This window comes from Elephas maximus, chromosome 3, assembly GCF_024166365.1.
Source record: "Elephas maximus indicus isolate mEleMax1 chromosome 3, mEleMax1 primary haplotype, whole genome shotgun sequence".
Lineage (NCBI taxonomy): Eukaryota > Metazoa > Chordata > Mammalia > Proboscidea > Elephantidae > Elephas > Elephas maximus.
The window spans coordinates 33,252,349-33,396,527 of record NC_064821.1 but is presented as its reverse complement, the minus strand read 5'-3'; the positions used below and the strand labels follow the sequence as shown (position 1 = coordinate 33,396,527).

The 144,179-nt window shown below is 43.3% G+C and overlaps 3 protein-coding genes across 6 annotated transcripts; 2 read left to right on the top strand and 1 right to left on the bottom strand.

Annotated features, from left to right (window-relative positions):
- Nucleotides 1-36,068: 36,068 nt before the first annotated feature.
- Nucleotides 36,069-66,267, top strand: LOC126071214 (adhesion G protein-coupled receptor E2-like). The gene is made up of 11 exons (XM_049875459.1): nucleotides 36,069-36,087; nucleotides 36,173-36,219; nucleotides 36,334-36,411; nucleotides 36,825-37,002; nucleotides 40,392-40,585; nucleotides 40,789-40,968; nucleotides 46,654-46,905; nucleotides 47,120-47,349; nucleotides 53,636-53,804; nucleotides 53,886-53,996; nucleotides 66,160-66,267. Exons 1-11 carry the CDS (start codon nucleotides 36,069-36,071, stop codon nucleotides 66,265-66,267), a joined length of 1,566 nt encoding a protein of 521 aa, XP_049731416.1.
- A 17,103-nt stretch (nucleotides 66,268-83,370) lies between these two features.
- LOC126071213 (adhesion G protein-coupled receptor E2-like) lies at nucleotides 83,371-105,855 on the top strand. The gene is made up of 9 exons (XM_049875458.1): nucleotides 83,371-83,415; nucleotides 91,268-91,417; nucleotides 91,621-91,800; nucleotides 97,543-97,740; nucleotides 98,007-98,236; nucleotides 103,685-103,751; nucleotides 104,227-104,318; nucleotides 105,504-105,672; nucleotides 105,754-105,855. The coding sequence occupies exons 1-9, from the start codon at nucleotides 83,371-83,373 to the stop codon at nucleotides 105,853-105,855; spliced, it is 1,233 nt and encodes a 410-aa protein (XP_049731415.1).
- Nucleotides 105,856-117,165: 11,310 nt separating this feature from the next.
- ZNF333 (zinc finger protein 333) lies at nucleotides 117,166-143,778 on the bottom strand. Of its 4 annotated transcripts, none has more exons than XM_049877135.1 (9): nucleotides 143,487-143,778; nucleotides 132,324-132,405; nucleotides 130,707-131,431; nucleotides 130,478-130,594; nucleotides 122,403-122,488; nucleotides 121,688-121,814; nucleotides 121,163-121,258; nucleotides 120,562-120,638; nucleotides 117,166-119,385 (listed from the first exon to the last, which is right to left on the bottom strand). In XM_049877135.1, exons 5-9 carry the CDS (start codon nucleotides 122,433-122,435, stop codon nucleotides 118,369-118,371), a joined length of 1,350 nt encoding a protein of 449 aa, XP_049733092.1. In that variant the 5' UTR covers nucleotides 122,436-122,488; nucleotides 130,478-130,594; nucleotides 130,707-131,431; nucleotides 132,324-132,405; nucleotides 143,487-143,778; the 3' UTR covers nucleotides 117,166-118,368. The 4 variants fall into 4 exon arrangements, with proteins under 4 accessions (XP_049733092.1, XP_049733091.1, XP_049733093.1 ...); XM_049877134.1 differs by lacking the exon at nucleotides 130,707-131,431 and adding an exon at nucleotides 128,351-128,432; XM_049877137.1 differs by lacking the exon at nucleotides 130,707-131,431 and adding an exon at nucleotides 128,351-128,432 and having other exon boundaries at nucleotides 119,292-119,460.
- Nucleotides 143,779-144,179: the final 401 nt, after the last annotated feature.

The window sequence follows — 144,179 nt, the reverse complement described above, 5'->3', positions numbered from 1 at the left end:
TCTGGCTTGGCCTGAGGGCATCAAAACCAGACACGTGGGCTCTGCAGGGACTGGCAGAAGGTCTACAGCCCCCTCCCAAGTCTGAACAGGAGGACACAGGCCCTAGGCCAGGCTCTAGACCCTCCCTGTGGTACTGTTTGTACCCTTGGGGACTGGGGATGGGTTTCTAGCACTGATATGGTACTCGATGAACAGCAAGTGGGGGAGTCACAGCCCTGGTGCCGCCAAGGCCCACACCCACAACTCTACCTGAAGATAAAGCCTGATGGTCAGGCTGCTGTCCCCAGGCTGCTGCACCCCTCCTCCCACCACAGCTCTCCCCTCCCTTTCTCACAGGGGCCCCAGTACAACTTCCCCCTCATGGACCAGGCCCTGCTCATGTTCCCAATGTCATTCACAGAATGTGAGGCAGCTGGCCAGCCTTTTCAAGGTGCCACAGTGTGAAGAAACTTGTTCCCACAACAGCACAAACCAGGGAGTAGGGGTCTTGCTGTCTCCATAGATAGGGGAGTCCCCCCTTCTCTGAGAAGGCTGTGTGTAAGAAATTGGGAAGCTGCACAAATGTTGCCACAGCTCTGAGTCACTGGGGGTGTTTCCTGGTATCTTATCTCTCTCTGTTGTGTAAGCGTGAGAAGATGCCCAGGAGCCAGGTCCCCTTTGAGAAGCTCAGGGATGCACAGAGCAGAGGGTACACACCGTGGCTGAAAACAAAAACAGCTTTGTAAGAACCAAACACACAGAAATGAATCACACGCACAAGCAGAATATTTTTCTTGTACATTGAATTATGAGACAAAAACTTTAGAGCCTCAAAGGGCTCAGGAGGTCATGGTGAGTCAGGGCAGCTGTCCGGCCTCTCCAGGGTCCAAGGTGCCTTCTCTGCATGGAGGTATAGGGGAGGGGAGTAAAAAATGATGATGGGAAATTCCTTAAGCCCACAAGCATTCTCCCAGAGAAGAGCTGAATCCACTTCCTTGTGCAGCAAGAAGTTCCTTCCGTGTCACCACCCTGCAAATCTCCGTGGGTACACACGTGCCAAGGCACAGAGTGACCTCCAGGAATATCTCTGTGCTCACACATGGCTGGGCGGTGGACACAATCACATTTTTTCCTAAGTTTAGCTTTTCCAAATATTAAGCACATGGACACCGAGAAAGTGGAGAAAATATAAAATGAAAACAAAGAGAATCACCCATAACTCTAACACACAGACTACTGTAAAACTTATGGGGTATGTTTTCTCATCCTCTCAAGCATATTAGGAATATTTTCCTTTATCAGTGGATATGAATCTAAGACTGGAGTAGATGAAGAGCATTTCTTGGTGTAAAAGTAGTACTGTTTTCTTTTCCATCCACCACTGTTAAAGAATAAAAACATCGTTCTAGACCTGGATCTAGGTGCAACCACTTTGTTAGCTGTGTGACCTTGGACAAGTCACTCAACCTCTCTGAGCCCCACTTTGGTCATTTACAAACCGATCTTGGCTCTACTTGCCTCTCGAGGATGCTGTGAGGGTCTCAAGGGACGTGTTTGTGATGTCCTTATAAGCAAAATTACTCTGCAAATATGAGGAGAGAAACCACGGTCGTGAGTAGGGCAGGAGTTCCCTTGAGCTCAAGCCAGTAGACGAGTGTTGACTGTCCAGGTCCATGTTGCCCTCTCTTCCTGATGCTTCCTCTATTTGTCCCCTTCCTTTGCGCTATGACAATAAGAATAACAGCAGTAATGATGATCATAGCTTCTGCTTGTTGAGGACTTACTCTGAGCCAGTCTTTCCCTGTGCTGTACACGTGTAAATTTAAATCTCACACAATCTATGTAGGCTTGATACAATGAGTATCTCCAATTAAAAGATAGAGACAAACTGAGGTAAAGAGAGGTCAAATAATTTTCTAAATGCAGAGAGCTAGTTGGAGGTAGAGCCTGACTTCAAACCCAAATGAACCAGCTCCACTGTTGAAGCTCTCAACACTCTACCCATTGAGTAGTTGTTGTTGTTAGGCGCTCTGGAGGTGTAACTATTGGTCATGAAACCTGATTGCCCTCCTCCTTCATCTTCCCTTGCCCTGTCTTCTCTCTCTTATCCTTGGCAAAATCATTGACCAAAAAAAAGCTATGCTGCTTCTCCCAGGGTTGAGGACTCTGGATGCTCCACAATCTCTGGCACACCCTCCACCACCCACAAATCTCTATACCTTCACAGTCCTTGTGGAGCTGGTGATGATCTCCCCTCAGAGAACTGAATCCCAGGTCACACCAACAGGCGATGACACTGACACATTTAGATCTCTTAGTGCACCACTGGGCACAGTCCACTGTGGGGATTGAGATTTCAGTCAGGGGACCCAGGAATGGAGGATGCCAGCTGTCAGATGGGGACCAGAAAAGGGATGGAGGGGGAGGAGGGGTGACTGCCTTCCGGAGAGAAAGAGCTCAGAGAACTCTAGACTTTTGGGAAGGAAGGGGCAATCTCTCTTATCTCCAGAGGAAGAAAGTCTCAGACTTACTTGAAGAATAAGCCTCCTTCCCCACCCCACCCCACCCCCCAGTTGACAGGGACCCAGACTCAGGATTCACTCCCCGGTGATGTCACTCATGGTCTGGCTGGGGAACCTCACCTCCAGCGCTCATGACTGTGACTCACAATGTGAACAGAAGCAGCACAGAGAGCCCTGGAGTAGAAAAACAGAGAGGTGACAGAGCCAGGAAATCCAGCTCCAACTCCCACCCCTGCACACATGACTACTGTCTCCAGCCAAGCAACTTCTGGTCCTACAGCCCCTGGTTTCTTCAGCATCCCCATGGCTCCGCCAACCACGCTTCTTCAGCCAGGAGCTCAGCCTTCCTCCTTCATCTCCCAGGACCCCTGAGGAATCAGTCATCTACACCAACCATCCCTCATGAAACCTAAGGTCCTATGTGTATGAGGACAAATACTTGCAGATAGCTGATGACAGGGACACATGTTAGGAACTCCAACCACATTCAATGGAGGGAATACCTCTTAAAGAGAAAGTCCTCAAGTCCGTTTGCCTTTGCCCAGACCCAGCATCTTCACTCCCTGGCAATGACAGAATCTGCCTTCTCTTTGAGGATTTCTCTTCCAGGCTCATGTCCTTTGTCTAGGTGTATGCTCCAGGGCATATGAGAGGAGCCTACAATGAATTAGCAGGACAGAGCCTTGAAATCAGGAAGAACTGATCAAAAGAGAGGGGTGAGATCTAAAGTACCTGCAAATAGAGCCAACGCCCCTTTGGTTGGGTACTGTGATGGTTAAGGTTATGTGTCAAGTTAGCTGAGTCATGATTCTCAGTGGTTTTGTTACCACAATTTCATGAGTTAGAGCCATCTGCCACAAACAGCCAATTCTTGAGACAGGGGTGAGGTGGGTAGCAAGAACTTTATTAGATATACCGGTATATGGAGACAGAGGGGAATGACCTCCTCCTAAAGCTGTCTGTCTCCCAAAACTACAGGCCAGCTAGGGTTTTAAAGGGAAAAGGGCATAAGTTTTAAGAACTTGTGGAATGTGCATTCTCTTTCTTCTGTTTGGTTTCGGTGGCCACGTCGCAAACATGTTCATCTTCTCCTGCCAGTATCCCATCAGCTCAGGGTGTGGCTGGCACCATCCTTCATCTTCTTCAACAGGCTTAGATCGATATCACTTGTTTTCCACGGTGAAACATTGGTTAACACTTAAGCTTTTGGAGGAGCTAACAGAAAAATCCTACTTGGAGACAGAGACAGGCTAGGGAAGGGAAAGAAAAGAAAGAAGGGAAAAGAGAGAAAAAAAATGGCACTGGTACTGTTCAAGATGTGGCTGAGCAGCCTGTTTCAGTTTGGGAGTTATGATGTAGTTTGGCAGTTATGTAATGATGTAATCACCTCTTTGATGAGATCTGATATAATATAATCTCTTCCATGATGAGATCTGCTATGAGCAGCCAAACAGTAGAAAGGGAGTTTCCTTGGGAGTATGGCCTGCATCCAATATACATGGATTTTCTGGCAAAACTTCCTGGCTTTTCTTTTGCTCTGGATCCTACATTTGACTCACCGTCATCTGAACTCCATTACTGGGGCTTGAGCCAGCAGCCTGCCATCTTACCTGTTGATCTTGGATTCCTCAGCCTCCACAGCCCATGAGCCAGCAGCCTACCATCTAACCTGCTTATCCTGTGTCCGTCAGCCCCTGCAGCTAAACATTTGGTACCGAGAGTGGTTCTAGAGAAACAAAATTGTAAGGGTGATTTTTTCTAAATCGATTCTCCATTGTGATAGTCTTAAAGATGTTGGTAACTCTGCTTCCAGTAGTAAACAGGGCACCGCTAATTCATGGCGTAAGGTGGCAATAGAAATACGCAAAATATCACCACCAATAAGTGGATCCGGTATTGGTGAGTGGCGAGGCTCTGGGTGATTGCATGTTTGATACTTTTCTACACTTCTGTCAGAATTAGAAATTTAAGGAAGCTGATGGTTGTTCCTACCTTCGCTAGACCAAGTGGTGAAAGAAAGAGATGAGCTCAGGGCTTCAGACTCAAAGCTCAATTACCACGTAAACGACATCAAAGTTGCCACTTATTCCCTAAAAGAAAGCCTTATTTCTTGTAGAAACAGAGTGAATGCTGGCAAAAACCAAGCCCAGAGTCTTATTATAAGAGTGGCTGAATTACAATGCCAATTGAATTCCCAGTCTTGAATGGTGCCTGAAGTTAGAGTGAGGGCATTGATTGGAAAAAAATGGGATCCCAAAACTTGGAATGGGGAAATATGGGCAGATAATCAGGAATCTGGGGACACTAAATCCCTAAATTCCATTCAATCACTCCTGCCAAGAAAAACATTAGGCCCTCCAACTCCATGTGATGAGATTATCCCAACTGTGTCTGAAGAACCTTTCTCTGAGATATCGCCTGGGGCAGCAACTGAGTCATTCCCTGGGGCATCACAAGAGGCAGATGCCTTACAAGACATTCCTGAATGTTCTCAGAACACATGTGCACCACCCATTTTTGCTTTAAGACCTACAACTAGACTTAAGTCCTAGCAAGCCCCAAAAAGTGAAGTACAAAGTGTGACCCAAGCGGTATGCTACACTTCAAAAGAACTGCTTGATATTTTGAATATGTACAAACAGAAACCTGGGGAATATGTGTGGGAAAGGCTATTAGGGTGTGAGATAATGGTACAAGGAACATAAAGTCGATCAGTCATAATTTAATGATATGGGCTCACTAAGCACAAATACTTCATTTAATATTTCAGCTGGAGAGGTTACAAAAGAATTTAATAGTTTATTTGGTAGGATTGATGAAGCATGGGTTACACAATAGCCTACACTAAATCAAGTTGAAGTACCAGACTCGCCTTTGTATACCATAGAAGAAGGTACCCAAAGGTTTAGGGAAATTGGCATGCTGGAGTGGATTTATCAGGTTAGACCCACAGGCCCACACATGGAGTACCCAGAGAAAACACATTTTACTGCAAAGTTGAGGAACATGTTTCTGAAGAGAGAACCACCATCCTGGAAGACTGCTGTGATTGCCATTTTATGTAAATCAGATTTGACATTGGGATCAGCCCTAAAAGAACTAAGACACCTAACTACAAATCTCAAATCTCATCACAGAAGTGATCACAACATCATACAAATGACAAACCACTGAGAATCATGGCCCTGGCAAGTCACACAACCTTAACCATTACAGTCCACCCCTTGTCAACTTGGCACCTGTACACATCTCCTTAAATCATACATAATCTCTAAATAAAGACAATTATGAAGGCATACTTGTGCCTAACATGATAAAACAAACACACATACAACCAAAAATGTGCTAGCCTTATTTACATCTTATATTTTATAAGCAAAGAAAGCAAAAATATTTGATGCACACATACAAAGCAGAAACACTCATAACAATTATGGTCCTCACTTCTGCAACTGGTCAAATGGTCATAACAGGTATTTAGAACGACCTTCCTCCACCACTCAATCGATATTCCCTTTACTCTCTGCAAGCACCTCAGCCATGGTTCTCTGCCTGGTGAGGTGACCCAAACCTTCATTCCTGAAGGGTCTGGGCCATTAGTAGTAATATCAGAATTGGATTGCTGTAGTTTTCCATTGACTTTAATGACAGGGTATGGTAGTACTAACAGATACTGTCTTAAGCTGGGTTCTCTAGAGAAGCAAAACCATTAAGGCATATAAATATATAGACAAAGACAGAGATTTATATCAAGGAATTGGCTCACATGGATGTAGAGACTGCAACGTCCCAAGGCCGTGGGTCAAGGGAGAGGCTTCTCCTGATTCACATAGTCACAGGGGCTGGTGAACCTAAGACCAGCTGGTCAGAGGGCAGGGCTGTTGCTCAGCCTGTGAAGATCAATGAATCCCAAGATTAGCAGTCAAGACCACAGGTGCGATGCTAGCTCAAGTCTCAAGAGACAGAGGTCAGTTGAACAGGAGCCAGCTGTAGGATTGAGAACAAGAAAAGGCCCCTGAGTCCTGCCTGAACATCCGCCCACACTCTATAAAGGCCACACACTCAAGGAAACTCCCTTTGACTGATTGGCTACTCACAGCAGATCCCATCATGAGGGTGATCACATACCAGATCTCAACAGAGAAGTGATCACAACATTATACGACGGCCAAAAGACCAAGAATCATAACCCAGCAAAACTGACACACAGTCTTAACCATCACAGACACCCTACGGAATCTCCTGCATTCCAGACACTCTTCTTTACCTTCATTATGTAATATCAATCCAATTTCCTCTTTGTAATCAGGATCAATCACACCAGTCAGTATGGTAACCCCCTTCTTTGTCTGTTAATCCAGAGGCATAAGGAGCCCAAAGTGGACAGATGGCATTCATAACTTCCAGTTGGGAAAATCTGCTCCAAAAGATTTCTTTAGGTTATGAATCACACCGTTCAGTCTAATTTTCAATCCAGAGAGTAACACTACCATAAATTAAAAAAAAAAAAAAAAAAAAAAAAACCTGTTTAAAGTGTTAAAAAGCAAAAATCTTGCTTTGAGGACGAAGGTGTACCTGATCCAAAGCCTGGTATTTTTCAATCACCTCATGCATCTGAAAGCTGGACAATGCATAAGGAAGACCAAAGAAGAGGTGATGCCTTTGAGTTACAGTACTGATGAAGAATACTGAATACATGATGGACTGCTAAAAGAATGAACAAATCTGTCTTGGAAGGACTACAGCCTGAATGATTGTTAGAAGCGAGAATGGAGAGACTGCATCTCACAAACTTGGATGTGGTATCAGGAGGGACAAGTCCCTGGAGAAGGACATCATGCTTGGTAAACTAGAGGGTCAGCGAAAAAGAAGACCCTCCATGAAATGGATTACCACAGTGGTTGCAACAATGGGCTCAAGCATAACAGTGATTATGAGGATGGCACAGCACTCAGCAGTATTTTGTTCTTTTGTATATAGGGTCACTATGAATCAAAACCAACTTGACGGCAGCTAACAACAACTACTCTAAGGAGGCAACCCTTCCACTGTTGCATTTTCAGTGCCTTGCAACCTGAGGAGCTCATCGGCACTATATGAGACAATGTTCCACTGCTATTCATAAGGTTTTCTCTGGCTGATTTTTTCAGAAGTAGATCTCCAGGTCCTTCTTCCTAGTCTGACAGTCTGCAAGCTTAGCTGAAACCTGTCCACCATGGGTGACACTGCTGGTACTTGAAATACTAGGGGCGTCGCTCACGGAATCATGGCAACACACAAGCCACTACCATACGACACACTGACATTAATACAAATAGTATTAAGAAATACATTTTAAGAAGAATTACACACCGTAACCAAGTTAGGTTTATTTCAGCAGAACAAGGCTGTTTTCATGTTTGAAAACCAGTCAATGTAATCTATCATAATAACAGGCTAAAGGGGAAATAAATCACATGATTATATCAATTGATTCAGAAAAAACAATTGATAAAATTCAACACCCATTCATGATAAAAACTCTCAGAAAACTAGAAATGTAGAGGAATACCCTCTACTTGGTAAAGAACATCTACAAAAAGAAGACCTATAGCCAACACACTTCATGGTGAAAGACTCAATGCTTTCTTTCTAAGACTGGAAACCAGGCACAAATGGCTGCTCTCGTCACTGTTATTCAACACAGTACTGGAACTCCTAGCTAGGGAAAAAGGCAAGAAAGGGAAATAAAATGGATCAAAAAGAAGAAATAAAACTGGACAAGATGACCTACACAGACTATACCAAAAAATCTACCAAAAAAAAAATTTTAAACCATCCTAAAACCAGTGAGTTCAACAAAGTCACAGAAGACAAGATCAATATAAGAAAAATCAATTAGATTTTCTTGTACTAATAATAAATGTAAGGAAACAAAACTTTAAAATATAGTAATGTTTATAATCTCTCAAGGAGATGAAATATTTAGGTATAGGTATGACAAGACATGTACAGGATGAGTATCCTGAAAGACTACAAAATGCTGATAGAAGAAATCAAAGAGGATCTACATAAATAAAGAGTCATACTGTGCCTTATACGAAAGATTTCATTCTCAAACCTAAGAATTACGTGGGACACAATCAAAAGCAAAAATGAGTGTGTGATCAGAATTCCAGAACAGGGGAAGAAAATGGAAAACGCAGAGAAGATTGGTGAAGATTTGCTGGCAGAAAACTTCCCAAATATCATGAAAGATGAAAAGCTGACCATCCAAGAAGTTCAACAAACCCTGTACAGGATAGATCCCAAAGAAAAGCACCAAGATGTGTTATAATCACACTTGACAAAACCAAACACAAAGAAAGAATCCTGAGAGCAGCTTGAGAAAAAGGAAAAGTCACATACAAAGGGGAAATAATAAAACTCAGCTCTGATTACTCAGCAGAAACTATGCAGACAAGAAGGCAATGGGATGACATACATAAAACCTTGAAAGAAAAAACTGCCAACCAGGAATAATATACCCTGCAAAATTCTCTCTCACATATGATGGTAAAATTAGGACATTTCCAGATTAACAGAAATTAAGGAAAGTTCTAAAAACCAAACCAAACTTACAAAAACTAGTAAAGGAATTCCTTTGGATACAGAACCAACAACAACCTGAGTCTAGGACACAAGACAGCATCAGCCAGATACCAACCTATGAAAAGAACTCTCAATAATAGAAATGGAGCTAAGAGATTTAAAACAGGGGACCAGAGACATCAATCTGTAAATGATGACAGTGTCAATAAAAGGGAAATAAATGGTATAGGTGTAGAACTTTCAAATGTAGAGGAAGTCAAGGTCATCACAAGGAATAAAAGACGACATTAAACTTAGGAAGATAAGGATCGACATCAAGGTAACCACAAAAAAGTTAACAAACCTTCTCAGCAAAATAAAAAAGAAGAAAAACATACAGACTCAGCAAATGCAAAATCTATAAAATAATGAAAGAAGTCAAAAGAAAATCCAGAAGAAAAAGAAACTCAGCACAGGAAAGAGGAGCAAAGAAAATGTAAGCATCACACACCCAAAAAAATAGTATGACAGAAATAGACTCATACCGATCAATAATCACACTGAATCTAAATGTCTTAAAGGCACCTATAAAGAGACACTGAATGCAGAGTATTAAAAAAAAAAAAAAGCTTGACCTATCGATATGCTGTCTACAAGAGACACACCTTAGAAACAAAGACATTAATTTATTAAAGATCAAAGGATGGAAAGATATATATATCAAGCAAACAGTAACCAAAAAAGAGTAGGAGTGGCAATCCTAATCTCAGATAAAAAAGACTTTAAGGCAAAATCCACCATAAATGACAAGAACATTATATAATGATTAAAGTGACAATCCACCATGAAGATATAGCCTTATTTAAAAACTACACACTCAACAACAGAGCTCCAAAATACATAAAACAAACTCAAACAGCACTGAAAAGAGAAACAGACCGTTCCACAATAATGGTAGGAAACTTCAACACACCACTCTTGGTAAAGGACAGAACATCTAGAAAGAAACTCAACAAAGATACAGAACATCTAAAGGCTTACCAACCAACTTAACCTCACAGACCGATATAGAATGCTCCACTCAACAGCAGCAAAGTGTACATTCTTTTCCAAAGCACCTGGAACATTTTCCAGAATAGACCACATTTTAGGCCAAAAAGCAACACTCAATAAAACCCAAAACATCAAAATAATACAGAGCATTCTTTCTGATCACAATGCCATAAAAACAGAAATCAATGACAGGTAGAGCAAGGGAAAAAAATCAAATACCTAGAAACTGAATAACACTTTGCTTAAAAACAACTGTTGTTGCTGTTATTACATGCCATCGAGTTGATTCTGACTCATAGTGACCCAATGCACAACGGAACAGAACACTGCCCGGTCCTAGGCCATCCTTACAATCGTTGTTAAGCTTGAGCTTATTATTAGACCACTGTGTCAATCTCCATCGCTGAGGGTCTTCCTCTTTTCTACTGACCCTGTACTCTGCCAAGCGTGATGTCATTCTAAAGGGACTGATCCCTCCTGGCAACATGTCTGAAGTATGTAAGATGCAGTCTTGCCATTCTGGCTTCTAAGGAGCATTCTGGTTGTACTTTTTCCAAGATAGACTTGTTCGTTCTCTTGGAAGTCCATGGTATAATCAATATTTTTCGCCAACACCACAATTCAAAGGTGTCAATTCTTCAGTCTTCCTTATTCATTGTCCAGCTTTCACATGCATATGATGCGATTGAAAATACCATGGCTTGGGTCAGGCACACCTTAGTCCTCAAGGTGACATCTTTGCTTTTCAACACCTTAAAGAGGTCCTTTGCAGCAGATTTACCCAATGCAATGTGTCTTTTGATTTCTTGACTGCTGCTTCCATGGCTGTGGATTGTGGATCCAAGTAAAATGGAATCTTTGACAATTTCAATCTTTTTTCCATTTATCATGATATTGCTCATTGGCCCAGTTGTGAGATTTTTGTTTTCTTTATGTTGAGGTGGAATCCATACTGAAGGCTGTGGTCTTTGAACTTCATTAGTAATTGTTTCAAGTCCTTTTCACTTTCAGCAAGCAAGGTTGTATCATCTGCATGACGTTGGTTGTTAATGAGTCTTCCTCGAATCCTGAAGCCCTGTTCTTCATATAGTCTGGCTTCTCAGATTATTTGCTCAGCATACAGATGGAATAGGTATGGTGAAATGATACAACCCTGATGTACACCTTTCCTGACATGAAGCCAATCAGTATCCGCTTGTTCTCTCTGAACAACTGCTTCCTGATCTCTGTAAAGGTTCCTCATGAGCACAGTTAAGTGTTCTGGAATTCCCTTTCTTCACAATATTATCCATAATTTGTTATGCTCCAAACAGTCGAATGACTTTGCATAGTCAATAAAACACAGGTAAATATTCTTCTGGTATTTGCTGCTTTCGGTCAGGAAATACCTAACATCAGCAATGACATCCCTGGTTTCACGTCCTCTTCTGAAATTGGCCTGAGTTTCTGGCAATCCCCTGTGGATATACTGCTAGAGCCATTTTTGAATGATCTTCAGCAAAATTTTGCTTACATGTGATATTAATGATATTGTTCTATAATTTCTACATTCAGTTGGACCACCTTTCTTAGGAATAGGCATAAATATGGATCTCTTCCAGTCAGTTGGCCAAGAAGCTGTATAATAGAAGAAATCAAAGAGGGAATTTAAAAATTCCCAGAATCAAATGAGAATGAACACGTGTCATACCAAAACCTTTGGGACACAGCAAAGGCAGTGCTCAGAGGTCGATTTATAGCAACAAATGCACACATGAAACATCACAAGTGAATATCACAATGTTAGCCCTACAACATGAACAAACAGAAAAAGAAGCCCACAGGCACCACAAGAAAGGAAATAAGATTAGAGTGGAAATAAATGAAATAGAGAATAAAAAAGCAATAGAAGGAATCAACAAGACCAAAAGTCGGTTCTTTGAAAAGACGGGCAAAATCAACAAACCATTTCACAAACTGAAAAGCAGAAGAGGAAGCAAATAACCTAAATAAGAAATGAGATGGGGGACATTACAACAGACCGAACTGAAATAAAAAGGATTGTATCAGAATACTATGAAAAACTGTACTTCTACAAATTTGATAACCAAAATGGATAAATTTCTAGAAACACACCACCTACCTAAACTAACACAAATTGAGACAGAAAACCTGAACAGAGCCATAATAAGAGAAGATATTGAAGAGATAATAATAATTAAAAAAAAAAAAAAACTCCCAACAACAAAATCCCTGGGCCAGATGGTTTCACTGAAGAATTTTATGAAGCATTCAGACAAGAGCTCACACCAGTACTATTCAAACTATTTCAGAATATAGAAAAGGAAGGAATACTCCCAAATTCATTCTATGAAGCCAGCAAAACTCTGATACTAAAGCCAGGCAAAGACACCAAGATAAAAAAAAAAAAAAAAGAAAGAAAGTTACAGACCAATACCTCTCATGAATATAGATTCAAAATTTCTCAGCAAAATTCTAGCCATTAGATTCAGCATCATATCAAAAAAACGATACACCACAATCAAGTAGGATTCATACTACATATGCAAGGATGGTTCAACTTAAGGAAATCAATCAATGTAGTCCATCACATAAATGGAACAAAAGAAAAAAATCACGTGATCATCTCAATTGATGCAGAAAAGGCATTTGATAAAGTCAAACACTCATTCCTGATAAAAACTCTCAATAAGATAGGAATAGAAGGGAAAACCCTCAACAAAATGAATGGCATCTATGCTAAACCAACAGCCGACATCATTCTCGATGGAAAGAAGCTGAAAGCATTCCCCCCGAGAATGGGAACAAAACAAGGATGCCCTTTATCACCACTCTTTTTTAACATTGTGCTGGAAGTCCTAACTATAGCAATGAGGCAAGAAAAAGAAATAAAGGGAATCCAACAGGAAAGGAAGAAGTAAAACTATCCCTATTTGAAGATCACAGGATACTATACATAGAGAACCCTAGAGATTCCACAAGAAAGCTACTAAAACTAATAGAAATGTTCAGAACAATAGCAGGATACAAGATCAACAACCAAAAATCGGTTGGATTCCTGTACACCAATACACTGCAATTAATTATTTTTGTGTGTGGCCTTTCTAGCCATGGTCTTAAAACTGCCACCCAGGTGACTGCACAGGACTGTGTGATAGGGTAATTGTGGCCCACCAAAGGGAATGGTCAGTCAGTTTTGCCATCCCACTGGACTTGAAATGAGCCACCCCAGAGGCAGGAAAGAGAGACCAGCAGGACAGACAGGCAGCAGGACATGGTGGAGTGGGCTTCCCTGTCCATGGAGAGAGAAAGCTGAGTCCCTTAGACCAGAAACTGAGGGTCAGGGAGAGGCATGCCTGCCAGCTTGGCTGGGAAGAGACTATCCTGATGGAAGAACTGTATCCTGAGTGCTCCTGAGCCTGAATTGTAACTATTACCTCCCTAATAAATCCCATAATTGTGAGTATGGTCTATGAGTTGTGTGGGCATTGCAATGAATTATCGAACACAGAAGAGAGTGCTGCGGGAGTAAGGGTTGGTGTCAGAATTGGTAAAGACGGTGGAGAGAGGAGGCCTGTCTGACCTCCATTTCATAAGAATCAGCTTTGGGCTGTTCTGAGTTTTCCTTCCCCTTGTGAAGTACAGGGTCGCTATGAGTTGGAATCAACTTGTCAGCACTGGGTTTGGTTTTTTTTGGAAGGGGTTGTGAAGTTAGAGGAGGTCACATACCACCCCCCTGCCATTTTTACAACCAACAAAGAAAACTTCATAAGGAAATCAGGAAGGTTTCATTCTCTCCAAAATGTGTATAACTTTAACATTTAAATCCTTCTTGAAATGACAAAATTATAGAGACAGAAAACAGGCTGCCAGAGATTAGAGATACCGAAAAAGAAGGGGGTGGTATTACTATAAAGTCATAGTATACTGTGTTGAATGGTGACCCCCATCCCTGAAGATAAGTCAACCTGCAACCTTTGAATGTGACTTTATTTGGAAAATAAAAATTCAGATGCAATTAATCTCAAGATGGAATCATCCCTAAATTCAATGACAAGTGTTCTTACAGGAGGATGTCTTCGTTATCTAGTGCTGCTATAACAGAAATACCACAACTGGATGGCTTTAACAAAGAGAATTTTATTCTCCCACAGTCTAGTAGATTACAAGCCCAAATTCACAGTATCAAGGCTTTTTCTCTTTGTCAGCTTTGGAGGAAGGACCTTGTCCTCAATCTTCCTCTGGTAGAGGGGCTTCTCAGGTACAGGGTCCCTGGGTCCAAAGGATGCGTTCTTCTCCAGGTGCTGCTTTCATTGTGGTATGAGGCCCCCAACTCTCTGCTTGCTTCTCTTCCCTTTTTATCTCTTGAAAGTAAAAGGTGGTGCAGCCCACACTCCAGGGCAACTCCCTTTACATTGGATCAAGGATGTGAGCTGGGTAAGGGTGGTAGTACAATCCCACCCTAATCCTTTTTAACATAAAATTACAATCACAAAATGGAGGATAACCACAGAATACTGGGAATCATGGCCTAACCAAGTTGATACACACATTTTGGGGGAACATAATTCAATCCATGGCTGAGGAAGAGGAGAAGAAGACAGAGACACAGAGGAGAAGGCCATGCGGAAATAGAAGCAGACATTGAAGTTTTGCAGCCACCAACCGAGGAACTCCTGGAGACCCCAAAAGCTAAAAGATGCAAAGGGAGGATTCTCCCCTAAAGCTTTCAGAGGAACCATGGGCCTACCAAAACCTTGATTTGGACTTTAGACTCTAGAACCGTGAGGGAATAAATCTCTATTGTTTTAAGTCACCCAATGTCTGGGAAACCTGGTGCTATAGTGGTTAAGAGCTATGGTTGCTAACCAAAAGATCAGCAATTCGAATCCACCAGGCATTCCTTGGAAACTCTATGGGGCAGTTCTGCTCTGTCCTGTAGGGTCGCTATGAGTCAGAATCAACAGCAATGGGTTTGATTTGGTTTTGGTTTAATGTATGGTAGCTCTGGTGGCACAGTGATTAAGAGCTCGGCTGTTCTACTCTTTCCTATAGGGTTAATGTGAGTCAGATTTGACTCGACTGCAATGAGTTTGCTTTTTTTTGTTTTCATGTATGGTAATTTGTTACAGGAGTGGCAGGAAATTAATACAGGTAGCATAAGCAGATGCATGTGATAATGGAATGGTTATGTGTATCTTGATTGTGGTGATACTTAAAGGAACCTACACATGTGATAAAGTGACTCAGAACTACACACACATTGTACCAATGTTAAATTCCCCATTTTGGTATTGCACTATAATTATGTAAAATTTCATTTTCTTTGGAGGAAACTAAGTGAAGGGTACACAGTCCTCCGTGTACTATTTTTTGCAAATTCTTGTGAATCTATATTTACTTCAACATAAAAATTTAAAAATAGATAAGTCTGTTCATTCTGAAAAAAAAAACGAGACTGTTGCAAGGACTGTGCAGAGACCTAAAGACCAGTAGAATGGCCCCATTTTGAGGAACCCTTCTATTATACAAGATCACATCTTCTTTTATCAAAAAGGTTTAAGAACCTCCCTCAAGGAGGCTTTCAGTACAAATACCAGCAATGCTAAACAAATACTTAAGAGTAGAACTCTGAGTTCTGGGAACCATGGGCATATTAGGGGGAAGAAAGCATCCAGTCAGCTGTTTCCTAAATTACTTCAGCTAGGTCAACAAGAGTCATACTTAAAAAGGAAGTCTGTGAATCTCACAGACCAAGATCAAAAGTCCTGCTTGCTGGGCTTGCTGGTCTCTGCATTATGAGCAGCAGGAATCTAAGGTTGTTGCCACGTAGGTAAATTATGGCAACAGCAAAAGATGCTCAAAGGATCTGGGAGCTCTTTATTCACTTTGAGAATCTTTTCTCTCCTCTGCTTAAGTCCTGGATTGTTTTCCCACTATCTCTAGAAGGGAGAGAAGGGAACAAATTTTAAAAAGATGTAAGTTTATTTATATCAAGTTCTCAAAGGAAGGAGGTGGTGAAGCTGATTCCTAGGGCAAAATTCGGAACTTAATGAACCCACTGCCATCAAGTCGATTCCAACTCATAGTGACCCCATAGCATTTCTAAGGCTATAAATCTCTAGGAAGCAGGCTGCCACGTCTTTCGGTGGAGCAGCCTCTGGTAATTTCGAACCACTGATCTATCAGTTAGCAGTCTTCAACCACCTCACCAGCAGAGCTTGATAGGAATTTCTTATTTTACCACCTATACAAATTTTCTTATAAGACTATATAACCTAACTTTTTGAAAAGTCTAGCATGCTAAGGAAGACATCTCATTCACTCAGTAGGTTTTGTGTGGATCTTGAAAGGACTTGAAGGACAATAACCTTGAATTGGTAAAAACTGGTATCAGCGAGCTCACCTTCATTCTGATTAGTTTGAATTCTCTTGGGTACTTAGATATTGCTTGACATCTACTAGATGTTTCTTTTATGGTGGCCCAGTTGATAGTTACTCTTTCCTGGTTTTTAAGAAAATAGTCATATTTCTTAATCATCTGATTTGTGGATCGTGGATTTTTTAAAGCTAGTACCATTTTGATGCTCCATTGTACTAAAAGCTGTGCTGATTTAAAAGAAATGGAAAATGAAATTAGTTTCTTCAAGACATTGAAATGTTTAGGTATGCATATATAATTTACTCAAAATACTGAGTGATTTTTATTCATGCACATGGAACATTAAGACTCACTTACTTTATCCTGCCTGCTCTGGGTGCCACAGTGCAAAAAATAGAAACACAGTCAGTAGAGGGTAAAAGAAATACTTCAAGAAGTTCAGGAAGCCCTGGTGGCATAGTGGTTAAGTGCCATGGCTGCTAATCAAAGGGTCCGCAGTTCAAATCCACCAGGCGTTCCTTGGAAACTCTATGAGGCAGTTCTACTCTCTCCTATAGGGTCGCTGTGAGTCAAAATTGACTCATGGCACTGGGTTTTTTTGTTCAAGAAGTTCAGAACACCAAGCTAGAAAGGAGAGGACTTAGAAAATGTTAGATACTTCGCTGAGGTGGGGCCAAGATGGCTGACTAGGTAGAAGCTACCTCCGATCCCTCTTGCAACAAAGACTCAGAAAAACAAGTGAATCGATCACATACTTGACAGTCTAGGAACCCTGACCATCAAACACAGATATAAAGAGTTGGCCTGAGTGACAGGGGAGCAAAAAGCCACGCCCTGAAGCAGAGACCGCTTCTGGAACCGCGTCACACGCCACAGTCTTGAGCCCTCGCAGTTCCCTGGTGCCAAGTGGTGGGGCTGATTGTGCCTTACTGAGGCGGGGCAGGCACGGGACACAGCCCTAACCCCTAGCCCCTGGGGTAACCTCGGTAGAGACTCAGCCAGCGCAAGCAGGCTGCACACTTAAGCGGCTAACGAGAGAACGAGCAACCACGGACAAGGAGCGACTGTTTTTGGAGCGTGGAGCCAGCGTCCCAGTCAGAAGACCTTGGCGCTGGACTTTGGGCTGGGCACAGGGGAGCTGAGCACAGCTTCCTGAGATGGCGCAAGCATGGGACACACCTCTAGCCCCCTGAAGTGACCTTGGAGGAAACCCAGCCAGCGTGTGCAGGCAGCACAACAACACGGCTGAAAGAAGAAGTAGTCACTGGGAGGAAGTGACTGGTTTTGGAGCCTGGAGTGCAGCGTCCCAGCGGGGGAACCTTGGCACTGGGCTTTGGATTGGGAGTGGAGGACCTGACCAGGGCTTCTGAGACAGCATGAGCATGAGAGGCGGGCCTGACCCTCAGGGGCAATCTCAGCCCAGCCAGGGTACACAGGCTACATGCCCCTTGGGAATCTCAGATAAAACAGTCATCACCAAGCAAGATAAGTAACTTTGTCTATATTGCTGGGTGCTACTCTCTCCTATCTATCTGATCCCTCCTCTCCCTGCCCCTGGTGGCTTCATTAACATTGGAATTTCCTGGGCCAGGGAGTAAAGTGCTCTGCCGGGGTTTTTTGTATTTTGTATTTTTCCTAACGCATTCTCCTGGCCTGAGAGAAGCAGCTACTAAAAACCCAGGGACGAAAAATCCTTCCCTGACTTCTCTAAACTGGAATAAAAATACAGAGCCAGCTCCAGCCAAGCATATGAGATCGAAAGCCTTTGGCTTTCATCCCTACAGGGAACAAGGTGGCTATTATAATGCAAAGGCAATTCTGATAGAGATCTGATTGTAAGTATTTTAGCGGATCACTGGAAAGACAAGTTTTCCAGGTCTGATATCTCTACCTATTAAACAGAGCCCTCACTGATCCACAATGGGGAACTGAGGGCTGAAGCTCCACCCAAACCACCTAGCCACCTGCCAAAGGGGTCTGAGGATACTGAGGCCTACCAATCTTTAGGGGTACATGCATTAGGTGCCTAAGGTACAGCTGCAGAGCCCACCCACCAAAGTGCTTTAGGAATAGAGACACACCTATCTCACTGGCATGTGGGGGAATGCTGTCAGCATCCTGCCCCCCCTGGAGTGTGAACCCCTGCTGCTACTAGAATCTGGTGCACACAACTATCACCACTACTTCTCTAAGTTAATAGGTGACAGTCTACACCACACACTTGGTGACCCAAAAACAAAACACCTAAGCTGATTCTATTCAAGAATAGTGAATAGACTCTTGGGCTTATATGTCTGGTAACAGCCCAAGCAAGCTGGTAATAGGACATAAGTAATTCAAAGGCTACAACAATCGAGACAGCACAATCTAGTAGCCCATCTATGTATACTGAAAGAAAACAAAGCAAGATAAGACTCAGTGAGCAAATATAAAATAAATCATTACAATATCTTATAGATGGCTCAGAGACAGTAGTCGATATCCAACCACATAAAGAAGCAGACCATGATTGATTCTATGAATCCCCAAATTAAAGAATCAAAATCTTTCACAAATGAAGATACAATCCTGGAATTGCCAGATGCGGAATATAAAAAACTAATATACGGAATGCTTCAAGACATCAGGGATGACCTCAGAAATGAAATAAGGCAACCTACAGAAAAAGCCAAGGAACACACTGATAAAGCAGTAGAAGAAATCAAAAAGATTATTCAAGAGCACACTGGAAAAATTAATTAGCTGCAAAAATCCATAGAGAGACACCATTCAGATATCCAAAACATTAACAGTAAAATTACACAATTAGACAACTCAATAGAAAGTCAGAGGAGCAGAATCGAGCAATTGGAATGCAGAGTGGGGGAGCTGGAGGATAAGACGATTGACACCAATATAGTTGAAAAATCAGATAAAAGAATTTTAAAAAATGAAGAAACCCTAAGTCTCCTGTGGGACTCTAACAAGAACAATAAGTTGCGTGTGATTGGAGTTCCAGAACAGGGAGGGATAACAGAAAATACAGAGAGAATAGTTGAAGATTTGTTGACAGAAAACTTCCCTGGCATCATGAAAGACGAAAGGATATCTATCCAAGATGCTCATCGAACCCCATATAAGATTGATCCAAAAAGAAAATCACCAAGGCATATTATCATCAAACTTGCCAAAACCAAAGATAAAGAGAAAATTTTAAAAGCAGCCAGGGTTAAAAGAAAGGCCTCCTACAAAGGAGAATCAATAAGAATAAGTTCAGACTACTCAGCAGAAACCACGCAGGCAAGAAGGCAATAGGATGACATATACAGAGCACTGAAGGAGAAAAACTGCCAGCCAAGGATCGTAAAATATCCAGCAAAACTCTCTCTCAAATATGAAGGTGGAATTAAAACATTTACAGATAAACACAAGCTTAGAGAATTTGCAAAAAACAAACCAAAGCTATAAGGATTACTAAAGGAAATTGGCCAGAAAATCAATAATATCAGATACCAACACAACACAAGGTCACAGAACAGAACACCCTGATATCAACTCAAATAGGGAAGTCACAAAAACAAATTAAGATTAATTTTAAAAAGAAAAAAAGGCTCAAAACGGGGAATCATTGAAGTCATTATGTAAAAGATCACAATAATCAAAAAGAGGGACTAAATACAGGAGGCATAGATCTTCCGTATGGAGAGGAAAACAAGGCAATATAGGATGATACAAGTTAGATTTTTACTTAGAAAAATAGGGGTAAATATTAAGGTAACCACAAAGAGGTATAACAATTCCATAATTCAAAATAAAAACCAAGAAAAACATAATGACTCAACAAACATAAATTCAACTACTATGAAAATGAGAAACACGCAATTTACAATGAAAAACTTCTCAGCACAAAATAGCAAGTGGAAAAATGAAAATGTCACTAACACACACAAAAAGGCATCAAACTGACAGCACTGAACTCATACTTATCTATAATTACACTGAATGTAAATGGACTAAATGCACCAATAAAGAGACGGAGAGTCTCAGACTGGATAGAGAAACACCATCGGTCTATATGCTGCCTACAAGAGACACAACTTAGGCTTAGAGACACAAACAAACTAAAACTCAAAGAATGGAAAACAATATATCAAACAAACAACAATCAAAAAAGAGCAGGAGTAGCAATATTAATTTCTGACAAAATCGACTTTAAAGTTAAATCCACCACAAAGGATAAAGAAGGATACTACATAATGATTAAAGGGACAATTGACCAGGAAGATATAACCATATTAAATATTTATGCACCGAATGACAGAGCTGCAAGATAGATAAAACAAACTTTAACAGAATTGGAAAGTGAGATAGACATCTCCACAATTATAGTAGGAGTCTCCAGCACACCACTTTTGGAGAAGGATAGGGCTTCCAGTAAGAAGCTCAATAGAGACACAGACGATCTAATTGCTACAATCAACCAACTTGACCTCATTGACTTATACAGAACTCTCCACCCAACAGCTGCAAAGTACACTTTTTTTTCTAGTGCACATGGAACATTCTCTGGAATAGATCACATATTAGGTCGTAAAACAAACCTTTGCAAAATATAAACATCAAAATATTCCAAAGCATCTTCTCAGACAATAAGACCATTAAAGTAGAAATCAATAACAGAAAAATCAGGGAAAAGAAATCAAATACTTGGAAACTGAACAACACCCTGCTCAAAAAAGACTGGGTTATAGAAGACATTAAGGAGGGAATAAAGAAATTCATAGAATGCAATGAGAATGAAAACACTTCCTATCAAAACATCTGGGACACAGCAAAAGCAGTGCTCAGAGATCAATTTATATTGATCAATGCACACATACATAAAGAAGAAAGAGCCAAAATTAGAGAACTGTCCCTACAACTTGAACAAATAGAAAGTGAGCAACAAAAGAATCCATCAGGCACCAGAAGAAAACAAATAATAAAAATTAGAGCTGAACTAAATGAATTAGAGAACAGAAAAACAATCAAAAGAATTAACAAAGCCAAAAGCTGGTTCTTTGAAAAAATTAACAAAATTGATAAACCATTGGCCAGACTGACTAAAGAAATACAGAAAAGGAAACAAATAACCCAAATAAGAAATGAGATAAGCCATATCACAACAGACCCAACTGAAATTAAAAGAATCATATAAGATTATTACGAAAAATTGTACTCTAACAAATTTGCAAACCTAGAAGAAATGGATGAATTCCTAGAAACACACTACCTATCTAAACTAACACAATCAGAAGTAGAACAACTAAATAGAGCCATAACAAAAGAAGAGATTGAAAAGGTAATCAAAAAACTCCCAACAAAAAAAAAGCCCTGGTCCAGACAGCTTCACAGCAGAGTTATACCAAACTTTTAGAGAAGAGTTAACACCACTACTAGTAAAGGTATTTCAGAGCATAGAAAAGGACGGATTACTGCCAAACTCATTCTATGCAGCCACCATACCCCGATACCAAAACCAGGAAAAGACACCACAAAGGAAGAAAATTATAGACCTATATCCCTCGTGAACATAGATGCAAAAATCCTCAACAAAATTCTACCCAATAGAATTCAATAACATATCAAAAAAATAATCCACCACGACCAAGTGGGATTTATACCAGGTATGCCAGGTTAAAAAAAAAAAAAAAAATTTTTTTTATGCAAGGTTGGTTCAATATTAGAAAAACCATTAATGTAATCCACCATATAAATAAAATAAAAGACAAAAACCACATGATCTTATTAATTGATGCAGAAAAGGCATTTGACAAAGTCCAACATCCATTCATGATAAAAACTCTTAACAAAATAGGAATTGAAGGAAAATTCCTCAACATAATAAAAGGCATCTATACAAAGCCGACAGCCAACATCATTCTAAATGGAGAGAGCCTGAAAGCATTTTCCTTGAGAATGAGAACCAGACAAGGATACCCTTTATCACTGCTCTTATTCAATATTGTGCTAGAGGTGCTAGCCAGAGCAATTCGGCTAGACAAAGAAATAAAGGGCATCCGGATTGGCAAGGAATAAGTAAAATTACCTCTATTTGCAGATGACATGATCTTATACACAGAAAACCCTAAGGAATCCTCCAGAAAACTACTGAAACTAATAGAAGAGTTTGGCAGAGTTTCAGGTTACAAGAAAAACATACAAAAATCACTTGGATTCCTCTACATCAACAAAAAGAACACCGAAGAGGAAATCACCAAATCAATACCATTCACAGTAGCCCCCAAGAAGATAAAATACTTAGGAATAAATCTTACCAAAGATGTAAAAGACCTATATAAAGAAAACTACAAAGTACTACTGCAAGAAACTAAAAAGGACCTACTTAAGTGGAAAAACATACCTTGCTCATGGATAGGAAGACTTAACATAGTAAAAATGTCTATTCTACCAAAAGCCATCTATACATACAATGCAATTCGAATCCAAATTCCAATGACTTTTTTTAAAGTGATGGAGAAACAATCACCGACTTCATATGGAAGGGAAAGAAGCCTCGGATAAGTAAAGCATTACTGAAAAAGAAGAAGAAAAGTGGGAGGCCTCACTCTACCTGATTTTAGAACCTATTACACAGCCACAGTAGTCAAAACAGCCTGGTACTGGTACAACAACAGGCACATAGACCAATGGAACAGAATTGAGAACCCAGATATAAATCCATCCACATATGAGCAGCTGATATTTGACAAAGGCCCAGTGTCAGTTAATTGGGGAAAAGATAGTCTTTTTAACAAATGGTGCTGGCATAACTGGATATCCATTTGCAAAAAAATGAAACAGGACCCATACCTCACACCATGCACAAAAACTAACTCCAAGTGGATCAAAGACCTAAACATAAAGACTAAAACGATAAAGATCATGGAAGAAAAAATAGGGATAACGATAGGAGCCCTAATACAAGGCATAAACAGAATACAAAACATTACTAAAAATGACAAAGAGAAACCAGATAACTGGGAGCTCCTAAAAATCAAACACCTATGCTCATCTAAAGACTTCACCAAAAGAGTAAAAAGACCACCTACAGATTGGGAAAAAATTTTCAGCTATGACATCTCTGACCAGCGCCTGATCTCTAAAATCTACATGGTATGGCAAAAACAGAAACATGAGAAAATGCTCTCAATCATTAGCCATTAGAGAAATGCAAATTAAAACCACGATGAGATTCCATGTCACTCCAACAAGGCTGGCACTAATCCAAAAAACACAAAATAATAAATGTTGCAGAGGCTGTGGAGAGATTGGAACTCTTGTACACTGCTGGTGGGAATGTAAAATGTTACAACCTATTCCGAAATCCATCTGGCGTTTCCTTAAAAAGTTAGAAATAGAACTAATATCCCACCCACCCACTGCTGTTGAGTTGATTCCGACTCAGAACTACCATAAACCCCGAAATCCCACTCCTTGGAATATATCCAGGAGAAATAAGAGCCTCTACACAAACAGATATATGCACACCCATGTTTATTTTAGCACTATTTACAATAGCAAAAAGCTGGAAGCAACCAAGGTGGCCATCAACGGATGAATGGATAAATAAATTATGGTATATTCACACAATGGAATACTATGCATCGAAAAAGAACAGTGAGGAATCTGTGAAACATTTCATAACATGGAGGAACCTGAAAGGCATTATGCTGAATGAGATTAGTCAGAGGCAAAAGGACAAATATTGTATAAGACCACTATTATAAGATCTTGAGAAATAGTTTAAACTGAGAACAACACATTCTTTTGTGGTTACCGGAGGAGAGAGGCAGGGAGGGTGGGAGAGGGTTATTTACTGATTAGATAGTAGATAAGAACTACTTTAGGTGAAGGGAAGGTCAATACTCAATACAGGGAAGGTCAGCTTAACTGGACTGGACCAAAAGCAAAGAAGTTTCCTGGACAAACTGAATGCTTCAAAGGTCAGTGGAGCAAGGGCGGGGGTTTGGGGACTATGGCTTCACGAGACATCTAAGTCAATTGGCAAAATAAATTCTATTAAGAAAACATTCTGCATCCCACTTTGAAGTGTGGTGTCTGGGGTCTTAAATGCTAACAAGCGGCCATCTAAGATGCATCAATTGCTCTCAACCCACCTGGACAAAAGGAGAACGAAGAACACCAAGGTCACAAGATAATTATGAGCCCAAGAGACAGAAGGGGCCACATGAACTAGAGATCTACATCATCCTGAGACCAGAAGAACTAGATGGTGCCGGCCACAACCGATGAATGCCCTGACAGGGAACACAACAGAGAACCGCTGAGGGAGCAGGAGAACAGTGGGATACAGACCCCAAATTCTCATAAAAAGACCAGACTTAATGGTCTGACCGAGACTAGAAGAATCCCGGCGGTCATGGTCCCCAAACCTTCTGTTGGCCCAGGACAGGAACCATTCCAGAAGACAACTCATCACACATGGATTGGACTGGACAATGGGTTGGAGAGAGATGCTGACGAGGAGTGAGCTACTTCTATCAGGTGGACACTTGAGACTGTGTTGGCATCTACTGTCTAGAGGGGAGATGGGAGGGTAGAGGGGGTTAAAAAAAAAATGGTCACGAAAGGAGAGACTGGAAGGAGAGAGCAGGCTGACTCATTAAAGTACAATAAAAATTATTAAAAGAAAAGAAAATGTCAGTTGGCTACAAATTCATCCCAAACACTAATAGACAAATGAAAAGAAGATAGATACTGACCCATGTTAGTACACAGATGATGATGATGATGATGGAAGCTTAAGTTTAATTTATTAAACAAGACTTACTATCAGATCTGTATCGTACTTAGCTTCTAACACATGTTTACTTATTTACCTTCTCATCAACACAATGAGGTAGGTCCTCTTATTCTTCCCATTTTATGGATGAGAAACCTGAGACACAGAGAATGCAATAAATTGCTGAAGACATACAACAAGTGTTAGAACAGGACTCAGAAGTAGGCAGGTGGCCTTGATGGTTACCAGTGTCCTGACATCAGAAGGAGCCTCTGGCGTGGCCAAGGATCTGCCACCTTCTCCCACCCAGTGCCTCCTCCTCACCATACGAGCCCATCCCACTGGTCTAAGCCCCTGGTGGGTGAACTTCAAGGCCCCAACACAGGCAGCCCTGTCACCATCAGTGGTCATGTCTGCGGCAACAAGAATAATTTCCAACTTCTACTATTGCTGCTCAACAGAGGAGATGGCAATTGAGCTCAGCTTTGAGATGAACATTCTTAGGGGCACAGGAGAAAAGGGACTTTCATGAGGAAAGGACAGGGTGAGAAAAGTCACAGGCATGAAAAATATTCCAGAGTGAGTGGACTGTGGATTCTTAAGAATGGACAGAGAGGGAGTAGAAGACAAGGCTCTGAGTGTGGTCCATGACCCAATCCAAACCCATGAGGATGCAAAAAGATGTACTTGGGGGCTTTGGTGTTGTGTCGATTGTACAGCCTAGGAGACAAAAGCTGTCTCCCCCACACCGTACATCAAGGCCTCTTCACTCCTTTTCTGCTGCTGAGGTGTCTTCCTCCCTCTCTACCTTCCCTTCTGCTTCCCTTTATAATTCTGTTTCTCTCTGTGTCATTCTATTTATCTCCCTATCTCTCTGTCTCACAGTGCACTCTCCCCCGTCTCTGTCTCTCTCTTTCTGTGGGTTTCCGATTTCTCCTTCCCTCTCACTCCATCTCTATCACTGTCTTAACTCTGGCTCTCACTGTTTGTGGCTCTCTTTATCTCTCCACATCTCCCTCTTACACTATCTCCACCTACTCCCTTTATTCTCTCACCATTTCTATTTCCTTATCTGTCTCTTCGATGAATGGCAGGGAGGTCCGCCGCCTCCAAAACCTACAATGACCTGAGGAGGATTCCCAAAGGACACATTCTGAGAGTGGGGACCCCCTCAGCAGCAGGAGTGGGGGCCTTCCCCATGACCCTACAGCATCTTCCTGTGTGCCAAGAGTCCAGGCAAAATGTCACCACTGGGTCCTGAGATGGGACATCAGGGCCAATGGAGTGAATGAGTGTGTTGTGGGTGTACCTACAAGGAAGGGAGGGAGCATCTCAGAGCTAGGGTGGGAGAGATGAGAGAATACCTGGTTGGCAGTCAACCACTCCTTTATAATAATTGTGGACACTGAAATCACACTGGGCAGCATTCTTTTCGCTGATTCTCACGATGCTGTAGGAAGTGGGCCCCATCATCATCCCTGTTCTATGGAAGGGGAAATGGAGGCACAGAGAGGTGAGGAAACCTGCCCAAGGTCCTAGGTTTTCACCTAACTCCAGCCTGTGTTCTGAACCAGCGCCCACACAGCCCACAGGGCAGGGAAGCAGGTGGCTGCAGACTTAGGCCCCTTCACAATCCCGCACGTCTTGACATCCACCCAGATCCCGAGAAGGGGTTGCGCACTCCATCCCCTTGAGCAAGGACAGGGCCCCAGACTAGGGGTCCAGGAGCCCCCTTCCCTCAAATGTGTCTCTTGAATCCCCTCCCTCTGTTCCAGCACTCTGCCTCTTGCTGACACTGTCAGGAGCTGGATCGCAGAGAGGTGAGCAATGCTGCCATAGCCCAAGCCTGCGGAGGGGCCCGGACCCCCACCCCACACCTTCAGCCTGCGAAGATGAGGCTCACGGCTCTCCCTCATCCCCAGCACTCCCTCCTCTGGGACCACCCAGGCCCTTCTCAGCCCTCAACTTCTGACCATGGCCACTGTCCCCACAGCCTCTTGTGCCTCTTCGTGTCCCCCAAACTCCACATGTGACAGTGTCACCACCTGTCGCTGTGACCCAGGATTCAGTTCTCCACACGGGGAAAGCATCACCAGCCCTGCGAAGTTCTGTGACGGTACAGAGATTTGGGGTGGTGGAAGAGTTCACGAAAGATTGTGGGGCATCACCCGCACCAGAAGGAGATATGGTGGTGGTTGCGCACCTCAGCTTTTGATCTCAGGACCATCATTGTCTTAGTTATCTAGTGCTGCTATAACAGAAATCCTACCAGTAGATGGCTTTAACAAAAAGAAATTTATTTCTTCACAGTAAAGTAGGCTAAAAGTTCAAATTCAGGGTGTTACCTCTCTCTGTCGATGTTTTCATCAATCTTCTCCTGTACTAGGAGCTTCTCCTTGCAGGGACCCCGGGTCCAAAGGACGCGCTCTACTCCCAACACTGCTTTCTTGGTGATATGATGTCCCCCGTCTCCGCTCAGTTCCCTTTCCTTTTTATCTCTTGAGAGATAAAATGTGGTGCAGGCCATACCCCAGGGAAACTCTCTTTACATTGGATCAGGGATGCGACCTGGGTAAGGTTGTTACAATCCCACCCTAATCATCTTTAACATAAAATTATGTTCCCAACATGGAGAACTACCACACAATACTAGGAATCATGGCCTAACCAAGTTGATACACACATTTTTGGGGGGACATAATTCAATCCATGACAATCACCAAGAGCAAAGAAAAGAGAAAGGAAAAAAGATATCAAGTTGGAAAGGTAAGAAGTAAATAAACATGACTTCCTGGGGAGGAGCTGGACCACCACGAGTGCCACAGCTTCTCCTTTGAAAATTGGGAAGGGGGGTGCAGAGATTCCCACTCATCCCCCACCTTGGCACTGCCCACTGTGTCCAAATCTAGAGTCCCAACCAGAAGGCTGAGCTGAGCAGAGCCGATTAAGTAGCCTTCAGGAATGGCTCACTCAAGCCACAGCTCAGCCACAACAATGCAACCTGGGTCTTATTCTTTCCAAAAGACATTGATTAAGGGTCAGGCCCTGTGCTGAGGAGTCAGGTGGGGGTGGGGTATCTTCCCCGAGGTGACTCTTTTCCCTGTTGTGTCCCAGACATCAACGAGTGTGGACCGCAGAAGGAAGTGTCCTGTGGAAAATTTGCTGACTGCCAAAACTTGGAGGGGAGTTACTACTGCACGTGCATCCCAGGATACGAGCTCGCTTCTGGGGGGAAAACGTTCAGGAATGAGAGTGAGAACTCGTGTCAAGGTAAGAACTCCCACCATTCTCCATCTCCTCCTCCCCCAGAGCTGCTCCTTCAGCCTCTAGGGGCAGGAACATGGCTACACATGTGCTTCTCAGTGTGAGAGGAGACAGATGTGCTGTAGGTCTGCCCCACCAGCACAGAGGCAGGTGGTGTGACAGCCACAGGCACAGGCCCTGGGACCAGGTACCTGAGTTCAAATCCTGGCTTTGCCACCTGACAGCTGTGTGTGACATTGGCCGGGATACTTACTCATAAAGCATGTTCACGTTTGCATGTTTGAGATGGGATAATATCATTTTAATTTTCGGTTAAAAAAGGGGGGGGGGAGAAAGTACCTATCTTTTAAAGATAAAAACAAAAGCAGCCTTGCCTTTTGTTAAATGTGTGACCTTGAGCAAGCTACTTTGCTTCTCTAAGCCTCAGTTTACCCATGTGAAAAAGGGAGAAGACAAAGGTAGCATTGTAGGGAAGGTAAATAAGATCACAAAAGGGCTTCACAGCACCTGGCTCACAGAAAGTGCCTTATCAGTGATGGCTGAAAAAGCCATCTCCAGGGTGTCTTGCCGGAGGCCGAGGTTCAGGCTGCACCCATTTTCCAGGAGGACCTGGCTGGATAGGTGAAGGAGCTTCAGGCATCCACAGGGCAGGTGGGAGTCAGGAGGGGGCAGATGGAAGTCACAAATCACCCGGAGAGAGGGAGTCAGTGCAGAGTCCAGACAGCATGGGGGGCAGCTGAACAAAGGGTGGAGGGGAGACACGCCCCCAGAGAGGACTCTGAGGAGGGCCCAGCAGACCCTCCCTGCACAGAGCAAGGAGCCCTTGGCCCTGGTCTCAGCCCCTTCCCTCCTTGCACTGTGAGCAGGTGGGGAGCCTCCCTGGTGGGAGGCAGGAGGGGACAGGGCAGAGTCTGTGTGCTGGAAACAAGGACACGGCATTGCTGATCCACACACTGACCCCTGTGGGTGGACACTGCCCCACACGATGTGGCTGGACCAGACGACAGTGCCTTTGTGAATTAGGAAAAGGCCCCTCTGTACCAGGCAGACACAGACGTGTTTGGGGAACAGAGGGTGGGCTGGTTTTCAGACCCCACTTGTCCCCTCTGTACAGTGAACAACCTGAGCAACTGCACACGATGGTCATGGACCCCCTTCCATGTGCCCCGGCTGCTGGGGCTTCCCACCCACTGCTTCAAGCCTGCCACATGCATGTGAAGGGGGTGGTTACTGCGGACGTGTTAGACAGAGGCTAGAACTGAGAAGGGCTCAGGCAGATACATGCATGGCCAGGGGTCAGGTAGGAGAGGGACTTCTATAGACCTCAAGACAGGGTGACAGGAAGAGGATGCTTCTGGCTTGGAGCAGGGCCTATGGCCTGAAGACCCAATCCCTCTCTATGCCCCACCAGGGCCTCAGCCCTCAGCACTCTGTCCTCGGCCACACTGGAGGGCACGTCCATCATGTCACTGTCCATGTGGCCTGTGACAGGCATGAGAGCCAGGGTCTCACTCTCTCTCCATAGACCTTCTCCCAGGCATCAGAGGGCCAGTTCCAAAAGCTCTAAACAGCCCTCTACCCATCTGACATCTTATGTGCATAAAACAAAAGGGATGGCTTTCAAATATTGAAGGGCCTTGCCATGTGGTATGTTCCAGCACAAAATCCATCCTCTTCAACATCATCCTGACTGCCAGGGCTGGACTGCCAGTCCCATCTGCCCACACGTGCCTCCCTCTCTGGGCCTCCAGTGCTCAGCCATGCTCAGGACCCACTCTGACCCCCGGGCGATTACCGACCCCAGGGCCATCGTCTGAAAACACGGGACATAGTAGAATTAAGGGCAGATCCACTCTCCCCTGGCCAACAGCCCCTGTCGGGAGAAGAGCCTGCTGGCACCCCATTCTCATTCATGCTCAGCCTGTGCCCATTTCTCTGACCAAGGCTCTGCCCTGACCCTCCCAAATAATTTTGGCTCATGAGCCTGAGAGGCAACTCAGGAGGCTACATGGGGGAGGGCTGTGTATGAAGCTGACCCCCATCCCACCTTGAGAGCTGGGTGAGGCAGAGGCTCTGCCTGGGCCAGACCTCAGAGAGCACGTTTTCAGCGCCATTTCCCGGGCGGATTCCATCCCAGGAGGTCAACCAAATGTGTGCGGGCTGGACCACTCGAGACAAAAGATGAGGCAGAGCCACACTGGTGGGAGGCTAGGGTGAGATGTGGATTCTCCACTCAGACAAGGTCCTCACCCACCCACTTCTTGCCAAGCCCACAGGGCGCCCTTGAGGAAACCAGGCACCTTCTTGGCCCCAGGGTGCCCATGTACAGAGGCAGTCTGCCCATATCGTCCTGGTTCTGTGAGCCATGGTCTTTCTCCTGGGAGCTGGACTTTCAGAGTTGGTGTGGATGAGAGAGTGCTGACCAGATAGGATGGCTGGGATTGTGAGGAGAGCTTGGCCACAGAGCAGCTCCACTGAGGAATCAGCTCAAAGGTCATCATTGGGAGCCAAGAAAAGTCTACTGGGGTAAGCAACATTTCCAGCCTGGTTCCAGGACACAAGAAGCCAGAGTCCCCCCATCAACACCGTACTGGGGCTGAAGAGGGGGCAAAGGAGCCAGAGCTGGCAGATGGGGAGGACTTGAAAATTTCAGCCAGATCTAGAGAGGGGAGCATGTAGGCTGCCGTATTTGCCCACGGACACCTCTGTGTGAATCAGAAAAGGCCCACTTGTGGGGAGAAGACAGCCTTATAGATGCTTCTGCTCCAGGAAACATGCCCATCGGCAGCCCCAAAGGCTGCCCACAGCTGCAGGTCTCCCCCGTCCTCTCCTTCCCCTTGCAGACGTGGACGAGTGTCGGCAGAACTGCATTCTCTGTAAAAGCCCAGGCTTCTGCATCAACACAAAGGGCAGCTACACCTGCCAGTGCCCTCTCAGCTTAGAGTTCAAACCAGAAGACCTGAAGCAGTGCACAGGTAGAGCCCCCGGAAGACGTGTGTGAGGCTGAGCTGGAACACTGCTATGGATGGAGGCAGGGAACACAGCCCAAGGAGGTTGGAGAAGATTCTCAGATTCCTATAATGCCAAGGCCCTGCTAAGAACCTGCCCAAGGACTTGACTTACCAGAAGGTCCCAACACAGGGCAGGGGCCTTCTGTAAATGGGGTTCCCCTCTAGAAGCCCCCCAACCCCTGAGAGCATCCCCCAGATCTTCCTCAACTGTCTCATGCAAGCAAAGTAGACAGAGGTGCCACTTGTGGTTCTCCCCAGCCAGGGCTGGGGAGGGAGCAAGAGAGAGTCCAGAGGAAGTCCAGCTTCCAAGAATCGAATTCCCCCCTAGCTTGGATTTCACTGCTCATAAACTGGGTCTAGGGGTGATGGTCCCTGCTGCATTCATCTTGTGTAGAGGCCACCATAAGGTGCTTTGGGACTGAAGTTGAAGGTCACCATGTGGCAGAACTTTCAATAATGGTGCGGCCCTGGGCTCTGGACTGTAAGAAGATGGGGAAGTAGGTGTGGTGAGTCAAGGGGAGGCCTGAGGCAGGCTGGGCAGGGCCTGATCTTCTGCCACAACACCACCTGCTGCCTCAACACCCTGGGTGGCTATAAACGCCGCTGCAGACCTGGCTTGAAGCCAATACCTGGGTCACCCGACACCCTTTGTGAAGGTACAGAGCTCAAATCCCTCCTCCTAGAAACCCTCAGTCAAAACATCTGATCACAGATTCCAGGGCACCCACACCAACCAAGCAGAATGAGTGCTGGGGTCTCCTGCTGGGCCAGACCTCAACACCTTTGAAACTAGATATGAAAAATATGGAGGATGCCAGGGATGGAGCTGGGTGTCCAGGGGGAAGTTCCGTGGGGTCCCCAGACAGCAGCTAATTATTGACTGGGAGGAAAGTGTTTCGATACTGTCACACATGTACCTTGTAGGGGCCTAAGTGCTGCGTGTCAGGCCTGTCTATGCCCCCTTGATCCCCACCGAGTCTACTACTCAAGAATGTGCCATCACTAGGTGGCATCAACTCACCCCAGGGCTGGGGGTGGGGACCAATACCAGGAAGAAGGGGTGAGGCACTCAGAGGAGAAGGGACCTGACCCAGGCTGGACAGTGCCTGACCCTCTTCTTGGGTCCCCAGACATGAACAGGTACAGCTCCAGGCAGCATGGGTGCCACAGCTCCACCCACTGCATCTGCAGTCAGGAAATATAAGTGCCGCTGCCACTGAGGCTTGATGCCTGTCTTAGTTATCCAGTGCTGCTATAACAGCAATACCACAGGGGTGGCTTTAACAAAAGAAAGTTTATTTTCTCACAGTAAAGGAGACTAGAATCCAAATTCAGAGTGCCAGCTCTAGGGGAAGGCTTTCTCTCTCTGACAGCTTTGGGGGAAAGTCCTTGTCTCTTCAGCTTCTGCTTCCTGGTTCCATAGAGATCTCCAAGTGGCTTGGCATCTCTATTGCTCATTTCTCCTCCTTTTGCTTCCTTGTTTAATCTCCTTTATATATCTCAAAATAAGGAGCCCTGGTGGTGCACCAGTTAAAGCACTCGACTGCTAACCAAAAGGTTGGTGGATCGAATCCGCCAGCCGCTCTGTGGGAGAAATACTGGCAGCCTGATTTCCTAAAGATTTACAGCCTTATAAACCCCCATGGAGCAGTTGTAGTCTAATCTATAGGGTCGCTTTGAGTTGGAATCAATGCCACAGCAATGGGTTATATCTCAAAAAAGATTGACTCAAGACATACCCTACACTAATCCTACCTCATTAATGTAACAAAGACCACCCTTTCCAAATGGGATTATAACCACAGGCACAGAGGTTAGGCTTTACAACACAGATTTTAGAAAGAAACAATTCAGTCCATAACACTGGGTTTCCATGCAGGCCGGTCACACAGCCCAAGGAGGCTGGAGATTTTGATTCCTATGAGGCCAAGGGCCCCCTAAGGTCCTGCCTGAGGATTCACCTGGCCAGAGAGTACAGCACAGGGCAGGAGCCTTCTGGACCTGGGGTTCCTCTGCAGAGCCCCCTGGCCCGAAGAGTACCCCCAAACATTCCTCGTCTGTCTCATGCAAGCAAAGTAGAGGGAGGTGCCACTTCTGAATCTCCCCAGCAAGGGCTGAGGAGGGAGCAGGAATGAGTCCATTGAGAGGGAGACCAGTTCCCATGACTCAGTTTCCCTCCTGGCTTCTGTTTCACTGGCCATAAACAGTCTGGTTACCATGGCCTCTGATGCACTCGTCTTTGGTGGAAGCCACAATAAGGCGATTTCCGATTGAAGTTCAAGGTCACCAGGTGGCAGCACTTTCAATAAAGGTGGGGTCCTGGGGAAGAAGATTGGGAAGTGGGTGTGGTGAGTCAAGGGGAGGCCTGAGGTAGGCTGCGCAAGACCTGATCTTCTTCCTTTGTCCCCAGATGTGAATGAATGTTCCCTGAAGCAAAACCCGTGCCACAATACCACCCACTGCCTCAACACCGTCGGTGGCTATAAATGCCGTTGCAGACCTGGCTGGAAGCCGATACCTGGGTCACCCAATGGCCCTAACAACACCATTTGTGAAGGTACAGAGCTAGATCCCTCATCCTGGAGACCTTCAGTCAAAACATCTGATCACAGAAAAAGCAGGCATCAACCCATTTGAGACTAGATATGAAAAGTTACGGAGGATGCCAGGGAAGGAGCTGGGTATCCAAAGGGAGGTTCCCTGGGGGCCCCAGGCAGCAGCTAATTATTGACTGGGATGAAGGTCTTTCAATGTTGTCTCACATGTACATTGTAGGGACTCAGTCACTTGGCGTCAGGCCTGTCCATGCTCCCATGACCCCCGCCTAGTCCACCACTCAAAGGATGTGGTATTACCAGATGGCATCATCTCATGGGGCGGAGGAGGGAAGGGCTAATACCAGGAAGACGGGGATGAGGCACTCAGAGGAGAAGGGACCTGACCAGGCTGGACAGGGCCTGACCCTCTCCTTCTGTCCCCAGACATGAACAGGTGCAGCTCTGGGCACCATGGCTGCCACAGCTCTACCCACCACATCTACAGTGAAGAAAGATAAGTGCTGCTGCCACCGAGGCTTGATGCCTGCCTTAGCTCTCTAGTACTGCCATAACAGCAATAGCACAAGGGGTGGCTTTACCAAACAACGGTTTCTTTTCTCACAGTTTAGAAGGCTAGAAGTGCAAATTCAGAGTGCCATCTCTGGGGGAAATCATTCTCTCTGTCTGCTCTGGAGGAAGGTCCTTGTCTCTTCCTTCAGCTTCTGCTTCTTGGCTCCTTGGACATCTCCAGGTGGCTTGGCATCTATCTTCCCCAGTCTCCTTCGTTCGTTTCCTTGTTTAATCTCCTTTATTTCTCAAAAGGAGGAGCCCTCGTGGTGCGGTGGTTAAAGCACCCGGGTGCTAACCAAAAAGCCGGTGGTTCAAACCCACCAGGCACTTTGTGGGAGAAAGATGTGGCAGCCTCCTTGTAGTTAAGACTTACGGCCTTAGAAACCCCATGGGGCAGTTCTACTCTGATCTATAGGGCCACTTTGAGTTGGAATCAAAGCCACAGCAATGGATTATACCTTTAAAAAGATGGACTCTAAACAGGCCCTACACAAATCCTGTCTCAATAACATAAGTAAGAAAGACAACCCTTTCCAAATGGGATTACAACCATAGGCAGCAAAAGAAAACCAAAGCCAAACCCACTGCGGTCGAGTCGCACAGAGATTCGGATTTATAACATAGATTTTAGGGAGACACGATTCAGTCCATAACACTGGGTTTCGATGCCCTGGAATGTAAGAAGACGGGAAAGTGGGTGTCATGAGTCAAGGGGAGGCCTGAGGTAGGCTGTGCAAGACCTGATCTTCTTCCTTTGTCCCCAGATGTAAATGAATGTTCCCTGAAGCAAAACCCGTGCCACAATACCACCCACTGCCTCAACACCGTCGGTGGAAATGCCGTTGCAGACCTGGCTGGAAGCTGATACCTGGGTCACCCAATGGCCCTAACAACACCATTTGTCAACGTACGGAGCTTGGATTCCTCATCCTAGAGGCCCTCACTCAAAACATCTGATCACAGACTCTCAGGCACCCACACCAACCAAGCAGAATGAGTGCTGGGGTCCCCTGCTGGGCCAGGCATCCACCTCTTTGAAACTACATATGAAAAGATATGGACTGTGACAGGGAAGGAGCTGGGTGTCCAAGGGGAGGTTCCCTGGGGCTCCGAGGCTGCTAATTATTGACTGGGAAAAAAGTGTTTCAATACTGTCACACGCGTACATTGTAGGGGTTCACGTGCTTCACATCAGGCCTGTCCATTCTTCCATGGTCCCCTCTGGACCCTCCACTCCAGGATATGCCATCACCAGGTGGCATCATCTCACACAATGGGGGGAGGGAGGGCTAATACCACGAAGAGGGGGCTGAGGCACACACAGGAGAGGGGACCTGACCAAGGCTGGATCCCACCTCCTACGTCTACACTGATGAAATATACACATGCCACTGCCACCAAGGCTTGACTCCCAAACTCGGGCTCCAGAATAACCAAATGACTGCCGAGTATAAACGTACCTGGCCTGACTTGACCCCAGACTCCATTCTCAACACACACACCCAACCTCCCAACCAGTGAACTGTGTCCTGTTCCCACAGAGGAGCCCTTCGCCTCCTGGACCCGGCCCTCTGGAGTCAGCAGCCAGGTAAGTGCCTCCAGCAGGCCCCAGAAAGCAGTAAATCCCTCTGCACAGCCTCTGCCCCTTCCCCTTCCTGCTCCCCTGCTGGGCTCTCTGACTCCTTCCTCTTCCTCTCCCCAGACCCTCTCTCGCTTCTTTGACAAAGTTCAGGATCTGGGCAGAGACTTCAAGCCAGACTTGGCCAATTACACCATCAGGGTAAGGAAAGGATCCAAGAAAGGCAAGGTGGAGTTGTCCCACGTTGGCTGGGGCAGCCTGGGTCTGGGGGAGACAGGCCCCAGTGCAGAGAACCCTGGACTGAGCCCTGCCTCTCCCAGGGTGGGTGGGAGGAGAAAGTCCAGGGTGGATATTCGTGCACACACTCAGGCACCTAACACCGCTTTCCTCTTACTGCCCCTGGCTCTTACTTATTGCATCTTGATATTGCTGACCAGGGTGGCCTCTGAGGAGCCACGGTCCCAGGGGCAAGGACCCCGAGGGACTCCCATCCAGTGCCACCTTTATCCCCCAAACTAGACAGTCTCTAGGGTCTGTTCTCTGGAGCTGATGGGCCAGTGTCTGGGCAGCCCCCTCCGACCTGTGGCCAACAAGCTCCGTGTCTCATCCTCCAGAACCTCATATGGGAGGTGGATGAGCTGCTGGAGGCCCCTGGGGACCTGGAGAACCTGTCCCACTCAGACCAGCACTGTGTGGCCACTAACCTGCTTGATGGCCTGGAGAATGTCCTGAGAGGCCTGAGCAAGGACCTGCCCCAAGCTTCACTGACCCTGCGTGCTCCTGCAGGCACAGGTGAGTCCCTAGGTCTGTCCAGGTCTCCTGCTCTGCCTGTTTCCTGCCAAATCCTCCCCTGGCCCCAATGGAGTTGAGGCTCCACACTTGTATCTCACTGTTGCTGTCATAAACAAACTAAAATCAAAGAAACAAGAAATGCATAAAACTGTCAATAACATACAGTTTCATGTAGTATAAATTATCAGAATATGAAATAATGATTAGGAAGAATTTAAAATAACAAACTAGACACTGCTTCAAACAAAAACAACTTCTTTCATTTGGAAGAATAAAAATTTTATATTATTTATAATTTAAGTCTGTCTTGATTGAGATAAAATTCCTATAGCATACAAATCACCATTTTAATCACTTAAAAGTGAACAAGTCACTGGCATTTAGTATAATAGTTATTATGGACAACCTTCACCTCTATCTAGTAACAAAATGTTTTCAGTAACCCAGAGAGAAACCTAAAAAAAAAAAAAAATGATATTGTCCTCATAATTTCCACATTCGCTTGGATCACCTTTCTTGGGAATAGGCATAAATATGGATCCCTTCCAGTCAGTTGGCCAGGAAGCTCTCTTCCATATTTCTTTGCATGGAGGAGTGAGCACTTCCACCGCTGCATCCGTTTGTTGCCCCCAGCCCCTGGCAACCACTAATCTGTGTTCTGTCTCTGTGGATTTGCCTATTTACAATATTTCATGTAACCAGTGGAATCATACAATATGTGATCTTTTATGCCCTTCTTCTTCATCTAGCATGTTTTCAAGGTTTATCCAGGTCATAGCATATATGAGTAGTTCATTCTTTTTTATGGAACAGTTGCCATTGCATAGATAGATCAAGGAACCTTGTTTATCCATTCCCCAGCTGAGGGACATTTAGTTTGTTTCCCCCTTTTGACTATTTCGAATAGTGTTGCTATGAACATCATGAACAAGTTTTTGATTCAATGTGTGTTTTTCATTTGGGGGTATATGTTAATGAGCAGGATCACTGGGTCATATTGCAATGCTGTGTTCATCTTTTTGAGGACTCGCCAAAGTGTGTCCACAGTGGCTGCACCATCTCACATTTCCACCACCAATGTGTGATAGTTACAATTTCCCCACATCCTTGCCAACACTCATTATTTTTTTACTTTTTTTTTCCTTTTCAGTACAGCATTTCTAGTGTGTGTAAAGAGCCCTGGGGCACGGTGGTTAAAGCACTCAGCTGCTAACCTAAAGGTCAGCAGCTCGAACCCACCAAGCGCTCCATGGGAGAAAGATGTGGTAGTCTGCTCCCATAAGGATTTACAACCTTAGAACCCTATGCGGGAGTTCTATTCTGTCCTATAGGGTCGCTATGAGTCAGAATCCACTCAACGGCATTGGTCTTTTGGTGTAGTGTGTCTACAGTGGTATCTTATTGCTGTTTACATTTTCCTAGTGATTTTGTCGTTGCATGTTATTTCTCGTACTTGATGGTCATTTGTGTACCTTCTTTGCAAAAATGTCTACTCAAGCCCTTGGCCTGTTTTTTTTGAATTGAGTTATCTGCCTTCTTCTTGTTGAGTTATAAAAGAGTTCTTTATATCCTGAATACTAAACCAGCACCACTTATTGAATGGTCTTTACCCATTCAATGCTCTTGGCATCCTAGTCAAAAATCAAATGACCATAGTCATACGGGATTTTTTCTGGACTCTTAATTCCAGTCTACATTCTATATGTCTACCCTTGTGGCAGTATGACGCTCTTTTGATTACTGTACCTTTGTACTTGTTTTGAAATGGGGAAGTGGGAGTCCTCCAACTTTGTTCTCTTCGTTGTTCTTTTTTGTTTGTTTTCGGGGTGTGTGTGTGTGTGTGTGTGTGTGTGTGTGCTTTAGGTCAAAGATAAGAGCTCAAGTTAATTTCTCATTCAAAAATTTATACCCATATAGTCTTGTGACACTAGTTGCAATGCCCACAATGTGACAGCACACTCCCCCTTTCCACTTCTGTGTCCATTCAACCAGTTCCTGTCCCTTCCTGCCATCTCATCCTGCTTTTAGACAGGAGCTGCCCATTTCGTGTCATATATATGATTGAACTAAGAAGTACATCCTTTATGTGTATTATTTTTTGTTTTATTGCTTTTTTAAGATTGTTTTTGGTATTCAGGGCCCTTTACAATTCCATATGAAATTTGAGATCAACATATCCATTTCTGCAAATATGTCATTGGGATTTTGGGCAGGAATTGCTTTGAAGCTGTAGATCGCTTTGGGTAGTATTGAAATCTTAATAATATTAATTCATAAACAGGGGATATCTTCCTATTTATTTAGGGTTTTTAAATTTCAGCAATGTTTTCTAGGTGCCAGTGAATAATTCTTACAACTCTTTGGTTAAATTTAGGCACATAGGTTTTCCTGAGAATATTTGTGTCTATATTCCTAAGAGTGATTGGTCTATAGTTTTCTTTTCTTGTCATGTCTTTACCTAACTTTGACCTCATAGAATGGATTAGGACGTGTTGCCTTCTCTTCTGTTTTTGGAAGAGTTTGCAAAGAATTCGTGTTAATTCTTCTGAAAATGTTTGGCAGAATTAATCAGTGAAGTCATCTACCTGGTTCTGGTCTTTCCTTTTGGGAGGTTTGATTACTGATTCAATGTCTTGTTACATTGTTGTTGTTTCTGACTCACAGCAACCCCGTGTGACAGAGTAGGACTGCCCCACAGGGTATTCTAGGTTGTTATCTTTACAGGAACGTACCGCCAGGTCTTTCTCCCACAAAGCCACTGGATAAGTTCAAACCACCAACCTTTCAGTTAGCAGCTGAGCACTTAACCATTGCGCCATCAGGAGTCCTTTCATATATTGGTTCAAATATTCTATTTCTGCCTGAGTTTTGGTACTTTATGTGTTTCTAGGAATTTGTCCGTTTCATCTAGATTATCTAATTTGTTGTCATACAATTGCTCACAGTATTCTCATATAAGGATTAAAAGAGAATATATAAATACACATACATAAAAATGGTATTACATCAGCCACAATATTGGCACAATTGCTAACCTAACTCCCTTACCTTACATCATCCCACAACGCATAGACCTGTCCCTGGATGTGATGGAGCAAAGGGTCACGGATGTCCCCTTGGGCCAGAATAACACAAGGATGTTGCTGAACTGGGACATGGCACAGGAACCTGAAGACTCTGGTAATGCTGAGGTGGGGGAGGGGAAGGCCATTTAGGCCCAGTGGTGGGACAAGATAACCAGGGATGCGATGCTCAGAGAATTCAAGATTAAAGGGGAGTGTGGGGTGAGTGGAACTCAAACAAGAGGAATAGGTTATAAAGAAGAAGTGCTTTGGGGAAAGGGCCTCTGATGGGGACTCCAGGGAGTCAACCTTTAATTCCTCCTCCAGGGCCTTCTGTGGTGGGCCTGGTTTCCATTCCAGGGATGGCCAAGCTCCTGGCTGGTGCGGCTCTACATGAGAAACACGAGAACTTGCTATGGGGAGTCTCCCCTATGCTGCTCTCAGATGTCAGCTCTGCCTTTCTCAGCAACAATGATAACCAGAAGCTCAGCTCCCCAGTCACCTTTATCTTCTCCCACCATGTGAGTCCTAGGGGCTATGGAGGGAATGTGGAAGGAGCCTGAGTCCTGAGCACATCCTTGCTGCTCAATTCAGCCCTAGGGCTCAGGGTGCACTCCATGGGTGTATCATGTCCTCAAGAAGGTTAGGCCTTCCCAAACCAGCTTTGGGTCAGCACCTCTGAGCCCCAGGACCACCAGTTCACATCTGTGCCCTATGCCTACAGCCGGTGACCCTTGAACCAGGGCAGAAGGTGCTCTGTGTCTTCTGGGAACATAGTAAACATGGATGTGGTCACTGGGCCACCACAGGCTGCAAGACTGTGGGCACTGAAGACACCAACACCACCTGCCACTGCAGCCACCTCGGCAGCTTTGCTGTCCTCATGGCCCAGTACGATGTTCAGGTAAGAGGACAAAGAGGGGATGCATTAGTTATCCTTTGCAATGTAACAAATTACCACAATCCTTGCAGCTTAAAAATTACAAATTTATTATATCACAGTTTCTGTGGGTAGGAGGTCCAGCCCAGGCTAACTGGGTTCTCTGAACGGCATCTTACAAGACTGAAAACAAGGTGTTAGCTGGGGCTGTGCTCTCACCTGAGCCTCAGGGCCCTCCTCCAGGCTCTCTGGTTATTGGCAAAATTAGGTTCCTTAGGATCGTAGGACTGGGGCCCCCGTTTTCTTACTAGCTGTCAGCCAGGGAGTGGGCTCAGCTGCTAGGGGCTACCTGGATTCCTTCTCACGTGGCCTATCAAGTGATCTCTCATGTGGCTATCTCATAGGCCCTCTCATAACACAGAAGTGTTCCTCTAGAGGTCATCAAGAGAATGTCCGTCACATCGAATCCCCCTTTGAACTTTGACTCTCTACCCCAGGAGGAGCACAGACACTTTAAAGGCCCTCTCATTAGGCCAGGCCCACCCAGGACTATCTGTCTATCTTTAAATCAACTGCTTAGAGAACTTCATTTCATCTGCAGAATCCCTTGACAACAGCACCTAGGTGGGTGTTTGATTGAATAACTGGGAGAAGGTATGTGTACATCAGGAGTAGGTTCTTGGGGGCTGTTATGGATTGAATTGTGTCCCCCAAAAATGTGTGTCAACTTGGCTCAGCGCTGATTCTCAGTATTATGTGGTTGTGCTCCATTTTGTGATCTGATGTAATTTTCCTGTGTGTTGTAAACCCTAATCTCTGTCTGTGGTTATGAGGCAAGATTATGTTACGTTAAAAAGGGTTATTAAGGTAAAATGCAACACCCTTACTCAGGTCACAGCTCTGATCAGATGTAAGACTTTCCCTAGGGTGTGGCCTGCATCACCTTTTATCTTACAAGAGATAAAAAGAGGCAGAGGCAAGCAGAGAGATAGAGACCACAATACTACCAAACAAGAAGAGCCAGGAAGCAGAGTGTGTATCTTAGACCCAGGGTCTCTGTGCTGGGAAGCTCCTAGACCAGGGAAAGATTGATGACCAGGGAGTTCCCCCAGTACTGGCAGAGAGGGAAAGCCTTCCCCTAGAACTGGCACCCTGAATTTGGACTTCTAGCCTCCTAGACTCATATTTTGGTCATTGAGTTGTTTCCAACTCATAGCGATCCAATAGGACAGGGTACAACTACCTCATAGGTTTTCCAATTCTGGAATCTTTATGGAAGAAGACTGCCACATCTTTCTCCCACGGAGCCGCAAGTGGGTTCAAACCTCCAACCTTTCAGTTACCAGCCAAGTGTTAACCACAGCGCCACCAGGAAGAGGAAACCCTGGTGGAGTAGTGGTTTAGAACTACGGCTGCTAACCAAAAGGTCAGGAGTTCAAATCCACCACATGCTCCTTGGAAACTCTATGGGGCAGTTCTACTCTTTCCTGTAGGGTCCCTGTGAGTCAGAATTGACTCGACGGCAACGGGTACAAGTATAGACTCATATAGTATACTATGACGGGAATCACAAGTTGAAGAGGAATGGGATCACATTCATCATCAAAAAGAGCATTTTAAGGTCTATCCTGAAGTACACCACTCTTGGTGATATAATAATATCCATACTCCTATGAGGAAGACCCATTAATATGACTATTATACAAATTTTTGCACCGCTACTAAGGCCAAAGATGAAGAAAATTGCAGATTTTTACCAACTTCTGCTGTCTAAAATTGATCAAACATGCAATCAAGATGCAGTGATAATTACAGGTAATTCAAATGCAAAAGTTGGAAACAAAGAAGCAGCACTAGTCGTTCAAAAATATGACCTTGGTGATAGAAACAGTGCTGAGGTGCCATATTAGCGGGAACTAATGGTACTGAAGGAAGAAGTCCAAACTGCACTGAAGGCATTGGTGAAAAACAGGGCTCCATGAATTGACAGAATGCCAACTGAGATGTAGGGCTGGAAGTACGCACTCATCTATGCCAAGACATTTGGAAGACAGCTACCCAGCCAACCAATTGGAAGAGATCTATATTTATGCCTATTCCAAGAAAGGCGATCCCACCAAATGTGGAAATTATTGAGCAATATCATTAATATCACAAGACGAAAATCTTTCTGGAGATCATTCAAAAGTGGCTGCAGCAAGTGTATCAACAGAGAACTGCCAGAAAGCCAAGCCAGATTCAGAAGAGGACATGGAACCAGGGATATCATTACTGATGTCAGATGGATCCTGGCTGAAAGAAAAGAATGCCAGAAAGATGTTTACCTGTGTTTTCTTGACTATGCAAAAGCATTCGACTGTGTGAATTATAAGAAATTATGAATAACATTATGAGGAATGGGAATTCTAGAACACTTCACTGTGTTCATGAGGAACCTGTACATAGATCGAGAGACAGTTGTTCAAACACGAGGCGATACTACTTCGATTAAAGTCAGAAAAGTTGTGGGCCAGGGTTGTATCCTTTCACCATACCTATTCAATCTATATGCTGAACAAATAATCTGAGAAGCTGGACTCTGTGAAGAAGAACAGGGCATCAGGATTGGAGGAAGACTCATTAACAACCTGCATTATGCAGATGACACAACCTTGCTGAAAGTGAAGAGGACTTGAAGCACTTACTGATGAAGATCAAAGACCACAGCCTTCAGTATGGATTACATCTCAACATAAAGAAAACAAAAATCCTCATAACTGGACCAATAAGCTACATCGTAAACAGGGAAAAGGTTGAAGTTGTCAAGGATTTCATTTTACTTGGATCCACAATCAACACCAATAGAAGCAAAAGTCAAGAAATCAAAAGAGGCATTAGACTGGCCAAATCTGCTGCAAAAGACCTTTTTAAAGTGTTGAAAAGCAAAGACGTCGCCTTGAAGACTAAAGTGCCCCTGACCAAGCCATGGTGTTTTCAGTCGCCTCCTATGCATGGGAAAGCTGGATGATGAATAAAGAAGACTGAAGAAGAGCTGAAGCCTTTGAGTTGTGGACCCGTCTTGGAACAAGGACAACCAGAACGCTCCTTAGAAGGAAGGATGGTGAGACTACTTCTCACATACTTTGGAAATGTTATCAGGAGGTATCAGTCCCTGGAGAAGGACATCATGCTTGGTAAAGTACAGGGTCACTGAAAAAGAGGAAGATCTCAATGAGATGGACTGACACAGTGGCTGCGACAACGAGCCGAAACAGAAGAAGGATTGCGAGGATGGCACAGAACTGGGCAGCGTTTCGTTCTGTTGTACGTAGGGTCAGTATGAGCTGGAACCGACTCAGTGGCACCTAACAACATCAACATATTGATAGATATTATATTTTATTATATAGTGCCCTTCTTTGCCTTTTATGATGGATTTTGTTTTAAAGCCTGTTTTATCTGAGAGTAATATTGCCACTTCTGCTCTTTTTTGATAGCTGTTTGCTTGATGTATTTCTTTTCCATCCTTCGATTTTTAATAAATTTGGATTGATATCTAAGGTGTGTCTCTTACAGAAAGCATATGGATGGATCCTGGTTTTTTATCCATTCTGTCACTTTTTGTCTCTTTATGAGTACATTTAGGCCATTTACATTCAGTGTGATTATTGATAGGTGAGTTTATTGCTGTCTTTTTGTAGTGCTTTTTTTTTGTGTGTGTGGTGTTGATGTTTTCTTCGTTCCTCTTACTCTCCTGTGCTGAATTCCTTTTGTTTGTGGATTTCTTTTTCATTTCTTTCGTTTTTGTAGATTTTGTTTTTATTGAGACTTGATGTTTTTCGTCTTTATTTTGATGAGTAGGTTTGTTAACTTTCTTTGTGGTTACCTTGAACTTTACCCTTATCTTCCTAGGTTTGAACCACTCTATTATTACTTGGTATCGCCTTGCCTTGCTCTCCGTTAGAAAGTTCTATATCTACACCATTTATGCCCTCTTTTATTGTTCTGACACTGCTGTCCTTTCTCGGTTTTATTTAGTTTTTTGGGTCTTTGCTGGGGAGGGACAGTGTGGTTCTTCTGTCTATGGTGCCTCGTTGGCTGGGAGTCCTGATATTGCCATAATTTCATAAATAGAGGCTGTAACTGCTAACTCATCCACCAGCACTATATGCTCTGTGGGACCTCTCACACCCTCACCACCACAATTACCAAATTTTTGTATCTCTGCCCATATGAGAGGTAAATATGGCATCTAGCAGAATTTTTATTTGTCTTTCTTTTGTTAAGAATGAAATTGAACATATTTATATGTTTAAGGATCATTTCTATTTCCTTTCCTGGAAATACTTCGCTCACGTTCTTTCCCACTTTTCTATTACCTTGTTGATCCATTTCTTACTGATTTGTGGGAGCTCACTACAGAGTAGGGAAATTAGCTCTCTGTCTTTAGATCAAAAGTTCTCAAAATTTAGTATACCATCGAAATGAACAAAAAGAGTTGTTATTTGTTTTCAACTTCTTATTAAGGAATAATCTGAAATTTCAGGTAAATTGCAAAAGTAAAAAGAGTAAAAAGAACACCCTTTATTCATATGTATCTGTTTTTAACATTTTGTCCCCATTCCCTTTATCATTTGCCTCCATCCTCTCCTATCTTCCTCTCTCTTCCCCTCTCTTTCTCTCCACTCTTCTCTTTTATCAATCTTGTTGTCTCTTTCTCCTAGACAGATTGAAATGCTATTGCTGGATTTTTTTTTTTTTCCATTCTCCTTATGACTTTGAATGATTTTCAGGTGGAAAAAAAAGGTGAAAATAAGAATTTCTGGCTACTACCATCATCAACGGAACCCTGGTGGCATAGTGCCTAAGATCTATGGCTGCTAGCCAAAAGATCAGCAGTTTGAATCCACCAGGTGCTCCTTGGAAACCCTATGGGGTAGTTTTACTCTGTCCTGTAGGTTCACTATGAGTCAGAATCAACTCAACAACAATGGGCTTTTTTTTTTTTTTTTTTCTGGACCATCATCAGCAGAGTCCTGGTGGCACAGTGGTTAAGAGTTTGGCTGCTAACCAAGAGGTTGGCAGTTTAAATCCACCAACTGCTCCTTCGAAACCCTGTGGGGTAATTCTACTCTATGCTCTAGGGTTGCTATGAGTCAACTGACCTGACGGCAGTGGGTTTGGTTGTTTGGCTTTTATCATCATCAACAGCAAACTAATTTCCTTCTTTAACCAAAGATCCTTTTCTAAACCTGTAAGGATTAGTGGTCAAGAAAGAATAGCCAGTGCTGGGATGAGTGAGCAGAGTCCAGGGTGAGGAGTTGGATGCCTGGATTGAGTCTCCAGGTCCCGACTCTGTCACAGCACATCACATGTGGGAATGGAGGACGGTGCTCAACATGAAGCTTCATGCCTATGTCAGACTTTGAGTGCTTAGTTATTGCCCAAAAGTCTGGAGGAAAATAAACCCTTGTGAGTTCCAGGGCTTGGTCTTGAGTAAGGACTCTCCTATCCCTCAATACTTCCAGTGGCTGAGTTTATCAATCCAAAGAACTATAATAGCCTACAAATTTCTAAACATCTGAACCTGGAGTCACTTACCTATGAACATCACAAATTTACCTGGCTCCTCCATTCCAAAATTTTCCATGTTCAAAAAAAAATTGTCAAAGTGGTAATTATCCCACAACAGGGAAGTCTTACCATGAACTTCTCTTTGCTGGGTTCCAGGAGGAAGATCCTGTGCTGGCTGTGATAACCTACGTGGGGCTGGGCTTCTCTCTCCTGTGCCTCCTTCTGGCAGCCCTCACCTTCCTCCTGTGTAAAGCCATCCAGAACACCAGCACCTCACTTCACCTCCAGCTATCGGTCTGCCTCTTCCTGGCCCACCTCCTCTTCCTCACTGGGATCAACCAAACCAAGCCCAAGGTACTGACGGTATCGCTAAGGACTCCCTGCCCTGCCCCAGCAGAGGCTGGGCTCGTGGAGCCATGCAGTGCTTGATCCCTTGGTCAAATGGTGTTGGGTCCCAGGAAGGTTAGAGGGGTAAGTAGTCCTCACTCAACTAGAACACCATTCTCTTTTGACAAGTCCTCCACATACATCGGGTTTATGCCCACTGGAAGGCACAAAAGAGGCCCTGGGAACACACGCACACCCTGACAGCTGCTCTGGGTGACTCTTCCTGCTCCCCCAGGTCCTGTGCGCCATTATCGCTGGTACCTTACACTACCTCTACTTGGCCGCCTTCACCTGGATGCTGCTGGAGGGCCTGCACCTCTTCCTTGCTGCAAGAAGCCTCACGGTGGTCAACTACTCCAGCGTGAGCAGACGGAAGCTCATGTTCCCTGTGGGCTATGGAGTCCCAGCTGTGATTGTGGCAATTTCTGCAGCATCCAGACCTCACCTTTATGGAACATCTGCCCGGTAAGTGAAAATTCTACCTGTGCGTATTCTCTCCATCTTGACCATAGGCTCTACTAGAACCAATGTAACCCTTTGGTTATGCCAGAGCATAACATCCAAAGGGAAACTATAAGTCCTAGGACATGCTTCTGGTGAAAGATTATAATAATCAAAGAAAATGTCTTCCAATCTCTGACTTTGAGAAGCTGTTGTTGTTAGGTACCCTCGAGTCACTTCTTCGTGTATGATATCCTTATGTCAATCCACGACTCATCTGGTCTTTGGTTATTAGTCTTTAACGCGGCAATTCTGTTCTTGAGATGGTTTCTAAATTCAGGTGGGATATACTCAAGTTCGTACTTGGCTCTCACAGACTTGTTCTAATTTTCTTCAGTTTCAACTTGAACTTGCATATGAGCAATTGATGGTCTATTCCACAGTCGGCCCCTGCCCTTGCTATGACTGATGATATTGAGCTTTTCCACTGTCTCTTTTCACAGATGTAGTTGATTTCATGCCTGTGTATTCCACCTGGCAAGGTCCACTTGTATAGTCACCACTGATGTTGTTTAAAAAAGGTATTTGCAATGAAGAAGTGGTTGGTCTTTCAAAATGCTGTCACACAATCTCTGGCATTGTTTCTGTCACCAAGGCCATATTTTCCAAATACTGATCCTTCTTTTTTCCAACTTGCACATTCCAATCACCAGTAATTATTGATGCATCCTGATTGCATGTTTGTTCAATTTCAGACTGCAGAAGTTGGTAAAAATCTTCAATTTCTTCCTCTTTGTCCCTAGTGGTTGATGCATAAATTTGAATAATAGTCATATTAACTGGTCTTCCTTGTAGGTGTATGGATATTAGCATAACACTGACAGCATTGTACTTCAGGATAGATCTTGAAATGTTCTTTCTGGTGATTATCCAATTCAAAATGGCCAACACCAGGCCATTTCAGCTCACTAATGCCTAGGATATTGATGTTTATGCATTCCATTTCATTCTTTACAACTTCCAAATTTTCTAGATTCGTACTTCATACCTTCCACGTTCTGATTATTAATGGATGTTTGCAGCTGTTTCTTCTCATTTTCAGTCATGCCACACCAGCAAGTGAAGGTCTTGAAAGCTTGACTCCATCCTTGTCATTAAGGACGACTCCACTTTAAGGAGGCAGTTCTTCCCCAGTCATCTTTTGAGTGCCTTCCAACCTAAGGGGCTCATCTTTCGGCACTATATCTGACCATGTTCTGCTGCTATTCATTAGGTTTCCACTGGCTAATTCTTCTCGGAAGTAGGCTGCCAGGCCCTTCTTCCTAATCTGTCTTAGTCTGAAAGTTCAGCTGAAACCAGCATGGGTTACTCTGCTGCTGTTTGAATACCGGTGCCATAGCTTCTGGCATCACAGCAACACGAAAGCCCCACGTTCTGACAACTGATAGATGTGTGGGTGGTCCTCAATATAGCAAAGATGAAATCAGAAGAAGTGGCTAGGACATCATTTGTTTATCTTACTTTCTTCACCATCCAAATCCTTTAGGTCACTCCAATTTTTCATTTGGAAATTTAGAGCTGATTTAAATAATCAAAATAATATTTAGTACCATAGTTATTATTTACAAGGTGCTTCCAATGTACCAGGTGCTTTTCTAATCATTTTGACATGTATTAACTCATTTAAACCTCACACAAATACTATGAAGTATGTGAGGCATGAATCATTTAAGTCAACGCTCAAAGCTACACCAGTTAGTACCTGGCAGAGCTAATAATCAATCCCAAGAAGTTGGGTTCAGAGCTTGCACTCTTTTATTTTCAACTTCTTAATGCTAGGCTTCATTTTTTACACCTTAAGTGAGATATATTTCACATACCATCAAACTCACCCACATAAACCCTGTTCAGCCTCACACCACCAGGCAAGACTCCACTGACAATCATCATCATTCCCTAAGGACAGTCCATATTTCCCCCGAACTTTCAGCTTCCTGGGAATTCTTCTATTCTCAGCATTTGGGGGCTACTTAATTTATCTTATCCCAGCAAGGGACAAAAAAGCCTATACACAGGACATTTCCAAAACAACAGCAAATTGCTGGCAACATCACCAGCTGCCAAAGACTGTGATTTCAGTTGAGGCCAATAAGAGGTTGGCCAGGAATTTAAAGGAAAATACTAGAGAACTAAAGGACCTTAGGGAACTTAGAAAAACTCGGACATATTCCGGGGATCTAAAAGGCTGCACATATGCACAAAGCAGCACCCATGCTTAGTAGAGACCTAGAAAAAAAGAATGCGCTAGTCTCGTGATAACAGGACCTAAGTACCTGACACGAAGTGTCATCAACCTCGCTTCCAAGGAGCATTCTGGCTGTGCTTCTTCCAACACCGACTTCTTCATTCTTCTGGCAGTCCATAGTATATTCAATATTCTTTGCCAACACCATAATTCAAAGGCATCAATTCTTCTTCAGTCTTCCTTATTCATTGTCCAGCTTTTGTATACATATGAGGTGATTGAAGATACCATGGCTTGGGTCACACAAATCTTAGTCCTAAAAGCGCTAATTCGCTTTTTAACACTTTAAAGAGATCTTGTGCAGCAGAAGTGCCCAATGGAATGTGTCATTTGATTTCTTGACTGCTGCTCCTATGGGCGTTGATTGCAGATCCAAGTAGAATGAAGTCCTTGACAACTTCAGACTTTTCTCAGTTTAGTATGATGATGTTCATTGGTCTAGTTGTGAGGATTTCTGTTTTCTTTAGGTGAAGGTGTAATCCATACAGAAGGCTGTAGTCTTTGATCTTCATCAATAAGTGCTTCACAGATAATAAAAAGTATTGGAAAAGATGTGGAGAAATTGGAACCCTCATACATTGCCTGTGGGAAATCAAAATGGTGCAGCCGATTTGGAAAACACCTTTGCAGTTCCTAAAAATCCTAAACATAGACTTACTATATCACTCAGAAATTCCACTCCTAGGTAAATAAACCAAAAAAAAAAAAAAAAGCCATTGACATCAAGTCGATTCTGACTCATGGTAACCCCATGTGTTACAGAGCAAAACTGCTCCATGGGGTTTTCTTGGCTGTAATCTTTATAGAAGCACATTGCCAGGCCTTTCTTCTGTGATGCCACAGGGTGGGTTCAAACTGCCAACCTTTCGATTAGTAGATGAGGGTAAACCATTTGTGCCACCCAGGGACCTTCCTAGGTATAACTACCTCAGACAAAAAAATACGTCCACACAAAAACTTGCACATGAATATTCCTAGGGCATTATTCATAATAACCAAAAACTGGAAATAACCTGAATGCTCATCAACTGATGAACGGATAAACAAAAGGAGGTATAGCCACACAATGGACTATTATTCAGCCATAATAGAGAATGAGGTGCTGATACGTGTATAACACGGATGAACCTTAAAACATAATGTTAAGTGAAAGAAGCCAGTCACAAAAGACTACCTATTGCATTTCATTTACATGAAATGTCTGTAATAGGCAAACCCAGAAACAGTAATAGTTGTTTGGGGCTGGGAGGAGCCCTGGTGGCCAAATGGTTAAGAGCTCAAGTTGCTAATCAAAAGGTTGGCAGTTCAAATCCACCAGCAGCTCATTGGAAACCCTATGGGGCAGTTTTACTCCGTCTTACAAGGTCTCTATAAGTAGGAATTGACTAAACTCGATGGCAACGGGTTTGGTTTTTGGATTCCGGCTGGGATAGGTGGGAGGAAAGTGGGTTTAGGGAATGACTGCTAATGTGTACAAGGTTTCTTTTTGGCAAGTTGAAAATGTTCTAAAATTAGCTTGTGGTGATGATTGCACAACTGGGTGAATATTCTAAAAACCTCTGAAATATACACTTTAAATGGGTGAATCTATACTAACTGAAATGTACCTCCATAATGCACTTTTTTTTAATTCAGTGGATGGATTTTGTGAAAAAAAAAAAAAGATAAAATTCAATAGTGTAAGAAAGTTTCTTAAAACCATGTTAGGTTCCCAGGACCCTCAGTAACCATTCACAGGTTTACACCCTTCTTCCCTACTTCAACTCTATTTAGCTCAGTAACATCCACTCGACCTTTACATTTCAGCTAAAATATAATTTCCTTGGGAAACCTTCCTTAATCATCCTACCTGGTAGACCCCAAACTGAGCACGGCATCTAATGATACATTCACATAGCCTCCCCATTTTTGTTTTATTGTTAAAATGTGTCTCATCTCGTGCCTCTTCCCTGATTGTGAGATAAGTGGGGTCTAAGGCACTGGGTTTGGTTTTTTTTTTTTTTTTAAACCATGTGTACTTTCTTCACCACTCTATCTTCAAAGCCAATCACAGAGTCTGTCACATAAGAGATGCTCAATATTTGTTGAATTACGAATGAATGGATGGATGGATGGATGGATGGATGAATTTATATTGCTATTCTATATTCTCAAGGATCAATGAATTTTTAATCTCTCTTGATCAGCTGTTGGCTCCACCCAGAAAAGGGATTTAGATGGGGCTTCCTTGGACCAGTCTGCGCCATCTTCTCTGTGAGTAATGACACCAGAGCATCATTACTGCCCAGCCGAGGGTCATTAGAAGAGCAGGATTCATAAAAAGGCGACAGGAGCAGGAATGTCCCCGGGTTGTCATAGGTTGGCGTGCTTCTCTAAGACTGCGCTGAAATCTACAAACTCAACAACTGTTACCACTGCTCTCCAGTCAATTTCAACTCACAGCAGCCCTATAGGACAGAGTAGAACTGCACCACAGGATTTCCAAGGCCATAAATCTTTATGGAAGCCAGTGGCCACATCTTTCTCCCAGGGAGCTGCTGGTGGCTTTGAACCGCCAACCTTCCAGTTAGCAGTCAAGTGCTTAACGAACTGCGCCACTAGGGCTCCTATCAAAGACTTTTACTAAATACAAAAACTACCTAAGTATAGAATCAATGTTTTATAGACTAAGGTGAATACATATCAGATTTGAAATGTTATTCAATTAACCTTCTATGGTTACCCAAAGGTCAATTTGGCTTTGTTTTTGATGACCCTCTGGATTTTGAAAAACAAACTCTTATCCCTCAATGGTGACGTGTCCACCCTTCAGAACACCAGGTAAGATGGAGAAGACGGCACACAACCCCACAGACATGGGTGGTCCAAACGGCAAAGCCATGTGGCTCCGTAGCTCCTGATATCCTCAGGGTAAGCAGATGCAGGAGAATCCTTCCAAGGCTTCCAGCCCAGACTCAGCGTTCTGCTCCTGATAGTCCAGTCAAAATGTTCTGTCCATTTATAATCCAAGCTTCTGACTCTCCCAGCAACAAGGAATTGAACAAGAATTGACATTGGCTCATAAATGCATTTTGAACTTTTGTCAACAGCAGTCCTATGACAAAGTTCAAAGCACATTTATTTATTCAAGAAGCACTTAGAACAATGCAAGGCCATTCCCGCAACCCAGCTTGCACTTTCATACCTCACCCTCAGATTGGGCTCCTTCCTGACCCTCGAGCATTCCTCCATCTGGAAAAATCCTACAACCAAACCAAACCCATTGCCATCTATCAATTCTGACTCATGGATACCCTGTATGTTACAGGCCGGAACTGAGCTCCATAGGGTTTTCACAGCTAAGGCATTATGAGTCTGAAAACTCAATGGCACACAACAATCTTTATGGGAACATATTGCCAGGCCTTCTTCAGTGCCACTGGGTGGGTTCGAACCACTATTTTTCAATTAGTGGTTGAGTGCAAACAGTTTGTGCCACCCAGTGAAAAATCCTGTTCAATATCAAATCCTCTAAAAGGCTTGGATTTGCTCCAGGCGCCCTTGTACAAAATCAATGCTCCTTCCTCTAGGTTTCTATCACTGTCCTTCTCAAATATTGCACATTATTGTTTGGTCCAATTAGTCATTTGACTAGAACTCTATGAAAACAGAAATCTTGTCTTCTTTATGTTTAATACCCAGACTGTAGCACAGACCCGAGTGCCCATCACGGACACAGTAATATCAGTTAAATAATACAAGGAGCTTCATGGAACATCACAATTCTTTTGAAACCCACGTGATAAAGTGTCACTTTGAGTCCAACTCAAAATACCCTGAAAACAAATGGCTTTTCCTTCAGGGGAATCATTGACAGTGAAAACCAAGGCTGATCACAACTCAGTCTGTCAAGTCATCACTAGGAGAGATAGAGTGTTGGTAGAGGGGACCACGAGGTGGAGATGATAATGCCCTTGATTTTGATGCTCTGAGTGTGTCACAGGAATCCTTTCTCTTCCCTCCCAGGATGCTGACGTTTAAAGTGATGGCTCAGCTCTTCATCCTGGGCTGCACCTGGAGTCTGGGCATCCTGCAGGTAGGCCCAGCTGCCCAGGTCATGGCCTACCTCTTCACCATCATCAACAGCCTGCAGGGCGTCTTCATCTTCCTGGTCTACTGCCTCTTCAGTCAGCAGGTACCACTGCCTGCCTCCTACCAAGGACTATCCTTGTCTCACCCCTTTCAGGGAGCTGACCCTGACCACTTGCCTCTGCAGGTCCGGGAGCAATACAGGAAATGGTTCATAGGAATCAGAAAATTGAGAACGGAGTCTGAGATGTACCAGGTGTCGAGCAGTGTTGTGCCTGACACCTCCAAACCAAGCGTGGTAAGACACTGTTCTTCCCCAGAGCACCTCACTAACTGATCTACACAAGCAGCACATGCCAATCACGTTGAGTCATCTGGGTCTACAGCAAGTGATGCCCTAGGATGGCTCATACTTGGCTTACACCTTGACTCACTGAAGGCATTTTACTCCATTAACAATGGTCTCAGAAAGTTCTGTTTTTTTTTTTTTTAATTGGACTTTAGATTTTTTTTTTTTTAGATTAGAGTTTACAGAACAAACTAGCTTCTCATCAAATAGTTAGCACACACATTGTTCTACAAACTGGTGAACAAATGGTCGAATCATTTTGCATTCCCACCAGCTGTGCATAAGACTTCCGATCTCCCCACAGCCTCTCCAACATTTGTTATTTCCTGCTTTATTGATTTGTGCCAGTAAGGCTGGGGTGAGATGGTTTCTCACTGCGGTTTTGATTTGCACTTTTTTTTTTAATGGCTGGAGAACCTGAGCATTTCCTCATGTCTCTGTTGGCCGCTTGAATGCCTTCTTTGATGAAGTGTCTGTTCATTTCCTTTGCCCACTTTTAGTTGGATTATTTGTCTTTTCATTGTAGAGGTGTTGGTTTTCTCGTAGATCTTAAAGATTAGATCTTTGTCTGATTTCTAACGTTGTTGTTGTTGTTAGGTGCCGTCGAGTCGCCTCCGACTCATAGCGACCCTACGCACAACAGAATGAAACACTGCCCGGTCCTGCGCCATCCTTACAATCGTTGCTATGCTTGAGCCCATTGTTGCAGCCACTGTGTCAATCCACCTCGTTGAGGGTCTTCCTCTTTTCCGCTGACCCTGTACTTTGCCAAGCATGATGTCCTTCTCCAGAGACTGATCCCTCCTGACAACATGTCCAAAGTATGTAAGACACAGTCTCACCATCCTTGCCTCTAATGAGCATTCTGGTTGTACTTCTTCCCGGACAGATTTATTCGTTCTTCTGGCAGTCCATGGTATACTCAACATTCTTCGCCAACACCACAATTCAAAAGCACCACAATTCAATTCTTCTTCGGTCTTCCTTATTCACTGTTCAGCTTTCACATTCATACGATGCAATTCAAAATACCATGGCTTGGATCAGATGCACTTTAGTCTTCAAGGTGACATCTTTGCTCTTCAACACTTTAAAGAGGTCCTTTGCAGCAGATTTACCCTATGCAATGCGTCTTTTGATTTCTTGACTGCTGCTTCCATGGCTGTTGATTGTGGATCCAAGTAAAATGAAATCCTCGACAACTTCAATCTTTTCTCCGTTTATCATGATGTTGCTCATTGCTCCTGTTGTGAGGATTTTTGTTTTCTTTGTTTTGAGGTGCAATCCAAACTGAAGGCTGTGGTCTTTGATCTTCATTAGTAAGTGCTTCAAGGCCTCTTCACTTTCAGCAAGCAAGGTTGTGTCATCGGCATAACACAGGTTGTTAATGAGTCTTCCTCCAATCCTGATGCCCTGTTCTTCTTCATGTAGTCCAGCTTCTCTTGTTAGTTGCTCAGCATACAGATTGAATAGGTGTGGTGAAAGAATGCAACCCTGACGCACATCTTTCCTAACTTTAAACCAATCAGTATCCCCTTGTTCTGTCCGAACAACTGCCTCTTGATCTATGTAAAGGTTTCTCATGAGCACAATTCAGTGTTCTGGAATTCCCATTCTTCGCAACATTATCCATAGTTTGTTATGATCCACACAGTTGAATTCCTTTGCATAGTCAATAAAACACAGGTAAACATCCTCCTGGTATTCTCTGCTTTCAGCCAGGATCCATCTGACATCAGCAATGATATCCCTGGTTCCATGTCCTCTTCTGAAACTGGCCTGAATTTCTGGCAGTTCCCTGTTGAAATACTGCTGCAGCCGTTTTTGAATGATCTTCAGCAAAGTTTTGCTTGCGTTAGGTATTAATGATAATGTTATGTAATTTCCACATTCGGTTGGATCACCCTTCTTGGAAATAGGCATAATTATGGATCTCTTCCAGTCAGTTAGCTAGGAAGCTGTCTTCCATATTTCTTGGCATAGATGAGTGACCACCTCCAGCGCTACATCCGTTTGTTGAAACACCTCAGTTGATATCGCATCAATTCCTGGAGCCTTCTTTTTCGCTGATGTCTTCAGAGTAGGTTGGACTGCTTCCTTCAGTACCATCGGTTCCTGATCGTATGCCACCTCTTGAAATGGTTGAACATTGACTAGTTCTTTTTGGTATAACGACTCTGTGTTTTCCTTTCATCTTCTTTTGATGTTTCCTGCGTCGTTTAATATTTTCCCCATGGAATCCTTCACTATTTCAACTCGAGGCTTGAATTTTTTCTTCAATTCTTTCAGCTTGAGAAACACCGAGTGTTTCTTCCCTTTTGGTTTTCCATTTCCAGCTCTTTGCACGTGTCATTATAACACTTCACTTTGTCTTCTCAAGCTGCCCTTTGATTTTTAATAGCCAAAATTTTTTTCCAGTCTGTAGACTCTCTTTTTACTCTCTCGGTGAAGCCTTTTGATGAGCATAAGTGTTTAATTTTTAGAAGTTCCCAGTTATCTAGCTTATCCTCTGGAGCTTGTGTGTTGTTAGTTGTGGTTCATATCCTGTTAATGCTGTGTATAAAGGTCTCTAACATTGATCCTATTTTTTTTTTCTATGAACTTCATCATTTTGGGCTTTATATTTAGGTCTTTGATCCATTTTGAGTTACTTTTGGTATACAGTGTGAGTTAGGGTCCTGTTCCTTTTTTTTTTTTTTTTGCATATGGACACCCAGTTTTGCCAGCACCATTTGTTAAAAAGATTGTCTTTTCCCCACTTGGTGAACTTCAGGCCCTTACTGAAGATCAGGTGACCATAGGTGAATGGATTTACATCTGGGTTCTGAATTCTGTTCCATTGGTCAATGAATCTGCTGTTGTACTGGTACCAGGCTGCTTTGACTACCGAAGCTGTATAGAAGGTTCTGAGGTCAGGTAGTGCAAGTCCCCCTACTTTTTTCTTCTTCTTCAATAGTGCTTTACTTATCCGGGGTTTCTTCCCTTTCCATATACAGTTAATGATAAGTTTCTCCACCTCTTTAAAGAATGTTGTTGGTATTTGGATCGGTATTGCCTTGTATTTTAAATTGCTTTGGGAAGAACTGTCATTTTTACAATGTTGAGTCTATCTATCCATGAGTAGGGTATGTTTTTCCATTTATGTAGATCTTTTTTGGTTTCTTGCAGTAATGTTTTGTAGTTTTCTTTGTATATGTCTTTTACATCCCTGGTTAAACTTACTCCCAGTTTTTTATTTTTTTAGGGGCTCTTATAAATGGTATTGTTGTCCTGATTTCCTTTTCATCATTCTCTTTATTGGTGTATAGGAATCCAACTGATTTTTGTGTGTGTTTATCTTGTGTCCTGCTGCTCTCCTGAATCTTTCTATTAGTTCCAGTAGTTTTCTCATGGAGTCTTTTGGTTTATCTATTTTTTAGTATCATATCACCCTCCAATAGGGAGAGTTTAGCTTCTTCATTACCAATTTGGATACCCTTTATTTCTGTTTCTTGCCTTATTGCTCTAGCTAGGACTTCAACACAATGTTCAATAGGAGTGGTGATAAAGGGCATCCTTGTCTTGTTCCTGTTCTCAAGGGGTATGTTTTTCAGCCTCTCTCCATTAATAATGATGTTGGCCATTGGATTTCCATATATGCCCTTTATCATGTTGAGAAATTTTCCTTCTGTACCTATTTTACATAGAGTTTTTATCAGCAATGGGTGTTGGACTTTGTCGAATGCCTATTCCACATTGATTGAGATGATCATGTCATTCTTTCATTTTATTTTTGTGATGGATTATGTTGATTGATTTTCTAATGTTGAACCATCCTCGCATATACCTCGTATGAATCCTGCTTGGTCGTGATGTATTACTTTTTGATATGATGCTGAATTCTATTGGCTAGAATTTTGTTGAGAATTGTTGCATCTATATTCATGAGAGACATTGGCCTGTAATTTTCTTATTTTGTGGTTTCTTTGCCTGGTTTTGGTATCAGGATTATGCTGTCTTCATAGAATGAAGTCAGAAGTATCACCTCCTTTTCTATGTTCTGAAATAGTTGGAGAAGTGCTGGTGTAAGCTCGCCTGTCAATGTTTGGTAGAATTCTCAAGTAAAGTCATCTGGGCCAGGGCATTTTTTTGCTGTTGGGAGTTTTCTTATTACCTTTTCGATTTCTTTTCTTGTTATGGGTCTGTTCAGATTTTCAGCATCATTTTGTGTTAGTTTGGGTAGGCAGTGTGTTTCTAGAAATTTGTCCATTTCCTCTAGGTTTTCCAATTTGTTGAAGTACACTTTTTCATGGTACTCTCTTATGATCCTTTTCATTTCAGTTGAGTCTGTTGTAATGTCCCCCATTTCATTTCTCATTTGGGTCATTTGCATCTTCTCCGGGTTATCTTTCGTCAGTATGGCCAGTGGTTTGTCGATTTTGTTGATCCTTTCAAAGAACCAACTTTTGGTTTTGTTGACTCTTTCTATTGTTTTTCTATTCTCTATTTCATTTGTTTCTGCTCTGATTTTTATTATTTCCTTTCTTCTGGTGGCTGTGAACTTCTTTTGCTGTTCTCTTTCGAATTGTTCACGTTGTGTAGCTAATATTTTGATTTTGTCCCTTTCTTTTGTGTGCATCTATTGCTATAAATTGACCTCTGAGGGCCCCTTTGCTGTGTCCCATGGTTTTGGTATGAAGTGTTTTCATTCTCGCTTGATTCTAGGAATTTTTTTATTCCATCTCTGATTGCTTCTATTATCCAGGAGTTTTGAAAGAGAGTGTTATTCAGTTTCCTTCAATTGATTTTATTTCCTTATTCTTCCTGTCATTAATTTCTATGTTGATGGCATTATGAACAGAGAAGATATTTTGTATTATCCCAGTGTTTTGGATTTTGGAAGACAGCTTCCTGGCCAACTGACTGGAAGAGATCCATATTTATGCCTATTCCCAAGAAGGGTGATCCAACCGAATGCAGAAATTATAGAACAATATCATTAATATCACACGTAAGCAAAATTATGCTAAAGATCATTCAAAAAGGCCTGCAGCAGTATTTCAACAGGGAACTGCCAGAAATTCAGTCCACTTTCAGAAGAGGACGTGGAACCAGGGATATCATTGCTGATGTCAGATGGATCCTGGCTGAAAGCAGAGAATACCAGAAGGATGTTTACCTATGCTTTATTGACTATGCAAAGGCATTCGACTGTGTGGATCATAACAAACTATGGATAATGTTGCGAAGAATGGGAATCCCAGAACACTTAATTGTGCTCATGAGGAACCTTTACAGAGATCAAGAAGCAGTTGTTCAGACAGAACAAGGGGATACTGATTGGTTTAAAGTTAGGAAAGATGTGCGTCAGGGTTGCATTCTTTCACCACACCCATTCAATCTGTATGCTGAGCAACTAACAAGAGAAGCTGGACTATATGAAGAAGAACGGGGCATCAGGATTGGAGGAAGACTCATTAACAACCTGTGTTACGCAGATGACACAACCTTGCTTGCTGAAAGTGAAGAGGCCTTGAAGCACTTACTAATGAAGATCAAAGACCACAGCCTTCAGTTTGGATTGCACCTCAAAACAAAGAAAACAAAAATCCTCACAACAGGCGCAATGAGCAACATCATGATAAATGGAGAAAAGATTGAAGTTGTCAAGGATTTCATTTTACTTGGATCCACAATCAACAGCCGTGGAAGCAGCAGTCAAGAAATCAAAAGACGCATTGCATAGGGTAAATCTGCTGCAAAGGACCTCTTTAAAGTGTTGAAGAGCAAAGATGTCACCTTGAAGACTAAGGTGCACCTGCCCCAAGCCATGGTATTTTCAACTGCATCATGTGCCCGTGAAAGCTGGACAATGAATGAGAAACACCGAAGAAGAATTGACGCCTTTGAATTGTGGTGTTGGCGAAGAACATTGAATATACTATGGGCTGCCAAAAGAATGAACAATTCTGTCTTGGAAGAAGTACAGCCAGAATGCTCCTTAGAAGCAAGGATGGTGAGACTGCGTCTTACATACTTTGGACATGTTGTCAGGAGGGATCAGTCCTTGGAGAAGGACATCATGCTTGGCAGAGTACGGGGTCAGAAGAAAAGAGGGAGTCTCTCAACGATGTGGATTGACGCAGTGGCTGCAACAATGAGCTCAAGCATAAAAACAATTGTAAGGATGGCACAGGACCGGGCAGTGTTTCGTTCTGTTGTGCATTGGGTCGCCATGACTCAGAGCCGACTCAACGGCACCTAACATCAACAACAACAACAGTGTAACACTATCAATATCTGCCTCATATTATAAACTTTTGAAAAAATATTTATATTCCCAACCCCACCATGCTCCTGCAGAGATGATACACACATTGAGGGAAAGATACAGTATTTTCTATCTAAAGAAATGGAGTAATGGCATCAGATACTGTCGATGAAGACTTTTAAAATTCAAGTGATCTGATCCAGTATTTCTAGTATCTATGCTGAAAAACAAAGGATCAAACAAATCCATTGCTTAATGTAATTTTATCTTCAGTGCCCTCTTTTATAACTCCATACTTAAAGCAGAGGCCTCTGGGTGACACAAATGATTTGCACTTCTCTACTAACCGAGAGGTGGCAGTTCAGACTCATTCAGTGGCACCACAGGAGAAGGGCCTAGCAGTCTGCTTCCATACAAGAGTAGCCAAGAAAACCTTATGCACCAGTTCTACTCTGTAACACTTGGGGTTGCCATGAGTCAGAGTCACCTCAATGGCAGCAGACTTTTTGGTACATAAAGCAACCTTTCGCAAACCCTGAAGCAGAGGTATCAGGACATAAATGTTGAAATGGATTGGTCACTTTTGTCCTCCACATAATCGTTCTTATCTTCTGTAGCTTCAGACTTAGGAAACACTGAGGAGGGAGACTTCTAAGAAAGACCACAATCTAGCAAAACGCAATCTGACATGGCCCCTTGAGCCTAGCCTGACAAATCTAGCTGGAAAAGAAACTATATAACTAAAGACTTCCTAAATTTCAGAGTTCTTTTTACACTGAGGACTTAAAAACTTCTTTCTACACTCTTACATATCATTTCCAAAACTTATCTTTCAGGTTAATTAGAAAGCTCTTCTGAACTACATCCCTTGTCCCGTGGAAAATTGGAAATGCCATTGTTTGAACCATGAAGTAGGAAACGAACAACTCTGTGGTGTATTTTTCCAAGAAATTTATCATGTCAGCAATGTGAAGGAAATCATGGAGGACAAGTTTGACACCCAAATCCTGCTGAATCTGGACTTTTCTGTGTCCTACACTGTGTCAGCAAACTCTCAGCATATAGATGGTAACGTATGGCTCTATTCCTTGGTCACTTTGAGTTAAGCTCTATTCTACAGCTGTCCCCTTCCTACAAAGATTTGTCTAAATGCTGAGAGTCTAGAAGCAGGAAAAGCAACTCGAAGAACTTTTATACAAACAACATCCAAAAGGACTAGAATGTTCACACCACTGTCTAGATTTCTTCATTTCTTTGTTCTCTGTTTCTAGTTCATTTTCACTCATTCAAAAATACTGGTTATTTACCATATCCAAGGCAGAGTTCACAGGTCCTGCCTTCATGGAGCTTTCAGAGGGAAATAAAGTGATACTTTCTTCTAGAGTTGACTCAGAGGTCAAAAGATTCCTCTAAATGGCGTCTCTACACCTGGGCAATTGAACTATAAACCATTTCACAGGCACTGTCTTCTTTCATCCTTACATCGTGATGCAGAAAATTTCTAAACCCAGACCAGGAATGTGCACTAAGTTCCACGTCAGAGGAATGGCTTGCAGGACTCCTTGGTGTCCTGATCAAATGCTCTTTCCACTGTGCCTTTCTGCTTTCCCGAAAGAGCAATCTATATGGCCATGAGGTCTTGAAGATGCACACATATAGGGTTATGGACTGCAAGTCTAAAAATTGAAAACAAAATTACTAAAATGATGAAAGGAAAGATATGTGATTTCAAGAATTATGATCTCCAGGTAAGGGACACCTCCTTAATCATTGGAACCAAAAAGTAAAAGCAATGAACCAAAACTCTGAAACGAAGAAAATTAGAACAAGTTCACTGGAGACAAAGTACGACCTTGACTATATCCCACCTGAATGTAGAGATCATCTCAAGAATACATTTGACATGTTGAACACTAATGACTGAACACCAGACAAGATGTGGAAGGACATCAAGGACATCTGCCGGGGGCCAGCCTCAGCAAAGAACAGGGTCACCAGAGGAGGGGTAGAGTTTGGCGAAAAAGAATGAGAGGTAGTGTGTCTTGTATTTTCATTCTGCAGAAAAAGAAAGCCTCTGCTCTTTATTTTTTACATGGTCTTTTATATCATAAGCTTACAAAAGCATAACATCGCATGATCAACAAAGGGGCAGTATAACATCATTTCCCAGAGACATAATTTTCCAAGTGACACATAGTACAGTTCTGCATGCGCACACAAATACAATGAGTTTTTGTTTAGTTGATTTAAAGTAACAATTGACTTCATACTGCTTTACACTTATGCTTAATCTTGCAATACCTTCCACAGTTTTTATAACAATTAATCTTTTTGCAAAACCATTGCCACATAGGCTTTGTCCATCTTGTCCAGGGTGGCCAAGTTCTTGAAGTCCAGCCACTTTGGGTTACGTCATATTGTCCACGATTATGCCAAGGACAATTAGCCCAATCTCTATACCCAAAGACCAGTCAAGCGCAGCAGTGAGCGGGGTAGACGAGAAGGTTGACCTGTAATTGGCTGAGAAATCGGCTGAGAGAACTCACTGCCTTTTGTTTTTCCACTTTTATGGGATCATGTGTGGGTGGTGGTTTAATCACAAAAGGGCCTCGGTAAATACCAGGATTCCACCATCCTGTTTTTGTTTTCCATAGTTGAGCTATTCGTTCTCCCCCTAAGACAACTTCATGTTGATCCTCAGGTAATACACGGGCTGTCCCTACCCGGGATTTTACCAGGGGATTATGAGTAGGACGCCCCCCTCCAAAGGTCCCTAAATCTATAATGGAATTTTATGCTTATACATTCTGCTATACACAGGCTGAAAATGAAACAGAAACATAACACAGATGACAGAGATATTCCTGACTTTTCAGGAATTCTTCGATGTTTATGCTGGGGGCAGTGGGTGCAGAGGGGACGCCCTTGCAGCCTGGCTCCTCCTGACTTTTCAGGAATTCTTCAATGTTTATGCTGGGGGCAGTGGGTGCAGAGGGGCCGCCCTTGCAGCCTGGCTCCCAGCAGACATCTTACATGAAGAAAGCAAGAGGTCATTAAAAAGATAGGAAAGAAATAAAAGACCAAAATGGATGTCAGAAGAGACTATGAAAATTGCTCTTGAACTTGGCCTAGCTAAAGCAAAAGGAAGAAAGATGAAGTAAAAGAGCTGAACAGAAGATTTCAAATGGCAGCTCAAGAAGAAAAATTAAAGTATTATAATGACAAGTGCAAAGACCTGCAGTTAGAAAACCAAAAGGGAAGAACACGGTTAGTATCTCTCTAGCTGAAAGAACTGAAGAAAAAATTCAAACCTCAAGTTGCAATACTGCAGGGTTCTACGGAGAAAATATTAAATGACTGCAGGAAGGATCAAAAGAAAATGGAAGGAATACACAGTCACAATACCAAAAAGAATTGGTGAGCATTCAAACATTTGAGGAGGTAGCATATGATCAGGAACTGATGGTACTAAAGGAAGAATCCCAAGCTGCACTGAAGGCACTGGCAAAAAACAACGTTCCAGAAATTGACGGAATACCAACTGAAATGTTTCAACAAATGGAAGCAGCACTGGAAGTGCTCACTGGTTTATGCCAAGAAATTTGGAAGACAACTACCTTGACTGGAAGTCAGTTGACTGGAAGACAATTGACTGGAAGGGATCCATCTTTTATGCCTATTCCAAAGAAAGCTAATTCAACTTAATGCAGAATTTATCTAAAAATATCACTACTATCACACGAAAGTAAAATTTTGCTGAAGATCATTCAAAAGCGGCTGCAGCACTATACCTACAGGGAGCTACCGGAAATTCAAACTGGATTCTGAAGAGAACGTGGAACCAGGGATGTCATCGCTAATGTCAGATGGATTCTAGCTGAAAGCAGAGAATACCAGAAATATGTCAACCTGTGTTTTACTGAATATGCAAAGACTGTGTGGGTCATAACAAATTATGGATAACATTACGAAGAATGGGAATTCCAGAGCACTTGATTGTGCTCATGAGGAACCTGTACATACATCAAGAGGCAGTCGTTCAAACAGAACACGGGCTACTGCGTGGTTCAAAGTCAGCAAAGCTGTGTGTCAAGGTTGTATCCTTTCGCCATACCTGTTTAACCTGTATGCTGAACAAATAATCCAAGAAGCTGGACTATATGAAGAAGAGCCAGGCATCAGGATTGGAGGAAGACTCATTAACAACCTGAGTTATACAGGTGACACAACCTTGATTGTTGAAAGTGAAGAAGACTTGAAAGACTTACTGATGAAACTCAAAGACCACAGCCTTCAGTGTGGCTTACACCTCAACATGAAGAAAACAAAAGTCATCACAATGGGACCAATAAGCAACGTCATGATAAATGGAGAAAAGATTGAAGTTGTGAAGGATTTCATTTTGCTTGGATCCACAATCAACACTCATGGAAGCAGCAGTCAAGGAATCAAAAGACGCATTGCATTGGGCAACTCTGCTGCAAAAGACCTCTTTCAAGTGTTAAAAAGCAAAGATGTCATCTTGAAGACTAAGGTGCGCCTGACCTAAGCCATGGTGCTTTCAATTGCCTCATGTGCATGCAAAAGCTGGATGATGAATAAGGAAGACCAAAGAAGATTGCCTTCTTTGAAGTGTGGTGTTGGAGAAAAATATTGAATATACCATGGACTGCCAAAGAAAGAACAAACCTGTCTTGGAAGAAGTACCACCAGAATGCTCCTTAGAAGCAAGGATGGTGAGACTATGTCTCACATAGTTTGAACATGTTATCAAGAGGTATCAGTCCCTGGAGAAGGACATCATCCTTGGTAATGTAGGAAAAAAAAAAAAATGTAGACGGTCAGGCAAAAAGAGGAAGACCCTCAACGAGATGGATTGACACAGTGGCTGCAACAATGGGATCAAGCACAACAATGACTTCAAGGATGGCGCAGGACCAGGCAGTGTTTCCCTCTGTTGTACATAGTGTTGCTATGAGTTGGAACCACATCGACGGCACCTAACAACATCAAAGGCTGGTCCCAGGGTCTGTGTCTGTGCTTGTAATGTCCCCTGTGTGTCTGGGCTAGTAGGATGGACCCACAGCACTCTTGTCCCATCTCGAACACAGTAACTTTATGTGTAGTGAGGGCCCTGCCCCTGGAGGCTGCGGGAAGAGGTCTGGAGGAGGGGGAAATTGAGGACGGTGGGTGTTCATACCATGACATGTGTTGTCAGTCTCATTCCTGAAAGTTTTTGCCTCAGAAATGACTTCTGAGCTCACTGGGAATGCACATGTAGTGGTAGCTCCCCTCCACGTTACAGCAGTCAGCAAATATTCCACAGGACACTGTCTTGGATGGTCCACCCTTGTTAATGTCTGGGACACAAGGCACGGAGTCAACTCCTATACATATGAGTCCCCTGGGGGTAGAGACCCCTGCCCTCAACTGACCCTGTTGTGGGGCCTGGACAGAAATCCAGTCCCAGGGGCTCTCCTGGACTGGGCTAGGCCCAGCTGCTGACCACTCAGCCCCTCCCTGCTCTCTGGCTTGGCCTGAGGGCATCAAAACCAGACACGTGGGCTCTGCAGGGACTGGCAGAAGGTCTACAGCCCCCTCCCAAGTCTGAACAGGAGGACACAGGCCCTAGGCCAGGCTCTAGACCCTCCCTGTGGTACTGTTTGTACCCTTGGGGACTGGGGATGGGTTTCTAGCACTGATATGGTACTCGATGAACAGCAAGTGGGGGAGTCACAGCCCTGGTGCCGCCAAGGCCCACACCCACAACTCTACCTGAAGATAAAGCCTGATGGTCAGGCTGCTGTCCCCAGGCTGCTGCACCCCTCCCCCCACCACAGCTCTCCCCTCCCTTTCTCACAGGGGCCCCAATACAACTTCCCCCTCATGGACCAGGCCCTGCTCATGTTCCCAATGTCATTCACAGAATGTGAGGCAGCTGGCCAGCCTTTTCAAGGTGCCACAGTGTGAAGAAACTTGTTCCCACAACAGCACAAACCAGGGAGTAGGGGTCTTGCTGTCTCCATAGATAGGGGAGTCCCCCCTTCTCTGAGAAGGCTGTGTGTAAGAAATTGGGAAGCTGCACAAATGTTGCCACAGCTCTGAGTCACTGGGGGTGTTTCCTGGTATCTTATCTCTCTCTGTTGTGTAAGCGTGAGAAGGTGCCCAGGAGCCAGGTCCCCTTTGAGAAGCTCAGGGATGCACAGAGCAGAGGGTACACACCGCGGCTGAAAACAAAAACAGCTTTGTAAGAACCAAACACACAGAAATGAATCACACGCACGAGCAGAATATTTTTCTTGTACATTGAATTATGAGACAAAAACTTTAGAGCCTCAAAGGGCTCAGGAGGTCATGGTGAGTCAGGGCAGCTGTCCGGCCTCTCCAGGGTCCAAGGTGCCTTCTCTGCATGGAGGTATAGGGGAGGGGAGTAAAAAATGATGATGGGAAATTCCTTAAGCCCACAAGCATTCTCCCAGAGAAGAGCTGAATCCACTTCCTTGTGCAGCAAGAAGTTCCTTCCGTGTCACCACCCTGCAAATCTCCGTGGGTACACACGTGCCAAGGCACAGAGTGACCTCCAGGAATATCTCTGTGCTCACACATGGCTGGGCGGTGGACACAATCACATTTTTTCCTAAGTTTAGCTTTTCCAAATATTAAGCACATGGACACCGAGAAAGTGGAGAAAATATAAAATGAAAACAAAGAGAATCACCCATAACTCTAACACACAGACTACTGTAAAACTTATGGGGTATGTTTTCTCATCCTCTCAAGCATATTAGGAATATTTTCCTTTATCAGTGGATATGAATCTAAGACTGGAGTAGATGAAGAGCATTTCTTGGTGTAAAAGTAGTACTGTTTTCTTTTCCATCCACCACTGTTAAAGAATAAAAACATCGTTCTAGACCTGGATCTAGGTGCAACCACTTTGTTAGCTGTGTGACCTTGGACAAGTCACTCAACCTCTCTGAGCCCCACTTTGGTCATTTACAAACCGATCTTGGCTCTACTTGCCTCTCGAGGATGCTGTGAGGGTCTCAAGGGACGTGTTTGTGATGTCCTTATAAGCATAATTACTCTGCAAATATGAGGAGAGAAACCACGGTCGTGAGTAGGGCAGGAGTTCCCTTGAGCTCAAGCCAGTAGACGAGTGTTGACTGTCCAGGTCCATGTTGCCCTCTCTTCCTGATGCTTCCTCTATTTGTCCCCTTCCTTTGCGCTATGACAATAAGAATAACAGCAGTAATGATGATCATAGCTTCTGCTTGTTGAGGACTTACTCTGAGCCAGTCTTTCCCTGTGCTGTACACGTGTAAATTTAAATCTCACACAATCTATGTAGGCTTGATACAATGAGTATCTCCAATTAAAAGATAGAGACAAACTGAGGTAAAGAGAGGTCAAATAATTTTCTAAATGCAGAGAGCTAGTTGGAGGTAGAGCCTGACTTCAAACCCAAATGAACCAGCTCCACTGTTGAAGCTCTCAACACTCTACCCATTGAGTAGTTGTTGTTGTTAGGCGCTCTGGAGGTGTAACTATTGGTCATGAAACCTGATTGCCCTCCTCCTTCATCTTCCCTTGCCCTGTCTTCTCTCTCTTATCCTTGGCAAAATCATTGACCAAAAAAAAGCTATGCTGCTTCTCCCAGGGTTGAGGACTCTGGATGCTCCACAATGTCTGGCACACCCTCCACCACCCACAAATCTCTATACCTTCACAGTCCTTGTGGAGCTGGTGATGATCTCCCCTTAGAGAACTGAATCCCAGGTCACACCAACAGGCGATGACACTGACACATTTAGATCTCTTAGTGCACCACTGGGCACAGTCCACTGTGGGGATTGAGATTTCAGTCAGGGGACCCAGGAATGGAGGATGCCAGCTGTCAGATGGGGACCAGAAAAGGGATGGAGGGGGAGGAGGGGTGACTGCCTTCCGGAGAGAAAGAGCTCAGAGAACTCTAGACTTTTGGGAAGGAAGGGGCGATTTCTCTTATCTCCAGAGGAAGAAAGTCTCAGACTTACTTGAAGAATAAGCCTCCTTCCCCACCCCACCCCACCCCCCAGTTGACAGGGACCCAGACTCAGGATTCACTCCCCGGTGATGTCACTCATGGTCTGGCTGGGGAACCTCACCTCCAGCGCTCATGACTGTGACTCACAATGTGAACAGAAGCAGCACAGAGAGCCCTGGAGTAGAAAAACAGAGAGGTGACAGAGCCAGGAAATCCAGCTCCAACTCCCACCCCTGCACACATGACTACTGTCTCCAGCCAAGCAACTTCTGGTCCTACAGCCCCTGGTTTCTTCAGCATCCCCATGGCTCCGCCAACCACACTTCTTCAGCCAGGAGCTCAGCCTTCCTCCTTCATCTCCCAGGACCCCTGAGGAATCAGTCATCTACACCAACCATCCCTCATGAAACCTAAGGTCCTATGTGTATGAGGACAAATACTTGCAGATAGCTGATGACAGGGACACATGTTAGGAACTCCAACCACATTCAATGGAGGGAATACCTCTTAAAGAGAAAGTCCTCAAGTCCGTTTGCCTTTGCCCAGACCCAGCATCTTCACTCCCTGGCAATGACAGAATCTGCCTTCTCTTTGAGGATTTCTCTTCCAGGCTCATGTCCTTTGTCTAGGTGTATGCTCCAGGGCATATGAGAGGAGCCTACAATGAATTAGCAGGACAGAGCCTTGAAATCAGGAAGAACTGATCAAAAGAGAGGGGTGAGATCTAAAGTACCTGCAAATAGAGCCAACGCCCCTTTGGTTGGGTACTGTGATGGTTAAGGTTATGTGTCAAGTTAGCTGAGTCATGATTCTCAGTGGTTTTGTTACCACAATTTCATGAGTTAGAGCCATCTGCCACAAACAGCCAATTCTTGAGACAGGGGTGAGGTGGGTAGCAAGAACTTTATTAGATATACCGGTATATGGAGACAGAGGGGAATGACCTCCTCCTAAAGCTGTCTGTCTCCCAAAACTACAGGCCAGCTAGGGTTTTAAAGGGAAAAGGGCATAAGTTTTAAGAACTTGTGGAATGTGCATTCTCTTTCTTCTGTTTGGTTTCGGTGGCCACGTCGCAAACATGTTCATCTTCTCCTGCCAGTATCCCATCAGCTCAGGGTGTGGCTGGCACCATCCTTCATCTTCTTCAACAGGCTTAGATCGATATCACTTGTTTTCCACGGTGAAACATTGGTTAACACTTAAGCTTTTGGAGGAGCTAACAGAAAAATCCTACTTGGAGACAGAGACAGGCTAGGGAAGGGAAAGAAAAGAAAGAAGGGAAAAGAGAGAAAAAAAATGGCACTGGTACTGTTCAAGATGTGGCTGAGCAGCCTGTTTCAGTTTGGGAGTTATGATGTAGTTTGGCAGTTATGTAATGATGTAATCACCTCTTTGATGAGATCTGATATAATATAATCTCTTCCATGATGAGATCTGCTATGAGCAGCCAAACAGTAGAAAGGGAGTTTCCTTGGGAGTATGGCCTGCATCCAATATACATGGATTTTCTGGCAAAACTTCCTGGCTTTTCTTTTGCTCTGGATCCTACATTTGACTCACCGTCATCTGAACTCCATTACTGGGGCTTGAGCCAGCAGCCTGCCATCTTACCTGTTGATCTTGGATTCCTCAGCCTCCACAGCCCATGAGCCAGCAGCCTACCATCTAACCTGCTTATCCTGTGTCCGTCAGCCCCTGCAGCTAAACATTTGGTACCGAGAGTGGTTCTAGAGAAACAAAATTGTAAGGGTGATTTTCTCTAAATCGATTCTCCATTGTGATAGTCTTAAAGATGTTGGTAACTCTGCTTCCAGTAGTAAACAGGGCACCGCTAATTCATGGCGTAAGGTGGCAATAGAAATACGCAAAATATCACCACCAATAAGTGGATCCGGTATTGGTGAGTGGCGAGGCTCTGGGTGATTGCATGTTTGATACTTTTCTACACTTCTGTCAGAATTAGAAATTTAAGGAAGCTGATGGTTGTTCCTACCTTCGCTAGACCAAGTGGTGAAAGAAAGAGATGAGCTCAGGGCTTCAGACTCAAAGCTCAATTACCACGTAAACGACATCAAAGTTGCCACTTATTCCCTAAAAGAAAGCCTTATTTCTGATAGAAACAGAGTGAATGCTGGCAAAAACCAAGCCCAGAGTCTTATTATAAGAGTGGCTGAATTACAATGCCAGTTGAATTCCCAGTTTTCAATGGTGCCTGAAGTTAGAGTGAGGGCATTGATTGGGAAAAAATGGGATCCCAAAACTTGGAATGGGGAAATATGGGCAGATAATCAGGAATCTGGGGACACTAAATCCCTAAATTCCATTCAATCACTCCTGCCAAGAAAAACATTAGGCCCTCTAACTCCATGTGATGAGATTATCCCAACTGTGTCTGAAGAACCTTTCTCTGAGATATCGCCTGGGGCAGCAACTGAGTCATTCCCTGGGGCATCACAAGAGGCAGATGCCTTACAAGACATTCCTGAATGTTCTCAGAACACATGTGCACCACCCATTTTTGCTTTAAGACCTACAACTAGACTTAAGTCCTAGCAAGCCCCAAAAAGTGAAGTACAAAGTGTGACCCAAGCGGTATGCTACACTTCAAAAGAACTGCTTGATATTTTGAATATGTACAAACAGAAACCTGGGGAATACGCGTGGGAAAGGCTATTAGGGTGTGAGATAATGGTACAAGGAACATAAAGTCGATCAGTCATAATTTAATGATATGGGCTCACTAAGCACAAATACTTCATTTAATATTTCAGCTGGAGAGGTTAGAAAAGAATTTAATAGTTTATTTGGTAGGATTGATGAAGCATGCGTTACACAGTAGCCTACACTAAATCAAGTTGAAGTACCAGACTCGCCTTTGTATACCATAGAAGAAGGTACCCAAAGGTTTAGGGAAATTGGCATGCTGGAGTGGATTTATCAGGTTAGACCCACAGGCCCACACATGGAGTACCCAGAGAAAACACATTTTACTGCAAAGTTGAGGAACACGTTTCGGAAGGGAGAACCACCATCCTGGAAGACTGCTGTGATTGCTATTTTATGTAAATCAGATTTGACATTGGGATCAGCCCTAAAAGAACTAAGACACCTAACTACAAATCTCAAATCTCATCACAGAAGTGATCACAACATCATACAAATGACAAACCACTGAGAATCATGGCCCTGGCAAGTCACACAACCTTAACCATTACAGTCCACCCCTTGTCAACTTGGCACCTGTACACATCTCCTTAAATCATACATAATCTCTAAATAAAGACAATTATGAAGGCATACTTGTGCCTAACATGATAAAACAAACACACATACAACCAAAAATGTGCTAGCCTTATTTACATCTTATATTTTATAAGCAAAGAAAGCAAAAATATTTGATGCACACATACAAAGCAGAAACACTCATAACAATTATGGTCCTCACTTCTGCAACTGGTCACATGGTCATAACAGGTATTTAGAACTACCTTCCTCCACCACTCAATCGATATTCCCTTTACTCTCTGCAAGCACCTCAGCCATGGTTCTCTGCCTGGTGAGGTGACCCAAACCTTCATTCCTGAAGGGTCTGGGTCATTAGTAGTAATATCAGAATTGGATTGCTGTAGTTTTCCATTGACTTTAATGACAGGGTATGGTAGTACTAACGGGTACTGTCTTAAGCTGGGTTCTCTAGAGAAGCAAAACCATTAAGGCATATAAATATATAGACAAAGGCAGAGATTTATATCAAGGAATTGGCTCACATGGATGTAGAGACTGCAACGTCCCAAGGCCGTGGGTCAAGGGAGAGGCTTCTCCTGATTCACATAGTCACAGGGGCTGGTGAACCTAAGACCAGCTGGTCAGAGGGCAGGGCTGTTGCTCAGCCTGTGAAGATCAATGAATCCCAAGATTAGCAGTCAAGACCACAGGTGAGATGCTAGCTCAAGTCTCAAGAGACAGAGGTCAGTTGAACAGGAGCCAGCTGTAGGATTGAGAACAAGAAAAGGCCCCTGAGTCCTGCCTGAACATCCGCCCACACTCTATAAAGGCCACACACTCAAGGAAACTCCCTTTGACTGATTGGCTACTCACAGCAGATCCCATCATGAGGGTGATCACATACCAGATCTCAACAGAGAAGTGATCACAACATTATACGACGGCCAAAAGACCAAGAATCATAACCCAGCAAAACTGACACACAGTCTTAACCATCACAGACACCCTACGGAATCTCCTGCATTCCAGACACTCTTCTTTACCTTCATTATGTAATATCAATCCAATTTCCTCTTTGTAATCAGGATCAATCACACCAGTCAGTATGGTAACCCCCTTCTTTGTCTGTTAATCCAGAGGCATAAGGAGCCCAAAGTGGACAGATGGCATTCATAACTTCCAGTTGGGAAAATCTGCTCCAAAAGATTTCTTTAGGTTATGAATCACACCGTTCAGTCTAATTTTCAATCCAGAGAGTAACACTACCATAAATTAAAAAAAAAAAAAAAAAAAACCTGTTTAAAGTGTTAAAAAGCAAAAATCTTGCTTTGAGGACAAAGGTGTACCTGATCCAAAGCCTGGTATTTTTCAATCACCTCATGCATCTGAAAGCTGGACAATGCATAAGGAAGACCAAAGAAGAGGTGATGCCTTTGAGTTACAGTACTGATGAAGAATACTGAATACATGATGGACTGCTAAAAGAATGAACGAATCTGTCTTGGAAGGACTACAGCCTGAATGATCGTTAGAAGCGAGAATGGAGAGACTGCATCTCACAAACTTGGATGTGGTATCAGGAGGGACAAGTCCCTGGAGAAGGACATCATGCTTGGTAAACTAGAGGGTCAGCGAAAAAGAAGACCCTCCATGAAACGGATTACCACAGTGGTTGCAACAATGGGCTCAAGCATAACAGTGATTATGAGGATGGCACAGCACTCAGCAGTATTTTGTTCTTTTGTATATAGGGTCACTATGAATCAAAACCAACTTGACGGCAGCTAACAACAACTACTCTAAGGAGGCAACCCTTCCACTGTTGCATTTTCAGTGCCTTGCAACCTGAGGAGCTCATCGGCACTATATGAGACAATGTTCCACTGCTATTCATAAGGTTTTCTCTGGCTGATTTTTTCAGAAGTAGATCTCCAGGTCCTTCTTCCTAGTCTGACAGTCTGCAAGCTTAGCTGAAACCTGTCCACCATGGGTGACACTGCTGGTACTTGAAATACTAGGGGCGTCGCTTACGGAATCATGGCAACACACAAGCCACTACCATACGACACACTGACATTAATACAAATAGTATTAAGAAATACATAAGAAGAATTACACACCATAACCAAGTGAGCTTTATTTCAGCAGAACAAGGCTGTTTTCATGTTTGAAAACCAATCAATGTAATCTATCATAATAACAGGCTAAAGGGGAAATAAATCACATGATTATATCAATTGATTCAGGAAAAACAATTGATAAAATTCAACACCCATTCATGATAAAAACTCTCAGAAAACTAGAAATGTAGAGGAATACCCTCTACTTGGTAAAGAACATCTACAAAAAGAAGACCTATAGCCAACACACTTCATGGTGAAAGACTGAATGCTTTCTTTCTAAGACTGGAAACCAGGCACAAATGGCTGCTCTCGTCACTGTTATTCAACACAGTACTGGAACTCCTAGCTAGGGAAAAAGGCAAGAAAGGGAAATAAAATGGATCAAAAAGGAAGAAATAAAACTGGACAAGATGACCTACACAGACTATACCAAAAAATCTACCAAAAAAAAAATTTTAAACCATCCTAAAACTAGTGAGTTCAACAAAGTCACGGAAGACAGGATCAATATAAGAAAAATCAATTAGATTTTCTTGTACTAATAATAAATGTAAGGTAACAAAACTTTAAAATATAGTAATGTTTATAATCTCTCAAGGAGATGAAATATTTAGGTATAGGTATGACAAGACATGTACAGGATGAGTATCCTGAAAGACTACAAAATGCTGATAGAAGAAATCAAAGAGGATCTACATAAATAAAGAGTCATACTGTGCCTTATACGAAAGATTTCATTCTCAAACCTAAGAATTACATGGGACACAATCAAAAGCAAAAATGAGTGTGTGATCAGAATTCCAGAACAGGGGAAGAAAATGGAAAACGCAGAGAAGATTGGTGAAGATTTGCTGGCAGAAAACTTCCCAAATATCATGAAAGATGAAAAGCTGACCATCCAAGAAGTTCAACAAACCCTGTACAGGATAGATCCCAAAGAAAAGCACCAAGATGTGTTATAATCACACTTGACAAAACCAAACACAAAGAAAGAATCCTGAGAGCAGCTTGAGAAAAAGGAAAAGTCACATACAAAGGGGAAATAATAAAACTCAGCTCTGATTACTCAGCAGAAACTATGCAGACAAGAAGGCAATGGGATGACATACATAAAACCTTGAAAGAAAAAACTGCCAACCAGGAATAATATACCCTGCAAAATTCTCTCTCACATATGATGGCAAAATTAGGACATTTCCAGATTAACAGAAATTAAGGAAAGTTCTAAAAACCAAACTTACAAAAACTAGTAAAGGAATTCCTTTGGATACAGAACCAACAACAACCTGAGTCTAGGACACAAGACAGCATCAGCCAGATACCAACCTATGAAAAGAACTCTCAATAATAGAAATGAAGCTAAGAGATTTAAAACAGGGGACCAGAGACATCAATCTGTAAATGATGACAGTGTCAATAAAAGGGAAATAAATGGTATAGGTGTAGAACTTTCAAATGTAGAGGAAGTCAAGGTCATCACAAGGAATAAAAGACGACATTAAACTTAGGAAGATAAGGATCGACATCAAGGTAACCACAAAAAAGTTAACAAACCTTCTCAGCAAAATAAAAAAGAAGAAAAACATACAGACTCAGCAAATGCAAAATTTATAAAATAATGAAAGAAGTCTAAAGAAAATCCAGAAGAAAAAGAAACTCAGCACAGGAAAGAGGAGCAAAGAAAATGTAAGCATCACACACAAAAAAAAATAGTATGACAGACTCATACCAATCAATAATCACACTGAATCTAAATGTCTTAAAGGCACCTATAAAGAGACACTGAATGGCAGAGTATTAAAAAAAAAAAAAGCTTGACTTATCAATATGCTATCTACAAGAGACACACCTTAGAAACAAAGATGTTAATTTATTAAAAATCAAAGGATGGAAAGATATGTATATCAAGCAAACAGTAACCAAAAAAGAGTAGGAGTGGCAATCCTAATCTCAGATAAAAAAGACTTTAAGGCAAAATCCACCATAAATGACAAGAAAGAACATTATATAATGATTAAAGAGACAATCCACCATGAAGATATAGCCTTATTTAAAAACTACACACTCAACAACAGAGCTCCAAAATACATAAAACAAACTCAAACAGCACTGAAAAGAGAAACAGACAGTTTCACAATAATGGTAGGAAACTTCAACACACCACTCTTGGTAAAGGACAGAACGTCTAGAAAGAAACTCAACAAAGATACAGAACATCTAAAGGCTTACCAACCAACTCAACCTCACAGACCGATATAGAATGCTCCACTCAACAGCAGCAAAGTGTACATTCTTTTCGAAAGCACCTGGAACATTTTCCAGAATAGACCACATTTTAGGCCAAAAAGCAACACTCAATAAAACCCAAAACATCAAAATAATACAGAGCATTCTTTCTGATCACAATGCCATAAAAACAGAAATCAATGACAGGTAGAGCAAGGGAAAAAAATCAAATACATAGAAACTGAATAACACTTTGCTTAAAAACAACTGTTGTTGCTGTTATTACATGCCATCGAGTTGATTCTGACTCACAGTGACCCAATGCACAACGGAACAGAACACTGCCCGGTCCTAGGCCATCCTTACAATCATTGTTATGCTTGAGCTTATTATTGGAGACACTGTGTCAATCTCCATCGCGGAGGGTCTTCCTCTTTTCTACTGACCCTGTACTCTGCCAAGCATGATGTCATTCTAAAGGGACTGATCCCTCCTGGCAACATGTCCGAAGTATGTAAGATGCAGTCTTGCCATCCTTGCTTCTAAGGAGCATTCTGGTTGTACTTCTTCCAAGATAGATTTGTTTGTTCCCTTGGAAGTCCATGGTATAATCAATATTTTTCGCCAACACCACAATTCAAAGGTGTCAATTCTTCAGTCTTCCTTATTCATTGTCCAGCTTTCACATGCATATGATGCGATTGAAAATACCATGGCTTGGGTCAGGCGCACCTTAGTCCTCAAGGTGACATCTTTGCTTTTCAACACCTTAAAGAGGTCCTTTGCAGCAGATTTACCCAATGCAATCCATCTTTTGATTTCTTGACTGCTTCTTCCATGGCTGTGGATTGGGGATCCAAGTAAAATGGAATCTTTGACAATTTCAATCTTTTTTCCATTTATCATGATATTGCTCATTGGTCCAGTTGTGAGATTTTTGTTTTCTTTATGTTGAGGTGGAATCCATACTGAAGGCTGTGGTCTTTGAACTTCATTAGTAATTGTTTCAAGTCCTTTTCACTTTCAGCAAGCAAGGTTGTATCATCTGCATGACGTTGGTTGTTAATGAGTCTTCCTCGAATCCTGAAGCCCTGTTCTTCATATAGTCTGGCTTCTCAGATTATTTGCTCAGCATACAGATGGAATAGGTATGGTGAAATGATACAACCCTGATGTAAACCTCTCCTGACATGAAGCCAATCAGTATCCACTTGTTCTCTCTGAACAACTGCTTCCTGATCTCTGTAAAGGTTCCTCATGAGCACAGTTAAGTGTTCTAGAATTCCCTTTCTTCACAGTATTATCCATAATTTGTTATGCTCCACACAGTCGAATGCCTTTGCATAGTCAATAAAACACAGGTATATATTCTTCTGGTATTTGCTGCTTTCGGTCAGGATATATCTAACATCAGCAATGACATTCCTGGTTTCACGTCCTCTTCTGAAATTGGCCTGAGTTTCTGGCAATCCCCTGTGGGTATACTGCTAGAGCCATTTTTGAATGATCTTCAGCAAAATTTTGTTTACATGTGATATTAATGATATTGTTCTATAATTTCTACATTCAGTTGGACCACCTTTCTTAGAATAGGCATAAATATGGATCTCTTCCAGTCAGTTGGCCAAGAAGCTGTATAATAGAAGAAATCAAAGAGGGAATTTAAAAATTCCCAGAATCAAATGAGAATGAACACGTGTCATACCAAAACCTTTGGGACACAGCAAAGGCAGTGCTCAGAGGTCGATTTATAGCAACAAATGCACACATGAAACATCACAAGTGAATATCACAATGTTAGTCCTACAACATGAACAAATAGAAAAAGAAGCCCACAGACACTGCAAGAAAGGAAATAAGATTAGAGCGGAAATAAATGAAATAGAGAATAGAAAAGCAACAGAAAGAATCAACGAGACCAAAAGTTGGTTCTTTGAAAAGACCGGCAAAATCGACAAACCATTTGACAAACTGAAAAGCAGAAGAGGAAGCAAATAACCTAAATAAGAAATGAGATGGGGAACATTACAACAGACCAAACTGAAATAAAAAGGATTGTATCAGAATACTATGAAAAACGGTACTTCAACAAATTTGATAACCAAAATGGATAAATTTCTAGAAACACACCACCTACCTAAACTAACACAAATTGAGACAGAAAACCTGAACAGAGCCATAATAAGAGAAGATATTGAAGAGATAATAATAATTAAAAAAAAAAAAAAAACTCCCAACAAAAAAATCCCTGGGCCAGATGGTTTCACTGAAGAATTTTATGAAGCATTCAGACAAGAGCTCACACCAGTACTACTCAAACTATTTCAGAATATAGAAAAGGAAGGAATACTCCCAAATTCATTCTATGAAGCCAGCAAAACTCTGATACTAAAGCCAGGCAAAGACACCAAGATAAAAAAAAAAAAAAAAGAAAGAAAGTTACAGACCAATACCTCTCATGAATATAGATTCAAAATTTCTCAGCAAAATTCTAGCCATTAGATTCAGCATCATATACACCACAATCAAGTAGGATTCATACTACATATGCAAGGATGGTTCAACTTAAGGAAATCAATCAATGTAGTCCATCACATAAATGGAACAAAAGAAAAAAATCACGTGATCATCTCAATTGATGCAGAAAAGGCATTTGATAAAGTCAAACACTCATTCCTGATAAAAACTCTCAATAAGATAGGAATAGAAGGGAAAACCCTCAACAAAATGAATGGCATCTATGCTAAACCAACAGCCCACATCATTCTCGATGGAAAGAAGCTGAAAGCATTCCCCCTGAGAATGGGAACAAAACAAGGATGACCTTTATCACCACTCTTTTTTAACATTGTGCTGGAAGTCCTAACTATAGCAATGAGGCAAGAAAAAGAAATAAAGGGAATCCAACAGGAAAGGAAGAAGTAAAACTATCCCTATTTGAAGATCACAGGATACTATACATAGAGAACTCTAGAGATTCCACAAGAAAGCTACTAAAACTAATAGAAATGTTCAGAACAATAGCAGGATACAAGATCAACAACCAAAAATCGGTTGGATTCCTGTACACCAATACAGTGCAATTAATTATTTTTGTGTGTGGCCTTTCTAGCCATGGTCTTAAAACTGTCACCCAGGTGACTGCACAGGACTGTGTGATAGCGTAATTGTGGCCCACCAAAGGGATTGGTCAGTCAGTTTTGCCATCCCACTGGGCTTGAAATGAGCCACCCCAGAGGCAGGAAAGAGAAGAGCCCACCACCACCAAGGAAAGAGAGACCAGCAGGACAGACAGGCAGCAGGACATGGTGGAGTGGGCTTCCCTGTCCATGGAGAGAGAAACCTGAGTCCCTTAGACCAGAAACTGAGGGCCAGGGAGAGGCATGCCTGCCAGCTTGGCTGGGAAGAGACTATCCTGATGGAAGAACTGTATCCTGAGTGCTCCTGAGCCTGAATTGTAACTATTACCTCCCTAATAAATCCCATAATTGTGAGTATGGTCTATGAGTTGTGTGGGCATTGCAATGAATTATCGAACACAGAAGAGAGTGCTGCGGGAGTAAGGGTTGGTGTCAGAATTGGTAAAGACGGTGGAGAGAGGAGGCCTGTCTGACCTCCATTTCATAAGAATCAGCTTTGGGCTGTTCTGGGTTTTCCTTCCGCCTTGTGAAGTACAGGGTCGCTATGAGTTGGAATCAACTCGTCAGCACTGGGTTTGTTTTTTTTGGGAGGGGTTGTGAAGTTAGAGGAGGTCACATACCACCCCCCTGCCATTTTTACAACCAACAAAGAAAACTTCATAAGGAAATCAGGAAGGTTTCATTCTCTCCAAAATGTGTATAACTTTAACATTTAAATCCTTCTTGAAATGACAAAACTATAGAGACAGAAAACAGGCTGCCAGAGATTAGAGATACTGAAAAAGAAGAAAAAAAAAAGGGGGGGTGGTATTATTATAAAGTCATAGTATACTGCGTTGAATGGTGATCCCCCTCCCAGAAGATAAGTCAACCTGCAACCTTTGAATGTGACTTTATTTGGAAAATAAAAATTCAGATGCAATTAATCTCAAGATGGAATCATCCCTAAATCCAATGACAAGTGTTCTTACAGGAGGATGTCTTCGTTATCTACTGCTGCTATAACAGAAATACCACAACTGGATGGCTTTAACAAAGAGAATTTTACTCTCCCACAGTCTAGTAGGTTACAAGTCCAAATTCATGGTGTCAAGGCTTTTTTTTTCTTTGTCAGCTCTGGAGGAAGGACCTTGTCCTCAATCTTCCTCTGGTAGAGGGGCTTCTCAGGTACAGGGTCCCTGGGTCCAAAGGATGCATTCTGCTCCAGGTACTGCTTTCATTGTGGTATGAGACCCCCAACTCTCTGCTTGCTTCTCTTCCCTTTTTATCTCTTGAAAGTAAAAGGTGGTGCAGCCCACACTCCAGGGCAACTCCCTTTACATTGGATCAAGGATGTGAGCTGGGTAAGGGTGGTAGTACAATCCCACCCTAATCCTTTTTAACATAAAATTACAATCACAAAATGGAGGATAACCACAGAATACTGGGAATCATGGCCTAACCAAGTTGATACACACATTTTGGGGGAACATAATTCAATCCATGGCTGAGGAAGAGGAGAAGAAGACAGAGACACAGAGGTGAAGGCCATGCAGAAATAAAAGCAGAGACTGAAGTTTTGCAGCCACCAACCGAGGAACTCCTGGAGACCCCAAAAGCTAAAAGATGCAAAGGGAGGATTCTCCCCTAAAGCTTTCAGAGGAACCATGGGCCTACCAAAACCTTGATTTGGACTTTAGACTCTAAAACTGTGAGGGAATAAATCTCTATTGTTTTAAGTCGCCCAATGTCTGGGAAACCTGGTGCTATTAAGAGCTATGGTTGCTAAGCAAAAGATCAGCAATTCGAATCCACCAGGCATTCCTTGGAAACTCTATGGGGCAGTTCTGCTCTGTCCTGTAGGGTCGCTATGAGTCAGAATCAACAGCAATGGGTTTGATTTGGTTTTGGTTTAATGTATGGTAGCTCTGGTGGCACAGTGATTAAGAGCTCGGCTGTTCTACTCTTTCCTATAGGGTTAATGTGAGTCAGATTTGACTCGACTGCAATGAGTTTGATTTTTTTTGTTTTCATGTATGGTAATTTGTTACAGGAGTGGCAAGAAATTAATACAGGTAGCATAAGCAGATTCATGTGATGATGGAATGGTTATGTGTATCTTGATTGTGGTGATACTTACAGGAACCTACACATGTGATAAAGTGACTCAGAACTACACACACATTGTACCAATGTTAAATTCCCCATTTTGGTATTGCACTATAATTATGTAAAATCTCATTTTCTTTGGAGGAAACTAAGTGAAGGGTACACAGTCCTCCGTGTACTATTTTTTGCAAATTCTTGTGAATCTATATTTACTTCAACATAAAAATTTAAAAATAGATAAGTCTGTTCATTCTGAAAAAAAAAAAACGAGACTGTTGCAAGGACTGTGCAGAGACCTAAAGACCAGTAGAATGGCCCCATTTTGAGGAACCCTTCTATTATACAAGATCACATCTTCTTTTATCAAAAAGGTTTAAGAACCTCCCTCAAGGAGGCTTTCAGTACAAATACCAGCAATGCTAAACAAATACTTAAGGGTAGAACTCTGAGTTCTGGGAACCATGGGCATATTAGGGGGAAGAAAGCATCCAGTCAGCTGTTTCCTAAATTACTTCAGCTAGGTCAACAAGAGTCATACTTAAAAAGGAAGTCTGTGAATCTCACAGACCAAGATCAAAAGTCCTGCTTGCTGGGCTTGCTGGTCTCTGCATTATGAGCAGCAGGAATCTAAGGTTGTTGCCAGGTAGGTAAATTATGGCAACAGCAAAAGATGCTCAAAGGATCTGGGAGCTCTTTATTCACTTTGAGAATCTTTTCTCTCCTTTGCTTAAGTCCTGGATTGTTTTCCCACTATCTCTAGAAGGGAGAGAAGGGAACAAATTTTAAAAAGATGTAAGTTTATTTATATCAAGTTCTCAAAGGAAGGAGGTGGTGAAGCTGATTCCTAGGGCAAAATTCGGAACTTAATGAACCCACTGCCATCAAGTCGATTCCAACTCATAGTGACCCCATAGCATTTCTAAGGCTATAAATCTCTAGGAAGCAGGCTGCCACGTCTTTCGGTGGAGCAGCCTCTGGTAATTTCGAACCACTGATCTATCAGTTAGCAGTCTTCAACCACCTCACCAGCAGAGCTTGATAGGAATTTCTTATTTTACCACCTATACAAATTTTCTTATAAGACTATATAACCTAACTTTTTGAAAAGTCTAGCATGCTAAGGAAGACATCTCATTCACTCAGTAGGTTTTGTGTGGATCTTGAAAGGACTTGAAGGACAATAACCTTGAATTGGTAAAAACTGGTATCAGCGAGCTCACCTTCATTCTGATTAGTTTGAATTCTCTTGGGTACTTAGATATTGCTTGACATCTACTAGATGTTTCTTTTATGGTGGCCCAGTTGATAGTTACTCTTTCCTGGTTTTTAAGAAAATAGTCATATTTCTTAATCATCTGATTTGTGGATCGTGGATTTTTTAAAGCTAGTACCATTTTGATGCTCCATTGTACTAAAAGCTGTGCTGATTTAAAAGAAATGGAAAATGAAATTAGTTTCTTCAAGACATTGAAATGTTTAGGTATGCATATATAATTTACTCAAAATACTGAGTGATTTTTATTCATGCACATGGAACATTAAGACTCACTTACTTTATCCTGCCTGCTCTGGGTGCCACAGTGCAAAAAATAGAAACACAGTCAGTAGAGGGTAAAAGAAATACTTCAAGAAGTTCAGGAAGCCCTGGTGGCATAGTGGTTAAGTGCCATGGCTGCTAATCAAAGGGTCCGCAGTTCAAATCCACCAGGCGTTCCTTGGAAACTCTATGAGGCAGTTCTACTCTCTCCTATAGGGTCGCTGTGAGTCAAAATTGACTCATGGCACTGGGTTTTTTTGTTCAAGAAGTTCAGAATACCAAGCTAGAAAGGAGAGGACTTAGAAAATGTTAGATACTTCGCTGAGGTGGGGCCAAGATGGCTGACTAGGTAGAAGCTACCTCCGATCCCTCTTGCAACAAAGACTCAGAAAAACAAGTGAATCGATCACATACTTGACAGTCTAGGAACCCTGACCATCAAACACAGATATAAAGAGTTGGCCTGAGTGACAGGGGAGCAAAAAGCCACGCCCTGAAGCAGAGACCGCTTCTGGAACCGCGTCACACGCCACAGTCTTGAGCCCTCGCAGTTCCCTGGTGCCAAGTGGTGGGGCTGATTGTGCCTTACTGAGGCGGGGCAGGCACGGGACACAGCCCTAACCCCTAGCCCCTGGGGTAACCTCGGTAGAGACTCAGCCAGCGCAAGCAGGCTGCACACTTAAGCGGCTAACGAGAGAATGAGCAACCATGGACAAGGAGCGACTGTTTTTGGAGCGTGGAGCCAGCGTCCCAGTCAGAAGACATTGGCGCTGGACTTTGGACTGGGCACAGGGGAGCTGAGCACAGCTTCCTGAGATGGCGCAAGCATGGGACACACCTCTAGCCCCCTGAAGTGACCTTGGAGGAAACCCAGCCAGCGTGTGCAGGCAGCACAACAACACGGCTGAAAGAAGAAGTAGTCACTGGGAGGAAGTGACTGGTTTTGGAGCCTGGAGTGCAGCGTCCCAGCGGGGGAACCTTGGCACTGGGCTTTGGACTGGGAGTGGAGGACCTGACCAGGGCTTCTGAGACAGCATGAGCATGAGAGGCGGGCCTGACCCTCAGGGGCAATCTCAGCCCAGCCAGGGTACACAGGCTACATGCCCCTTGGGAATCTCAGATAAAACAGTCATCACCAAGCAAGATAAGTAACTTTGTCTATATTGCTGGGTGCTACTCTCTCCTATCTATCTGATCCCTCCTCTCCCTGCCCCTGGTGGCTTCATTAACATTGGCATTTCCTGGGCCAGGGAGTAAAGTGCTTTGCCGGGGTTTTTTGTTTTTTGTATTTTTCCTAACCCATTCTCCTGGCCTGAGAGAAGCAGCTACTAAAAACCCAGGGACGAAAAATCCTTCCCTGACTTCTCTAAACTGGAATAAAAATACAGAGCCAGCTCCAGCCAAGCATATGAGATCGAAAGCCTTTGGCTTTTATCCCTACAGGGAACAAGGTGGCTATTATAATGCAAAGGCAATTCTGATAGAGATCTGACTGTAAGTATTTTAGCGGATCACTGGAAAGACAAGTTTTCCAGGTCTGATATCTCTACCTATTAAACAGAGCCCTCACTGATCCACAATGGGGAACTGAGGGCTGAAGCTCCACCCAAACCACCTAGCCACCTGCCAAAGGGGTCTGAGGATACTGAGGCCTACCAATCTTTAGGGGTACATGCATTAGGTGCCTAAGGTACAGCTGCAGAGCCCACCCACCAAAGTGCTTTAGGAATAGAGACACACCTATCTCACTGGCATGTGGGGGAATGCTGTCAGCATCCTGCCCCCCCTGGAGTGTGAACCCCTGCTGCTACTAGAATCTGGTGCACACAACTATCACCACTACTTCTCTAAGTTAATAGGTGACAGTCTACACCACACACTTGGTGACCCAAAAACAAAACACCTAAGCTGATTCTATTCAAGAATAGTGAATAGACTCTTGGGCTTATATGTCTGGTAACAGCCCAAGCAAGCTGGTAATAGGACATAAGTAATTCAAAGGCTACAACAATCGAGACAGCACAATCTAGTAGCCCATCTATGTATACTGAAAGAAAACAAAGCAAGATAAGACTCAGTGAGCAAATATAAAATAAATCATTACAATATCTTATAGATGGCTCAGAGACAGTAGTCGATATCCAACCACATAAAGAAGCAGACCATGATTGATTCTATGAATCCCCAAATTAAAGAATCAAAATCTTTCACAAATGAAGATACAATCCTGGAATTGCCAGATGCGGAATATAAAAAACTAATATACGGAATGCTTCAAGACATCAGGGATGACCTCAGAAATGAAATAAGGCAACCTACAGAAAAAGCCAAGGAACACACTGATAAAGCAGTAGAAGAAATCAAAAAGATTATTCAAGAGCACACTGGAAAAATTAATTAGCTGCAAAAATCCATAGAGAGACACCATTCAGATATCCAAAACATTAACAGTAAAATTACACAATTAGACAACTCAATAGAAAGTCAGAGGAGCAGAATCGAGCAATTGGAATGCAGAGTGGGGGAGCTGGAGGATAAGACGATTGACACCAATATAGTTGAAAAATCAGATAAAAGAATTTTAAAAAATGAAGAAACCCTAAGTCTCCTGTGGGACTCTAACAAGAACAATAAGTTGCGTGTGATTGGAGTTCCAGAACAGGGAGGGATAACAGAAAATACAGAGAGAATAGTTGAAGATTTGTTGACAGAAAACTTCCCTGGCATCATGAAAGACGAAAGGATATCTATCCAAGATGCTCATCGAACCCCATATAAGATTGATCCAAAAAGAAAATCACCAAGGCATATTATCATCAAACTTGCCAAAACCAAAGATAAAGAGAAAATTTTAAAAGCAGCCAGGGTTAAAAGAAAGGCCTCCTACAAAGGAGAATCAATAAGAATAAGTTCAGACTACTCAGCAGAAACCACGCAGGCAAGAAGGCAATAGGATGACATATACAGAGCACTGAAGGAGAAAAACTGCCAGCCAAGGATCGTAAAATATCCAGCAAAACTCTCTCTCAAATATGAAGGTGGAATTAAAACATTTACAGATAAACACAAGCTTAGAGAATTTGCAAAAAACAAACCAAAGCTATAAGGATTACTAAAGGAAATTGTTTGGCCAGAAAATCAATAATATCAGATACCAACACAACACAAGGTCACAGAACAGAACATCCTGATATCAACTCAAATAGGGAAGTCACAAAAACAAATTAAGATTAATTTAAAAAAAAAAAAAGGCTCAAAACGGGGAATCATTGAAGTCATTATGTAAAAGATCACAATAATCAAAAAGAGGGACTAAATACAGGAGGCATAGATCTTCCGTATGGAGAGGAAAACAAGGCAATATAGGATGATACAAGTTAGATTTTTACTTAGAAAAATAGGGGTAAATATTAAGGTAACCACAAAGAGGTATAACAATTCCATAATTCAAAATAAAAACCAAGAAAAACATAATGACTCAGCAAACATAAATTCAACTACTATGAAAATGAGAAACATGCAATTTATGATGAAAAACTTCTCAGCACAAAATAGCAAGTGGAAAAATGAAAATGTCAATAACAAACACAAAAAGGCATCAAACTGACAGCACTGAACTCATACTTATCTATAATTACACTGAATGTAAATGGACTAAATGCACCAATAAAGAGACGGAGAGTCTCAGACTGGATAAAGAAACACCATCGGTCTATATGCTGCCTACAAGAGACACAACTTAGGCTTAGAGACACAAACAAACTAAAACTCAAAGAATGGAAAACAATATATCAAGCAAACAACAATCAAAAAAGAGCAGGAGTAGCAATATTAATTTCTGACAAAATAGACTTTAAAGTTAAATCCACCACAAAGGATAAAGAAGGATACTACATAATGATTAAAGGGACAATTGACCAGGAAGATATAACCATATTAAATATTTATGCACCGAATGACAGAGCTGCAAGATAGATAAAACAAACTTTAACAGAATTGGAAAGTGAGATAGACACCTCCACAATTATAGTAGGAGTCTCCAGCACACCACTTTTGGAGAAGGATAGGGCTTCCAGTAAGAAGCTCAATAGAGACACAGACGATCTAATTGCTACAATCAACCAACTTGACCTCATTGACTTATACAGAACTCTCCACCCAACAGCTGCAAAGTACACTTTTTTTTCTAGTGCACATGGAACATTCTCTAGAATAGATCACATATTAGGTCGTAAAACAAACCTTTGCAAAATATAAACATCAAAATATTCCAAAGCATCTTCTCAGACAATAAGACCATTAAAGTAGAAATCAATAACAGAAAAATCAGGGAAAAGAAATCAAATACTTGGAAACTGAACAACACCCTGCTCAAAAAAGACTGGGTTATAGAAGACATTAAGGAGGGAATAAAGAAATTCATAGAATGCAACGAGAATGAAAACACTTCCTATCAAAACATCTGGGACACAGCAAAAGCAGTGCTCAGAGATCAATTTATATTGATCAATGCACACATACATAAAGAAGAAAGAGCCAAAATTAGAGAACTGTCCCTACAACTTGAACAAATAGAAAGTGAGCAACAAAAGAATCCATCAGGCACCAGAAGAAAACAAATAATAAAAATTAGAGCTGAACTAAATGAATTAGAGAACAGAAAAACAATCAAAAGAATTAACAAAGCCAAAAGCTGGTTCTTTGAAAAAATTAACAAAATTGATAAACCATTGGCCAGACTGACTAAAGAAATACAGAAAAGGAAACAAATAACCCGAATAAGAAATGAGATAAGCCATATCACAACAGACCCAACTGAAATTAAAAGAATCATATAAGATTATTACGAAAAATTGTACTCTAACAAATTTGCAAACCTAGAAGAAATGGATGAATTCCTAGAAACACACTACCTATCTAAACTAACACAATCAGAAGTAGAACAACTAAATAGAGCCATAACAAAAGAAGAGATTGAAAAGGTAATCAAAAAACTCCCAACAAAAAAAAAGCCCTGGTCCAGACAGCTTCACAGCAGAGTTATACCAAACTTTTAGAGAAGAGTTAACACCACTACTAGTAAAGGTATTTCAGAGCATAGAAAAGGACGGATTACTGCCAAACTCATTCTATGAAGCCACCATACCCCTGATACCAAAACCAGGAAAAGACACCACAAAGGAAGAAAATTATAGACCTATATCCCTCGTGAACATAAATGCAAAAATCCTCAACAAAATTCTACCCAATAGAATTCAACAACATATCAAAAAAATAATCCACCACGACCAAGTGGGATTTATACCAGGTATGCCAGGTTAAAAAAAAAAAAAATTTTCTTTTTATGCAAGGTTGGTTCAGTATTAGAAAAACCATTAATGTAATCCACCATATAAATAAAACAAAAGACAAAAACCACATGATCTTATTAATTGATGCAGAAAAGGCATTTGACAAAGTCCAACATCCATTCATGATAAAAACTCTTAACAAAATAGGAATTGAAGGAAAATTCCTCAACATAATAAAAGGCATCTATACAAAGCCGACAGCCAACATCATTCTAAATGGAGAGAGCCTGAAAGCATTTTCCTTGAGAATGAGAACCAGACAAGGATACCCTTTATCACCGCTCTTATTCAATATTGTGCTAGAGGTGCTAGCCAGAGCAATTCGGCTAGACAAAGAAATAAAGGGCATCTGGATTGGCAAGGAATAAGTAAAATTACCTCTATTTGCAGATGACATGATCTTATACACAGAAAACCCTAAGGAATCCTCCAGAAAACTACTGAAACTAATAGAAGAGTTTGGCAGAGTTTCAGGTTACAAGAAAAACATACAAAAATCACTTGGATTCCTCTACATCAACAAAAAGAACATCGAAGAGGAAATCACCAAATCAATACCATTCACAGTAGCCCCCAAGAAGATAAAATACTTAGGAATAAATCTTACCAAAGATGTAAAAGACCTATATAAAGAAAACTACAAAGTACTACTGCAAGAAACTAAAAAGGACCTACTTAAGTGGAAAAACATACCTTGCTCATGGATAGGAAGACTTAACATAGTAAATATGTCTATTCTACCAAAAGCCATCTATACATACAATGCAATTCCAATCCAAATTCCAATGACATTTTTTAAAGTGATGGAGAAACAATCACCGACTTCATATGGAAGGGAAAGAAGCCTCGGATAAGTAAAGCATTACTGAAAAAGAAGAAGAAAGTGGGAGGCCTCACTCTACCTGATTTTAGAACATATTATACAGCCACAGTAGTCAAAACAGCCTGGTACTGGCACAACAACAGGCACATAGACCAATGGAACAGAATTGAGAATCCAGATATAAATCCATCCACATATGAGCAGCTGATATTTGACAAAGGCCCAGTGTCAGTTAATTGGGGAAAAGATAGTCTTTTTAACAAATGGTGCTGGCATAACTGGATATCCATTTGCAAAAAAATGAAACAGGACCCATATCTCACACCATGCACAAAAACTAACTCCAAGTGGATCAAAGACCTAAACATAAAGATCGAAACGATAAAGATCATGGAAGAAAAAATAGGGACAACGTTAGGAGCCCTAATACAAGGCATAAACAGAATGCAAAACATTACCAAAAATGACGAAGAGAAACCAGATAACTGGGAGCTCCTAAAAATCAAACACCTATGCTCATCTAAAGACTTCACCAAAAGAGTAAAAAGACCACCTACAGACTGGGAAGGAATTTTCAGCTATGACATCTCCGACCAGCGCCTGATCTCTAAAATCTGTATGATTCTGTCAAAACTCAACCACAAAAAGACAAACAACCCAATCAAGAAGTGGGCAAAGGATATGAACACACACTTCACTAAAGAAGATATTCAGGCAGCTAACAGATACATGAGAAAATGCTCTCGATCATTAGCCATTAGAGAAATGCAAATTAAAACTACGATGAGATTCCATCTCACTCTACCAAGGCTGGCATTAATCCAAAAAACACAAAATAATAAATGTTGGAGAGGCTGCAGAGAGATTGGAACTTATACACTGCTGGTGGGAATGTCAAATGGTACAACCACTTTGGAAATCTATATGGCATTTTCTTAAAAAGTTAGAAATAGAACTACCATACAACCCAGGAATCCCACTCCTCGGAATATACCCTAGAGAAATAAGAGCCTTCACATGAACAGATATATGCACACCTATGTTTATTGCAGCTCTGTTTACAATAGCAAAAAGCTGGAAACAACCAAGGTGTTCATCAACGGAAGAATGGGTAAATAAATTGTGGTATATTCACACAAAGGAATACTACGCATCGATAAAGAACAGTGACGAATCTGTGAAACATTTCATAACATGGAGGAACCTAGAAGGCATTATGCTGAGTGAAATTAGTCAGAGGCAAAAGGACAAATATTGTATAAGACCACTATTATAAGATCTTGAGAAATAGTATAAACTGAGAAGAACACACACTTTTGTGGTTACGAGGGGGGGAGGGAGGGAGGGTGGGAGAGGGTTATTTACTGATTAGTTAGTAGATAAGAACTACTTTAGGTGAAGGGAAGGACAATACTCAATACAGGGAAGGTCAGCTCAACTGGACTGGACCAAAAGCAAAGAAGTTTCTGGGATAAACTGAATGCTTCAAAGGTCAGCGGAGCAAGGGTGGGGGTTTGGGGACTATGGCTTAAGGGGACTTCTAAGTCAATTGGCAAAATAATACTATTATGAAAACATTCGGCATCCCACTTTGAAATGTGGCGTCTGGGGTCTTAAATGCTAACAAGCGACCATCTAAGATGCATCAATTGGTCTCAACCCACCCAGATCAAAGGAGAATGAAGAACACCAAGGTCACAAGATAACTATGAGCCCAAGTGACAGAAAGGGCCCCATGAACCAGAGACTTTCATTATCCTGAGACCTGAAGAACTAAATGGTGCCCAGCCACAACCGATGACTGCCCTGACAGGGAGCACAACAGAGAACCCCTGAGGGAGCAGGAGATCAGCGGGATGCAGACCCCAAATTCTTATAAAAAGACCAGACTTAATGGTCTAACTGAGACTAGAGGAATCCTGGCGGTCATGGTCCCCAAACCTTCTGTTGGCCCAGGACAGGAACCATTCCTGAAGACAACTCATTAGACATGGAAGGGACTGGACAATGGGTAGGAGAGAGATGTTGATGAAGAATGAGCTACTTGTATCAGGTGGACACTTGAGACTGTGTTGGCATCTTCTGTCTGGAGGGGAGATAGGAGGGTAGAGAGGGTTAGAAACTGGCAAAATTGTCACGAAAGGAGAGACTGGAAGGGCTGACTCATTAGGGGGAGAGTAAGTGGGAGTACGGAGTAAGGTGTATATAAGCTTATATGTGACAGACTGACTTGATTTGTAAACGTTCACTTAAAGCTCAATAAAAATTATTAAAAAAGATTAAAGGGAAGTGTGGGGTGAGTGGGACTAAAAGAAGAGGAGTAGGTGATAAAGAAGCGCTTTGAGGAAAGGACCCCTGGTGGGGACTCCAGGAGGTCAACCTCAGCCTCCTCCTCCAGGACCTTCTGTGGTGGGCCTGGTTTCCATCCCAGGGATGGGCTGTTGCGGCTCTACACGAGACACACAAGAGCTTGCTGTGGGGAGTCTCCCCTATCCTGCTCTCAGATGTCAGCGCCGCCTTTCTGAGCAACAATGATAACCAGAAGCTCAGCTGCCCAGTCACCTTTATCTTCTCCCACCCTGTGAGTCCTAGGGTATATGGAGGGAATGTGGAAGGAGCCTGAGTCCTGAGCACATCCTTGCTGCTCAATTCAGCCTTGGGGCTCAGGGTGTCCCCCATGGGTACAGCATGTCCCCAAGAATGTCAACCCTTCCCAAGCCAGCTTTGGGTCAGCACCTCTGAGCTCCAGGACAACCAGTTCACATCTGTGCCCTGTGCCTACAGCCGGTGACCCTTGAGCCAGGGCAGAAAGTGCTCTGTGTCTTCTGGGAGTATAGGAATCATGGATATGGTCACTGGGACACTACAGGCTGCAAGACTGTGGGCACTGAAGACACCAACACCACCTGCCACTGCACCCACCTCAGCAGCTTTGCTGTCCTGATGGCCCAGTACGATGTGCAGGTGAGAGATCAGAGAGGATATGCATTAGTTATCCTTTGCAGTGTAATAAAGTACCATAATCTTGGCAGCTTAAAAATTACGAATTTATTATATCACAGTTTCTGTGGGTAGGAAGTCCACCCCAGGGTAACTGGGTTCTCTGAATGGGGTCTTATAAGACTGAAATCAAGGTGTTTCCTGGGGCTGTGCTCTCATCTGAGTCTTGGGGTCCTCCTCCAGGCTCACTGGTTGTTGGCAAAATTCAGTTCCTTAGGGTTGTAAGACTGGGGCCTCCATTTTCTTGCTAGCTTTTAGCCAGGGAGTACACTCAGCTGCTAGGGACTACCTGCATTCCTTCTCATGTGGCCTATCAAGTGACCTCTCATGTGACATTCTTATAGGCCCTCTCATTACATAGAAGTGTTCCTCTAGAGGCCAGCAAGAGAATGTTCCTCACATCAAATTCCTCTTGAACTTTGACTATCTACCTCCAGGAGGAGCCCAGACACTTTGAAGGCCCACCTGATTAGGTCAGGCCCACCCAGGATAATCAGTCTATCTTTAAATCAACTGCTTAGAGAGCTTCATTTCATCTGCAGAATCCCTTTACAACAGCACCTAGATTGGTGTTTGATTGAATAACTCGTAGAAGGTGTGTTTACACCAGGGGTAGGTTTTTTGAGGCTGCTATGATTGAATTGGGTCCCACAAAAATGTGTGTCAACTTGGCTCAGCCATGATTCCCAGTGTTATGTGGTTGTCCTCCATTTTGTGACCTGATGTAATTTCCCTGTATGTTGTAAATCCTAATCTCTGCTGTGGTTAATGAGGCAAGATTAGGTTATGTCAAAAAGGATTAAGGAGAAATGCAACAGCCTTACTCAGGTCACAGCTCTGACCAGATGTAAGAGGAGTTCCCCTAGGGTGCGGCCTGCATCACCTTTTATCTTACAAAAAAAAAAAAGAGGTAAGCAGAGAGATAAGGACCTCAATAGCACCAAACAGGAAAAACCAGGAAGTGGAGTGTGTCTTTTGGACCCAGGGTCCTGTGCTGAGAAGGCCCTAGACCAGGGAAAGATTGATGACAAGCACTTTCCCCAGGACTAACAGAGAAAGACTTCCCCTAGAACTGGCACCCTGAATTTGGACTTCTAGCCTCCTAGACTTTGCCACTGATTCGATGCCAACTCATAGAGACCCTATAGGACAGGGTAGAACTACCTTACAGGGTTTCCAAGTCTGCAATATTTATGGAAGCAGATTGCCATATCTTTCTCCCATAGAGAAGCAGGTGGGTTCAAACCACTGACCTTTCAGTTAGCAGCCAAATGTTTAACCGCAGCACCGCCAGGGAACTGGAAACCCTGGTGGCATAGTGGTAAAAGCTGCGGCTGCTAACCAAAAGGTCAGCAGTTGAATCCACCAGGCGATCCTTGGAAACTCTATGGGGCAGTTCTACCCTGTCCTATAGGATCACTATGAGTCACAATTGACTCCACAGCAATAGTGACGAATATAGACTCATATGGTCTACTATGCTGGGAATGACAAATTGAAGAGGAATGGCATTGTGTGCATCATCAGAAAGAACATTTCAAGATCTATCCTGAAGTACACCAGTGTCAGGGATAGAATAATATCCATACTCCTACAAGGAAGACCAATTAATATGAATATTATTCAAATTTACACACCAACCACTAAGGCCAAAAATGAAGAAATTGAAGATTTTTACCAACTTCTGCAGTCTGAAATTAATCAAACATGCAATCAGGATGTAGTGATAATTATCAGTAAATGGAATGCAAAAGTGGGAAACAAAGAAAAAGAATCAGTAGCTCGAAAATATGGCCTTGGTGACAGAAATGATGTCAGAGATCACATAATGGAATTTTCCAAGATCAACCACTTTTTCATTGCAAATACCTTTTTTCAACATCAACAGTGACTATAAAAGTGGACCTCACCAGATGGAATACACAGGAAAGAAATCGACTACACCTGTGGAAAAGCTCAATATCATCAGTCAGAACAAGGCCAGGGGTTAACTGTGGAACAGACCATCAATTGCTCATATGCAAGTTCAAGCTGAAACTGACAAAAAATAGAACAAGTCCACAAGAGCCAAAGTAGACCTCGAGCATATTCCACCTGAATTTAATGTTCAATGCATCTCAAGAATAGACTTGATGCATTGAACATTAATAACCAAAGACCAGATGAGTTGTGGAATGACATCGAGGACATGAAGAAAGCAAGAGATAATCTGAAAGAAAGAAAAGACTAAAATGGATGTCAGAAGAGACTATGAAACTTGCTCTAGAACATCAAGCAGCTAAAGCAAAAGGAAGAAATGATGAAGTAAAAGCTGAAAAGAAAATGTCACAGGGTGGCTCGAAAAGACAAAGTAAATTATTATAATGACATGTAAAAAGACCTGGAGATAGAAAACAATAAAGGGAAGAACATGCTTGGCGTTTCTCAAGCTGAAAGAACTGAAGAAAAAATTTAAGCTTCAAGTTGCAATAGTGAAGGATTCTACAGGGAAAATATTAAATGACCCAGCAAGCAACAAAAGAAGATGAAAGGAATACAGAGCCACTATACCAAAAAGAACTGGTCGACATTTAACCATTTCAGGAGGTACCATATGAGCAGGAACCAATGGTTCTGAAGGAAGAAGTCCAAGCTGCACTGAAGGCACTGGTGGAAAACAAGGCTCCAGGAATTGCTGGAATACCAATTGTGATGTTTCAACAAACAGAGGCAGCACTGGAAGTGCTCACTGGCCTAAGCCAAGAAATTTGGATGACAGCTACCTGGCCAACTGACTGGAAGAGATCTATATTTATGTCTATTCCCAAGAAAGGTGATCCCTCTGAATGTGGAAATTATCAAACAATATCATTAATATCACACACAAGTAAAATTTTGCTGAAGATCATTTAAAAGTGGCTGCAGCAGTAGATCAACAGGGAACTGCCAAAACTCAAGCCGGATTCAGAAGAGGAGGTAGAACCAGGGATATCATTGTTGATGTCAGATGGATCCTAGGTGAAAGCAGAGAATACCAGAAAGATGTTTTACCCATGTTTTATTGGCTATGCAAAAGCATTCAACTGTGTGGTGCATAACAAATTATGGATAACATTGCAGAGAACGGGAATTCCAGAACACTTAATTGTGTTCATGAGGAACCTGCACTCGGATCAAGAGGAGGTTGTTCTAACATAACAAGGAGATACTGTGTAGTTTAAAGTCAGGAAAGGTGTGCTCCAGGATTGTATTCTTTTACCATACCTATACAATTTATTCAGTCTGTATGCTGAGCAAATCTGAGAAGCTAGACTCTATGAAGAACAGGGCATCAGGATTAGAAGAAGACTCATTAACAACATGCATTATGCAGATGACACAGCCTTGCTTGCTGAAAGTGAAGAGGACTTGAATCACCTACTGATGAAGATCAAAGACTACAGTGTTCAGCATGGACCATGCCTCAACATAAAGAAAATAAAAATCCTTACAACTGGACCAATAAGCAACATCACGATAAACGGAGAAAAGATTGAAGTTGTCAAGGATTTCATTTTACCTGGATCCACAATCAACACCCTTGGAAGCAGCAGGCAAGAAATCAACAGACCCATTGCTTTGGGCAAATCTGCTGCAAAAGACCTCTTTAAAGTGTTGAAAGGCAAAGATCTCACCTTGAAGACTAAGGTGCGCCTGACCCAAGCCATGATGTTTTCAATCGCCTCCTATGCATGTCAAAGCTGGATGATGAATAAAGAAGACCAAAGAAGAGTTGGCACCTTTGAGTTGTGGTGCTGGTGAAGAATATTGACTATACCATGGGCTGCCAAAAGAATGAATAAATCTGTCTTGAAAGAAGTACAACCAGAATAATCCTTAAAAGTAAGGATGGCGAGACTACTTCTCACATATGTTGGACACGTTATCAGGAAAGATCAGTCCCTGGAGAAGGACATCAAGCTTGGTAAAGTGGAAGATCAGTGAAAAAGAGGAAGACCCTCAATGAGATGGATTGACACAGTGGCTGCAACAACGAGCTTAAGCATAGGAACGATTGTGAGGATGGCGCAGGACATCGATCGCACCTAACAACAATGTATTGATAGATATTGCCATATTTTAATAAATAGAGGCTATAACTGTTAAGTCTTCCATAAGCACTCTACAGTATGTGTGACCTCTCACACCCTCATCACCACAATTATCAAATTTTTGTACCTTTGCCCATCCAGTAGGTAATATGGCATCTAGAAGAATTTTTATTTACCTTTCTTTTATTATGAATGAAATTGAACATATTTATATTCATTTGTATTTCCTTTCCTGGAAACAGGTTGTTCACATCCTTTCCCCACTTTTCTATTTATTAGCTTGTTGATCCATTTGTTATTGATTTGCGGGAGCTCACTCTGTAGTAGGGAAATTAGATCTTTGTCTTTAGACCAAATGCTTTCAAAATTTAGCATACATCAAAATAACTTGAAGGACTTATTTATTTTAAACTTCTTATTAAGGAATAATTTGAAATTTCAGGTAAACTGCAAAAGTAAAACTAGGAGAAGAACACCTTTTATCCATATGTATCTATTTTTAACATTTTATCCCTATTCCCTCTCCTCTCCTGTCCCCCTCTCTCTTTCTCTCTCATTTCCTCTACTCCTCTTTTCTCACTCTCCCTCTCTCTATCTCTCTCTTTCTCCTAGACAGATTGAAATAGAATTGGTGGAGTTTTTTTTCATTCCACTTATGGCTTTTAATGATTTTCAAGTGAAAAAAAAGTAGGAAAATATGAATTTCTGGCTACTACCATCATCAATGGAACCTTTGTGGCGTAGCCCTTAAGATCTACAGCTGCTAATCAAAAAGTTGGCAGTTTGAATCCACCAGGCACTCCTCGGAAACCCTATGGGACAATTCTACTCTGTCCTATATGGTCCCTATGAGTCAGAACTGACTGGGCAGCAATGGGTTTTTTTTTTTGTTTGGCTTTTTTTTTTTTTTTTTTTTGGCTCATCATCAACACAGCCCTGGTGGCACAGTGGTTAAGAGCTTGGCTGCTAACAAAGAGGCTTCCAGTTCAAATCGACCAACTGCTCCTTGGAAACCCTATGGGGCAGTTCTACTCTATCCTATAGGATCGCTGTGAGTTAGAATTGACCCGACAGCAATGGGTTTGGTTTTTTTTATTTTTGCAATCATCAAAAGAAAAGTAATTTTCTTCCTTTAGCCAAAGATCCCTTTCTAAACCTATAAAGATTAGTGATCAACAAAGAATAGCTGGTGCTGGGATGAGCGAAGAGAGTCCAGTGTGGGGAGTCAGATGCCTGGATTGAGTCTCCAAGTCCAGACTCTGTCACAGCACATCACCTATGGGGATGGAGGACGGTGCTCTACGTGAAGCTTTTCACCTATGTGAGACCCTGTACACTTAGTTATGCCCAAAAGTCTGGAGGAAAATAAACCCTTGTGAGCTCCAGGGCTTGGTTTTGAGTAAGGACTCTCCTATCTCTCAATACTTGCAGTGGCTGAATTAATCAATCCAAGGAACTATTATAGCACATAAATTTCTAAACATCTGAACCTGGAGTCACTTATCTACGAACATCACAAATTTACCTGGCTCCTCCATTCCAAAATTTTCCATGTTCAAAAAAAATAAAACTTCGAAGTGGTAATTATCCCACAACAGGGAAGTCTGACCATGAACTCCTCTTTGCTGGGTCCCAGGAGGAGGGTCCTGTGCTGGCTGTGATCACCTACGTGGGACTGGGCCTCTCTCTGCTGTGCCTCCTTCTGGCAGCCCTCACCTTCCTCCTGTGTAAAGCCATCCAGAACACCAGCACCTCAATCCACCTCCAGCTATCTCTCTGCCTCTTCCTAGCTCACCTCCTCTTCCTTGTGGGGATCGACCAAACTGAGCCAAAGGTACTGACTGTCCCTAAGAACTCCCTGCCCTGCCCCAGGAGAGGCTGGGCTCATGGAGCCATGCAGTGCTTCATCCCTTAGTCAAATGGCCTTGAGTCTCAGAAAGGTTAGAGAGGTAAGCAGTCCTGACTCAACTAGAAAACCATTCTCTTTTGACAAGTCCTCCACATACATCAGGTTTATGCCCACTGAAAGGCACCGGAGAGGCCCTGGGAACACACACACACCCTGATGGCTGCTCTGGGTCACTCTTCCTGCTCCCCCAGGTGCTGTGTGCCATTATCGCTGGTACCTTACACCACCTCTACCTGGCCGCCTTCACCTGGATGCTGCTGGAGGGCCTGCACCTCTTCTTCACTGCGAGAAACCCGACGGTGGTCAACTACTCCAGCATGAACAGACGGAAGCCCATGTTCCCTGTGGGCTACGGAGTCCCAGCTGTGATTGTGGCAATTTCTGCAGCATCCAGACCTCACCTTTATGGAACATCTGCCCGGTAAGTGAAAATTCTACCTGTGCGTACTCTCTCCATCTTGACCATAGCCACTACTAGAACAAATGTAGCCCTTTGGTTATGCCAGAGCATAATATCCAAAGGGAAACTATAAGTCCTAGAACATCTTTCTGGCAAATGATTTTAATAATTAAGGAAAATGTCCTCAAATCTCTGACCTTGAGATGTTGTTGTTAGGTGTCGTCGAGTTGGTCTGACTCATGGTGACCCCACGTACAACAGAAACTGCCTGGTTCTGTGCCATCCTCACAATCCTTGTTATGTTTCAGCCCATTGTTGCAGCCAGTGAGTCAATCCATCTCATCGAGGGTTCCTCTTTTTCACTGACCCTCTACCAAGGATGATGTCCTTCTCCAGGGACTGACCTCTCCTGATAACATATCCAAAATATTTGAGACATAGTTTTGCCATCAATGCTTCTAAGGAGCATGGTATATTCAATATTCCTTGCCAGCACTCTGCTGATGTATTGCTGCAGCCACTTTTGAATGATCGTCAGCAAAATTTACTTGCATGTGATATTAGTGATATTGTTTGTAATTTCCCCATTTGGTGGTATCACCTTTCTCGGGAATAGGCATAAATATAGATCTCTTCCAGTCGGTTGGCCAAGTAGCTGTCTTCCAAATTTCTTGGCTTAGACCCGTGAGACTTTCCATGCTACATCCATTTGTTGAAACATCTCAATTAGTATTCCGTCATTTCATGGAGCCCTGTTTTTCACCAATGCCTTCAGTGTAGCTTGGACTTCTTCCTGCTCATAGGGTACCTCCTGAAATGGTTGAACATCAACCAATTCTTTTTGGGTTTAGTGACTCTGTGTATTCCTTCCACCTTCTTTTGATGCTTGCTGAGTCATTTAATATTTTCCATGTAGAATCCTCCAGTATTGTGACTCGAGGCTTGAATTTTTTCTGCAGTTCCTTCAGCTTGAGAAATGTTGATTGTGTGCTTTCCTTTTGGTTTTCTATCTCCAGGTCTTTGCACATGTCATTGTAATACTTCACTTTGTCTTCTTGAGCCACCCTTTGAAATCTTCTGTACGGCTCGTTTACTTCATCCTTTCTTCCTTTCATTTTAACTACTCGACATTCAAGAGCAAGTTTCAGAGTCTCTTCTGACATCCATTTTGGTCTTTCTTTTCTGTCTTTTTAATGACCTCTTGCTTTCTTCATATATGATGTCCTTGATGTCATTCCACAACTCATCTGGTCTTTAGTTATTAGTGTTCAACCCGTAAAAGCTATTCTTGAAATGGTCTCTAAATTTAGGTGGGATATACTCAAGGTCGTACTTTGGCTCTTAAGCACTTGTTCTAATTTTCTTCAGTTTCAGCTTGAACCTGCATATGAGCAATTGATGGCCTGTTCTGCACCTGGCCCCTGGTCTTGCTCTGACTGATGATATTCAGCTTTTCCATCGCCTTTCCACAGACGTAGTTGATTTCATTCCTGTGTATTCCATCTGGAGAAGTCCACTTGTATGGTCACCATTGATGTCGTTGGAAAAAGGTATTTGCAATGAAAAAGTGGTTGGTCTCACAAAATTCTGTCATGCAGTCTCCGGCATTGATTGTGTCACCAAGGCCATATTTTCCAAATACTGATCCTTCCTCTTTGTTTCCAACTTTCACGTTCCAATCACCAGTAATCACTGATGCATCTTGATTGCATGCTTGACCAATTTCAGACTGCAGAAGTTGGTAAAAATCTTCAACTTCTTCATCTTTGGCCTTCGTGGTTGGTGTAAAAATTTGAATAATAGTCGTATTAACTGATCTTCCTTGTAGAGGTATGGATATTATCCTATCACTGACAGCATTGTACTTCAGGATAGATCTTGAAATGGTTTTTTTTGGTGATGAATGCAACACCATTCCTCTTCAAGTTGTCATTCCCAGCATAGTAGACCATATGATTGTCCAATTCAAAATGGCCAATACCAGTCCATTTCAGCTCACTAATGCCTAGGATATTGATGTTTATGCGTTTCATTTCATTTTTCACAATTTCCAATTTTCCTAGATACATGCTTTATACATTCCATATTCCAATTATTGATGGATGTTTGCAGCTTTTTCTTCTCATTTTGAGTCGTGCCACACCAGCAAATGAAGGTCTTGAAAGCTTGACTCCATCCCTGTTATTAAGGATGACTTTACTTTGAGAAGGCAGCTCTTCCTCAGTCATACTTTGAGTGCCTTCCAACCTGAGGAGTTCATCCTCCAGTACTATATCAGACAGTGTACCACTGCTATTCATAAGATTTTCACTGGCTACTTACATTCAGAAGTAGACCACCAAGTCCTTCTTTTTAGCCTGTCTTAGTCTGGAAGCTCAGCTGAAACCAGCACAGGTGACTCTGCTGGTGTTTGAATACTGGTGGCATAGCCTCCAGCATTACAGCAACATGCAAGCCCCCACAGTATGACAGACTGACAGATGCATGGTAGTCCTTGAGATAGCAAAGATGGAATCAGAAGTTTCTAGGACTTCATTGGCTTATCCTACTTACTTCTTTATCCATTTTCATTTGGAAAATTTGGGCTGATTTAAATAATCAAAATAATATCTAGTATCATAGCTATTATTTACAAGGTGTTTCCAATGTGCCAGGCACTTTTCTAATCATTTTGACTTCTATTAACTCACATAAACCTCACACAAATACTATGAAGTATATGAGGCATGAACCATTTCAGTCAATGCCCAAAGCTGCACCAGTTAGTACCTGGCAGAGCTAAGAACCAATCCCAGGAAGTCAGGTTCAGACCTTGCACTCTTTTATTTTCAACTTCTTAATACTAGGCTTCTTTTTTTGCACCTTTACTGAGCTAGATCTCACATACATACCATAAAACTTACCCACATAAACCCTGTTCAGCCTCACAGCAACAGGAAAGTCTCCACTGACAATCATCGTCATTCCCTAAGGACAGTCAATATTTCCCCCAAACTTTCAGCTTCCTGGGAATTCTTCTATTCCCAGAGTTTGGTGGCTACTTAATTCATTCCAGCAAGGGACAAAAAAGCCTATATACAGGTCATTTCCAAAACAACAACAAATTGCTGGCAACATCACCAGCCGCCAAAGACTATGATTTCAGTTGAGGCCAACAAGAGCTTGGCCAAGAATTTAAAACAAAATACTGGAGAACTAAAGGACCATAGGGAACTCTCAAAAACTCCGATATATTCCTGGGGGTCTAAAAGGCTGCACATATGCACAAAGCAGCACCCATGCTCAGGAGAGACCCAGGAAAAAAGAAGGCACTAGACTCCTAATAACACAACCTAAGTACGTGAGACGAGGTCTCATCATCCTCAATTCTAAGGAGCATTCTGGCTGTACTTCTAGACAGACTTGTTTGTTCTTTCGTTCTTTTGGCAGTCCATGGTATATTCAATATTCTTCACCAACACCACAATTGAAAGGCATCAGTTCTTCTTCTGTCTTCCTTATTCATTGTCCAGCTTTCATGTGCATATGAGGCGACTGAAAATACCATGGCTTGGGTCACACAAGCCTTAGTCCTCAAAGTGATAATTTGCTTGTTAACACTTGAAAGAGGTCTTTTGCAGCAGATTAGCCCAATGCAATACTTCACTTGATTTCTTGACTGCTGCTTCTATGGGCGTTGATTGCGGATCCAAGTAAAATGAAACCCTTGACAACTTCAATCTTTTTTAAGTTTAGTATGATGATGTTTATTGACCCAGTGGTGAGGATTTCTGTTTTATTTATGTTAAGGTACAATCCATACAGAAGGCTGTATTCTTTGATCTTCTACAGTTAAGTGCTTCACAGATAATAAAAAAGTATTGGAAAGGGCGTGGAGAAATTGCAACCCTCATACATTGCTCGTGGGAATGTAAAATGGTGCAGCCACTTTGGAAAACAGTTTTGCAGTTCCAAAATCCTAAACATAGACTTACTATATCACTCAGAAATCCCATTCCTAGGTATATAAACCAAAAAAAAGAAAAGAAAAACCATTGTCATCAAGTCGATTCTGACCCATGGTGACCCCATGTGTTACAAAGCAAAACTGCCCCACGGGCTTTTCTTGGCTGTAATCTTTATGGAAGCACATTGCCAGGCCTTTCTTCTGGGGTGCCACTGGGTGCATTCAAACTGCCAACCCTTAGGTTAGTAGATGAGGGCAAACCATTTGTGCCACCCAGGGATCTTCCTAGGTATAACTACCTCAGACAAAACATACGTCCACACAAAAACTTGTACATGAATATCCCTAGCGACATTATTCATAATACCCAAAATCTGGAAATAGCCCAAATGTTCATCAACTGATGAACGGATAAACAAAAGGAGGTATAGCCACACAATGGACTATTATTCAGCCATAATAGAGAATGAGGTGCTGATACATGTATAACACGGATGAACCTTAAAACATAATGTTAAGTGAAAGAAGCCAGTCACAAAAACTACATATTGTATTCCATTTACATGAAATGTCCATAATAGGCAAATCCAGAAACAGTTAATGGTTGCCTGGGGCTGGGAGGAGCCTTGGTGGCCAAGTGGCTAAGAGCTCAATTTGCTAATCAAAAGATTGGCAGTTCAAATCTACCAGCAGCTCCTTGGGAACCACATGAGGCAGTTCTACTCTGTCCTATAGAGTCTCTATAAGTCAGAATCGATTCAACTTGACAGCAAGGGGTTTGGTTTTTGGTTTGGGGCTGGGAAAGGTGTGAGGAAAGTGGGTTTGGGGAATGACTGCTAATGTGTGCAAGGTTTCTTTTTCGCAAGCTGAAAATGTTCTAAGATTTGTTTGTGGTGATGATTGCACAACTGTGTAAATATTCTAAATACCTCTGAAATGTACACTTTAAAAGGGTGAATCTATAGTATGTGAAATATGTCTCAATAATGCAGTTTTTTTTTTTAATTCAGTGATTGGGATTTGTAGCAAACAAACAAAAAGGATCAAATTGAATAGTATAAGAAATGCCCTTAAAACCACGTTATGTTCACAGGACTCTCAGTAACTGTTCACATGTTTATACCCCGTCCCCTACTTCAACATATCTAGCTCAATAACATCCACTCAACCTTCACATCTCAGCTAAAATATAATTTTCTTGGGGAACCTTCCTTAATCATCATAGTCCACAGACCAAAAACTAATCATGGCATATAATGATATATTCACATACCCTCCCATTTTTGTTTTATTGCTAAAATATGTCTTATATCATGCGTCTTCCCTGATTGTGAGATACATGGAGTCTAAGACCATGTGTACTTTCTTCACCACTCTATCTTCAAAGCCAACCACGGAGTTCTGTCACATAAGAGACACTCAATATTTGTTGAATTACGAATGAATGGATGGATGTATGAATGAATTTATATAGCTATTCTATACTCTCAAGGATCAATGAATTTTTAATCTCTCTTGATCAGCTGTTGGCTCCACCCAGAAAAGGGATTTATATGGGGCTTCCTTGGACCAGTCTGCGCCATCTTCTCTGTGAGTAATGACACCAGAGCATCATTACTGCCCAGCTGAGGGTCATTAGAAGAGCAGTATTCATAAAAAGGTGACAGGAGCAGGAATGTCCCTGGGTTGTCATAGGTTTGACTTGGTTCTCTAAGACTGCTCCGAAATCTACAAACTCAAGAACTGCTACCATTGCTGTCGAGTTGATTCCGACTCATAGTGACCCTATAGGACAGAGTAGAACTGCCATACAGGGCTCCCGAGGCTATAAATCTTTACGAGAGCGGGATGCCACATCTTTTTCCCAGGTAGCTGCTGGTGGGTTTGAACCACCGACCTTCTGGTTAGCAGTCAAGTGCTTAACCACTGTGCCACTAAGGCTCTTATCATAAACTGTTACTAAATATAAAAATTACTTAAGTATGGAATCAGTGTTTTATAGGCAAGGGTGAATAGACACCAGGTTTGAAATGTTATTCAATAAACCTTCTATGATTTCCCAAAGGTCAATTTAGCTTTCTTTTTGATGACCCTCTGGATTTTGAAAAACAAACTCTCATCCCTCAACAGTGATGTGTCCACCCTTCAGAACACCAGGTAAGATGCAGAAGACGGCACACAACCCCATAGACATGTGTGGTCCAAAGGGCAAAGCCAACTGCCTCTGTAGCTCCTGATATCCTCAGGGTAAGCAGATGCAGGAGAATCCTTCCAAGGCATCCAGCCTAGACTCAGTGTTCTGCTCCTGACACTCCAGTCAAAATGTTCTGTCCATTTATAATCCAAGCTTCTGACTCCCCAGCAACAAGGAATTGAACAAGAATTGACATTGCCTGATAAACGCATTTTTAGCTTTTGCCAGCAGCAGTCCTATGACAAAGGTCAAAGCACATTTATTTATTCAAGAAGCACTTAGAACAATGCATGACTGTTCCCACAACCCAGCTTGCACTTTCATACCTCACCCTCAGATTGGGCTCCTTCCTGACCCTCAAGCATTCCTCCATCTGGAAAAATCCTACAACCAAACCAAACCCATTGCCATCTATCAATTCTGACTCATGGATACCCTGCATGGTACAGGCTAGAACTGAGCTCCATAGAGTTTTCACAGCTAAGGCATTATGAGTCTGAAAACTCAATGGCACACAACAATCTTTATGGGGGCTTATTGCCAGGCCTTTCTTCAGTGCCACTGAGTGGGTTCAAACCACTATTTTTCAAATAGTAGTTGAGTGCAAACAGTTTGTGCCACCCAGCGAAAAATCCTGTTCAATATCAAATCCTCCAAAAGGCTTGGATTTGTTCCAGGCACCCTTGTACAAAATCAATGCTCCTTCCTCTAGGTTCCTATCACTATCCTTCCCAAATATCGCATACCGTTGTTTGGTTGAATTAGTCATTTGACTAGAACTCTATGAAAACAGAAATCTTGTCTTTTTTACGTTTAATACCCAGACCGTAGCACAGATCCGAGTGCCCATCACGGACACAGTAATGTCAGTTAAATAATATAAGGACCTTCATGGAACATCACAATTCTTTTGAAACCCACATGATAAAGTGTCACTTTGAGTCCAACTCAAAATATCCTGAAAACAAATCGCTTTTTCTTTGGGGGAATCATTGACAGTGAAAACTAAGGCTGATCACAACCCAGTCTGAGAACTCAACTCTAGGGGAGACGAAGTGTTGGTAGAGGGGACCACAGGGTAGAGATGATAGTGACCTCGATTTTGATGCTCTGACTACATGACAGGAATCCTTTCTCTTCCCTCCCAGGACGCTGACATTTAAAGCAATGGCTCAGCTCTTCATCCTGGGCTGCACCTGGAGTTTGGGTATCTTGCAGGTGGGCCCAGCTGCCCAGGTCATGGCCTACCTCTTCACCATCATCAACAGCCTGCAGGGCGTCTTTATCTTCCTGGTCTACTGCCTCCTCAGTCAGCAGGTACCACTGCCTGCCTCCTACCAAGGACTATTCTTGTCTCACCCCTTTGAGTGAGCTGACCCTGAGCACTTGCCTCTGCAGGTCCAGGAGCAATACAGGAAATGGTTCATAGGAATCAGGAAATTGAGAGAGGAGTCTGAGATATACATGCTGTCCAGCAGTGTCATGCCTGACGCCTCCTAACCCAGCGTGGTAAGACCATGCATTGTTCTTCCCCAGAGCACTTCACTAACTGATCCACTCAGGCAGCACATACCAATCACATTGAGTCATCCGGGTCTACAGCAGGTGATGCCCTAGGATGGTTCATACTTGGTTTACTTCTTGACTCACTGAAGGCACTTTTCTCCATTAACAATGGTCTCAGTTAGAAAGCTTGTTTAAAAAAACATCTGTTGCTCTTACTCCTTAGGGAACTGTGTTCTTCCTGACTCTTGCACAGCAACACTCTTATCCAACACCTACTACATGCTGCTCATGGTGCCGTGTACTGTTCAACTCTATTTATAAGAGAAAATCCTTACTTTTAGAGGTTCTGGTGAACTAAGTAAGCAGGAATCAGTCATGTGAAACACTGATGCTCAATATTCTCAGAGCCACGTTAGTCTATACTTTTCCTCTACCAAACCAAAATCAAACTCGTTGCTGTTGCAAGTCGATTCCAACTTATAGCAACCCTACAGGACAGAGTAGAACCGCCCCATAGAGTTTCCAAGGAGCACCTGGTGTATTCCAGCTGTGTACCTTTTGGTTAGCAGCCCTAGCTCTTAACTACTATGCCACCAGGAGCCCCAGTGATGCAGAAACTCTATGGGGCAGTTCTACTCTGTCTTATAGGGTCACTATAATGCCACTATGAGTTGGAATTGACTCGATGACAGTGGGGTTCTCCTCTATACTCACTTCTATCTCACAGTCACTCAGCACCATCCCTCAAAAAAAAAAGGCCAAAAAAAGAGGCATGGTGTACTTATTTATGAAGTAAACAGAAATGTTAACTGGAATTTGAGACGTTCTCAGTCTGCGTGGTATTTTCAACACACTCTACCCACTACAAGACCAGAAAGAAAAAACTAACAGCAACGATTGCTAATAACTAACCTTCATTGGTTTAGATTCACAAAGTTCTTTTATCTATGTTTTCCCACCTCTTCTCCCATCTTCCCTGCTATAAGTGTGATTATGATCCCATTTGACAGATGAGGGAAGTAAGACTCATGGAATTTATGCGAACTGTGCAGGGTCTCTTCAGTCAACGAAATTTAAGCCCCTCTGAGCCTTCCTTCCAGTATATAAGGAGAGCAGAACACTGCCAGGTCATCCTTCTGCATCTCTCTCACAAACTTGTTCACCCAACTGCCACGATCACTGGTTCCAAAAGTGTTTCTTCTATCCCAACCACTTTGCTCCACAAATGTTCTCACCACCTACTTCACAGAGAAAAGTCAAGTCATCAAGACGACACTTTGGATCCCATATTTCCTGCTTTCTCAATACCCTTATATAATGGTTCATACATGCATTCTCTCATAGATAGATACAGATATATACCCCTCTTCCCATTTATGTTTGGTTCCCTTTCATCTTACAAACAGGTAGGTAGTACTTGCCCTTATATCCTCTTCCTGTTACCAGTCAAGAGTTGGCTTTTCTCCGTCTCCATTTCCTTGCCTCCCATTCATTCCCTCAGCCCATGCAAACATGGCCTCTTACCCCCATCATTCCACCAAAACCAATCTCTCTGAGGCCTACAATGACCCCGATGTCCCTAAATGTCCTCTCATCAACTTCTAACACTATTAATTACTCCTTCTTCCTGAAACATCCCATCCTCGTTCCTTCTACATTCCGCTAATACGCCCCTCCATGTCTTTCCTTCCACTGTCACATCTCCTTCCCAGTCTCTTGCTCTCCTGCCTCACTATATCCTTTATAAGAACCCTTGTGATTACATTGGGTCACCTGAAAAATCCAAGAAAATTTTCCCACCTCAGGATGCTTAACTTAATTACACCTGCAAAGTGTCTTCACATCCTTCCATTCACACATTCTGGGGATTATAACATGGACATCTTAGGGGACCACTCTTGTGTCTACCACACCTATCATATATAGGTTTGATTTACCCACTGTCACACTATCAAAATCTGCCTCATATTATAAACTTTTGAAAAAACATTTACCTCCCCAACCCCACCATGCTCCTGCAAAGATGATACACACATGGAGGGAAAGATACAGTATTTTCTATCTAGAGAAATAGAGTAATGGCATCAGATGCAGTCAGTGAAGACTTCTAAAATTCAAGTAATCTGATCCAATTATTTCTATTATCTATGCTGCAAAGGACCAAACAAATACATTGCTTAATGTAATTTTATCTTCTGTGTCCTCTTTCATGACTCCATACATAAAGCAAAGGTCTCTGGGTGGCACAGATTATTTGCACTCACCTACTAACTGAGAGATTGGCAGTTCGAACTCACCCAGTAGCACCACAGAAGAAAGGCCTGGCAATCTACTTCCATAAAAGAATACAGCCAAGAAAACCTTATGGAGCAGTTTTACTCTGTAACATATGAGGTTGCCATGAGTCAGAATCATCTTGATGGCAACAGACTTTTTGATGCATAAAGCAATGTTTGGCAAACCCTGAAGCAGAGGTATCAAGACATACATTTTGAAACAGTTTGATCACCTTGTCCCACACTTAATTATTCTTATCTTCTGTAGCTTCAGACTTAGGAAACATTGGAGAGGTGAGACTTCTAAGGAAGACCACAATCTAGCAAAATGCAATCTGACATGGCCTCTTGAGCTTAGCCTGACAAATCTAGCTGGGAAGAAAATTATGTAACTAAAGATTTCTTAAATTTCATAATTCCTTTTTTCAAAGGGGTTTTAAAAACTTATCTTTCTACAGTCTTATATACCATTTCTAAAATTTTCTTTTAGGTTAATTAGAAAGCCCTTCTGAACTGTGTCTCTTATCCCATGGAAAATTGGAAATGCCATTCTTTGAGCCATGAAGTAGGAAATATACAACTCTGTGATGTGTTTTTCCAAGAAATTTATCATGTCAGCAATGTGAAGGAAGTCATGGAAGACAGGTTTGACACCCAATTCCTGCAGAATCTGGATTTTCTGCCCATTGGGAGGATTTCCCTTCACCACTGTCCTTCAGGGAGTTCCTAGAAAGGGGCTATAGTGCTGTCACTGTCTACTTTTCAGTGGTGCTTGTATATTGCACAGAACCATCTGTAAACCAGGCATGAGTTTTCTCTTCCTCAGTCAACTGATCATAAGAACTCCCCATGAGGCCATAGGTGCAGACTGGAGATGGGAGGTAACGTGACAAGAGTTGAGACCAAAGGAAATTGGGCCAGTTCCTCATGCAGCTTACTTGTGCCTTCAGGTCCTCCATCCTGCTCGGGCCTGATCTAGTATATACCACTTCCATTTAATGATGGAGTGCTGGTGTGCATGTCCAACTTTATGACTCTGTGTCTCAGACAACACCCAGTTGATAATGGGCAGCTCAGGCCACATGATGACTTGGTGTCCCAAAGTTAAAGTGTTCGGTCTCTATGAAGGTCCAGTAAGAAGCCAAAGGCTGTTTCTTAAAAGGAGGGTAGCTATCTACAGAGAATGGCAGGACTTTGCTGCAAAATCCTAAGGGTCTGTGCTGTGATTCACCAAAAGTGGCCTGCCAAAGACTCTGATCAGCATCTCTATCTGCCACTGACATTTCAAGCACCATTGGATCAATTGGATCATGTGGTCCAAGGGGCAGAGAGGCTTGCACAGCAGCTTGAACCTGTTGCAGAGCCTTCTGTTCTCCTGGGCCCCACTCAAAACTAGCAGATTTTCTAGACAATAGATAAGCAGTAACTTTGGTGAAGAATAAGACTCCACACAATACTGGGGAAGCCAGCACAACTTTTACAAGGTAAGGTCATGGAAGCTCCATAGGCACATCCAAACTCCCTGAAGGACAAATTACTGGGCTGAGGGCTGTGGGAACCACGGTCTTGGGGGCACCTAGCTCAATTGGCATAACATAGTTTATAAAGAAAATGTTCTATAGTCTACTTTGGTGAGTGGCATCTGGAGTCTTAAAAGGCTATGAGCGACCATCTAAGAGACTCCACTGGTCTCACCCATTTGGGAGCAAGGGAGAATGAAGAAAAGACACAAGGGAAAGGTTATCCCAAAGAACTAATGGACCCCAACTACCATGGCCTCCACCAGACAGAGTCCAGTACAACTAGATGGTGCCCAGCTACCACCACTGACTACTCTGACAGGGATCACAATAGAAGGTCCCAGGCAGAGCTGGAGAAAAATGTAGAACAAAATTCTAACACACAAAAAAAGACCAGACTTACTGGCCTGACAGAGACTAGAGAAACCCCAAGAGTATGGCTCAGACACCTTTTAGCTCAGTAATGAAGTCACTCCTGAGGTTCACACTTTAGACAAAAATTAGACAGGCCCATAAAACAAAACAAGATGAAAGGGGCACATCATCCCAGGGGCCAGGACTAGAAGGGAGGAGGGGACAGGAAAACTGGCAATAGGGAACCAATGGTCAAAAAAGGAGAGTATTCACATGTCATTATGTTGTTAACCATTGTCATAAAACAATATGCGTAATGTTTAGTGAGAAGCTAATTTGTTCTGTAAACCTTCATCTAAACTACAAAAAAAAAAAAAAAAAACTAGCAGATTTTTGAGTCACTTGATAAATAGGCCAGAGTAGCACACCCAAACAATATGTTGCCTCCAAAATCCAAAGAGGCCCACCAGGCATTGTGTCTCCTTTTTAGTTGTGGGAGGGGCCAGATGTAATAAGCTTTAAGCTTCTAAGTCTTGGGGTAATTTATAATAAATGATTGATGAGTCTCTAAATTCTTTTCCCAGCTTCATCTCCCACTCCTGGTCAGACATACCAACTAACACCTGAGTGTTGGACTTTTCTCACAATCCTCCTGCCTCAAGGACCCCCCCCCCATACCCCAGCAGGAAATCATTCTTTCTAAGCCAAACCCAAAATGCCAGATATTCAATAAAGAAAAAATTTTGACAAATATGAAAGCCCACTCTTGTCACCCCTCAAATTCAGCTGATAGATGGTGCTGAAGCTACCTGTGCAAGAGCCCTGAGGTCTCCCAGTTGGGAGTGCTTTTTCCAATGAGACACAGTAAGAAGAAAGGGCTGAATGCAGGGTGACAGTGTGGCTAACTAACTATGCAGTTCCTCCTAAACTAAGGCACATAAAAGCTCAGTAACTTGCCCAAGGACACATAGCTTTTAAGTTATAGAACAGGATTCAAACCCAGATAGGCTAGCTCCAAAACCTGTATCCTAAATTCTGATCCAAGAGTAAAATCACCTTTAACTTGGATCAGAATCTAAAATTAGAGACTTTTGTAATCTTAAAGATTATAGCCAAGAAAATCCTATGGATCATTTCTACTCTGTTCGTGGGGTCTCCATGAGTCAGAGTTGACTTGACCTCCCAAGGTAACCACTACTCTGACTTCTTTCAACATTTATTTGTTGTCTCATTCTTAAACATCCCTAAATGGTTTTAAATTGACTATACATGTGGTTATAATCCTACCCATCAGGAGAAATGTTAAAGAGCTGCTTCTCACGGTGCAGAGGCAATCAAGCTCAGCAGTGGAGGACCTTCTGTCCTGGATTTTAAGTAAAAAATATTTTCTGTTCAAATAAACCATGAGAAAATTCATACGTGTGGGTTTCCTAGATAACGTGTGGGCAACATCTACCTTGACTGCTTTCTTCCTCTTGTTTTATCATCAGACAGTTCTGCTTTTTATTCTTGGCATGAACAGTGACTCTGCAGCAAACCTACTGGGTGGTGGTTCAAGTTTCCTATTGATAAGGGAGCAAAGGATGCAATCGTGCCTACAAAAGGAAGTCTCGTGACTAGCTCACTAAAGGACGGCTACAGCTGTTTAAGGTGAGCAGTAATCTACTGGTTGTTCAATGAGAGAATTTGCCTGATATCCCAAAACTCGTAACTAGCAGAGCCAAGAATCAGATTCTGGGCCCTTTACTGGCTCTTTTCACTGAAATACTCTCATATCAATGTCTTAGTTACCTAGTTCTGCTGTAACAAAAATGCCACAGGTGGGTGGCTTTAAAGAACAGATATTTATTTTCTCACAGTTTAGGAGGCTAGAAGTCCAAATTCAGGGTATCTCGACTCCACGGCAGTGGGTTTGGTTTTGTTTTGTTTTTTTTAGTACTATAGGGGAAGGCTCTCTGTCTCTCTTTGATGCTTATCTCTTTCATCTTCTGTAGCCCCAGCTTTCCTCAGTTCCTTGGCGATCTTCACATGGCATCTATCTTGCCGTTTGTACTTGCTTCTGTGTCTAGTCTGCTCTTTTTATCACTCAGTAGTGATTTTTTTTTAGTGATTAGGTTTAGGAAACACTTTACACTGACATATCTCATTAACATAACAAAGAAAACCCTATTGCCAAATGCACTTACATCCACAGGTATAGGGATTCGGATTCTAACACGCACTTTGGGGAACACAATTTCATCCATAACAATTAGTATAACCAGAGTGAGTGCAAAGTGAAACAGAAAAAAATAAAAATAACAGGTATAGACAGACTAGCTCTGTACATGGCCGCACAAGGAAGATCATCACCAAATATGAGGTCTGCACCATTATTTGTAAGATGAAACCCGAGGGATGAAAAGGCACTAGATACTTGGGAGGGAGAAGAAAAAGGCGGAGAAAATCAAAGGCGCATTTTCTTCCAGATAGGTAACTGGAGTCACATGAGTAAGATTCTTAATCGCCAGGCTAAGGAATTTGAATTTTATCCTGAGGGAAATAGAAACCCCCAAGGGATATTTAGTCAGCAGAAGGCTGTTTGGTGATCTAGGATCTGTAGGAAGCACAGGTATGAGAAGACGTAAACTGGACAAGGTCAGCACAAGCCACAGGCTGCTCTGTGCCAGGAACAAGGCTCTAAAGTTGGAATCCAACCTCCACAATGTGGAAACTCCCCACCCTGACAGGATATCAAACAGGCAACCAGAGAGCAAAGGAGCGGCACCCAACTCCCACTTGCTGGATCTGGCTGTCATGGGGACAACACAGCTCCAACCTGCCCCCTTTTGAGGAACCCTAGAATTGCTGGAGTCCCAAAACTCAAAAGTCAGGTATTTCTGGAGCCTCCAAGCTGGAAATCCTGGGGTGTGGACCTAGAACCAGAAACCTGCAGTTCCAGACATCCTAAGGCCTCAGGATGGTTAGGAAATTGGCAGGGATTGGGATTTTCCCTACATTGACATCTGTGCATTGGGACTCAGGGGTCCAGAGAGCAGGACTTTGGTAAACACAGATTGGGACTCTTAAAGTCTCTGAACCTGTAGTCCAGCATCTGCTGTTTTGGGGAATCAGGACAATAGGATCAGAGTGGAAGGACCAAAACATAAATTTGAAGTAGTCAGGTGACCAAAGGGCTCTGAGACCAGTTGGCAAAGCTTGGGCAGACTGGCCCTTAGGCCCACCTCTCCTCCAGTGAAGGGTATGGTCTGTTCCTGAGATGCCCCCTTGTGGGAGACACAGGACTGCAAATCCAGGGCTTGTCCCCCCAGCCTGGCACTGCATAAAGCTGGTGTGAAACTCCTGTGATAAACACCTTTGTGTCTGCAGCCCTCTCACCTCCAGACTCCTGTGCTGCCATCCATTTCAAGGAATCAGCAACCAGGGTTCAGGCTGCATTTGACCCAGTGGCTTCAGCTGATCTAATAACATGGACCAACCAATGGCTTTTCTGATCAGCAAAGTTTTATACTTATTGGGGAAAAAATGAAATAGTACAAAGAGCTCAGGTATTACCTGAATCCTACTACCCAGAGTTTACATTGGCCCATCCTGCCAGTATGCCCAGCTTACCCCCAATTCATAGTCCAGAAGTACCCTTTGAAGGTTTCACAGGTGAATCAGTCTAAGGTAACCTTTGATCCACACACATCTCTTTCATCCTGCCCCAGGGCCAAGAACACATCCTGAGGCTGACCCAGATGCTTAAGAATATCAACTTTCTATTATTAAACTCCTCCTGAATGGCAGGCACTGTGCTCTCTTCACTCTGAGTAAAGACTGCTGGATGGTGATGAATCTCAGAGGCAGTAGCTTCAACCCCATGTAGGTAAAAAGCAGTCCACAGACCGGGTCAGGCAGAACACCTGCAGCCCAATGACACTGAGACCATGCGCACTCCACTTGGGAGCACTTGCCCCAATACCAATTCGTGTGTTCATTTAACAAGCATGTCAAAAGCTTATTTTCTGCTCAGCACAGTGCCAGGCCTAAAGTAAGCCACACTAAACAAGTACAGTTTGGTCTCTGGCCTCAGGGAATTTAAAAGAGGAGGAGAAAGTCCAATAAACAATTACAAAAAGCAGTGCAGTTAGGAAGCAGGATTTAGGAAGAACCCTGTTGGCAAACTTCTTGCTTCCGCCTTGGATGCAGAAAGCTGCTAGGCATTGCTGTCACCCTAGGAACAAGAAAAAACTAGATAATTAACAAAACTAAGTTTTCTTGAACCCATCCAGAGAGCTGAGGTTGCAGACAGCCATCTAGCTTGAATTCTAGGGAATGAGAGATAGATGTGAGTGTTGGCTCACCTACAGCAAAGATCATTCTGGGCTGGTGTGAGGGCAGAGAACTTCCAGGAGCCTCAGACACAAGGGGAGTTCTCACCCACTTACAGGCACTTCTCCATGGGCCTCCACCAGATGCTCACAAGAAGGATTAGTGGGTAGGGCCAGTGACTGCAGAGTCTTCTTCCTTAGCCAGACCCACAAGTTCATTAAGTTCACGTTCCAACTTCCAAGCTACCACAGACAATATTTTTGAAATGGCTCTACCACCACATGACCTGGAAGCCCTTTACTGAACCCTAACTAGCACTTTCTGTACTGCTCTTCCAGCCACAGTTTCCTCATCCCTTTTACAGCCTCTTTCTTGCTTCCCAGTTCCAAATGTCAATGCCCCATTTTAAGTTTTTGTTATAGTAGCATCCTATTTCTGATACTAACTTGCATGTTAGTTATTTAATATTACATTTTAAAAAACCACCCCAAAACTTAGTGGATTAAAACAGTTGCTATATGTGCTTATAATTCTGTGAATAAGCAATTTGGGCTCAACTCAGCTGGATGGTTCTTCTGGTTGTCTCACATGAGGTCACTCATGCTGCTTCAGCCATCTGGTGGCTTGCCTTGGGCTAGATGGTCTAAGATGGCCTCAGTTATGTGTCTGGTGGTTGGTGCTGGATATCAAAGGAGTACCTCCCTCCATATGGCCTCTCATCCTTGAGGAAGCTACCCCAGACTTCTTCACACTTTGCTCTGCAGAATATAACCACATAATGAGAATGTTCACGCATTGTGAAGGATGTAACCAATGTCACTGAACAATCTGTGTAGAAATTGTTGAATGAGAACCTAAACTGCTGTATAAACCTTCACCTAAAACACAATATTGTTAAAAAAAATTAAAAAGCCTAACCACAGCTAAAAGAGGGCAAACCTAAATGTGACTTCTGCTTAGCTCCTGTTTGTAAATGTTCCATTGGCCAAAGCAAGTCACATACCACGTTCATTTTCAAGAGGCGGAGAAATAAACCTCACCTCTTAATAGGAGGAGCAGCAAAGCCATATTGCAAAGAGATGCACAAAGAGGGATGGAAAGAATTACTTTTCCCACGTATGCAACTGTCTACCACACCATCATTATTGATCAGGAAAATGCAAATTAAAACAAGAGAAAACACTACTACACACTATTATAGTTAAAATTATATTAGCTGACAATACCATGCATTGACAAGGGTGTGAAGCAAATGAAACTTCTTTCACTGATGATGGAAGTATAACTTCTTTCTACCACTTTGGAAAATCATTTGGCAGTATCTACTAGAGCTGAAGATATGTCTACCCAGTGACCCAGCAATTCTGCTGCTAGGTTTATACCCAAGAGAAATGAGCATACATGTCCACAATAAGACTTGCACAAGAACACTCACACCAACTTTATCCATAATAGCAAAAGCTGTTAAGAACCCAAATGACCATAAACAAAAGAATGGATCTTTTTAATTGTGGTATATTCAGACAATGGAATACTAGACAGCAATAAAAAAAGAATAAACTACTGATAGATTCAAGAGATAAATCTCACACTGTATTAAATGGGGTGAAAAAAAAACAGACACAAGAGGCCATACTATATGGTTCCATTTCTATGAACAGAAAAACTAATCTATTGTGACAGAAGGGTTATTGGCTGGGAAAGGGTAAAAGGAAACCTTCTGGAATGATGAAGTATTTTATATCTTGATCTGGGTGGTGGTTAAATGGGTACAGACATAAAGTTTAGCAAGCTGTACACTAAGATTTATGCAGTTTTGTGTAAGTTACACATCAATTTTTCAAAAGTCAAGAACAAAAAAAGAACTCTAGGCAAGTAGGTAAGAATGGAGAGTAGCCCACTGAAGTGAGGCAGAGTAGAAGCAGAGAGCATGGACCTTGCAGTCAGACAGCCTGGCTTCAAATCCTGACACTGCCACTTACTACCTAAGTGACCTTGGGAAACCTACCTCAACTTGATGCACCTCAGATTCATCTATATATTGAGAATAATAACAGTGACAACCTCAAGGTGCCATTGTGCAGACTAAACAACTCAAAAGATGCAAAGCTTAGGGCAGGGGCTACTATCTAGTTGTTGTTAGTTGCCATCAAGTGGCTCCAACTCGTGGTGGCCTCATGTATCGAAAACACTGCTCAGTCCTGCACTACCTTCATGATTATTGGTATGTTTGTGTTGACTGTTGTAGCTATTGTGTCAATCCATCTCACTGAGGGAGGGTTTCCCTCATTTTGACTGCACCTCTACTTAACCAAACATGATGTCCTTTTCTAGTGATTGGTCTTTCCTAATGACATGTGCAAAGTAAGCAAGTCTCACCATCCTCACTTCTAAGGACCATTCTGGCTGTATTTCTTCTAAGACTGATTTGTTAGTTCCTCTGGCAGTTCACAGTATGTTCACTATTCTTTGCCAACAGCACATTTTGAACCCAACTGTCTATTAATAGTAAGCTGTAAATAAGTATTTGCTATTATGATGATGAATGGTTGAATATTCATTGCTAGGGAGAAAGATGGTCACTTTATAAGAATAAAAGTAATAATTTGCTGGAAATGTATAAAATGTCATGGTTATCCATTTAATTACATTGCTTCAAAATATGTAAATTTAAAAATTGGCATAATTACGAAGATTATTCAACAAATCATAATCATGGTAGGAGAGCTTAGCATACTTTTCTCAGTAAATGATAGATCAGAGACCAATATTTATAAACTTGTAGGCTGTTAAACATGAATAGTATGCTTAATCTACCAGACATCTGTAGAAAACATACATTGATTTCAAACACACATGAAACATTTATTAAAAACTGATGATATACTCAGTGGAAACCCTGGTTAAGAGTTTGAATGCAAAGCAAAAGTTCGGCAGTTCAAATCCACCAGGCGCTCCTTGGAAATCCTTTAGGGCAGTTCTACCCTGTCCTATAGGGCCCCTATGAGTTGGAATTGACTTGACAGCAATGGGTTATATACTAAGTGAGTCAGTTAGGGACTGCATTCAGCTTTAATAACACCTCTGCCCCTGCCACCAACTACCACCCCAAAAAATGGTGTGTTCTCCCAGTAAGAAGTGTTTTGTTTTTTTTTCCCATGTTAACAAGACAATCAGAAATGAACAGCCCAGGACTGGTGCAGTCACACAAAAATACCCCCTGGGGAACCAGAATCATTGTGTCTTCTGGCCACTCTGTCCTTAGCCTGTGGCTTTCACGTTCATGGTCACAAGATGGCTCCTCTAGCTCTGAACATTGTGTGTGTTGTTACAAAATGTAAGACATGCAGGATCAAGCTAAATGAAACCGCTCCTTTGGTACAGCACTCCGAGGAGCCACGGCCAGTGACTTCTCATAGTCATACTGACCAGCACTGGGGGACGCACGGCCTCTCCTGGCTGCAAGAAGGGCTGGGAGGTGAAGGTTTTATAACGGTGCACGTTACCAACCTGAGCAAAAAACCCAGGTACCTTTGTAAAGAATAAGGGGCAACCTGGGGAGACAACCAGCAGTATGTGCCACTGTAGAGTAAAAAAGAAATCCAACAAATATCTAAGATTCAACAGCATAAAGACCACATACTCTGTTCACAGTGTAATTAGAAACCAGTAACAAAAAGGCAGCTAAAAAACATCCATATGCATGCAGGGAACTTTCCAGAATCACAGAAATGTTCTATATCCTGAGTGGGGTGTTGGTTACATATACGTATGTTTACATCTGACAGGCTCATACAACTGTACATTCAAGGTTTTGCATTTTGCTGTAAATTAATTATGCCTCAATAAAAATAAATCCATATATTGTTATTTAAAACTCTAATTCCAAATACTTCATGAGTCAAAGAATAAATGATCATGGAAATTAAGATAACATTTAGAATTAAACCAAAATAAAAAATATATCAAAACATCTGATGTTAAAAGAGTACTAAGAGGGAAATTTATTGCCCCAAATATTTATATTTTTAAAAAATTGGAACTTAACTAGCAAAGGGCCCACCATACGGATGAGACACTGATAAAGGCAAGCCAATATTCCTCACATCTTCTCTCCCACCGTGAATCCTTTTGTGCACGGTAAGTGAAGAGCTGTGCCGGAAGGCTTTCTCACACTGATTACACGCATATGGTTTCCCTGCAGTATGGGTTCTCACATGTACAATAAGGTGTGAAGACTGGCCAAAGGCCCGCCCACATTCCTGACACATGTAGGGCTTCTTGCCGGTGTGAGTTCTTGCATGTTTCCTAAGGGATGAGGGCTCACTAAAGGCTCGCCCACATTCTTGACATGCATAGGGCTTCTCTCCGGTGTGAGTGCGCATGTGACTCTTAAGAGTTGAGAGACGACTCAAGACCTGACCACAAGTACCACACTCATAAAGTTTCTCCCCAGTGTGTATCCTCTTGTGCACATTGAGGTGAGTGCTTGTCCGGAAGGGTTTCCCACACTGGTTGCATTCATAAGGCTTCTCTCTAGTGTGTGTCCGCATATGTGTCTTCAGCGATGAGTGCTCCCTGAAGGCTTTCCCACACTGACTACAGTCAAAGGGTTTCTCTCCAGTGTGAGTTCTCACATGACTCCTAAGAGATGATGGCTGATTAAAAGCTTTCCCACAATCCTTACATTCATAGGGTTTCTCTCCTGTATGGTTTCTCTGGTGCAAAATCAGGTTAAAGTTCCTTGTGAAAGTTTTCCCACACTGACTGCATTCAAAGGGCTTCTCTCCAGTATGAATTCTCATGTGTCGCCGAAGATTTGAGGAATACTTAAAGGCTTTCCTACACTCTTGACATTCAAAGAACTTCTCTGAAGTATGAGTTTTTTCATGCCTAGTAAGGTCAGAGCTGTATCTGAATGATTTTTCACATTTGGTGCATGCATAGGTTTTATCTCCACTACAAATTTTCTCAGGCACGATCAGGTGGCAGCTCTGGAAGAATGACTGTCCACTTTCTTTACATTCATAGGGGTCCTTGCCAGTATGAATTCTCTGGTACTGAAAAAGTAGTTAAATGCTGTTAAAGGGTTTCTCAAATTCATTACATTTATAGAGTTTTCCTCCAAGCTGCTCCTGTCAATTAAGGAAAATGTGAAGACCAAAGGCTTTATTACATTCATATTCCTCCCCATGTGAATTTTGTGTATGAGAAACATTTATGAAAATGGTTACTTGTAAGAACTTTGTGAATACACAAGTCTTAATCTAGTTTATGTTTAGAGTTTTCCTGAATTAATGATACTCTGCTATACAAATTGGCCAGAGATGGTCCCTGTGTATTAGTCTAAAATAGTACTCATGTTTTTCTTCACAACAGGCTAGGACCATTTCCCCCAAATCCAGTGGCACTAAACTCAAATTCTCACACATCTAGTTGCCTTAAATATAGTCCAAATAATCATAATTTTAGCCATCTAGAAACTACCTATTTGACGAAGAAAAAAATTGCCATTGAATCGATTTCAACTCATAGCAACCCTATGGGACACAGCAGAACTGCCCCACAGTGTTTCCAAGGCTGTAAATCTTTATGGAAGTATACTGCCGCATCTTTCTCCCACAGAGCAGCAGATGGGTTAGAACCACCGGCCTTTCTGTTAATAACCGAACACTTAACCACTGTGCCACCAGGGCTCCTTACCTCCTTGACATATCCTGAGAAACTGCACCCAACATTTGCTAATCATAGATCACACAAACTCTGTAGTTATAAAAGACCCCAAACTGCTGCTGCCCGTCAGGGCTCTCTGACCCAGACATTCTTCACCTTGCTGCTGAGTGACATCACCTAGACACTTAAGTCCCCTCTCCACCAAGAGTTCCCTTGCTCTCTTCCCCTCTGGGTGATCTGGGTGGTATCCCCACACCACAGTCTCTGGAAAGTTTCTTGCTGTGAGGGACTGCCCCTCTCATGAAATCCTATCCAAATGCCACCCAATAAGAAGCTTCTGTGCCACTGCCTCACACAGCTCTGTCTCTTCCTTTATCAATCCCCAAATCTCCAAACTTACCGCACATTCACAGATGCTCTCCCAAGAAGCTATGTTCTCTTGGGTAAGCACCACTTGCCTTAAGTCTCTCTCTTAGTTCTTGTGCTGCTTTTCTAACTGACAGTAGCCCCAGACTTTTCCTATGATAGAGGTGCAACAATAATCCTTGTGAACCTTAACTTACCCTTCTTACGCCAAAAGATGGGATCTCCCCAAAAATATCTTGGTTAGAAACTGACTCTTGGAGTTGAAGCTGAGGTTCTGAAATAAATTGGAGGGGGGGTGGAAATTAAGTGCACAGAGAAGGGAACTGTGGAATGAAGGTGACCAAAAAGTAAGCAAGGCATCTGTGAATTTTTTTTCAAATACTCACCCTAAATATGGGAAGAAACTGCAATGCATCAAAGAGTAAAGAAAAATTTTAAGGTGCTTGGCTACCATAGGAACAAGAGATGAAAACAGTGGATAATCTACTAAGAAAGGACTTTACAAAGATTGGAACTGATATTGAGAGAAGGATTAGCAAGAACATACGGTGGAGAGAAAGTAGATAAAACATGCACATGGAAATATTAAATGTAAAGAGTAAGACAGTTCTTTCTATGAAACCAGAGTAAAGCATTAGTGAAAGGGAAAAGCAGAATTTTCTAAGGCAGCTCACACCGAACAGCCCAGCTTTCTCAGTTAAGGACATTAAAATGTTTCCTTGTATTGACAACTTCCACATGTTCCCCCTACCAACCAGGGCATCTCTCTACAGTGATTCTCACCAGCCTGGTGCTCACCTGGACATATTCCCCAGAAGAATCCTCTCTCAGTGGTCCACAGTTCTCCTCTTTGCCCCCAGTGGGAAAACATATTAGGTTTGCAGAGTTGATATCCTGCTCAAGGGAAAAGACACCAGTGTGGGAGATCTGTGCCCTTCTATAAAATTAGGGCCAACATTCTGAAGTTTCTAGGAGTTCTGAGGATGAGAGCAGCAAAATGAATATGTCTGAATTCAGATGAACACAGTAAAGCTCTTTCACTAAGGAGCCAAAATACAAGATTCCTCACTGGGTCCCAGAGGATATTGGGGCTCTCCAGTCCCAGACACCCAGGGCCAACCTCAGGGACACACTTGAGAAGCCAGGAAGCATCTAACTGATGGAGAAACAGACAGCAACAGATAGATCTTCATTGCCATGGGGATGCCACAAGCCTGTAACCTCCATGAGGGCAAGACTTATCTGTCTCTTCACCTATTTCCTAAATCAGCTCAGTTCCAAGAACCCATGGGTGTGCAGATAAACTGACAAGGCCAGCCTTACCCACTGTGGCCAGGTTTCTGAAGTTCTCCAACATCACTTCTCTGTAGAGGTTTCTCTGGGCAGAGTCGAGAAACACCCACTCTTCTTGGGTAAACACCACGGCCACGTCCTCGAAGGTTACTGGTTCCTAAAACATCGCACCCACCCCAGCGCAGTCAGGGACCACCACCACCAAGGGTCACAGGAGGATAATGGTCTGGGGAAGTGAGACATAGTGCAGAGGATTTTCAGACTGAGTTCTGAGGTCTCCCAGAACCTACTCCTCAGTTCAACCTCAGAACCAGAGCTCTTCTCTATTTTGCACTCCCTGAGTGATAACATCAAGAGCTATGGCTTCAAAAGACCTCTGCTTCATGAAAGAATTTCTCTGCCTACAACTAGCCAGAAAGCCCTTGCAGCTGTGTTCCCCTCCAGCATTACCATCCAGCAGAGCTGAGCATGCTAAGGCAGGAGAAATATCTGCGAAGCGATTGAAGTGTTTGCTCAGCGAGACCATGCAAACTTTGAAACAGATAGCTCACAATGCTGCTTTATTTCCCCTCCCAACACTCAGCAGCATGCATTTCTTGACAGCCTGGGGAGGGTCTAAATGAGGGAGTGAGATCATTGCCTGGGCTGCCCCACACCTACTACAAGAGGCCCAGCACCTGGAAGCCTGGAGATCAGCCCTGGGCAAAACAAAATCCTTTTGGCGTAAGAAATATTTCTTACTTACCTGTGAACAGGTATGCAGCAACCCAGGAGCCATCACTTCTTCTGCGCTCTCCTGCTGCAGCCAGTCTGGGTCCTGAGCAGGTAGTGCTAGAGGAGAAGAGAGAGGAGCCATGAGAGCCCTTGCCTGGCCCAATGTACATACATGCAGGCCTAGAAGCTACCCTGCCCTGTAAGTGACCACATACATACACACACACACACAGCCACACATAGGAACATGCATGTACACACACAAAAACGCAGAAACACACATGCACAAACACAGCACACAAACAATGTGAACGTACACAGACACATGCATGTATACACATGGACGTGTTCACGTGCCTACACACAGGCACGCACACACACACACCATACACATGCACACACACATTTGTCGGGGGACTACAGCACTCTGCCTCGTCCAGAGCCAGTATGATATTTACATATGAGGAACCACCCCCACCCCACACACAAACACACACATGCGCACACACACACACATATACTCCCTCCATCTCAAATCCCAGGAGCCACTGTCTCAATTCACCAGGTGACTCTGAAGCTCCTGAGGCTCCACAACATCCTTTCTTGGATTCCATCTCTTGGACAGTTTGTCCTCCCTGGATGCTCAGCCCTTCCTCTGTCCTCCCTCTGCAAGGTTAGTATTCACTCACGGACTTAGCACAGCAGGGGACTGATAAACCACTAACACCCTCAGAGTCTCTGTGAGAGAGGGTGATGTCGTTACCTCCTGCCTTCAAATCGCTACGATTCCAACATTCTTACCAGGGATCCTCCCTCTTTCCTACTGCAGACAAGCCATCAACTCCCTGGCCGTCCTTGCCTCCTTACCCTCACCTCTCCCTCTTGACCAGACCTCTCCCTTGGTATTTAAACCTGAGTGCATCCAGGCTCTGACCCCACCTCTCCCTCCAGCTGCTGTTCTGTTCCTCTGTGTCCATTGCCTCACTGCCCACTCACTTCCCACCTCCTCAAGGCCAACACCTTGCTAGGACCACCAGAGACCTCCCTCCATGCCAGCAAGTCCAGTCCATATGTCTGGCCATCCAATCCCTCCTCTTTGAAGCCCACCCTCCCTTGGCTTTGGTGACCACACCCCAAGCCATGCTTCTTCGTTTCCAGTGCAAGTTCCTGCCCCACACAAGATGCTGACATCCCCACCTCACTGATCTTCCTTTTCCCCTTCTCTTTCTGTACCCTCAGCACTGGCAGGCAACCCTGCACAATCTTTGGGCATCAATTCCCAACTCTATCTTGACAAGGCCCTAATCCTCAGGGTGATTCTCACCTCTCAACTCCACACCCATGATTTGTGTCCCCCAAAAATGGTATGTTCAAGTACTAACCCCTGATACCTGAGGATGTGACCTTATTTGGAAATAGGTTTTTGCGAATATTACCAGTTAAAAGGTCATACTGCAGTAGGATGGGCCCTAATCCAATATGACTGGTGTCTTTATAAAAGAGAAGAGACACGAAGGGAGATGTAGAGTCAAGACAGCCAGAGACAGAAGTGGTAGGTCTACAAGCCAAGGAACCAAGGATGGCCCGCTAGCCAGAAGCTAGGAGAAAGGCACGGAATAGATTCTCTCTCCGAACCTCCAGAAGGAACCAACCCTGGTGACACCTTTATATTGGGTTTCTGGCCTCCAGAACTGTGACAGAGTAAATTTCTGGGGAATTTCGTTTATTTAATTTCTATTGTCTTAGGCAGTTTAAGGTACGCTGTTAGAGCAGCCCTGGAAAACTAATATACCACCATCAGCTCAAATATCTTCACCTGTATAAGGAAACACGAATGAAACATATCCAAAACAAGCTCACCACCTTCTTCCCAAAAGCTGCTCTTACCCCAGTGTCCCCAGCCTCAGGAAGTGACATCCCTGCCTACTGCTGCTCAGATCAGAAATCTCACCTTCTGGCATCCTACAGACCCCACCAATTTAAAAAAAAATCAGTGATGACATCTCCACATGGAGCATCACCCCTCATCCCCTTCCCTCGCACTCCATTGCCACGATGGCTAATGACTACATTACACCTTCTGTTATGGACTGAATTGTGTCCCTCAAAAACATGTGTTGTAAATTCTGTCCCCTATAACTGTGGTTATAATCACATTTGGGAATGAGTTTTCTTTGTTATGTTAAAAGGCTACACCAGTGTAGGGTGTTTTAAGCCAATCACCTTTGAGATATAAAAAGAGCATATTAGGCCTAGAGAAGCAAGCAGAGATGGGGGAGGGTGAATGCCACATCACAGGAAGATCATCAAGGAACCAAGGAACAGGGACCTTCCCCCAGAGTCAACAGAGAGAAAGCCTTCCCCTAGAGCTGGTGCCTGAATTCAGACTTTTAGCCTCCTAAACTGTGAGAAAATACATTTCTGTTTCTTAAAGCCATCCACTTGTGGTATTTCTGTTACAGCAGTGCTAGATAACTGAGATATCTTCTCTTTTTGATTCCACTTAAATGTCATTCCCTCAGCATGCCCCTTCCTGGGGTCTGCTCCCTGATATAAAGGGCTGCTTCTCATCTCTACCAGGACCCTCCTCCTTTCTTCACAGCCCTTACCTATCTCAATCAGATGTTTATTTGCTTCCTCAGGTGCTTCTTTTCTGTCACCCTCACCAGACTGTAAGCTTCGCAAGGACCAGCCTGTATCCTCTTCCTTTCACCCTCAGCCCTTGGCCCTGGCACATGCTGACAAAGAAGTACTAGGTAGCGTCTAGTAAGGGAATAAATGCATCACCACCCATTGTCTCACCCAGGCCTCCTGCACATGTCTCAGATTGTCCCACTCTCCCCACTGTGCAGGACACAGTTCCCACAGCAGACCTGACTGCCGGCCTTAGAAAGGCCTGCTTGCAAGGTCAGCATCCAGGAACTTGGATTTTGGGAGGGTTCCTGCCACCCTAACTGATAGGAGTGGCTCACTGTGTCCAGACTGTGCACATACAATGTTGTGTATACTGAACTCCTGCATTTCTTCCAGGAGTCTAGAATTTGGGGATGTGCCAGACAGGGAATGCCTACACGACCAGGTCTCAATAAAAATCCTGAGTGCTGAGTCTCTAACAACCTTCCCTGGTGGACAACACTTCACACATACTGTCACAGCTCTTTGCTGGGGGAACCGAATGCATCCTGTGAGACCACTGGGAGAGGACTCTTGGAAGCCGGGGCCTGGTTTCCCCAGACTTTGCCCCATGTGTCTTTTCCCTTTGCTCTTTTTGTTTTGTACCCTTTCCTGTAGCAAATCCTGTGAACAATTACAGCCCAGGTATAACTGTAGACCGAGTCCTGTGAGTTATCCTAGCAAATCACCAAACCTGGCAGTGGTCTTTGTTGTTTTTATTGTTGTTGTTAGCTGCCATCCGGTCAGCCCTGACTCATGGCGACCTCACGTACAACAGAATGAAACACTGACCAGTCCTGCATCATCCTCATGATCACTTGTGGGTCCAACTGTTGTGATCCACAGGGTTTTCACTGGCTGACTTTCAGAAGTAAGTCACCTGGCTTTTCCTTCTACTCCATCTTAATCTGGAAAAGCTCCACTGAAAACTGTTCAGCATCATAGCAACATGCAAGCCTCCACTGACAGACGGTGGTGGCTGCACATGAGGTGTTTTCTGGCTGCACATGAGGGTAGTTTTAGAGACCCTCAATACACTAGTCCATATTCACCCCCCAAGTCTAGGCCAACACCATTCTATCCTGCCTCCACCCCCTACTTTCTGAGACCTTCCTTCTGTCCACCCAGAGCTAAAAGTGCTGTTAAAATCACAGGCACCCCCCATCACTCACCTAAATACTTAGGTGGCTTCCCAGTGGCCTTGGAACATGGGCCGAGGTTTTTCTCCCACCTTCTAGGCCCTGGGTGATCTGGAGCCCACACCTTCTCCTGTCAGCTCCCATCACTATCCACTTCCCTCTGCTTCCTCTCACAAGCCTCCCGTGAACCCCCGGGCACACCAGACTCTCTGCTCTGGGGAGTTTTACAGATGCTGTTCCTAGGCCTGAAATCCTGTCTCTAAAATCTCTCAACAGTCTAACGCTTTGCCAAGGTAAATGATACAGTAATTATCATGTTCTAGGCCCATGCTTCTTAATCAGGGCCAATTTCACCCCCTGGGGGCCTTTGGTGATGTCTGGAACATTTTTGGCTATTAAAACTGGGGGGTAGAAGCCAGGGATGCTGCTCAACATCCTACAGTGTACAGGTCAGCCCCCACACAGAGAACAATCCAGTCCCAAATGTCAGCAGTGCCAAGGTGGAGAAACCCTGGTCTAAGCTTAAATTTCCAAAACCCATCTGTCAGGTTGGCATGCTGTGGTGGCTTACCTATTATGATGATGCTGGAAGCTGTGCCACCAGTGTTTCCAACACCAGCAGGGTCACCCATGGTGGACAGGTTTCAGCAGGGCTTCCAGATTAAGACAGACTAGGAAGAAAAGCCTGGTGATCTACTTCTGAGAATTAGCCAACAGAAACCCTGTATTGTCCCATATAGTGCTGGAAGATGAGCTCCCTAAATTGGAAGGTACTCAAAATACACAGTGGCCACAACAATGGACCTAAGCATACCAACACTCGTGAAGATGGCACAAGACCGACCAGGCAACATTTCGTTCTGTTGTATCGTACACAGGGACGCCATGAGTTGGAGCTGACTCGATGGCAACTAACAACAAGAAGCTTAAATTTATCTGTCCTTTCTCAGACTCTTCCATGTTCTCCAGGATGAAGTTCTTGGATCACATCCTGGTCTTCAATGAAAACTCCGACCACCCAGCCAGATTTCAGCTCCACAGGGGAGGTAGGCATTTTATTTTTGATGTGCCTGGTACTTCTCTCACCATACAATAGCCATGCTCCCTTCAACAGCAGCAAGGAAGAGCTTGGCCCAGAGGGTTTACCAAAAATACACGGAAGAGCAACACATACATTAAATCTAAGAATTACTCCCTGTCAATAATACAAACTACAAATGCATGGTTAAATGAAATTTTTAAGAAACAAGTTTATTCTCCCTACAAAGGCAAGCTGGAAGGAAACAAATGCCTTGCAATTAAAGCCAAAATGTTATTTGTCCTCCAGAGCTATCTTTCCCCTACTTCCCACAAGAAGTAGCTTTTTACCTCATTTTTAAAAAGCTCGGTTAAAGCAAATGCCATTTGTAGTAAATTGTTGTAACTTTCAGCTTCAACATAATGAGATGGAGTCATCCCGGAATTCCCTGTTGTGAATCTCTGAGAGGATTTGGCTGACTGGACAGCAAGCAAGCTAAGTGGTCCTGCTCTTTCTTAACAGAAAGATGTGTGACCAACAGGAAAAAAAAAAAAGTCTTACCCACTATCTTTAGAAAGTATATTTCCCCCTGTCATGGATTAAATTGTGTCCCCCAAAAATATGTGTTGGGATCCTAACCCTTACACAGGTGGATCTAGTTGGAAATAGGGTTTTCTCTGTCATGTTAATGAGGTCATAGCAGTGTAGGCTGTGTCCCAAATCTAATCACTGCTTCAAGCTACAGAAAGACCAGATGAGGCACAGAAGCAACCAAGCACAAATGGAGAAGACAGATGCCATGTGGAGATCTCCAAAGAATGCAGAGAAGAACGCTAGAGAAGCTGAGACAAGGATTTTCCCGCAGGGCCAAGAGAGCCTTCCCCTAGAGCTGGTGCCCTGAATTCAGACTTCTGGCCTCCTAACCATGAGAAAACATATTTCTCTTCGTTAAAGCCACCCACTTACGGTATTTCTGTTACGGCAGCACTGGGAAACTAAGACACTCCCAAATACATAAATAACGAGAGATTTCTTTATGCGTATCACCTGACAATGCCACTTAATGCCTGCTGTCAGGACAAACAGAGGCGGAGCGTATACTTGGTACACAACAAATGGGACAGCAAACTCCACTCAGCACTCACTCACCAGCATACCCAGACACCCCCAGGTCAGAGAGGCCCAGCACAGGCATCGCCACACTCTGGGTCTGCACCGGCACCTTCCGTCCCTGGACAAAGTGACAGAGGTCCCGTTTAGGGCTGCTGGATTCCGGTTACACCTCTTCACCCCAACTAATTTCCATGATTGGCCCTGCTCTGGGGAATGTGCCTGATAAAAGGAACACCCCGCTTACTTTGATGAGATTTATCTAATTCTTGAATATATTAAGCTAATCACTGCGATGGAATTTCGATTCCAAAATGGAATGGAAAGAGGGTGCCCAGGGTGGGGAGAGCATTCTTTGGGCAGCCGCCAGCAGCAGGGGAAAGGCTGGAGCAACGGCGGAAGGGAGGGAGAGCTAAGCAGGCTGCGGGGCAGCAGGAAGACCGCAGGGGAGGCTGAGTAGTTCCCAGAAGGATGCCCTGTGGTAGGACAAAGGACTTGAACTTCCCTGGAATGGCGGTGCTTCCTCTGCAGAGGTGTGAACCTGACTTGCTTCTCGGGGATCCCTCTGGCCTCAGGTGAAAGCAGGAACCTGGTAGGACAGTCCTCGTAGTGCACGAAAGGGCTAGCACTGGTGCTGGGCAGGGTGGAGACAGCGGAGGCAGGGAGGACTGTTCACTGGTGGGTTATGTTTTACAAGTAAAGCTAGCAGAGCTTCTGGCGGATGGGAGGTGAGAGGTAATGGAGGGGAGAGAGGAAATCCAGGCTGGGGAAAAGGCCTCTGGGTCACTGCAGTTGTCTCTTTAGCCCACATGCCAAGGGGTGAGGGGTCTCAGTGTCCAGCTTTCACAAGGTGCTTACCGAACAGGGCTGACCATGGGGCGGCCTTGGTCAGAGAGGCAGTTCTTGTAAATAAACTCTGACGCCAACACTCAGGTTAAGGTTGCCTGAGAAGACAGACACAGGGAGGGCACCTCTTCCCAAAGGGGTCTCATATTCACCCGCATATAGGGAGAGGGAGAGGGCAAGCCAGAAGGGAAGCCCCTGAGACGTTAAAAGTGCCCAGCTAGGGGGTGGGGTGGGAGCCAAGGTAGCAGTGATTCTATTTTAGGTATTGTGCAAATTTTCTAGAATGAGCACACAAACCTTCAGTAACAAAGAAACATTATTTTTAAAAGCACCACCAATGTCTCCAATAACCAAGCACAAGAGTTGGAAAAGGAGCCCTGGGCCCATGTGCAGCTTCAGAGAAGCTGGGGGAGGGGAGGTGCCCTGTGAGCTGTGGAGGAGCCAGGCAGAGCTGGGGGCCTCGGGCAGCAGGGAAGGTGGGGTGGCGGGGGGGTGGTAAAGAGGGCAGCATTTAGAGCCAACTCTGGATAGCCCTGAGCCAGGGCCACAGGCCCTGGACTTGGGGTCCTGATCCTCCCTCCTCAGAATGCCCAGCGGGGCCTGCTTCCTCCACAGCAAACAGGAGAGTCCAGGGAGGGCATGGGCGTCAGGACAGGGACAACCTTCTCCCAATTGAAAGGTGGTCCTGGGATCTCAGGGTAGCCAGAACACTCTCAGCAAGTGGGAGCCTGGGGTGGCCCATGGAGGGGACCTGCTACCAGCTCAGAGGGACATGTCAGCCCTGCATGATCTGTGAGTCAGTACAAGGACACGTCCCACAAGTGCCCACAGTCCCCCACAGGAGTGAGGGATAGGTGGGAACGGCCCCCGTCTCCCTAGGGCAGGGCTCAGGATGAGCCCTAAAGCGTCATCTCCCATATTTTCTCCACCCTTAGCCAAGAGGCTTTCACGTGCCTGAACACCCCCTGTCTAGCCCTCAGGTCCTAATCCTCTGCTTCCTGAAAACTTCCAGGTCATGGAAGGGGTGGAGGTGGGAGCAAGATGGGAAGAAAAAAGGCAGGACAGCAGGAAAGGCAGGGCCAGGGCAGGCTGCTAACCCTTCTTCCCCAGACTCACCCAAGGCCTGTAACTACCTGGGAACAAGCAGCCTGCTCAGGTGTTCTCACGTGGGCTGAGCCTGGGCCTCCTACACACTCCTGACTCCCAACTGTAAGCCCTGGGTCCCCCTCCCCTCCCCCTTCTTTTTCCCCATCTGCAGAAACGCCTAGCCCAGCCCTCCTGGCTCTAGGGGGACCCTCACAAACCATCTCCCAAGCATACCATGTATCCAGAAGACCAAGGCGCTTGCGGCAGAGCTGGCGGGTCCTCCTCAGTTGAAGGTGCTCCCCTCTCTCCCACTGAGGGCCCAGTCTGCATCTTCAGGTAGAACCCCAGCCCCTGGGAAAGGCAGGGAGGGGCACTGAGCACACAATGGCCCCGGGGATGTTCCCAGCCTGAAGCCTCAATCTGAGGTCCTGTACTCAGAAGACGTGGGGACACACACACACACCCCTTCCCAATGCAGATGCCAGCCTTTGACGAGCGTCTCCAAGGAGATGCAGAGGCAGAGCTGATACCTCTCGAGTCATGAGGGGTCCTGGCTAGAAGCCCCAGAAGCCCTGCAAGACGTTTTACCAAGATGATTTTTATCAGGACGATTCTGAAACAGATAACTCTTCTTGAAGAAAATGTGTTGGGCTTAGCCACTGACTTTCTGTACCTGTTTAAAAAATAACTTAGAGCACTGCTAGTGCTGGGGGAGGGCACAGAAGGGGAGAGATCTCAGTGATTCTGGGACAGACAGGCCCAGCTCAAACCCCATCTCTACCTTTGGCCAACCCTCAGATTAGGATCACAAACTTTGGAAGTCCTGAGTTTGAGGAGGAGGGAACTAGGGGCTGGAGGGGGGCCGGCGGCAGGGCTCAGTGTGCACTTCGGTGCACTGTCTCACAGGAGCCAGCTCTGACAGCTTTCCCGCACCAACACCAGACATAAGGGCTTCCTTCTGAGGTAGGTCTCATTTGTCCCCGCAAAGGGTGAGGGATCCCTGACAACATTCCCACACTCTTCACGATCAAAATGGTCCTCTCTTCTGTGAGTTCTCTTGTGCAAAGTCCAGGTTCAAGTTCCTCCGGAAACCCATCTCACTGCAATTAAACTCATGGCGTCTCCCTTCCAGGCTATCTACTCCTGATGAGGGTGAGTGGTGAGGAGAAGCTTGCCAGTACCCGCGACCTGTGTGGGGATTCCTCCTGTCAGGTGCACATCTCTAGCATTTTCAGAGATGTGCACTATTTCACAGTTCATTTTCTTGAAATTGAGGGAGCTGAATGCTCTGTGTGCGGCAGGGCTTTATCCTATCACAGCTTTCACTGGGCCTTTCTGACAGGCAGCCTTTTCCTGACAGTTGTCCACAAGTTGATTACATTTCAACATCTGACTCACATCTGTGGAAATGTTTACTTGTGGAACTCCCTGGGAATAAAGAGTCTTGAGTGACAGGCAGAGTTTGCCCAAATCCCTGTGCCTAGACACTCCTCTTGGACATGACTTTTCCGTGAGGAAATGCCCTGGCTCACAAGTCTCCCTGGTTCTGGTGCTGCACTGCCAACTCACATTTCCTAAACATCTCCTGTGACAGAGAACCAACGACAAGCCCCTGTGAATCTCACTGTGTCACCTCATGCTGCCATAACAGAAATACCACAAATGGGTGGCTTTAAGGAATAGAAATTTATTTTCTCATAGTTCAGGAGCCTAGAAGTCCAAATTCAGGATATGAGTCTAGGGTGAAGTCCTTCTTCATCTATCTCACCTTCCAGTAGCTGCCGGCAATCCCTGGAGTTCCTGGGCTTGTAGATTTATCCACCTCCATCGCCGTCAGACAGTCTGTCTTCCCTGTATGTGCATGTCCCTGTGTCTACGCTGCTCTTTATACAGCTCAGAAGTGACTAGGCTTAGGATCCGCCCTATGCTGGCACGACCTCAACAACTGATCGATTGCATTACATGAGATTGCATTGTGGATGGTGATTACATGGTATTAAGTTAGATCACATCCACAAGTATAGGGGGTTAAGGTTCCAACACATATTTTGGGGGGACACGATTCAATCATAATACTTACCATCTGCACATCATGAGATGATTCTCCTCCCAAATATCCTGCGTGAAAGCTGACTGTTTGGGTTTAAGCTGAGATTCACAGTCTAAAAAGAATTAAAAAAAAAAAAAAAATTTTTAACTTCTTTCAGAAAGAAATACCAAAACTAAAACCAAACCCACTGCCGTCAAGTCCATTGCAACACACGGTGACCCTATAGGTCAGGGTAAAACTGCCCCATAAGGTTTCCAAAGCTGTAATCTTTACAGAAGCAGACTGCCACATGGATCTCTGGCCAAGCAGCTGATGGGTTTGAATTGTAGACCCTTTGGTTAGTAGTTGAGCGCTTAACCACTGTGCCCCCAGGAATCCTACAGAAAGAAACAGGGTATGAAATTGACACACGAAAAAAGCCCATATATATAAACAGACTTTTTAAAAATACTAACCCTAAATTTGGGGAGAAACAGAAAGGGAGGAAGTCATCAGTGAACAAAGTCAGACTTTTAGGAGTGTGGCCACAAGCAGAATTTGCCAGGGACAGGAACAAGGGGGAAAGGGGAGGAGATTTCCTAGCTAAATATTCTATGAGAATTGAAACTGATGTTGCCAGAAAGGGGTAGTATCAGGTAAACAAGCAAGAAGCAACTAGACAAAGAACACACATAGAAAGGTTAATTTAAAGAGGAACAGGACAAGCGTTGGCAGAAATGTGGGGAAACTGGAACCCTCGTGTGTTGCTGGTAGGAATGTAAAATGGTTCGGCTGCTGTGAAAACCAGTTTGGCAGTTCCTCAAAATGCTGAACACAGAATTATCATGTGACCCAGCTAGTCTACTCCTAGGTATGTACCCCAGAGAACTGAAAACACACAAAAACTTCTACACAAATGTTCACATCTTCCTTATTCATAATAGCCGAAACAGAAACAACCCAAAAATGCCCAACAACTAATGAATAAACGAAATGTGGTATATATATACAACAGAGTATCATTCAGCCACAAAAAGGAATGGAGCCCTGATTCATGCCACAATATGGATCGACCTCAAAAGCACTATTCTAGATGGAAGAAGCCACAAGAATCATACAAGGCCACGTACTGTATGACTCCATTTACATGAAATATCTAGAATAAGCAAATGCACAGACAGAAAACAGACTAGCGGTTACCAGCAGCTGGAGAGTGGCTGCTGAGCGGGCGCAGGGTTTCTTTCTGGGATGATGAAAACCTTCTGGAAGTAGACAGAAGTGGCAGTTACACAACAATGCAAATATACTACATGCACTGAACTGTACAATTTAAAATGGTGGGTTTTTTTTTTCCTATGGGACACGGAGCTTCTGTTAAGAGTGATGGAAAATTCTGTAGACAGATAATGGTGACGGTTACACAATGTGATGAACACAAAGTCACTGATCCTCTCTCTCTGTAGCAGGGGTCAGCAAGTCTGGCCCTCTGCCTGTTTTTGTAGTAAAGTTTTATTGTCATTGAATTGGTACATGCAAAGAATATTGAGACGGCAAATGTTACGTTATAAACACATTTACCACAATTTTTTTGAAGTGAATTTTATACAATGTGAATTACATCTTAATTTAAAAATAAATACAAGAGTGTAGAACAGATCTTTTTTGAAGATCAGAGGAAAGCATGACATGAGGGCTGGAAAGTGAAAACAGAATGGAAGCACAAGGAGCCTGAGAAATCTCCCCCAATATCCTCATCCTTCCCCTCAGACAAAAGGGCATTTAAAACCTCCTCAGACTGGCATTTCCCAGGGCAGCACCCCCTCAGACTAGGCTGGTCCCACAGTACGCTGTCAGCCTGTGCCTGCCCACACCCTTGGCATGGACAATCCCTCGCCCTTCTGCACTCAGCTCTTCTCTTGGTCCCACCTGGGAGACCAGGCTGCATGGCAGAACAGACACAATTGTGATGAGGAAAACAAACAGATGCCAACACGGGTCTCAAGATGAGCATGTATGATGTTCCAAACCAAACCAAATCCATTGCCGTCAAGTTGATTCCGACTCACGGGGACTCCATGTTTGTCACAGTAGAACTGAACTGATTTTTTGGAAACAGACTGCCAGGCCTTTCTTCCAAGGTGCCTCTGGATAAACCTGAACTGCCAACCTTTCAGTTAGCAGCCAAGCAAATGTTAATCATGTGCACCAACCAAGGACTCTGAGTATATACAACAGGATTAGCAAAATGATTCCCCCCCCACCGACACCACCAATTTCCAGTTAACTCAGTAAGGCTCTTTCACAAGGACCCAAACCACAAACGCCCTCCCTCTGCCCCACGGGGCTGAGATTCTCTAATCCCTGAAGCCCAGAGCCAATTTGACAAGACACACAGGTTCTTACTACAAAGAGAATGAAGTCAATGCAACAGACGCTTTGCAACCCTGAGGAAGCCAGTGAGCAGTAAACCCCATGAAGCCTAACCTATCTCTGACCTGCTCACCGCACACACCCCACCCCAGCAGAGCTCTTGGCACACAGCAGGAGCTTAAGAAGCACTTGGTGCCTCTGTGCAGGAAGGAAGGTGTGAGGCCAGGCTCACTCCTGAGGGCCAGGGTCCTGCAGTTTTCCAGCATCATGTATTTGCACAGGTTCCTGCATGCATCGTCCAGCAACAGCCACTCCTGGATGAGCCCCACCACCACATCCTCAAAGGGGACTGATTCCTAAAAGGGCACACACATTCTAGCTCAGCAAGGACCACCTCTGTGTGCGATGCCTGGCTATCACTGCAGAAGGGAGACCCAGCAAAAGGAAACTCTCTCTATACCAGGAGTCAGCAAGTCCAGCCCTCCACCTGTATTGGTAAATAAAGTTTTATTAGCACACCCATCTGTCTACCTATTATCTATGGCTGCTTCTGTGCTACAACAACAGAGCTGAGTAGTCGTGAGAAGATTATATGGCCCTCCAAGCTGAAAATATTTACAATTTTTTTTTTTTTTGCAAAAAGAATTTGCACTCAACCACCACCAGAAAGAGTTAAAATATTTTTAAAAATAAATCAGTCAATCCGAAAAACAAAGGAGTTGCAGATCCTTCTCTAAACCATATAAAAGGATCTCCAGGATACGTTATGTAAAAAAAAAAAAAAAAGCAAGGTGCAGAACAGTGTATTAATCACAGTGTGCTACGTTTTGTGTAAGAAAACAGGGACAAAGGAATACACATCTCTATTTTCTTGTATTTACAGAGAGATGCCCTAGAAGGATCAAGCAATGACCAGTAGAAGAGGAGGTCTCTTGACAAACAGAGGAAGGGGGAACAGGGTGTGAGCACACAGCTGGGAACAACACTGCGCAGAACGCTGCTGTTAATAACATTTTGATTTGGGGACCTTTTGTATGTATTACATATTCAAAGAGAGTGCTCTGAGTTACTTCTCCATATCCTGTTCTGGAGCCATCTTGCACCTGTCCCTTCACCAGCCACTGGTGTTTCTGCCCAGCAACGTGTTGCAGTGGTGACCGTGAAATAGCGATTTTTCTATTCCTAGGATTCCCTCTACATTTATCCGTTGGCATTCTTCTGTGAAGCATAGTTTTCCCTCCCTCCCACATTTCTGTGTTACTATTTGGCATCATTATGGACTTATGGACTGTTCTTCTTACTCAACGTGCAACAGCCCACTTCTATCATTTCATTAATTTTGATGCATAGACTTGGCCAGTGGCAGTCCCTTCATGTTGGCTCCTGTGTCTTTCAACAAGTCACAATCAACTTTTTAGCACCTGCTTACTTTCTGGCATGAGGTATCCCAGGCTCACCTGCTTCTTTCCCTACAGCAACTCTGAAATCAGCATTCTCCAAGGAGCGTCTGATTTTATAGTATTTCAATCTATAGATAATGTTATAAATTAAAGTCTTAGGCTTAGCCAAAGGCACAAAAACCACAACACTTAGAATGTGGTGTTAGAAGTCAGACTTTCTAAGGGACAACCTTATTTCCAGGTTGTCTTAGTGTCCTGTTGTTGTTAGGTGCCGTTGAGTTGGTTCTGACTCATAGCAGCCCTGTTTCCTAGTGCTGCTATAACAGAACTACTTCACCAACACCATAATTCAAAAGCATTAATTCTTCCTCAGCCTTCTTTATTCATTGTCCAGCTTCCACACACATAGGAGGCAACTGAAAATACCATGGCTTGGGTTACGCGCACCTTAGTCTTCAAAGCGACATCACTGCTTTTCAACACTTCAAAGAGCTCTTTCACAGCAGATTTGCCCAATGCAGTGCGTCTTTTGATTTCTCATCTGCAGCTTCCATAGGCATTGATTGTGGATCCAAGTAAAATGAAATCCTTGACAACTTCGATATTTTCTCCATTTACCAGGATGTCGCTTATTGGTCCACTTGTGAGGATTCTTGTTTTCTTTATGTTCAGGTGTAATCCATACTGAAGGCTGCAGTCTTTGATCTTCATCAGTAAATGCTTCAAGTCCTCTTCAGTTTCACCAAGCAAAGTTGTGTCATCTGCATACTGCAGGTTGTTAATGAGTCTTCCTCCAATCCTGATGCCCAGTTCTTCTTTTATACAGTCCAGCTTCTTGGACTATTTGCTCAGCATACAGACTGAATAAGTATGGTGAAAGGGTACAATCCTGACGCACACTTACCTTGATTCTAAACCATGCAGTATCCCCTTGTTTCGTTTGAACGACTGCCTCTTGATCTACGTACAGGTTCTGCAGGAGTACAAATAAGTGTTCTGGAATTCCCATTCTCTACAATGTTATTTACAATTTGCTATGATCCACACACTCAAATACCTTTGCATAGACAATAAAACACAAGTAAACATTTTTCTATTATTCTCTGGGATGACATCAAGGACATCATACATGAAGAAAGCAAAAGGTCATTAAAAAGACAATTCAAAAAAAAAAGACCAAAATGGATGCCAGAAGAGGCTCTTTGATACTTGCTCTTAAACACAGAGTAGCTAAAGCAAAATGAAGAAAAAATGAAGTAGAAGAATTGAACAGAAGATTTCAAAGGACGGCTCGAGAAGACAAAGTATTATGATGAAATGTGCCAAAGATTTGGAGTTAGAAAACCAAAAGGGAAGAACACACTCAGCATTTCTCAAGCTGAAAGAACTGAAGAAAAAATTCAAGCCTCGAGTTGCAATACTGAAGGATTCTATGGGCAAAATACGCAACGACGCAGGAAACATCAAAAGAAGGTGGAAGGAATAGAGAGTCACTGTATCCACAGGTATAGGGGTTAGTATTCCAATACATATGGGAGGGGCACAATTTAATCAATAACAGGTTCATTTAGCAGCATGAAAAAAGGCAGTGGGGAGAGAACGACTCTACCATTACAGAAACCTAAGAGGTTTAGCAAGTAACCCTTCAAGCTCGCTGGTTTTGTAAATCCAAACACGAGAAACTTGTTTTGGCCATGTTCAAAACTGTAAAAAGCATTTTTTTGACAACTGAGGAAATATGAACATGAGCGGGATATCAGATGATACCAAAGAATAACTATTAACTTGGGGGGTGATAATGTTCTTGAGGTTCTATAAGACAGTGTTAGTACTTTTTTAGAGATGTATGCTCAAGCATGTCAGAGTAAAGTGATAGGATAGCTGGGAGTTGCTCTAAAATACTCAGCAGAGAAAAAAAAATCTTCACAACTGCTGAATTTAACTTCTTTCAACATTTGGGCAAATCCTACGGTATAAGTTTTGGCTCTCTTTGTAACTAAGCTGACCAGCACTGCACAGCCTCCACTTATCAGCTTAGAGAATTGCTCCTAAAACTCTTTCTTTAAGGCATTAGAAGTTTTGGCTTGATCTCTTAATATTTTTAGAAGTCCCCAGAGCCCCTCCTGGGGCTTATACATGAATTCAGTAATCTTTTATACCAGTTAAAATAGGACTTCTATTGCATCTGAGAAACTTGATGACCTTTTAATTTCAGAATTCTCTAGAGCTGCCCTGTCCAGTGAGCTTCCTGTGATGACAGCAACATTCTGTGTCTGTGCTGTCCAAAATGCAGCCACCCGCTGTGTATGGCTGCTGAGCACTAGAAATATGGCTAGGGTGACTGAAGAACTGTGCTTTTCACTTCACTAAATTTTCACTAATTTAAATGCATACAGCTACGTGTGGTTTTAAGTTGATCTCACAGGGACAGCCAGGGATGTTCCCTAACGGGGCCCTGCTGCTACAGGCTCCAAGTAGTCCTGTCTGACTGCAGGCTCCAGAATTAAGCACAGAGCCCACGATCTGCTGTGGGGACCCTTCCTCCGTTCCTGTTCCTTCTAGAACCTTCCAGAGGTCCCCTGGGGCAGGTCTGAGGAACCTCCATACTCTCCCTCGCCTCTTTTCTTTGGTTGGGTAGAAAAGAGGGGACATAGCCCAAAGTACATAGTTATTCTCAATCGTCCTGATTCCCCCAACTCACTCACCATGACATCAGCGCCAGGGTTGAGAGGTCTTAGTAGGCGCCCTCCCTACAATAAAAGTGATAACGGTAAAAAAAAAAAAAAAAAAGGGGGGTGGGGGGTGAGCCTGAAAGCAGAGCACTGAGCAAGGGTTTGGCTCAGGTAATTCCATTTTTGTGAGCCTCCAGCAAGGGCAAACAAATCTTTGTTGTTGTTAGCTGCCATCGAATACACACCCAACTCATGGTGATCCTACACACCATCCCCATGATCAGTTGTGGATCAAACAGCTGTGATCCCTAGAGTTTTCACTAGCTGATTTTTGGAAGTAGGTTCCCAGGCCTTTCCTCCTAGTCTGTCTTAGTCTAGAAGCTCCGCTGAAACCTGTTCAGCATTATAGCAACATGCAAGCATCCACTGACAGACAGGTTCGGTCAAGAATCAAACCTGGTTCTCCCTTAATTTCAGACCACCGTAAAAACCCATTGCCATCGATTTGATTCTGACTCATAGCGACCCTATAGGACAGAGTAGGACTGCCCCATGGGGTTTACAAGTCTGTAGTCTTTACGGAAGCAAACTGCCACATCTTTCTCCCACGAAGTGGCTCATGGGTTCAAATCGCTGACCTTTTGGTTAGCAGCTGAGCACTTAACCACTGCACCACGTTTTCAGACCACAGCCCCTGGTCATTTCTACTGGTTTCTCCCACTTAATAAAAGGATCATTCTCCTCTTATATTCTCTCATAATACCCCTAAGGCCTGCTATGTTTTCCCCTCTGCCCTTACCAAGTTGTCATTTTATATTTATTTCCATAAGTGTTTTTGCCTCCCTCCTCCCAACCAGGATGTCAGCTAAGCACGGACCTGGGTCCACTTTTACAGGACTTCATTCCCAGCCACCAGCACAGTGTTTGACACGTATTACGTACATTGTATGTCAGGGATAAGCAAACCTTTTCCGTAAAGGGCCAGACAGTAAACATCTCAGGCCTTGTGGTCTATATGGAATCTGCTGCAAATCCTTAACCCTGTGGTTAAAAAGCAGCCATAGACAATACATAAGCAACGTGTCCCAATTAACCTTACAGAAATTGAGTTTACTTTTATATACTGAGCTGGATTTGGCCTGCAGGTCATAGTTTGTTAACCCCTGCTCTATATCATGTGGTAGACAGAAGACATCAATCACCACATTCTCGCAACTCTACACCCTGCACGTCTCAAATATTCCAATTTTTCCAATTCCACGGTCACTGAGTCTCGACTACCATTACCCGAGTTCGGAACTCATTCACACTGCCATATTGATTCTGCATTCATTCTTGTCCTTCCTAAAAACTACGTGCTCAATCTAGGAGCTACTGTTGTGTCTAAATCACAAATGTAAACACGTCGCTTCTCTACTTTTAAGTGATTCAGTGGCTTCCAGATGGCCCTGGAACAAGGTCCAAGGTTTACCGCAACCTTCAAGGCCTGGTCTTCCTCTCCAGCCTAGCTCACCCACTCTGTAGTTTGTTTTCTCTGGTTTAGCTTTCCCCGTCTCTTCTAGGCTCTGGAACACACCAGACTTTGTACTACATCTGTGTTATGGATTGAATTATGCCCCCGAAAAATACGTATTGTAAATCCTAACCCCTATGCCTGTGGTTGGAACCCTGGTGGCACAGCGGTTAAGAGCTGGGCTTCTAACCAAAAGGTAAGCAGTTCGAATCCACCAGCCGCTCCTTGGAAACCCTATGGGGCAATTCTACTCTGTCCTATAGGGTCGCTATGAGTCGGAATTGACTCCTTCCATTTCAAGGGTATGCCTGTGGTTATAATCCCATTTGGGAACGGGAAGTCTCTCTTATGTTAACGAGGCAGGATTAGGGTAGGATGTATCTTGAGTCAATCTCTTTAGAGACATAAAAGAGATTAAGCAAGCAAGTGAGCAAGAAAAGATAGGGGAAGACAGGTGTCAAGCCACATGGAGATCTCCAAGAAAACAGGAAATAAGGTGAAGAGACAAGTACCTTCCCCAAGAGCCGACAGAGAGAAAGCCTTCCCCTAGAGCCAGCACCCTGAATTCAGACTTAAAGCCTCCTAAACTGTGAGGAAATAAATTTTCTGTTTGTTATAGCCATTCACTTGGGGTATTTATGTTATAGCAGCACTGTTGCTGTTGTGTGCCATCAAGTCAATTCCAATTCATAGTGACCCTATAGGACAGAGTAGAACTGCCCCAAAGGGTTTCCACGGAGCAGCTGGTAGATTCCAACTGCCAACCCTTTGATTAGCAGCCTAAACTCTTAACGACTGTGCCACCAGGGCTCCTATAGCAGCACTAGATAATAAAACAATCTGCAATGTTTTCTCAAACCACCCCTCTGCCCCGCCACCCCACAGCCCAACCCTTTGTTTAGCTACAACCAACCCATCTTTTAGGCTCAAACATCTGTCCCTTTTAAGATGTTTTCCCTCACCAAACCTACAACCCTGTCTCAGTCATCTAGTGCTGCTATAACAGAAATACCACAAGTTGATGGCTTTAACAAAGAGAAATTTATTCTCTCACAGTCTAGTAGGCTACAAGTACAAATTCTGGGCATCAACTCCAGGGGAAGGCATTCTCTCTCTGCTGGTTCTGGAGAAAGGTCCTTGTCATCAACCTTCCCCTGGTTGAAGAGCTTCTCAGGCGTCCAAGGACATGCTCTGCTCCTGTTGCTGCCTTCTTGGAGGTACAAAGTCTCCCCTCTCTGCTCGCTTCCCTTTCCTTTTATCTCCTGTAACATAAAAAGTAGTGCAGGCCACCTCCCAGGGAAATTCCCTTCACACTGGATCAGGGATGTAACCTGAGCAAGTGTGTTACAACCCACCCTAATCCTCTTTAACATAATCTAACCTTGCTTCATTAGCCACAGGCAGAAATTAGGATATACAACACATAGGAAAATTACATCAATCACAAAATGGAGGACAACCACGCAATGCTGGGAATCATGACCCAGACAAATTGATATACATATTTTGGGGGGACACAATTAAATCTATGACAACTGCCTACGAATTCCCCAGCTATAAATTCCCATATTACTCAATATTACTTGTTTAAAATCGGTCTTCCCAGTTAGAATAGACCCTCCACAGAGGCAAGCACTGTATCTATTTCGGTCACACTGTTTCCTGGGTCAGTGAGGCCACTCTAATGAAAAAGTGTCAAACAATCAACACTCCCCAAAAATAATTCACTATAGCTAGTGTAAAGAGGCCACGTGTGTGCACACACACACATACACACCACCCTTATAACATATATATAACACATAAATTAAATGGAAGAATGACTTAAAATGCCTGTCCCTCATGTAACAAAAATCACTACACTAGGTTTCAGGTGTCTTCAAGAAACAATGCTAATTCTTTCTAAAAGGCAAGGTAGAGCAAGTATTCTTTTTGGAAACAAATGGCTTACTCTTCAAATTGAAATCTGGTGCTTAATTTCCCTCCAGAATTAATTTTTTCCTCAGCTCAGTAAAAGTGAGCTTTTAACTCTATTATAAAAAAGAAAACAGTCAAAGGATATCCCATCGATGGTCAACTCAATTTCAATTTCTGGTACTAACATAACAAAGCTTGTCATCTTCTCCCTGCTATCCCCTATATTTTGAAGTTTCTATTTGCAGGCTAGGGTAACAGCTGGAGCCACTTGAAAAGAAATGAAGAGTTTTTTTTTCTTTGATGCTAAGACTTGCGACTACATATATACAAGTACAAATCGTTTTCCTTAAGATACCTTTGTGTCACAGTGAAAAACACTGATGTTCACGTCAAAGTAAAAGTCACAAATTAAAAGTTCGGAAAAGAAAGGAAACGGAGAAGGGAAAAAGTGGAGGGAGGAAGGAAAACTAAGCTAAACTACACTAAGCTAAAACCAAAAAACCAAACCCGTTGCCGCCGAGTCAATTCTGACTCATAGCGACCCCTAGGACAGAGCAGACCTGCCCCACAGGGATTCGAACTGCCGACCTTTTGGATAGCAGCCGTAGCTTGCCATAGCTCTTAATCACTGTGCCACCAGCGCTAGTGGATCCAAATTCTCCGTCCCCAAAAAATACCTCCTGTCACAAACTCATCCCTTGATAAATGATGCGATTTTTTAAACTCACTGACAAGTCACTCAAACCATTGGGCACATATAGACCGAGACTTAACTTTCCATTACAAAACTAGATAATACTAAACCTTACACGAAATAAAACGTGGGTTTATAATAAAAGGTTATCTTGCTAAGGGAGGCAGGACAGGAAGGGCCCTCTTGCTGCAATTTCCCTACAGATACCACAGACGGGGAGGAACGTAAAGGGTTGGGCGAGTGTTCACCACATTCCAGAGCTTAGGGGATATTTTCTGCGCTTTGGGGAGCCCCGAGTGACTAGAATACGCTTGACAGCCTTTGCACTTTCATTGTTTCCTTCCCTCCACACTTTTGATTTGCTCCCAGCGCGCTTTGGGGAGCCCACTTATAGTAAGTTATCCAACTGATCGATGCGACAGACCTGGACTGTATTCCGCGATTTCCCTTTCCAAAGGATTACAATTCTGTCGGCCAAGACGGGAGGTAGCTGAGGGCTAGGGGCCGAGCGGGGGCCTCAGGGCCGCAGGTCTGCGCTGCGCGGGCCCCGCCCGGCCTCTGACAGCCGACCGGAGGAAGGTAGTCGGCTTAGGCGGCTGCCCTTGGTCCTCTGGCCCCTCCCCGCCCCCCCGAGGGGCCGGGCCGCACCTGCAGACGGACTGGAGACACTCCCACCGCAGCGCGGCGCAGCCCCGCACGACCAACACCGCCCGCCGCCGCCACCTCCGCCTCCGGGCACTTCCGCTTCCGGTCTCGGGCCGCCGGGAGCGGAAGTGGGCGAGGGGCTAGACTATCAAGTCTGGAGGGGCCTGAGGCGGTGGCGGGGGCCGCGGAGGCGGAGGAAGGGTCCGAAGGCAGCGGCCCGTTCTTCATCCAGCCTCGGGAGATAGTCTAGTTTCCTCCCCCGGGGGATGAGGTCTGACCAGGCCTGGACGGTGAGGCCGGGATGGGACTTAAACCCGATGGGCGGGGCTGGGGCGGGGTTTGCGCCTGGGGGCGGGGCCTGAGTGTGAGGGCGGGGAGATGGGGGCATCTTCACGGGCACATCCTGGATTCTCAGTATTTTTGCCCCGCTTGCCTTTCTACGTGCACAAGCCAATTCCCTACCAAAAAACTCAAGATTATTTTTTGGTTTTTGTGATTTCTTCTAAAAATAGAATTAAGATTATATGTTGTATTTCTTCTACAACCTGCTTTTCTCGCCAAAAATGAGGCGTGAAGATCCATTCAAGATAATACATACACCGGACTCTATTTACTTTTTTAAAATCACGTGTTTATTACATCGTACCAGAAATAACCTGAACATAGGAAAACTTCAAATGGGAGTCCCACATCAGT

Coding starts and splice junctions, on each gene's coding strand:
- LOC126071214 (XM_049875459.1), top strand. Junction 36,220..36,333: donor CCTCTGGAGTCAGCAGCCAG/GTAAGTGCCTCC, acceptor TCCTCTCCCCAG/ACCCTCTCTCGCTTCTTTGA. Junction 46,906..47,119: donor CCCCAGCAGAGGCTGGGCTC/GTGGAGCCATGC, acceptor CTGCTCCCCCAG/GTCCTGTGCGCCATTATCGC.
- LOC126071213 (XM_049875458.1), top strand. CDS start 83,371: ATGGACAAGGAGCGACTGTTTTTGGAGCGTGGAGCCAGCGTCCCA. Junction 91,418..91,620: donor CCTTTATCTTCTCCCACCCT/GTGAGTCCTAGG, acceptor CTGTGCCTACAG/CCGGTGACCCTTGAGCCAGG. Junction 105,673..105,753: donor ACTGCCTCCTCAGTCAGCAG/GTACCACTGCCT, acceptor TTGCCTCTGCAG/GTCCAGGAGCAATACAGGAA.
- ZNF333 (XM_049877134.1), bottom strand. Junction 122,489..128,350: donor GGGGGTGTCTGGGTATGCTG/GTGAGTGAGTGC, acceptor CTTCTCCTCTAG/CACTACCTGCTCAGGACCCA. Junction 119,386..120,561: donor CATCTTTTGGCGTAAGAAGG/GTAAGTTAAGGT, acceptor CTACTTTTTCAG/TACCAGAGAATTCATACTGG.